At 44.7% G+C, this 141,187-nt stretch overlaps 1 pseudogene; it reads left to right on the top strand.

The window, feature by feature from the left end:
* Positions 1-31,890: 31,890 nt before the first annotated feature.
* Positions 31,891-128,651, top strand: LOC140596745 (solute carrier family 13 member 1-like; annotated as a pseudogene).
* Positions 128,652-141,187: the final 12,536 nt, after the last annotated feature.

The raw sequence follows: 141,187 nt of genomic DNA, 5'->3' as shown, positions 1-141,187 counted from the left end.
ACAGAAATCAAACGCGCGGCCACACGCTGGCGTCCACAGGTGCTCCGCGGTGCTCCTAGAGGCCCCGGCGCGTGACCAGGCCGTGAGGCCCGTGCACACGTGAAGATGACCCAGGGTCGAGGGCACCCGTGGCTCCTGCTGGCCCAGAGGCCTCCAGGGCTCTGGGGCAAGGCTCCCCCAGGTGGCCGGCCCGGCTGCGTGGCCAGGGTCTTGCTTCAGACGCACCGGGGCCACTTGGGGGTCCTGTCCCAATGGAAGGGGATCTCAGGGAAGCACGATTTACGGGTCTCGGGGTGCAAAGCGCGTTGTGTCCGGGGCCCAGGAGCTCGGCCCTCTGCGGGCGGCCCGAGGGAGGAAGGCCTGCACCCTGGGGTCCCCTCGAGGCCCGCACAAAGCCCTGCCAGCCCCCGAGGCCTCCCCTCGGCAGGTGGGAGCTGCTCGGCTGCCGGGCGCACACCTTGGCAGGACGAGAGGCAGCTGCGGCTGTGTCCCTGCCCCGCCCGGGGCCAACACACCTGCGGGGGGACCCGACGCTGGGCGCTCAGGGCCTCGGCTCCCACGCATAGCCCGGGGCCTGTCAACAGGGGAGCATCGGACCCGCACGGCGGCCGGAGGGTCCCTGCACGGCAGCCCGGGCACTGGGGGCGCGGAGGTCACGGCCCCACTGCCTCGTCAGCCCGGCCGCAGTGCGGGGGCCCGTCCCAGCAGGTCCCTGGGCGCACGCAGGTGGCCGTGGCTGCTGGACCAGGAGGTCGCCGCTGGCAGCGGTCGGGCCGGCACCTGCTCCGCTCGCCGCAGGCGTCCAGGTCGCTGGGCCACAGGCCGGTGGCGGCTGGGGTGGCAGCTGGCGAACATCTGGGGACCGTGGCCGACCTTGGCCCTCGGTGGCAGAGGCGGGACCATTTCACCTCATGACACCATCACTATCAATTCACTCGAGCGACAAAAGGCCAGAATCACGCTCACCGATTTTCCGTGGGGTCTTTCCAAACCAGAGAGCTTCTCCTTCCTAACTCCATCACGTCAGCCTGGCGGCTCGGCCACGGCGGGGCTTTCCGGGGGGACGTTCAGGTCACGCGTCGGCTCGGGCCGGCCCTGCCGTCCATGCATTCAGCTTAATACTGCAAGATCCAGCCAGTTAAGCTTTATTTGTCCTAAATTTAATTATGTGTGTCAAGACAAATATTTAAGTGTGAGGATTTCCATCACAAGAAATAAGAAAAAAGTAAACATGATTTAGAGGGAAGGTAAAAAGAAATATTCTTACGACACCCGTCGGCTAACCTATATGATTCCGATGCCTTGGACTGAATTAAAAAGAATAAATGTGTCGGGTATTTAACAATCATGTTGCAAACACACGTATTAAAGCACGTAGAGGGCAGCCCGGGGGGCTCAGCGGTTCAGCGCCGCCTGCAGCCCGGGGCGTGATCCTGGAGACCCGGGACCAAGTCCCGCGTCGGGCTCCCTGCATGGAGCCTGCTTCTCCCTCCTGTGTCTCTGCCTCTCTCTCTCTCTGTGTCTCTCATGAATGAATAAATAAAATCTTTAAAAGAAAAAAAAGAGAGAGAGATACTTTAATACTGTTGATGTAAATAAATCCAACCCCGACAGGCTGCTGCTGTCGCAGGATGAGATGATTGGCCCGTAGATGACCGGGTGGCACCAGTGGGACTGAACTCCCTAATGGCAGCTGCTTCCGCTGAGCTGGCGGCTCCGGCCTGGTCCCCACGCAGTCATGCAGGTGGGAGCCCGTGGGCCTCCCAGACCCCGCGCGCCTCCACTGCCCTTCTGCTCACGGTTAATGGGGAAGGCGTCCTGGGTCCAGGTCCTCTGCGCCTCCCCAGGCCCCTCCCGCTCCAGCCACGGACCCGCTCCCCTTCCCCTGCACCTGCTCCCGGTCTCTGGCTCCAGAGCTCTCCGCCTCTCCGAAGGCACTGCCCTCACCTGGCTTCCCTTCGGCCACAGGAAGCCCTCATCTCTCCCCATTACAGAACGGCGGGCCCACAAAATCCGAACAGGAGGATTAATTAGTTAAAATCATCTTTTGAGCACAGTTTTACTGAATTCCCAAATTATTGATTTTCTGTTTCCCAATTAAGATTCGTATGTGCCCTTAAACTCTCAGGCTTCCCACAAATCTAGAGGATCTGGCGAAGGGTGCAGCAGCCCTGGGTGCTACGGTCATTCCACCCAAGTCACTCCGGAGGCACCTACCTGCCTAGAGACACCTGCTGCGGCCTCCTGCTGCATAGCCGGGAGGGGCCCCGGGCCTCGGGGGCAGCGGCTGGATGGTGCACGTCCCAGCCCGGCTGTGGGCGCAGGCCACCTGGTCACCAGTGTTCTCCTGGGGCCTGGGGGCTCAGGCCTGTTCTTGAGGGGGGCTCAGGCCTGGTACTGGAGGGGGGCTCAGGCCTGGTGCTGGAGGGGGGCTCAGCCCTGGTGCTGGAGGGGGGCTCTGCCCTGGTGCTGGAGGGGGGCTCTGCCCTGATGCTGGAGGGGAGCTCAGGCCTGGTGCTGGAGGGGGGCTCAGGCCTGGTACTGGAGGGGGTCTAAGGCCTGGTACTGGATGGGGGCTCAGCCCTGGTGCTGGAGGGGGGCTCTGCCCTGGTGCTGAAGGGGGGCTCAGGCCTGGTACTGGAGGGGGCTCTGCCCTGGTGCTGGAGGGGGACTCAGGCCTGGTACTGGAGGGGGGCTCAGGCCTGGTGCTGGAGGGGGGCTCAGGCCTGGTGCTGGAGGGGGGCTCAGGCCTTGTCCTGGAGGGGGCTCAGCCCTGGTGCTGTGTGTGTCCAGTCGCTTCTGGATGCGAGGACCCCGTTCCTTGCTCTGTAGCCATGACTTGCCACAGCTTCCGTTCATTCCTGTGTCTCACACACATGAGCAAGGTGGTGAGGGTGACAGGTCACTAGGGGTCGCGGGGTCTGGGTAGATTAAATCGCCCTCCCAGACACCCACCCGTGGGGTGGCGAGCGACAGGCTGGGCCTCAGCGGGTAGGTGGCGAGTGGCGCCTGTGGCCTCATCCCCTGGGTCCCCGCGTCCTGCTGGCTCCGCAGGCCCACTGCCTGCCGCCCCCTGGCCACCGTCCCGCTCGGGGGGCCTAGGCCCGTGCTGAGCTGTGAGGGACCCCCGAGTGGCAGCTGCGGGGTGAGCGACCCGGGAGGCGCCTGAGCAGCCCGTGGGAAGGAGTCGAAGCTGCAGCGGGACGCGGGGTGTGCACCTGCCGGGGCAGGGACGTGAGACGCGCACTCGCTGGAGCGTCTACAGGGGAACCGCTGCACCTCGCCTTCCTAGAAGCAGGAGGAAATCCGGAATATTGTACCTTATTTTCCCCTGGGAGTGACTTAACGACGAGGCAGTGTGACGCGGCGGGAGCAGCTTCGAAAGAATAAAGAAGAATGAAAAAAATCTTTTGGGATCTACTTGCGAGTCTTCAAGCGTAGAAGATACATGGGAGGGCACACGTGCGTGCCCCGTTTTTATTTGGATTTACTCACTATTTCATCGTCAAGCAGTGAGCGACGAGGTGGCACCGCTGGAGCCGCTGGGACCCGGGAGCCCGGAGGCGTCGCCGTCGTCCGCCAGGAAGCAGCAGCTCCAGGGCTCCGGGCCAGGGATGTGGCCGGGTCCACGCTGCACCGGGTGGGGCCTCCACGGACTCCCAGGAACCGGCTCTACTGACACCGCAGGACACCCCCAGCGTCCCGGTCCCGGGTGGCGAGTCGGCCTGGTGTCTGCTCCAGCTCAGGAATGATCTCAGGGTCCTGGGACGGAGCCCCACCCTGGGCCCCCCTCTCTCAGGTAAATAAAATCTCAAAAAGAAAAAAAAGAAAGAAAGAAAATGAAACAGCCAGGACTCCCGGGTTGGCAGGGGCTCGCAGGCCTTCATCCTTCCCGTGCGGGGTCCCCTGGCCGGGTGCTTGCCCTCCTGCCGCACCTGCCTCCAGGTGCATCCCAGATGGGCCTCCTGCACAACGCTCCGTGGGTCCCCGTGGGTCTCCCTGGGTCTCCATGGGTCTCCCTGGGTCTCTATGGGTCTTCCCAGGTCTCCGTGGGTCTCTCTGGGTCTCCCTGGGTGTCCCTGGGTCTCCCTGGGTCTCTGTGGTCTCCCCAGCATGGACTAGGTGTCCTCCCGTGTCTCCGTCCCCCTGGTGCCCTGCCCTTGGCCTTCAACCCCGCGGTGGTAGTCCACTGCCGTCTACTCCGACTAGGGGCACCTCGAGAGCGGGGACTGTGTTCGTGCCGGTCACCCAGAGGTTCCCAACAAGGCCGGGTGTGAGCCTACGAGACCGTCGCACACCTGCTGGGTTTGTAAAGACTCCCCGTACGGTTCCAGCGTGATTGGATGACGCCCCGCGTCACCTGTGAGCGTCCTCCATGTCCCAGCCTGGGAGCCTCGGGGCCCTGGTCCCCGTCCAGGCCTCTGCCCGCGGTGGGCGATGCCCTGGGCCCCTCTTCCCATGCCCCCCCCCCCGGCCTCCGGCACCTTCTCTGACCTCCTAGTCACGGAGGCCACTTGGGTATCGGGGTCGGGCGCCGCTTGTCCCCTGCGCACTGTGCCACCGGAACCTCCTAAGACACTAATTCGTGTTTTCTTTTCGTTGCTGTAGAAGAATCAGCACCCTGGGAGCTACTGTGTTTTGTTTCCATGTTTCTCTCCCAGGTTTCTGGAAGGCCTAAGGAGGAGCTTCTGCTGGGCACTCCAGGAGGCAGAGCGGGAAGGCCATGTCTGTGAGGTCGGGGTTACGGGGTCGGGGAGGACATCCCCAAACCCTGGGCGAGGGACAGAGCAGCCAATCCACACGGTGGTTCCATTCCAGTTCCTGGCAGGACCTCACAGGAGGTTCCAAGTCCTGCCGAGCAGCCTCCTGTTGGGTCTCTGGGGATATCGGTCCCTCGGAACCAGACCCGTTGCCTCAGCCGAGAGTTCTGAGCTCAAATATAGCTTTGGGGGCAACGGGCTGCCCGCCTCCCCGGGCCGTGTGGGCCCAGTGGCTTCCACTGTCCAACCCCGGCCTCGCCGGCCTGAAGCCTGGAGGAGGAGGAGGTGGGCCCTAACCCCGCTGAGATGGAGTTTCCCACCACGCTGATGTACTGGGGACTCAGAGGTAGGTTTAATGTTGTTTGAAGCAAACACATCCCCCTGACAGTTCAGGCTCACTTGACCATAACCCATACCCACTACCAAAGCACTGTCATGATGTGCAATTAGCGGGTTGTTTTCACTGGTGCATAGTTTGCCTTGCAGATTCCAAGTTTGATGAGGACAAGAAGGCGCTCAAGTAACTTTTCTCAAATCGGTGTCAAATTAATGAATATTGCACATAATACGGTAAAGACTAACCATTCACTCAACCCACAGGTGCAGTATCCTTGGCAGAGGGCAAGGTAGTGAACAGCGTCAGGTAAAAAATAGTCACTGAGAGGTCGATAAGCGTCTCCACTTTTTATTCCTAGTTATTAGCAGCAGAAACTTAACGGAGAAAAATGTGGCCAGACAACCTCTTCCAGAATCTTCCTTACTTATGTGACAGTCATTATGTGGGGTGGTCTGTTGAAAATGAACAAGGGAATGGGGAGGGGCGGCTGTAAGGATAAAGGGGACAAGGACCTGAGACAGGAATAAAAGAGAAAAGGGCAAAGGGGGAAAGAGCACACTGAGGGGAGGATACTCAGGAAAGGCCTGAGGATGATGCCTGAGAAGTTTCCCAAGAACATTCTGGAAGAACTGAGTGGACTTAGGGAAAACATCACCATGAGAGGCGTGCTCAAGATTTCAGAAGTCCCGTGGGGGCTGAGTCCTTGCCCACCATTACGCGGAAGAGATGGTCCATCATCCACACCTGGGCTTCCTCCAGTTGATTTCCCTTCTTGGCATGGACTAGGACCTCACCACAGCCTGGTCAGCAGGACCCTGGACCAATAACAAGACTTGGGTGCGTCCCGCTCTTCATAATCCTAATCAAAATAGCTCTTGATGATTCAAACTTGACATATATGCAGATATTCAAATAACAGATGGTTTGATTGCAAATTTCTATATAACTGAACCGAAGCTGAACCCCTCTGTCTCCTTCGACTCCTGCCGTGTGCCCTTTCTTTGCTTGTGCCTTTAGCGTGTGGATAGTCTTCTTGATAACCTGATCCCCCAAGCACACGTTATACACTGGGACACCCATTAGTAGAAGGCGAGAACCCGAAAACCAAGTGGATATGAGTAAGGAAGAGCCGTGCCTGTAGTTTGCGATCCCTGAATTAAACACATCTTAGGTGTCTGAGCTGTGACGGCCCTGGTTCCACAAGTCATCACAAACAAGAGAAATATATGGTCGTTTGAAGCCTATAACGGGAGTTCCTAATCTCTTTTTGAGAGATGAGGGAAAGCTTCCCAGGAGAGGCCACATTTTAGGTCCAGCCGTGAAGATGAACTGGAAACGGTTAGGAGTAGGATGGAAATGTGGGTGGAATTCTGTTTAGGAGCAGTCCTGGGGCTGGGGGAGCTCCGTTCCTGTCCTCGTCCTCCCATCTAGATCTTACTGCACACCATAATCTACATGAAGGGCTTGACTACCCAAAGGTAAAGGATAAGGGTTTCCACTCTCATCAAAAACTGTGCATAAAGTACGGAACTTATAATGCTCAAAACAGAAAGTTAGGGGATGCAGGCGACTTTTTGGCTTGTTTGTGCTCACTTCTCCTGAATCTGTCAACTGGTCTTTGTGTCACCTGCCTGGATGTCCTAGTCTTTACAAATCATGACAGCGGTGAGCATTCAAGTGCTAAGATTCTATCATGAGTGCATTGAGTTATGAGCTCTATTTCTTTTTTAAAAAAATATTTTATTTATTTATTCATTAAAGACATAGAGAGAGAGGCAGAGACATAGGCAGAGGGAGAAGCAGGTTCCATGCAGGGAGCCCCATGGGGGACTCGATCCCTGGACCCTGGGATCACACCCTGAGCCAAAGGCAGATGCTCAACTGCTGAACCACCCAGGTGTCCCATGAGATCTATTTCTAATGGTGAAGATGGCTTTGTGCAGAGTGGCCTTAAAACCAGCCATCATCCTTGGATGCTCTGCATCTGGCCACAATGGACCCCTGAAGAGAGGCTGTTGATGGAGCAGAAAGTACAAATCATCCATCTCTGATTTCCCCATAATGGGCCTACAAAACCCTCTCCTGCCCCAATAGAAAGCTTTAACTAGTCACAAGGTATCGCTGGTTATGGGGAGGAAAACTACCTTTCCCCCTTACTTTAGCACTAAAAAGATAAGAGTGAGGGTTTGAGACAAAGGCTGGTCTTCACCGGCTCTCTTTTTTCTGTTGTGGTTTATGATGGTGGTGAGCTTGGAGTCAGGACAGAATGGAGGTGTGGGGAGAGGAAGGGCATCTTTCAAAATTTACAAATTACTAATTGAAATGAAATGGCCGGGCAGCCCGGGTGGCTCAGCAGTTTAGCACCTGCCTTCAGCCCAGGGCGTGATCCTGGAGACCCGGGATCAAGTCCCACATCGGGCTCCCTGCATGGAGCCTGCTTCTCCCTCTGCCTGTGTCTCTGCCTCTCTCTCTCTCTCTCTCTCTCTGTGTGTCTCTCATGAATAAATAAATAAAATCTTTAATAAATAAATAAATATATAAAATAAAATGAAATTAAATGGCCTTTTGGACTCTCTGAAGGGGGTCCTTGTAAAAGAAGAAAATCATTTGTTTTCCTTTTGCTTTTGGCATCGTGAGTATCCCTTTAGGAAAACTGTGTGTGGAGACTCCGAGAGTTCGTTGCTCTATTCATTCAGTGTGACAGGAATGAAAATGATTGATTCTATGAAAACAAGTCAGTATGAGTTGGATTATATTTTATATTGCTCATAATCTAAACTTTTCCAATCCCATCATGGTAGAATCTGTTAACAAATATTCATGAAGCCATCAATGTGTTTTCTCCCTAAAGTAATTGGATGAGGATGAGAGGAAAGGAGGTTAGGTTGGAATAAAGACATAGAACCCACAAGACTCTGGTATCAACCCTGCCTACATTTCTATTATAACTGGAAATTGCATTTTTTAAGAAGATTTTATTTATTTATTCATGTGAGACAGAAAAAGAGAGGCAGAGACACAAGCAGAGGGAGAAGCAGGTTCCATGCAGGGAGCCCGACGTGGGACTCGATCTGGGAACCGTGGGATCAGGCCCTGAGCCGAAGGCAGGTGCTAAACCGCTGAGCCACCCAGGGGCCCCACGGAAATTGCATGTTAATGCCCTTTTTCAGGATATGGCCTTTACCATAAAGGAGATATTTAATCTAAAAAAGATATTTTTTTTTAAATTTTTATTTATTTATTTATGATAGTCACACAGAGAGAGAGAGAGAGGCAGAGACACAGGCAGAGGGAGAAGCAGGCTCCATGCACCGGGAGCCCGACGTGGGATTCGATCCCGGGTCTCCAGGATCGCGCCCTGGGCCAAAGGCAGGCGCCAAACCGCTGCGCCACCCAGGGATCCCTAAAAAAGATATTTAATCTAAAAACCTCTACATACTTGGGGTGAGGTTTTCACTTGTAAATAAACACGTATGAGCAACTACCCGTGGCAAAAACACCAAGGAATAAATAACAGTTGACAGTTACTGATAGTGGAGTTAATGACTTGGCACTGTAATTCATGCTGGATAATAAAACCATAGACAACAGTAAGTTCTGGAGCTGCTAAGTGGTTCGATCTTTAAAACCAATTTGAAAAAGGAAGACAGAGCTGTTGAATAGAGCTGTTCCCTGGGACAGCTTTAGGAATAGTTTAGGAATAATTCCCTAAATTCCCTAAGGATATTATTTCCCATGACCCCACCTCTGCTTTCGAGAGTGCAGATTCAGTTTATACCTGCTGTACCAACATACGTATTAATGGATCCCTTTTAACTCTAAAAAGTATAACGATTGGATTAAAAAAATTGTACTGGGATGCCTGGGTGGCTCAGTGGTTGGGCGTCTGCCTTTGGCTCAGGTCGTGACCCCAGGGTCCCAGGATCGAGTCCCACGTCGGGCTCCCTGCATGGAGCCTGCTTCTCCCTCTGCCTGTGTCTCTGCTTTTCTCTCTGTGTCTCTCATGAATAAATAAATAAAAACTTAAAAAAATTATATATACTCATGGGTCATCATGACTACCATGAAGTGGCCTCAGTTTGAGGAGGATGAACCGTGTGAGTTCCAACCGAGTGTATTTATTGAGCAGCCACTATAGACTCAGCAATGACAGTAATGGGAGCAGTAGTTTTCGCAGGTAATGCTTGTGCTCACCGTGCTCCGGGTAACACGCTGGGCACTTCACATGCATTAGCTCGTTAAAGGTCTGCAACAGCCTTACAGAGTAAATGCTCTTATCATCGTTAGATTGATTTTTTAAAAAAATGGAATGGAAGCACAGAGCAATAAGTAACTTTCCCAACATCACACAGTTTGTATTAAATCCATTATTTACCATTTTTATTCCAAGCCCTATTTTCTTTTTTTTTTAAATATTTTATTTATTTATTCATAGAGACACAGAGAGAATGAGAGGCAGAGACACAGGCAGAGGGAGAAGCAGGCTCCATGCAGGAAGCCCGACGTGGGACTCGATCCTGGGTCTCCAGGATCACGCCTTGGGCCGAAGGTGGGGCTAAACCACTGCTCCACCGGGGCTGCCCTCAAGCCCTATTTTCTTAACCATTTTTTAAAATCAAGAAGCCTACTAATTAGTTCAGTAATTAGGGTAGGAAGTATGGCATAAACACGCGGAATGGGTAACATGGGATAATTAATAAAATAAAATGTATCGTATTGCCTATTTCCCAGGAGCTCTTCCATCTGTGGAACACAGAGTTACTGCAAGGAGTTTTTAAAGTTATATAAAAATGAAGCATTATTTATAAATTGAATAAATAATATGCTCCGTATCTCTGCTATACTTTTATGATTGATAAATTATACCTTAAATTAAAAGCAGTACAGAACTCCCAAGTAGTTTCTTTTGTCAATTCAAAGATATTTCCTTAAAACCCTACTACTTTCAAGTTTTCTGTGGCCAGGGACACGGAGGGTACCAGCAAGTCAGGAAAAGCTGGATAAACGAATTGCCCAACACCCGCGAGCACCCTGTGTGGAGATAGTGAGCGTGACCACTGGAGGGTTGTACTAGGTGACGTGCGTGAGTGTTCAGGGCCACACCAGGCTCGCGGCACTGATCGCTCCACGAAGGCTACTGAGGACTGTGGCACATGCTGTCAGTAGGGTGTTCGGTGGCACTCGGAGCTGCCAGGATAAGGATGGGAAGGTTAAAAGGAAAACCATAAACGAGTTGCTGAAGACGTGCTGTAGACCCAAGTGGGTCTAGCAGGACAGGACCAAAGAACAAGCAGGAAACAGTAGCTGGTGGTGGTACTAGTGATTGCAAACTGAGAATTTTAATATGTGGTTACTTGAAAAGGAGAGTAAAACCCTCCAAAGCACTCACCAAATCCTTTGGGATATTTGCTCCCTCCTTTTCAACTATTGCTATAATTCGCTTTCCCAGAACTGCTTTTGGTGACCCATTCATCTCTTTATTTTTTTTTTAGATTTATTTATTTATTTGAAATAGAGAGAGAGAGAGAAAGAGAGAGAGAGAGAGCGCAGGGGGAGGGGCAGAGGGAGAGGGAGAAAGAGAATCCTCAAGCAGAGTCTCTCCTAAGGGTGGAGCCTGACTCAGGGCTCTATCAGGAGCCTGGGATCATGACCTGAGCTCAATTGAGCCACTGAGGTGCCCCATTCATCCCTTTAAAGATTTTATTTATGTATTTGACAGAGAGAGAGAGAGAGAGAGAGAGAGAGAGAGAGAGAGAGAGAGAAAGAGCGCATGAGCAGGGGAAGCAGCAGAGGGAGAGGGAGAGGGAGAGGCAGGCTCCCCACTCAGCAGGGAGCCCAGTGCAGGGCTGGATCCCAGGACCCTGGGATCATGACCTGAGCCAAAGGCAGACACTTAATTGAGCCACCCAGGTGCTCCCCCATTCATCCCTTTAAAGCCAAATTTTATGTATGTTGAATTATATGTACTAAAAAATAAACAGTGGGAACATTTATAATAAGTTCAAAGAACAAATAAATGAAGTGATTTTTTTTTTGCACTTATATTCCTCATTGTTTTCTGGGTGTTTGGTGATCATCCTCCACCCTGCAGTGAGATGTGGTCGTCAGAAAAATGGAAGAGTTTTCATATCACAGGTGTTGACAGCAAACAAATCTGTGGTTTCAGAAAAGGAAGTTTCAGTCTGAAGACGAATGAATGTTTACCAAAGCAGAAGAGATACTGCAAGGGTAATAATCTCAAATTTTCTTAAAAAAATATTTTATTTATTTATTCATGAGAGACACACACAGAGAGAGAGAGAGAGAGAGAGAGAGAGACCCAGGCAGAGGGAGAAGCAGGCTCCATGCAGGGAGCCCGACGCGGGACTCGGTCCCGGGACTCCAGGATCAGGCCCTGGGCCGAAGGCGGCCCTAAACCACTGAGCCCCCCCAGGCTGCCCCTAATCTCAAATTTGTAAGGAGAACAGCCCCCGCCGTGCTTGCAGCCCAGCTTGGGGACGGTCACTGTGAGGAATCGCTTCCGTTCTGACTCCAGCAAGCGTGTTCATCGTTCTCTTCCCGCGCGTGTCTAGTGCTACGGCACAAATCTTCTTCCCTTAATCAGATTTTGGAGGATTCAGGAAGGTCCCACTGTTGACCTGATTGTTCCGGGTAGCAGCGTTGTTGAGTCTTATTTCAGCAGCCCAGAGGTGAAGCCCTTCGACCAATCCGCCAGTTTGTACCGCGTCCCCACTATGCAGCTGGCTTTGTGTTGGTGCCTTCCAGAGCCCAACCCTGAACCGTGGAGCCACAGCCTGCACATGGGAAATAGCCAGAGAACCGTGTGGACCGACTCTCAGTGCAATAGGAACTCACAGGAAAGAGAGAGCAGTGTGAAATACATAGGTTTAAAATTTTTTTCTTATAATTTTAAATCATTATTATAAATCACTACCATTATAACAACATTTGCTGAGCATCGTGTGCTCACCGTATCCCAGGGACGATGCAAAGCACTTTGTGTATCTTCTCTGATTTAATCCTCCCAACAACCCCCTTTATTAGTCCCACTTACCAGGAGAAAACAGCATACCCTTATTATTCCTAATTTATAAATAGGATATTACTCTTAGGGTGGTTACGTAATTCAGCCATAGCAGAGTTAGCAACGCCCGAATCCATATTTGAGGGCTAGTTTGTCCGACAGCCGAACCGTGATGCACAGCGAGCTCCTGCAGCCTTGTAGCAGAATGAAGCACCCAGAGGAAGTCTTAAAAAGTATGTGCAGATTCCAAAAGGCAGGAGAGAAGAGGGAGGGTATCTCAACAGGAGGGTTAGCGTAAGCACACACCCTGACACGAGAAGCAGCCTGGCATCTGTGAGGAGCAGCGGCAAAGAGCATGTCCACAGCAGAAGGTTGGTTCCACGGAGGACCGCAAAGGCTGAGTGGGTCTGGTTTGCATGATCTTGTGTTGTGCATCGACACAAACCAAGGCTTGGAGCCTGAAGCTGAGTCAGACGGGCAACAGGTGATACAGTGCAAGAAATTAGAATATCTGATGGCAAAAGATTTACATCCAATTTGATGGCCAAGAGACTCAGAGACACAAGAATCAGAGTAACAGAATGAGAATAGGTAGGGTAGGTCATGCGTTCATTCATATCCTCCCTTCATTCATTCACGCTGCTGTATGTGAGCATCTACTACACTCAAAACATTGCAGTGGGCATTGTAAAAATTATAGAGATTAAAAAAAAAAAGCAGATTTCTTCCCTCAAGTGATTTGCGGTCTAGACAGGATTGACTTGAGCTGGGGTTGTTAATGTATGCGGGAACGTGGAACAGGAAAAGATCTTTGAGGGAAGACCTAAAGATTCCAAGTCAGCTGGAAGCTCAGTCAGAGGAATGATTGATTGATTGATTGATTGATTGAATAACTATTTTTGAGCACATACCTTATGCTAGGTGTTGGGGGAGAATGGAGTCCTCATAAAAGTTAGATGTGGTTAAAGGGTGGACGTTAATAAGATGAACTCACAGATGAATATAAAATTACAGGGTCAGGAAAGGTTTCCCTGCAAGAAATTAATTGAGATTGAGGGATAAATAGGGAATAACCAGACACAGAAGGGAGGGAACATTATTCTGGGCAAAGGAAAGGGCAAACATGAATGCTGAGCATGGGGTATAAGTGCGGTAGCTGTAAACAACTGAAGGCCAGAGCCTCTGAGCACAAGGGATCATACTGTGTGAGACATGGAGGGAAGACAGAACAAAGATCTAGAAGCCATTGGGCAGCATTGTGTCTATCTTAAGAGCAGTGGCGAGCCGAAGAACAGGGACAGAGGGAAGTGACCCATCAGATCTGCAACAACGTGGAGAAAGGACTAGATTGAATGCAGAAAGATCTATTGGGAGGCAAAAGCTTAAATGATGGTGGTGTTGATAGTGCTGGTAGGGTGGGGATGAAAAGAAAAAAATCGAAATCTATTTATAAGGTAAAACAAGGAAGACTTCGCAGTGAATTAGATATAGGGGAAAAGAAGAGGAAAGTACCAAGGAAAATTAGATTTTGCTTGTACCACTGATGAATGATGGTGCTGTTTTCTAGAAGACCACGTTCTGGGAGGAAGACTATGAGTTTAAATGAGGTATTTTGGGGAAATCCAAAGGTAGAATTTCTTTTTTATTTTATTTTATTTTATCTTATTTTTATTTATTTATTTTATTTTATTTTTATTTTTATTATTTTATTTATTTATTTTATTTATTTATTTGTTTTATTTTATTTTATTTTATTTTATTTTATTTTATTTTATTTTATTTTTGAGGTAGAATTTCTATAAGGAACTTGAAACATCAGAAGGAGCACTTTAATGTAAGTGAACCCAGCATATGCAGTGTGACTTGAAGGAAAATTCATCTGATGAAGAACTTGTATTGAGAATATATAAAGAATATTTACAACTCAATCATAGTAATAGGAATAGTAGGAAGACTAGACATTCTGATTTTTTTTAAGACCAAGATTTAAAGAAAGAATATATGCTAGAATAGCTAATAAGCACACAAAAGATAATCAACATCATTACTCAATAAAGAAATGCAAATTTAAGCCATACTGAGGTCCTACTACATACCAACCAGAATGCTTAGAACTTCAAAAACCTAGAATACCAAGTGTTGACAAGGCTCTGGAAAAACCGGAACGCATGTTCTGCTGGTAGGAATGAAAAACGATTCGAGCACATTGGAAAATAGTATGGCAGGTTATTTTTTATTATACACGCTCTAGGTATTTACTCGAAAGAAATGAAAATATATGTCTGCAAAAGGCATGTATGCAAGTGTTCATAGTAGTTTTACTTAGAATAACCCAAAACTGGCAACAATCCATACGTCCACCAGCTGATGGCTGGATAAACAAATTGTGGTGTATGGTAGGCCCATAAATCAAATAGTACTCAGAGGTTAGAAAAGAATAAAAACTACCAAAGTGTGCAAAATTATGGATAAAGCCTCATTGACAAAACCAGTGTAGTTCTTAGCCATAGAGTTTTGGAAAAACTGAATTTTATTCCTTTTCATTCTCCTCCAAACACTATCCTGTCCAGCTGCTCTCCATTCAGTGCCAGAAAGAAAATACCATCATTGTTCTACTGGCATGTATTTACTTTTTAAATACTTTTGGAAATATCCTCTATACGACTGAAATACTGATGTATTATTATCCAAGAAGGGAAAAAAATCTCGGATTTTGTCAACAATAGGTTACTATAGTTTTTTTTTTTTTTCCCACTCAGTGGAGAATGCCTTGGTGTACTACTTAGAAATCATTGTCTTTATTAGAGCGTTCTCTTGCCGCCCATATCTAACGCCCATATCTAAGGGTGGCCTGGTGTTGGCATGCACTTGCTTCTACCCCAATGATACATATTCATCTAACCATTCATTTAAAAAAATTTTTTGAGTAATCTCTAAAATATTCAGTTCTATGCTAGATCCAGAGAATAGGACAATGAATAAAACTTATTTCAAAGGCTTGAGCCTCGTGGCAAGATAAGACATGCCAGTAGTTGGTGAATGTCAGTGGTTCTCAACTCTGGCTTCATAATAGAATCACCAGAGAGACCTTTCAAGAAATAATGATACCGGGTTCCAACTGAGAGATTCTAGTTTAATTGGTCTGAGGCAGTGCCTGGACATCAGCATTTTTTTTTCTAAAACAAGATACAAGTAAATTTAGTAGCATCTGTAATAGAGGAAAATACTGGGTACTGTGAAAGCATTTGGGAGTTGCCTGGGATCGAATATAAATATCTGATGGGACTGATTCATTCAGTGAAAAATATCTAATTAAATCAGGAAGATGTTTCGCCCAACCAGATGCGTCAGAATATGGCAAAACAGGAAAGTCCTGCCTTCATTCAACAAATACTTAGTAATATCATACCCCAGGCACAGTCCAAAGACCTAAGAACCAGTTCCCAGTAACCAACCAGAAATCACTCCTGCTCTTACAGAAATTATAGTACGACGGCAAACACTGACGTCACACTATTAATTGTGGAAATGATAGTTGAATCACAATTTTGAAAACCTCAGTAAAACACAGGAACTGTGAGGATCTAGTTGGGATAGACCCAGCTGGCTCTGGGGGGCCGGGAAGATTTGCCAGAAGGACTGATGCTTATGTCGAAACTTGAAGGATGGACAAACGGTGGTCAGCACAGGTGGGAATGCGGAGAACTGCTAGCGGAGAGGGTCGCTGTGAAAAGCCCGGGTGTGGGATGCACAGTGGGAGTAGAAAGATGGAAACTGGCTACAGAAGAGTAATATAATCTGTAGATAAATAAACAGAAAGAAAGAGGGGCCCTCCTAAAGAGCCTACTGTCATCCTACTGTTTACTCACAGGTGGTCCGGGGGGCCTGGTTTTCCTGGAGGCCCTGTTTTTCCAACAACAGCTGGGGGGGCTCTGGGGGAATGTTCCCTCCGTGTGGCGAGGGCCCAGGATTCGGTTGGCCACGCGGGGCCTGAGCGTGTCGCGTCCCTTCTGTTCTCCTGCCGCATCAGTGTGGGCGCCTCTTGGCAGTTCACCGAGTGTCTCCACGGCTGCCTCATGTCCTCAGAGCAGTCCTGCCTCTTCGATGATGTTCCAAGACGCGAGTTGGCTTGCTCCAGTCCACGTAGGTCATAGGTCAGTGAGCGGCCCCCAGGGCTGGTGACTGCAAACCCGAGCCTTTCTCCCCACGTCGCAGCTGGTGTTTCGTCACGGGCAGACTGGACACCGCATGCGGCCACGTGCGGGCGCCCTGCTGACCCAGGAAACGCTGGTCCAGGCCGTGTGCCCGCCCGACAGGCCTGGAGCGCTTTGTGGCTTGCTGGTCGCTTTTATAGGAACGATGGAACCCGAAGCAAAGGGCAGATTCAGCAGCAGCGAGGCAGAGGCAGACCCGGGGGGAAGGGATAGAGCAGGCAGCTGTGGGCCCAGAGCGGGAGGCGCCGCAGCACTCGGTGCCCGCCCCGGGGGAGTGAGTGGGCCCAGCCCCGGGCCTGGACGTGGACACCAGCTTCCCACCGCCCGGGTCCACTGCTGAGGGAGAAGGGCCCTGGCCCGGCCGGAGGAAGAGCCCAAGGAGCCTGCGGGGCTCCGGGAGGCAGGGAAGCCGGGCCACTGGCTGCCGTGTTGTGGGTAGCACCGGGTCGGGGCCAAATGTCCCCCAGGCCACATTCTCAGGGATTGGCCGAGCGCCCGCTGGGGTGGAAAAGATCCCTGGTAGGCTGGACAAGGCCATTCATCCTCCGCGCTTTTGCTTGTAGTCCAGGCCGACCGGATCGTAGTAGCTATTACCACAAAAGGATTCGAGAGAAATGTTCTCTGCAGACATTAAATTGGGACACAAACTATATATTTAAATAAGTAAACCACTACCTAGGTAGAGTGAATGCCAGAAAAAGTAACATCTGATAACCGGCTGAAAACATCAACTCCTTAATATTTGTCCCTATATCCTAAGTTTGCAAGACCTGTAATACGCATATATTCCAGGGCATGGAGGGCGGATATGTTTGAGTGAGCATCTCGACTCCTTGAACATAACCAAGGGTTTTATAAATTATAAAATTATATATTATTAATTATAATTATATATTATTTATATAATTATAAATTATTGCCTCATTTGGTTAGTGTCCTTAGAAGGCAAAATATCCGAAAAGCAAATTTCTGGAGGATTAAAAGCAGACCCTTCAAATGGCTGGGTATATTTTCCCATATTTTCACTTTTTACCATCCTTTAGCATAACTGCCCTTTGGTTTTACCACATCTGGTTAGGATTATCACTCTTCCTGTCCCTCCAGTCCGCCTCCCCGTGGCCCTTTATTTCTCGAGATCCCTTAATCCAGTCTGTCTTCCGTCTTAATAGATTCGACCCCCTGAAAGCTTACATATTTAGTCTCGATTCCTCTTTTTTTCCATTTCTACTGTCGGTGTCAAAGTTCAGATATCACCTGAACCACTGCAAAATGTCTTCAACTCTTCTCATGGTTGCCTCCTTCCAACTAACTTGATGACCAGGTGGGACGGCCGTCTGCCATGAGAATCCAGCACCTTGGGGCCAGGCTTGCTGTGCTTGGAGAATGTCCAACGTTTTGGAGTCTGCCTTCCCGGAGAAATCCCAGAAATCTACCTTCTCTGGCTTCTTGGTACCAAGGGCACAGGCATGGGGACTGGGCCCCATTACTTAGGCTCATCCATGCACACTTGGATTCCCAAGTGTGTAAATGAAAGAAGGAGGCTCTACGTACATTCCATTTTGAGGGCAATTGTGGCAGGAAGTCTGGTTCTGGAAACAGAGTCACTGTGGTGTCCAGAGGCGGCATTTGAGACGGCCGTCTCCGATGGAGCCAGTTCTGAGCACGATTCGGGGTGTCATTCTTCAAAGTCGCCTGGAGGCTAGTTCTTCAGCTTGCCTGGGGGTTCCATGGATCCCTCAGTGTTCTTTCAGTAAAATCCACTCTTTTTCTTGCCCCCTTATAAGCCCAAAGTAATCTTTCTCAACGGTAAACCCAATCATTGCACTCCCCTACTTAAACTTCTTCAGGACTCTCTACTGCCTACATAACGAGGTCCGGATTCTTTAGCTTGTTTATTCCAGGTTCATCATCATTTAGGTTCCATCAGCTTCTCCAGCCTCGTGCCCTCTAATTCTCCCCCACACGGGCGCTGATCCAGGTACAGCAAACAACATGCAGGACCCTCTATGTGCGGCTGTTTTTAGGGCTCTACGCTTTGCTTGGAATGCCCCTAATTCCACTTCTGTCTCTCCAGTACGCAGCGCTCCTCTCCTTCTCCGTGTCCTAACTCACCCTGACCTTTATTCCCCACAACCCCCTTGGCAGAGTTACGTGTTTTCCCTCTTTCTTTCAAGGTGCGTCCTACGTGTCTCTATTTTGAAACTCATCACATTAGAGAAATGGCGTAGACATTGGCCTTACAGCCAGGCTGTATGCCCTTCAAAGGCAAAAACTGTGCTATTTACCCTTGTATGCCCACTTCCGGCACAGTCGCTGATGCCTGATATAAACTTTATATATAAACTTTATATATCACGAATAGATGATGAATTTACCCAGTCCTTTTAATTCATCCAACTTCACCCCCTCAATACCCCACACACACCCCACCTACTCCAGCCAAGTGCTCCCCTCAGCACCTCCACTACCGAGGGCGCCTGACGTCTTTGTTCCTTTCCGTAAAGTCCTTCCTCTGGATGTTCTCTGGGAAACATTTACACAGTTAACGAAGCTGTTCAGTTGTCTTCTTCATACTGAGCATTTCTGTCCCCTTTTTTAAATTCCCCAACAGATTGAACCACTCACTCTTTTGTTTTAAAACTGTCCCTTAAAAAAAAAAAAACCCACCACCACCAACAAAACAAAACAAAACAAAAAAAACTGTCCCCTAAAGAGGTTTCATCAGTCTCTAAAATACTTCCGTGCCGTTAATCCCACAGTCCGCTTCCCTTTCCTATGCTGTGTGCCATTGGGGACCAATGACTGGGTCTTCTTCATCTTCGTATCCCCAACACCAAGCAAAATGCCTCATAAATGAAAGAGACTTAATGAAAGTTTGACAAATTCCTTGAATGATGCTACCACATATTTTCTAGTGAAAGATGTATTTTGGCCTCTTTTTCTTGATCTTCTTTCTCTTTCTTTTCTCTTTCCCCTATCTACTCTTTCACTAAAAAATCAATGTTTCCAGAGAAAGTGGAATTTGATATTTAGTTTTAAGGAATGGATGGATGGATGAATGGATACATAGACAGATGGACAGATAGGATAACATAATAGAAGAAATTTTAAAAATTACAAAGCACTGAAACTTAACTGAAGAAATTAAAACACACAGTCGAGAAATGAGATAGTTCAAATAATTAAAATTCAAAAAATACAAGGCCCTGTCCTAATTCGTCCTGAAACCTGTGGCCAGAACTAGCAATCTTAAATGCTTATCTATTTAAGTTGCTTTTATGCTTTAAATCTTCCATTGACCCAAATCTTAGCAAGACCTATAGAGTTTAAGTATAACCTAACCCTTCCTCCCTTCCAACCTGGGAAGCTGATAAGGGGAAGATTCTTTTTTTTTTTTTTTTTTTAAGATTTTATCTATTTATTCATGAGAGACACAAAGAGAGTGAGGGGCAGAGACCCAGGCAGAGGGAGAAGCAGGCTCCCTGCAGGGAGCCCGACGTGGGACGTGGGATCCCGGCTCCCCAAGATCACGCCCTGGGCTGCAGGCGGGGTTAAACCCCTGAGCCCCCTGGGGATCCCACATCTCTGTCTTTCAGAGAGTGCCCATGCTGTGCCAGGGTGGTTGGTCCCCACAGCACCCCTTTCCTTGGGCGGATGAGTGGTCTGCCCTGGGTCCTTCCAGCAGAGGCACCTTCCAGCAGGTTCCAGGGCCCACTGCCAGCTGCCCTCAGCGGCCTGCACGTAGGGGTCCAGGTCACAGGGCCCTGCAGCGAACCAGTCGCAGGCCTTGCTTGCTGGTGTTTCTGCCGAGTTCCAGGGAGAGCCCCCGAAGAGCTCATTCGGGCATCTGCGGGAGTTCAGTCCAAACTCAGTCACGGAAAATGATTCTACAGCAGAGGTTTCAGTTTATTTTCTCCCTTGTCCCCCCTCTTTCCCCTTCTCTTGCTAAGCTGTGCGGCTCGGCTCTGACGTTTCGGCTCTCGAAGCCGCTGGAGGTGGGGTGATCTCACGGGTCACCTCGTTGGGACCCTCCTGTGGGGGTAGCCTCAGCCGCTGACCCCGACCTACCATCGCATCCCCCCGCCCCCAAGGAGCAGAATCCTGGCAGTGTCGCCTTTGAGGCCCTAGACTGTCCCGCAGAGGCGGTCGCAGGGGAAGACGTCGGGCAAAGTCAGCCCTGCAGCTTTCTCCCTACAAAAAGCAGTAGATTATTTGGTTCCTCTTAATGTGCATTATTTATCAGTAAGGAGTGGACACAGGCTATGCTGTGGGGCTGTTCGCATGTCCCACTGTGACGCGATGCTAAATCCAGTGGGATGGAGAGGGGACAAAGGCAGCACCAGCGTGACCGCAGCTGGAGTCCGCTCTGAGCGCGAAGCCCAGTTGCTCGTCGTGGACACAAGGATCGGAGTTAGGAGCCCGAAGGCCCCACTGCAGTGTGGCTTCTGTGTGTTCAGCTCCCGTCCCTGCTGGGTCGTGACCCGCTAGTGCCCTCCTGAGCCGAAGGCAGCGCATCTGTAGTCAGAGATGGCTCGGCCACCACGTACCGTCAACGTGCATCTCTTGGGACACAAGGATGACGCCGACCTCCCAGTTAGACCTGACTTTGACGTTCTTTCTTAATTAATGGTAACGATTTGTTCTGAGTCATCCGCGCGCTCTGGGATATGGGACGAGCAAGGCATAGGTCTGTCCTGGGCCACAGGACGGAGCTTTAGGAACAACTACAAACGGGATCGTATTCATGCCTCCAATGCCATTAGTGTCACACTGAATCGGTTGCCAACGTTTAAATATCAGGATATGTCACATAAAAGATTGGGTTTGTGAGGGTTTTTCTTTTTAGAAAATCAGGGAAGTCTGACACCCTGGGACCTGTGGCGCGTCACGCCAAAGACTGGCCCTGCGGATGCTCCGTGGCCTAGTGGGCCGGCGCTCGGCCTCCCCGAGGTCCTCCGCTTCTTCTTCCCCTTCATCCTTGGCAGTCCTGAACTAAAGGCTGTGGGTCTGCAGCCCTGCTTGCGGGCTATTGTATCTGCTGTACAGGGAGGACCCTGACCTTAATGAAAGCAATTCCTCCTCCGGGATGGAAGGGGCGTGAATTCCGCAGTAACTTTCACCGCAACTGCATTTTATTTTCTTGGTGAGATGAAGCTCCGCGGCCTGGGAATCAGCAAATCTATCAGAATCATAAATAAAATCTCTCTCCTAGAGACCGTCTTGTCATGCAAACTAATTTTTGACACTCAAAAATAGATTCAGTGTTCAAAACACTTAGTGAGTTTTTTAGTTCATCTTAGGATTCTGGTAGCTTTTAGGATTTCTAAAATCCTGTACTATGAACTAATCTACTCAAGTCAATCTCCTTTTTTTTTTTTTTTTTACAAGAACCCTCACCTCAGACCCTCCGAAGATCCCAGATCTTTACTTTACGCCACCTAGGGACGCCTGCCTGGGGGGGCTCAGTGGTTGAGCATCTGCCTTTGGCCCAGGGTGTGACCCCGGGATCCTGGGATCGAGTCCCGCATCGGGTCCCCTCACGGAGCCTGCTTCTCCCTCTGCCTGTGTCTCTGCCTCTCTCTCTCTCTCATGAATAAAAAATAAAATAAATAAAAATAAAAAAAGGGGACCACATGATGCAATCTTCCTGGGATAGCCCGAGTAATTATTGAGCACATCCCTTTGTCCTCAAAAGTGTCCAGATTCAGCAATCAAACACGTGGCTCCCACTCCAGCAGCTACCTCGATCCATAATGATGCCTGTGTTCGTGGTTATCGGGAACACAGAGCGGTCCATGGTCTAGGATTCAACAATTAATGATTTTCTTATCTAATAGCAGTCTTCTCTGAGCGTGAACAGTTCTTTGTATCAACACCAAACTGGGTGGATGCTTCTAACCGCCTTCCTCGCATGGAAGGCAAATGGTCTAATAGCAATGGTCTACCGCCTGTTTAGGTTAGCGCTTCTCAAAATGTGGTACAGGGACTCCTGTGGGTCTACAAAACTATTTTCATAATCAGCCAAAGACCTTATTTTCCCTTCCTCCCTTGCTCCCTCGCCAGTGTCCAGTGGCGTTTCCCAAGGCAACACGGCCTGTAGGCCAGGAGATGGAATTCGGAGTCCTACTGTTTTCAGGCTCTAAAAAGATTTGCAAAAATGTGAAACAATATCACCATTCTCACCGTTTTGTTTTGTTTGTTTGTTTAAAGAGTAAATTCAGGCTTCTTAAAATGTATTATTGACGTTAGCCTATAATGGGGTTATTATTTTTGGCTTTAAACAAATTGCTAAACATTTAAAATCTTTCTCAGTTTTATTTTCTAACGGCGTGTGAGAAAACGTTGAGGTAAGAGTACAGAGGAGTTCTGAGGCTGAACGTCTGAGAACTGCTGACAAAGTGCTTTTCAAGTAATTTTTATATTTATTATTTAATTTCGAGTCACTTTACTTTTTTCTTGAATTGAGATGTGATTCACATGCCATAATGTTCACTCTTAAAGTGTGCAATTCAGTAGTTTTTCCACAAAGTTGTACAATTATCACTGCCAATTTCAGCATATTTTCATAACCAAAATAGAAGCCCCATTGCCCTTAGTAGTCAATCCCCATTCTCCCGTTTCTCCAACTCTTGGTAACCACTCACCTACTTTCTGTTTCTGTGGATTTGCCTATCCTGGGCATTTCGGATGCAGGTTATTGTATAAAATACGTAGCCTTTTGTATCTGGCTTCTTTACTTAGCGGGATGTTATCCAGCTTTGTCCGTGTCCTAGCATATATCGGGATTTCATTCTATTTTGTGGCTTATTAATATTCCATTGTATGGACATTCCCTGGTCTATCCACTCATCATTTAGTGGACTTTTGAATTGTTTCCACTTTTCAGAAATCCTGTAAAAAATGCTCTTATAAAGACTCATGCGCAAGTGTTTGTTTCACTTGGGTGTGTACCTCAGTGTGGAATTGCTGGGTCGTAAGGCCACTGGATGTTTAACACTTGAACTTCAGAATTGTTTTTCAAAACTTCTGCACAATTTTACGTTTGGACCATCACGTATAGGGTTCAGTTCCCAAGTCCTTGCCAACATTTGTTAGATGTTTATTGTTTATTGTTATTGATGTTATTGTTGTTTATTGTAGCCACCCCAGTGAGTTTGCAGTAATACTCCATTATCGTTTGATTTGCATTGCTTCAGCGACCAATAATCTTGAGCATCTTTTTGTAAACATATTGGCCATTTGTGTATCTTATTAATAGAAATGTCTATTAAAGCCTCTTGCCCATTAAAAAAATGTATTATTTATGTTTTTATTATTGAGTTGTAATTTTTAAAAATAAATTCTAAGTACCACACCCTTACCAGATATATGATTTGTAAATATTTTGTCTCATTTTGTAGGCTGTGTTTTCACTTTCTTGACAGTGTCTTTGGAGCACAGAAGTTTTTAATTTTGATGAAACCCAATTTGTCTAGGTTTTCTCTGGTTACTTATGGTTTTGGCATCACGTCTAAAAAAAAACAATGCCAGAGGTGTCAAGGGTTGTAGAAGTGGGTGAAGGTGGTCAAAAGATACAAATTTCCAATTATAAAATAAATAAGCTATGGGCATGTAATGGACCACATTGTACATTTAAAAGTTACTAAGAGAGTGGATCTTAAAAGTTCTAATCACAAGGGAAAAAATTTCGTAACTGTGTGGTGATGGATTTTAACTAGACTCTGGTGACTATTTCTCAAAGGTACAAATATCCCAAACCATTATTCTGTACACCTGAAACTAATATGATAAGTCGCTTATATCTCAATTAAAAAATAGACTAGAAAAAAAAATAAATAAAAAATAGACTAGATAAAGCCAACGACAACACCACGAATGAATGGATGAATGAATGAATGAGTGAATGAAAATTAAAAAAAAGAAAAACAATGCCAAATCTAAGGTCACAAATATTTAAACTAATGTTTCTTCTAGAAATTCTATAGTTTTAGCTCTTACATTTAGTTCTTTGATCCATTTTGAATTAATTTTTGTATATAGTGTGAGGCAGGGGTGCAACTTCAATGTTTTGCATGTGGATGTACAGTTGTCCCAGCACTATTTAGTGAAAAGACTCTTCTTTCCCCATTGAGTTATCTTCCTCACCTTCATCAGAGTAGTTTTATTTTTTCCTCTATTTTCACTACTTCCAAGTCAGTCTCAACTACTTGGGCTTTCACTCAAATTCAAAGTGCACATTCTTGGACAGAGTGCTGGCTGCCAGGTAATTAGTGAAAACATGTGACAATGAAGTCAATTGTGGGAGACAGTTTACTCAGTGTCTATGAACCATCTTCCGGGGTGAGTGATCACAGCAAGCTGCTGGGTCTATAGAAAGACGAATGATTCCGTATAAAATCATCTGAACATTTATACTATCTAGATTGGATTTCTTGAGGTTCTATATGGCAATAAGTTTGTCCAAAGCCGTTTTAGGTAGCAAATCTCTTGGCTATTTGTTTCGATTGACTTTGGATAGTTTCTTTTGTATTGTTAAGAGTTTTGTTTTGTTTTGTTTCACTTTTAGGAGAAACCGCACCAAAAGAAATCTGTACATTTTTCTAGAAAATTTTGAGAATTCTGTATTTTTTGAAAGAAAAATTTTAATGTATATACTGAAAAGAAATTCTCTGAATAGAAGTCAGTTTTAGAAATATAGAATGTAAGAGCTATGAGATCATATAAATCCTTAATTTTTAAAGGTAGAATAATGAGGCCTACAAACCTTATTATGAAGCCGGAAGCCTTATCTATTTGGGGAACGTCCACAGAGCAGTAACCAGGCACGGAGGAAAGATGGTAGGAGACTATAGCTAAGGTCTTGAAAGAGCCGAAAAATGGAAGGAACTTTAAAACTTGCAGTAATAACCCAGATACAATACATATTTGTAGAACCTATCTACTTCGTAAAATGGGCTCAAATGAACAAGCAAACAAGGGCTTTTTTTCAGCACCGGTGTGTCACAGGGGCCTAAACAATTTTCCAAACCAGAGATACTATGATTCTCCACATGTAGAGGAAACCACGTTAGGTCAAGACTCTTGCTGTGAGAATTTCTAAGTAGTTATTTTAGGGACTATGAACAGGGAGGCTGTTGTGAAAGACAACAGACCAGTCGGCGGTAGTCGCCCTCCCACAGCGTGTGTCTCATGCTCCGAGCCATGAGGTGGTCTTCGCCATGTGCATGGTGTCTTCCCCATTTGATGTAAGCTCTTGCGGAGGCACAGTATCTTATTCACATCAATTCACTCGCTAGAAGGGTCCATTTTATTAGCCTCATTTCTTTTAAAATCTCCCAGAATTCAAACTACTCACCACTGTCATTTTATATCATGCTTATCCAGGCCAAACACCTAAATTAGGCTGTGTCCTCATGGTCGGTATATGAATGTGGTTTAACTGCACACTCATATAAATTGAGAGGAAAATGTTGTTCTGAAAATGTACCTCTGTGAATCTGTGGTTTAAAAAAATGGACGAAAACGTAAGTATATATAACTTGTCGGAATAAATGTTGGTTATGTTTCTTCATAAGGTCTTCAGTTGGTACAAGGCACATATTAACTTCCTCTAAACAATGAATTTTTTCTATAAGCAACCACTTTGAACCCAAAACTGCCAAACCCAAACAACAAAAGCCATGGGGTGAAGACCAGTGAATGCTGTAGCTATGCCAACAGAAAATTACTGCGACAGGTCAGCCTGGCTAACTTCCTGTGTTCACGTTAATGACATATTGTGAAATATCCTACACTTAGGTAAAAAATAACTCCCAAGGAAGATGGGTCAGCTTGACAGTAAGCTGCATCATGTCAGTGCCGTTTACTACACTTGAAATGAAATCACCATTAGGAGCTATGTTAACCCTTTCTCTTTTCACTGTCATCAAGGACAGGAGATGTTCCAACCTCAAATGGGCAATATTTTTGGTGCTAAAAATGGTGGGAGAAATACCAATGTTTTTTCTGAGAGAGAGAGAAAAAAAAACAAAAAAGACCAGACACGAGGCTGTGGAGCAATAGTGAATTCGTAGCAGAATGGAGATAACCAGGGGAAAAATTGTTACCTCACTGGTTTCTTTAAACTGGTCTCTCTAGCTATACCCCAAGGCAGTTTCTGACCGCCTGCTTTGAACCCTAAGAAACCCTTCTGACTCGACGAGAAGCCTGGACTCATGGATCAGCTGGGGTCATGTGGTGCTTCTGTGGTTCCTCAGCTTCATGGCCGGGAGCCCTGGAATCCATCATACGCGGCCCTTCTTTAACCAGAGCAGCCCAAGTAAGCCCTGGTCTGCTTTCCCATCCAGATCCCGACTCCTGCTACACCCAGGAGTCCTGGGCTCACCTCTGGATACCCTACAGAGTATCACGAGGGTGACAATACCGTCTCATGTGTGCAGACTGCTGGAACATGACTGTTACGTAAGGGGATTGGCAGGGCAGGGAGGGACGCGCAGGGGCAGTAAACAGAGTTCTAGACAATTCACCTTTCTTCTCTGATGGTTACGCTAAGTATTCTAGAAAGTCCTTTCTCCTCTTTCTTTCTTCTCAACACTTCCCTCTTCCTCCCTCCATCCCCCAATGTTTCCCTCTTATCTCCCAGAGAGCCCAAGATAAAGACATATGGTCAGCCTTGGTCAAGGAAACACATTCCTCCCTCCCCAGTAGAGGGTGTGACCAGTTGTGTCTGGTCTGGAGCACTAAGGTATTTTGGCAACTGCTTTTTTTGCTGGGAATTGGTCCTTTTTTTGGAATGTGCTTTGCTTCTCAGTTTATGGGACTTCAGGTCCTCACCTCACAGGACACAGTTCAATCTTCACTGTTCAGTCAACCATTTACTTCATGACAGTGGAGGAATGATTAGTGAAGTTGTAGTTAATAATCAGTGTACCAATGTAGGTATTTAGCCATTGCATGGGAATCTGGAATTTCTAGGGTAGATTTTCCTTCCCAGATAATGACTTTATTCCTTATATCAGGAAACAAAAATTAGAACTGGCACAGTTAATTGATGTGGGCTGGGAAATTATACTATATACATTATCTGTATGTTTCATTTTCATCAAGAGAATTCATCATCTTAAAGAATAAAAAAGGGCCAGAGGAAATTGAAAATATTAAAAATTACTAGGGAAAATGATCTTTAGATGCCTGTTAGGAAGGAACAAATTACCTTAGTTTCCACAGCATCTAAAAAGGTTTGGGGGCACAGTTCACATATGGCACCAGGGAGTAAACGCTTCACAGTGCAATGTGTGGCAATTATGGAATTTATACTGTAACCAGAACATATAAATGGAGACGCACCATGAGTCAGTGTCAGAATTAGGGATTAGGTGAAGCTTAGAAACAAATGACTGTGAGGAGACAATCCGACCTATATTCCTTGAGTCGATAGTCTCAAGAACAGCAGTCGACTAAAGGTGCCATCATGCACTTTGAACTCTAAAATTTTTTAAAATGAAAATAGGAACACACCATAAAAGCATTATTTTTTCCTTGTCGAAGTCTATACTGAGTACAGACACTTTCTTATCTAAGCATTTATGGGTACATTTGCAACGGAGCAAATATTCCTCCATTAAACAAGCCACATCTCTTGGCAAACTTAACACTCTGTTGAAGAACTGCTCTTATAAACCATCCTGTGTCAGCAATGAGGCTAAGTGGCTCCCATTTATCTATATTTGTAGTTAAGCTTAGAGAAAGTTCTCACGGAGCGTTCACTTGTCCCTAGCACCTTGTTGGAGACATGAGGGAAATGAATTCATGTCTCCTGTACTCAAGGAGTTTGCAGTCTTACTGAGGATTTAGGATTGACATGTATTATCGAAAGAGTAAGTAATGTAAGTCAGTTTGCTCCAGGCCAGAAAATATCTTACAGATACTAAGTCAATGGTTCTCAAATATGAATGTGCATGAAAAGTACGCAGGGAGCCAACTAAACATAAAGCCACAACAGGGCAGGAAGTCTGTACCTTCGTCAGGCGCTCCAGGTTATTTGGATGTAGCTGGCCCAGTAAGGCTCTTGGGTGGGTGCATGGAGAGTCAGGAACTGCCAGGATGGGTCTACAGAGGCCTCGGATTTGAGATGAGTCGACAAGTCACACTTCGAGGATTGGTGGGATTTAAAAATAGATAAGGGAAGCTTATTCTTGGAAGAGGGAAAGGCCTGAAGCAAAGCACCAATTTGGGAGCGTAAGAGACACCCAGAGAACAGGGCTGGGGGAAGCATGTAGGATAGCCACCTAGAAGCTGGTTTCCACTCCCTTCAGGGTGACTGTCTACACAACTTACTTATTTACGTATCCTGGACAGTCTAACCTCTTTACGAAGCTACTCAGAGCACATAAGGAAGGGGGCTTTCTTTCTCCGTATACTTGAGCCTGAGTTTCACGTGTCTTGTTCAATCCTAAGGCTCAAGAAACATAAAAAAAAAAAAGCAAACCCTAGAGCTACGACTTCTAAGCTGACCGAATCATGTGCCTTTGTACAAATGCTAGATCGGATGATTTGGTGTTGAGTGTCACGTTGACAGTCATTATAGTAGACATATGACTAGCACACACACGAAAATCATTGCCTTCAGAGCCAGAAAGAACTGGATTTAAATCATCATAATATCACAGAGTACCTGGAACATTTTACTTGGCCTCTTTGAATTTCATTTTCCAAATCTATAAAAGAGAACTAATTATAACGATACCTACCATATCAATACCTTGTATCGGGTTTGGAAGATTAAATGCAGTGGTGAGTAAACTCCCCGGCACAAAGCAGACAACTGTAAATGAGTGAATAATGTTTATAATAGTCTTATATTTGTAAAGAGCATGTTTTCTAAGAATTAATCCATGATTGCACATGGTGTAATTCATCTTAGGTCAAACAGGTAAAACAGCACAGCTGTGATGTATTAAGCGAGACTCATGTTTTTCTTGCTTAGGTGCCAAGGAGGCGGGTGCAGTGTGACGATGGCAGGCCTAGGTGGCAATGCAATGTGGCTTGAAGGGCACCCTCAGATATGTTTCTAAGGGGCCCAGAGTCTCCCATTAAGAGGGTCGTGCCCTGGTGACCGGGGCAGAGGGTGCCGCACACACATGCTGGGCGTGAATTATCCCTGCAGCCCCCTGATCCGCGTGGGGGGGCACGGAGACCGGATAGACACAAGGGAAAGGCCGAGCCATTAGCATCAAGGGCGCCCACAGAACCCTGGGGGGGCCCGGCCTCCACCCACAGGACCGCCCTGCAGCCCCAGCCTGGTGAGAACAGCAGCAAGAGAGAGAAGGCGGCAGGGAGGCGCCGAGCGACATAGAGTTTTCCCCTCATCCCTGTCTGGGTTGGGTGCCTCTGTCCCCTCATTTCTGTTAACTGTCACACAAATGCCTTCTCATTTTGGGTGTCATCTCATAAAGTAAAATCCTCTAAGGTAAGAAAGTGGGGCTCAAATGGTCTTACCAGGTGGCCTAAGGGAATTTAAAAACAGAAATGGTTTCTTAAAGAAAAAAAAAAGCATCCAGTGAACTGTACAGGGTGTTACATAGGAAAAAAAAGAAGTGTTTTTTTTTTTTTTTAATTTTTATTTATTTATGATAGTCACAGAGAGATGGAGAGAGAGGCAGAGACACAGGCAGAGGGAGAAGCAGGCTCCATGCACCGGGAGCCCGACGTGGGATTCGATCCCGGGTCTCCAGGATCGCGCCCTGGGCCAAAGGCAGGCGCCAAACCGCTGCGCCACCCAGGGATCCCAAAAAAGAAGTGTTGAGACGGTCTTGAGTAACTCTGTTCCTTTAACGTGTGTGTTTTTTTTTAACACTTTTTAGTATTATTGCTATTTATTACTATCATTTCTAATTACCGTCTCTCTCTCTCTCTCTCCCCCCCCCCTCTCTTTTTTCACCTGAGAAATTCAAGACATGATGTGCCTTTTCTGGTTTGGAGACTTTTTTCCTGTTTACTCTGCTGATTTCCCTGAATCACTATGTGTTATGTATCTTTAGAAATTTAGACAGAGGGGAAAAAAATGCTTCTTCACCTACATTTAAAAAAAAGTAAGCGTTGGAAAAAGAATTATTTTCTTTGTAGGAAAAGAAAGCAGAGTTCCATTAGTGTGGAATCAGAAATAAGGTCTTGAAGCCAACTAGAGACTGCATCGGAGCAAGGTTATTTATGCCAAGAGAAAGTGACTATAAATTACAGAAAGAAAGAAATGTGTTCTGTTGACACCTAGGACTGGGTGCTTAGTAGTTGCTTAGTTGAAATGTATTGGGTTATTAATTTACATTATAATGAGAAACAAACCAGAGTCCTTATTAAATGTATTAAAATATATTAATGTTACTTATATTATTAATTAATTATATAAAGTATATGATAATTAATATATATAATTATTAAAATATATCCCCCATATCACTATCATAAACGTCCCCATCTTCACATTTGTGCTTATACACACGTACACCCCACCCCGGACTCACCCCGTGGGTGGCCCCCATGACTCATCTCTGTGCAGATTTCCCGTTAATTATCTAGTCCATATCAGCACAAGAGCATCAGCTCAATCCTGAAGGAGTAGAACGAAGGAGGGTTTTAAAAGGCTTGATAGGGGATCCCTGGGTGGCGCAGCGGTTTAGTGCCTGCCTTCAGGCCAAGGCGTGATCCTGGAGACCCGGGATCGAGTCGGGCGTTGGGCTCCCTGCATGGAGCCTGCTTCTCCCTCTGCCTGGGTCTCTGCCTCCCTCTCTCTGTGTCTCTCATGAATAAATAAAATCTTAAATAAAATAAAAAGGCTTGATGGTAACTTTTGGTTTGCTGTCAAAAGAGGCAATAGGGTTCAAGAAATACACAGAACTTGGCTTTTAAACGGTGAATAAATCATTTTGCAGCGGAGAGTGGCACCGGGGAGGAAATGCTGCTCAACAGCAGGAGCCGTGTTATCCACCTCTTGAACGAGAGCCGAGAATTCCTGAATGAGAGAGGTCAGGAGCTCCTCTCTGAGCCAGGCTTCCCGTAGGCAGTGTCGAGGGCTGGCTCAGTGCGTTATCTGAGAAGCCCTAGAAAAATCCACCTGTACCAAGACCCTTACCTTTCACGCTGCCATACATGAAGCTCCTAGTATGGGAATTGCTGTTTCAATTCACACCCTGCAAGCGCACCGGAGGCAGCCGGTAGAGACGCCCAAGGTACCATCCAAGTGCAGAGACCGAGAGTGGGAATGTCAAGAGGGGCAGAGGGGCCGCAGTGTAGACAGACCCAATTTACCTCCCAAGGCTGCCTTCCCCTAGATACGGCCGGTAAGTGTTCTAGCCAATGTGAACAAATTAAATAAAGGAAGAACAACTGTATCTTTCAAAAAGCCGCACCAGCAAGTAGCATGTGATTTCTTGCAAATACTCTTGGGCTTATCTCTCCATGTTAATTGTGACAGTAAAACAATAAAAATCAAGATTTAATTTTAACTCATGTTGATCAGTCTAGCGCAGGAAATGGTGATGATGGGCTGGAGAAATATTAATCCACATTGGTTATTTAACGTCTGCCTTATTTTGAGGAGAGCACTGTCAAAGGCTCCTGCTCGGGACAATGAAAGTCTTCAGTTATATTTTAGTTTATCGCCGGTTTCTCCTTATAGTTCTCCCTCCGTTGGTTTTACTGCCGCTGCCAATCATCGTTCGCACCAAGGTGAGTGAACCTGGAGAGGAGGCTGATGGCTCCTGGGCTATTTCGTTGTCCCTTATTGTTTCTGTGTGATGGCCCGGTTCAGAGCTGAAGGGAAGCTGTCGCTTCCAGCTGAAGTCACGATGGTCATACATTGTGTTTTTCTCCTTTTCCGTGGTTAATGTTGATCGATTCTCAGTATGACTAACTAGAATAATTAAATAACATACTCAGTCAGAATTGTTCTCTGCCTGGCAAGTAGTTGAGAGGAAGAGCAAAAGCAGCACATCGCTTGGGACCTTCCCATTCCGGTCATCAATCTCCAAGGAGATCCTGGATTAGCACCGTCCCGTGCCCCGCGCCCCGGCAGCCGAGCGATACGGGGAAGAGCTGGAAAAGCACCCGGGAGCCCCAGGGTCTAGCACAAACTAATTTACGTGTCAGCTCCCTGGCTGGTGTGGGCCACCACCCCCCGAGAAATATAGTTTCCTTGTGGGATGAGACAACATTGAAAGCACGAAGCAATTTTCCTTGGTTAATCAGAAAATTAAGTTATTGCACCATGTTCTGATCATCTGAGGTGTTATTTCATTTTGGTGTCCTTATAAGCATTTTTCTGTTTACTTTTAATAGTCTACTAGTCAGGAACAATAAACCCAAGACATTTTTAATTCCATGGTAAAATGATTTGAATCAGCAAACAGTGAGCATTCTTTGTGCCAGGCATGAGCATGATGACTGTCAGTTGGCACGAGGACAACCCCCGGAGCTAGGCTTTCTGCGTCAGGTCCCAGGGCCACCACTTGTACACAAGCTGAGGGACCCGAGCACACCAGCTAACTTCCCTATGCTTCTATTTTCTTATATGTAAGATTGGGGTAGAAACAGGCTTGTTGTGAGAATTAAATGCATAAGTTCAAGGAAGTTCTCACTTCCTTGGAGCACGGCTGGCACATAGTAAGTTGGGCTGCAAGAGTCTCCCTAAATGTGTTGACCCACAGCTGGGGCAATTCCCACCATCCCATGGTGCTTTTCTGATGTTCTTCTCCAACAAGCATCAACCAGGGTTTTACCAGTCTGGGTTAAAATAGCATCACAGTAATCACGATACAGGGGATCCTCAGCCGCCTCGGCAGTCCGCCCCTGGGCTGGGACTCTGAAGGAATTCATGTGAGCTAATGGAAAGGCTACCAAGGTAGCTGGAGAAGGGACTGGCCCCTGCTGCCCTGGCTACCTGCCAACCACCCAGCTCTAGCGGCGCCCCTGGCTGGGCCTCTCTTCCCACTAATGTCTCACAGTTCCCTGTTGGAGAAGGGACCTTCCCCAGCCCTTTTTGGTCAAACATCCTTCTGAACCCTCACAGCCCTAAAGAATGTCTAGTGATAGCAACAGGCACAGTCCATTGTTTTGGTTTGGTTGGTTTTGTTTTTCCAATTTTGTGGGGCTAATCTTCCCCTCTCCCCCCTCTTCCCTTCCTAATCTAGCTACTCCTGAGGACTCCTCTAGGAGTCTCCGGTGGCCACTAGACGACACAGGGCTCTCATCCACATGCTCGGCCCAAGCCCGCTTCATAGACTTGTTCCTCTGGCTAGCATGTGTGGTGGTTCCCTTTTAACTGCCCTGGGCCTGGGCCCCCCCCCCCCGATCTGGTGACTACTGCCATTCTACTATGACTGCATCCTGGTTCATACCCGGACCTTGCTATATTTTAATATTTCTGGTTAGCTTCAGTGTGAGTCCTTACTTATGGCGGAGAAAATGAGAAACCAAACAAGTGGATGCAAGCTTAGGCTGCGGCTGCGTATCTTCTGTGCTGCTCCTTGACATACTCATACATGACACTTTGATGATCTCCTGTAATTTTCAGAGACAGTGAATATAAATTCTTTGAAAGGGAGAACGACTAAATAAATAAAAAGCGGTGGTTTCAGCGCATGATTCATTAATCAGAAAGTGTTTTCTTGCCAAGAAATGCAGTCACTGATTTTTTCCCCAAGGTGTTATGATACGAGTACATTAGGCCTGTGGAGAGACCAGAGACCTGGCACCAAGTTGCATTTGATGAACTTTGTTCCTCTTTCCGTTTCCGCTAATCAACTCATTTGTTAAAACTCAATCAATGTTAATGTGAGGGTTTTTTCCTAGTACAATAACATGATTTCATTTTTGGCTGCTTCAAATGCATATTCAATCATTCAATCAACTGCTGAATAAACTCAAAGAATATTATTTTAACTCTTCCTTACAATGAAAGCAGAACTTTTTTTTTTCCCCCAAAGAATATGGGCCTTGGGAGGGTATGAACCTAAAGTAGAGGCTACTGCGACAAGGATGCAAATCAACCTATTATGACTTTTAGGTTACTGAACTAGAGAACTCAGTGCTTCTAAACACTCAGTAATAGAACAACTAAAGAATACAGACAAAACAAAAAAATCAATTTTGATTTGTAAAGACACAATAAGTCTACACAATGTAGAATGAACAATGAATTACTGACTGACTTTTTCCCCATTTTTCTACCGATTATTGGGTTGTTTCTATGGACTGGCCTTAACCCTTACTTTAGTTCCATCTCAGTCCAGAAATGTGGCGTCAACAACAAGAAGCCCTCCGTGGTTTTACAGTGAATTACTCAGAGTGAAGGAGAGTTACTCAGAGTTCGCGGAGCGCACCTCTCCGCTCGGCATCCTGCGTGATTATCTTATTTAACCTTCATCACAAATCATAAGACAATCACGTATATCGTATCATCAGAATTGATGCTCACAGATATGTGACCCAACAAACGTCGCCCACCCAGAACTGTAGGAACTGGACTTAAACCCACATTCTGTCAGAACTCAGAGCTCATGCTTAAGCAGTAGTTATGTCTTTTCCGTACTTATACTTTGAAGATTGACCCCCTATTTTGCAGAGTTAGATAAAGTGTGACTGGAGAGTCGCTATCAATAGCTCGGGTGTTTCTCTGAGTTAATACGTCGGACGGGTCAAACCCCAGGCGAGGTATATCTCAGCCATTTCCTCAGTTGACCTCATGCTACCCAACGTCTGGAAGGTAGATCATTGCCGTGATTCTAACCACGGGGAGGGGCCTGCACCGAAGCAGCAGTCGTCTGTGCCATTTGCTGAAGTCCCAGAGTCCCAGCTGCACAAGTAGGTCACGTGGGCTTGTCAGGATATGCTGCCCCCCTTCACACCTGTGCCCAGATGTCCACCAGGGTCACAGCATTAGGTTGGCATCTTCCTATCTTCTAGTTGGAAGGAATTTTAAGATTGTGGTTTTCAGTGTTTTCCTGGAAATATTTTATAACAAAGAAGAATATGCTCCCAGGCATAAGTCAAAGAGAAGCTCTAATTTAATCTTTGTAAATTGGGTATTATTATTATTAGCCCAATTTTGCAGATTAGAAACAGAGACAGAAACAAGTAAATACCTTGCCAAAATGTGGCTATATAGATGTTTCCGATCAGCATCTGTCTGACTCTAGAGCCGAGATTTCAACCACAACTGAATATCTATGTGTTTATGGCTTCCACGGTGTTGTGATATGTATACCCATAATACGTTGGGATAAATATCACTTTACTAAAGGAATCCTGTTTTCTCATTGCTTTACACTAAAACGTCAGGAATGCTGTCTTTTTTATTGTCACATAAGCACAGAGGTAGTCTTAGTCTTTCTCCAAGTAGTTGTTAGTGATCAATTAAACAAGCCTGTAATATTATTCCTACTAATGTAAATAATTGAATGGAATTAATAATTGCACTGAATTTTTCTCACTTTGGAGAGGAAGTTTCTTAAGTATTCCCAGAAAAAAAGTTAAAATTGGCCTAGAGTACATGCCATAGTTCCAACGATAGCCTCTTGCAACTTTCTTCTTCTTCTTTTTTTTTTTTTACTATTTCAAGTATCTTGTTAATTTTTGCTTTTCTCAGTACACTGTACTATGTCTTTACTCATTTTTTTCAATTCTTGGCTTTTCTTTGTCTCTCTATTAATAAAACAAAGAGATAGAAAGAAGGCCCGGGTTTTTTGAGGAGCTGTAAGTGGGGAAAATTGAGCAATAATATTTTCCGTGTGTATAGTGCATTTCTTCCAGGTATGTCTCACTCTGTCTGGCTTATCCCTGGTTTGTCTCTAATTAGGACCCTCGTTTTTATAGATTTTATTTTTTTATTTGAGAGAGAGAGAGAGAACACACATGTGAGCATAAGTGAAGGGGGAGGGAGAGGGAATTGCAAGCAGATTTTGCCCTGAGAGCAGAACCCCACGCCCAGTCCATCCCATCTCAGGACCCTGAGCTCTTGACCTGAGCCAAAACCAAAAGTCTGACCCTCAAGCTGCTTAACTGACTGAGCCACCCATGTGGTGCTCCAGGACCCCTTCCTGAGAGAAGGGGAAGGGAAACAGGCACACGGATATTGAGTTGCTTGCCTCAGTTGATTGGTTGTAAAACCAAAACCAGATTTCAGTTATTTCTCAGATATGTCAGGATTTCTCTGCAAAATATTTTACATGAGGAGAGGCTTGAAGAGAGGACAGGAGAGTCAACACAGCAGAGCGTGAGTGCACAGGCACAGCGCTGGTGAGGGAGGGAGGAACCACAGCATGAAGGGCCGGCGGTACTTCTGCAGCTGTCACGTGCTACCTGTGTTTCCTTCACAATATATTCATCTGTTTCATTATGAATTTCCTTTCTTTTTTTAAAGATGTATTTATTTGAGAGAGAGTCAGTGAGAGACAGCATGAGAAGGAGGGAGAGGGAGAAGCAGGCTCCCTGATCGGCTGGGGGCTCTATCTATCCCTGAGCAGGGAGCCTAATGTGGGGCTCTATCCTAGAACCCTGGGATCATGACTTGAGCCACTCAGATGTCCCCATATCATGAATTTCAAAGTTATGATGGAAATAATAAATAGAAGAAATGATCTATAATGAGAGACTTATGGTGCCAAATCTAAAAAAAATCTGGGAGAAATATTGTGCTCATAGAGAAATGCAAACCTGTAAGTGATAAAGAATGTACTAAAAGGAGGGAAGTCTGACAGAGAAAATGAAAATGAAGGGGATAGAATTTAAAAAGACTACAAGTGGAAGAAGAGGAAAGGGAGGAATTCCAAGCAAAACATAATGAACTTTGAAAGGGACAAGTCAACTAAGCATATTAACAGAAATAATTGATATTGTTTTAAATGTTCTTTTAAAATATGGTAGGGGTTTAAGATAAGGGGGAAATGCTGTAAACTCCAAGAAAGTAAGCATTTTAGCCACAAAAGAGCATCAGAATGATGGAGGGTGAGGAAAAAGAAAAAAGGGAAATCATGGTAACAGTAATGTGGTTGATGAGCAAAACCAAGAAATCCAGATTTGGTGTATATTCTCCATGAATATCTTATGAGAACTTGCTAAGCCCAAAGTGCTGCGCTAAGTGAACTGTGGGATATTGGCGTAAGTGTAAAGGAATGCTTCAGCTTCCAAGCAGCTTGCACAGTTGCCACCTACGCTATGGCAAATATTAATCACAAAACAAGGTTGTATATAAATATGTGCCAAGTGATTTAAACAAATCATTTGTGTCTAGACGCGTGATTAAAAGGTAGTTAATCTCCGGGGAGTCATCCTCCTCCAGCCCCTCCACGCCCCCAGCCACACCCAGTCCCATTGCCCACCACCTGCTGCTCCTTTCTTTATCTCAGAGAACCTGCTGGCCTTCACCCCTTTCCCAGGCCTGAAACCTGTGTCATCTCAGGTGCTTCAGGTCATCGGGCTGTGTTGCCTCATCTCCAAAATCCAACCCCCTCCCATCTGCTTTTTTTTTTTTTAAAGATTTTTATTTATTTATTCATGATAGACAGGGAGAGGCAGAGACCCAGGCAGAGGAGCAGGCTCCCTGCAGGGAGCAACGTGGGCCCCGACCGGGTCCCCAGGATCACGCCCTGAGCCCAAGGCGGTGCTCCACGCTGGGCCCCCAGGCTGCCCCATCTGCTCCGTCATCTGCCTTCCCCCGGCCCTGCTTTCCTCAGGCCGCCCCCTCTCTTTCCCATGGACCATTTCACAGTCTTCTCCCCCAGGGTCCTGCCCGAGCGCTACTTCCAAAATATCAGCCTGGTCCTATTGCGCCCCTGGTCCAACTTCTTCGGTGATTTCCCTTTGCCTACAGGGGAAAAAGTGTCTATACAAGCCGTGTCTACACTGATGGGCCTTTAAGATCTTGCCATTCATTTGTCCTAACAACCAGCCCGCCAGCCCAGCACCTGGTCCCACGTTCACAGCTCCCACACCAGCATCATCTCCCTGGATGAAGTCTCTGGGCGGCTGCCTGGAGTCTTGGGGCCACCTGCTCCACCCTGGTCCTGGGGCACCCTCTCCTTCGCCCTGTCCTGGACAAGGGGGCTGTGGCCGTGGCCTCGCGTCCTCTTGCCACTCCCTGTGCCCGGCCCGGGCCTGGGGACAGTGTGCTTCCCCTGGGCCTACAGGCCTTGGAGATGTCGGCTGTTGCAGAGCAGATGCTGGCAGCTCCGCGGGATGGGGGCTGATGGCCTGTCCCCGCAGAAGGATGACCTGTCCCCGCAGAAGGATGGGGAGCTTCCCCAGCCTCAGAGGCAAAGATAGGGCACAGGAGAAGAAAGATGGGGAAAGGAAGGGAGTTCAGATAGAGTGGAAGTGTAGCAAGGGGACGCAGCAAGTGCTGGTGGACGAGGAGGTCCATTTTTATGCCTGGCTTGGCAACAGTTATAAAGGTGACTGTGCATTCTACGCCTCACAGCAACCTGAGAAATCCTCAGTAGCATCCCCATCATCCCCATCCTCCCCATCATTCCAATCATCCCCATCACCCCCATCATCCCCATCATCCCCATCATCCTATCATTCCCATCATCCCATCATCCCCATCATCCCCATCATCCCATCATCCCCATCATCCCCATCATCCCCAACACTCCGTCATCCCCATCACCCAATCACCCCATCATCCCCATCATCCCCATCATCCCATCATCCCCATCATCCCCATCACCCCATCATCCCATCATCCCCATCACCCAATCACCCCATCATCCCCATCATCCCCATCATCCTATCATTCCCATCATCCCATCATCCCCATCATCCCATCATCCCCATCACCCCATCATCCCATCATCCCCATCACCCCCATCATCCCCATCACCCTCATCATCCCCATCATCCCATCATCCCCATCACCCCATCACCCCATCATCCATCATCCCCATCACCCCATCATCCCCATCATCCCCATCATCATCCCCGATGAGCAGAGACTTGATGACAGGTGGAGCAATCTGCCCAGCTCACCGCCTCCTGAAGGAAGGGAGGGGGTTCAAACGCAGTCTGGGCAGCCCATCAGGGACATTGTGTCTTTACTAGGATTTGTGTCCGACCTTTAGGAGCTCATGCCCAGTTTGCCTCCCTCCATCGTCTCTGGGTTTCAATCACAAAGCGAGAGAGGAGGGGACGTCCCCTGCCTGGGCCGCAGGGTGACCACAACCCGGGAGGAGTAGGAGCGGCCGCAGGCCCCGGTGGCCCTCAGCGACAGGGGCTGCAGCCACCCAGGCCCCGCTCGTCTGTAAAGTGGACCAGGCCCTGGAGGAGCCTCCAGCGGCATCTGTGGGTGGCTGTGGGTGTGAAGGCCGCGGCGGCCCGGGGTCCGGAGGCGGTGGAGCACCCTGCACGTTGGCCCCCAGGCCGGGGCTAGTGAGCTGGGCCGCCCGTCTGGTGCCACCGTGTGCACAGCAGGTGCGGACAGCACGTCCCCCTCGCTAACTAGCTGCAGGGGTCAAATGGAAAGAGGGAGTTAAACATTCTCCAGTAATTGGCAGAGTGACTCCACCCATGGCCTTTCCTTGCCATCCATTTGGGCTAAAAAGTAACAAGAAATGCTAGTTATTTTTCCTTGACTTTGTAAGTTGAGCTCCTCCTTACTCTTCATCTTCCGACAGGAGAATATTTCTAATCATTTTAAGCCTTGCAATTAATATGGATTGAGTCTTGAGAAATCCCTGCCGCAGAAGGGGTAGGTGTATCACAAACGATGCAAGCCCTTTACAGGCTCTGTCAAATAATAATAGTGTTTTTCTCGTAGCACCCAGATTTAAAATGCATGATTTTTCTCCTTTCTTAATTGCTCTGCGTTCTCTTTAGAAAATCAGTTGCAGCGAGTGAGGCCCGTGATTGGTCCTGCTTTTCTCAAGCTGTGCTGACCGATCGTGCCCACATGTGTACTAATTCATCAGCCAAATTGCTCCCTAATATCCGTCAGAGTGTCATTAAAAAATGGAGGGAAGGGGTGAAAAAAACTATGTTTTACAGACTAATTTTTATTTCAATTCCGTCTGGAGGTATAATTTAAAAGAGAAACAAGGTGATTTTTAAATATAATCAGCCGCACTTCCCAAGACAGTTTGACAGTCGGAATTTGTGGGGGAGAAGCCATTATCCAAATTGCCCAGTCATGGCTTCGTGTGCCTTCCTGCCTCTGCAGCGAGCGCCCCGGCTGCACTCGGTTGAGGTGGTGAAGACGCGGTACGACTGCATCATTGTTAAGTGGGGCCTGGGGAAGATAGTGTTCGACGCAGGAAAAGTTTTAGCTCTACTTCTTGTTTCCTGGCAAGAGAGATGAGAGCTCCGGGAAACACGGAGAAACATTCCCCCTGTGGGGTGAGGTTACGATATCTAGTGCCAGCAGGTAGGAGAGGATGCAGAAAAGAAGGCAAGGCTCCTATGCTGAAGAATTTTATATCTAGGGTAGTGATTAAGACTTTTACATAGGGGTCAAGACATATAAATAGAAACAACCGTAGGAAGAACACAGCAAAACTGTGAAAGGAAAACAACTCAACAAATATTACTGGTGCTCACTACACGCCAGGCCTTGCCTTAAGGTCTGGGAACAGAGCAATAAATGACAAAATATATGTTCTCGTGGCGTTTCTGCTTGGATTGAAGCCCAGCTCTACCTCATCTTAGCAATGTGGTCATTGATCTCTATTTGAACAGGGAATTGCAATGCCTACCTCGAAGAGTTTGGGTGCAGACTAAATAAGAGGAGTCTGCGGAACTCCAAGTACTGTACCTGGTGTGTGGTGGCCTCCTCATAAAGCATCCTTTTACTTATTCAGAAGACAGAAAAGCAGCGTTGTCTATTTACTTGTTAGATGTCTTTACCTTTTAAGTAAGTTCTTGCATCTACAAAGCTTGTGATCAGCAGTTCAGCTCACACAGTTAGGGCTCCTCCACCCCAACCACCCTCCACTCTAAACAGATGCGTGTTTCCTGTGGACCAGAGTGAGTCAGACAAGCAAACAAGGGTAGTGAAGGTGAGAACCTTATGGTTGAAAATGCTCTCCCATCATCCTGGGTTCAGGCAAGTTCAATGACCTGAACTAAGGGCCAGAGAGTAATTTTCTTGTAGCTACCAGGAAAAAAAAAAAAAAAAAAAAAGCTACATCGACAACTGTCTGTGCAGCATTCACAGGAAGCAGGCGCTTCCCAGCTAGGACATGACTCAAGCTACTGGGTCCGGCTAGATGAGTGGATTTGCATGGTCCTGGTCGGACAGGACCCCAGGCTGCCAGGAGAAGACATTCTAGGTGGGAAGCTAGGGACTTAACTGGAGGCAACTGTAAAGATTCTAGATGAGGAATAAAAAATACAGAAGGAATATGCACAAAAATAAAACAACTACCACACAGGATAAATATGAAAATAAAATCTCAGGCAGCCGGGGTGGTTCAGCGGTTTAGCACCGCCTTTAGCTCAGGGCATGATCCTGGAGACCCGGGATTGAGTCCCCCGTCGGGCTCCCTGCATGGAGCCTGCTTACCCCTCTGCCTGGGTCTCTGCCTCTCTCTCTCTCTCTCTGTGTCTTCCATGAATAAATAAATAGAATCTTTTAAAAAAATTAAAAATAAAATCTCAACATGCAAGAAGACAATTAAGACTGAGAATGGAAGCACAGCGATGAAAGCACTCCAAATAGAATGAAAACAAAGGGGAATCAAGGCAAGTTTGAGAAAAATATAAGATGGGGGCTTGAGACACAGATTGCAGAAATTGTTGAAAAGCTGTAATAATTAAAAGAGTTTAATAATTTTGCGAAATGTGATTTCCAAAAGGTGGTGATGACTGAGGGACAAAATAAAGAGCCCAGTAACCTATCTGCCTGCATTTGTAGAAATTTGGCACAGGAAATATAGAGCAATAGGAAGTGATGGGGGAAAGATGGACCATCTAATTTAAAAAGCCAGGCATTTTGGCTACCCATTTATGAAAAATAAGGTGTCTGTTTCCTATACAAATAAATCAAGGCCCCACACTTGAAACTTTATAAACTTTAGACAAAAAACATGGGAGTGTATAATATAGGAAAAATTTCTCATACAAGGTAGTAAAAACATAGCAAAGAATTTGACAATAACTGCACTACAACCAAAAATAGAATAAAGCAAATTTCAGAGAGGAGCCAGAGATCAAGAAAAATATTTGCAAATATTTAAGTTATAAAGAAATGATAAGAATTCTAAAAGTAACTCTACAAATTCATGAAAAAGAGAAGCAAACAAGCAACAGAAAAATGGTAAGAGGCTATAAATAAGGTAATTTGTATGAGAGAAACAATTATGTTTCAATAATCATGAAAAAATACTTTAAGGTATTCAAGCAAATACAAATTAAAGTAAGAGGAACTTTCCATATCAACAGATTGTCAAATAAATAAATTAGCCCAATATACCCAAAGTTGGCGAGGTGGAATTTTCTCCCATTATTCCTACTGATACAAACTGATAAACCATCTTGGATACCAAATGGGCAAATATCCCTACAGTTGGACTCCTCTTCCACTCAGAAATTTCACCACTACTTTTATACTCTAGCTTAGAAAATCTCTTTCCTTTATCCACACGAAGATACGTACGAAGATGTTCATAGCCTTATGATAATGAACAATTGGGAGAAAAGCCCTAAATAGCCTTCAGTAGGAAAATGGACAAATGAATTGTAATATGTTCATAAAAAGAAATGCCATGTCCATTTAAAAGGAATGACTACGTCTATGTGCATCACTATGAATGCATTTGCAATACATGAGTAAAATGATAGAGTGAAAAATAATATATTTCTTCTTTTACAAGTGGAAGAACAAGCCAAAAAATAACATATACAGTAAACCTTATTTAGTCTTAAAATCGTGTGTTTGTCAGTGTGTTCATGTCTACATGTAAGAAAACCACAAAAACATGGATGGAAAGGATACGACCTGCACCGTAGACGGTGGCTGACTTTGGGGTTGACAGAGGAGAAAGAAATGAAGAAGTGGCTTACATGTCTTGAACTATATGAGGAATGTTTTATTTTCCTAAAAAGTTTCAAGCAAATGTGGCCAAATTTGCCACATTTTAAAAATATGAAGCATAAAGTGTGTTATATTATTTTTCATATGTTCTTGGTATTTCAGTAAAAAACCCTTGGGGATCCCTGGGTGGTGCAGTGGTTTAGCGCCTCCTTTGCCCCAGGGCACGATCCTGGAGACCCAGGATCGAGTCCCACATCAGGCTCCCGGTGCATGGAGCCTGCTTCTCCCTCTGCCTGTGTCTCTGCCTCTCTCTCTCTCTCTGTGTGTGACTATCATAAATAAATAAAAATTTGAAAAAAAAAAAAACCCTTAAAAGACATTTGGCTAGAAGGGTTCTAATACTTTGTTCTATTGTCAGGGAAGAGGAATTTCCTATCCATATGGGTAATCAGTCTACACGTCCCGGCTTCATCCCTTGGGTGGAGGTGGCCCCACCGGAGCCAGGGAGGCATGTTGTACCCACCAAGGCGGGAAACCATGGCTAAGTGCCACTGCCTCATCCTGTGTAATGGAATTTGCAACATCTGCATTCGGCACGACTACCTCTGTCCATGTAATTTTTGGAAGTGGTAGGGAGTGTATACATTTTTGAGCAGAAAATTTTGTCCTTTTATTTTATTTTGAAGTATTTTTATTTAGGGAAGCCCTCTCAGCTCCCTCCACCCCTTGTTTCATGTGTGTGGTATTTTGAGAATGAATCATGATTTTATTTCTTTTTTTAAAGATTTTATTTATTTACTCATGAGAGACCCAGAGAGAGGCAGAGACACAGGCAGAGGGAGACACAGGCTCCCTGTGGATACCTGATGTGGAACTCGATCTCAGGACCCCAGGTAATGCCCTGAGCCTAAGGCAGATGCCCAACCTCTGAGCCACCCAGGTGTCCTAGAATGAATCATGATTTAAAAAATATTTTTTGTAAGATGGGTCTTAGAATTTTGAACCTTCCTTTTCTTTCTGTATTTCCCATCACAATAAACAAAAAAGAAGTAGACATTAACGTGTTGCTCTACTTTAGCTCAAGAACTCATATACTAAAGCTCTTTGCTATTTCTAGAACAAAACTTTACTCAAATTGTTACTTGTTATGGTTGCAGAGTTCATTTTAATAAAGACATCAGTACTTCCCCATACCCAAGAGGAATTGGAAGGCGGGGGGGACTTGACAACTGGCCTTCTTTTCCCGTAGCTTTACCATTGTTCACGGTAGTGGCCGCGGTTGCCGTGGTGGACAGCGGCGATGATGGTAGAGAGGCTCTATTTTAGGAGTAAGGCGCTTGCTGAGAAGGTGAAGAGAGGGAAGAGAAAAAAATGAAAGGGATCCACAGGAGACACAGATGCTATAGCTACAGATAATGGGTTAGTCTCCGGATTTCCACTGACGGAATGAAGGAATTTTATCCAGGACACAATTCTAGTGGTAGCACAGACAACTGACAAGTTTTCTCCTTCATCAGAAGAATGTGTTCGCCAAAAATTATTCACCCTGATATTAGTGGGGTTTTTTTTGGATATATATGGATAACAGAAAACAATGGAATGTTTTCCTTTATCTTTTGTTACTTCTTCTTAAGGATATTTGTAGATCTTGTTTTTTATTTATTTATTTTTTTTAGATCTTGGTTTTAAAAAAGGATTCTATATATTTTAATATTAGAGTCTTAAAAGCATCGTATCTGGATTGGCCTTCTGTTGTTAAAGGCCTGAAGAGTGTTGGTGGGAAAGAGTACTTTCCTGCCCACGTCTCCCAGCCTGACCAAGAGGGATCACAGGACAGAAAGCTGGAAGGAGGTATGGTGGACCCATCAGTAGGACGTGGACGTCCTGGGATGGTGGACCCATTAGTAGGATGACTGTCGTTTATCAAAGAGGGACACTTTAGGAATGAAGAGGGTTGCTAATCGGAAAGACACCAATACAACAGGGGTAAACCAGCACTATCCCCCCAAATTGAGGCAGATTGCCCTCCTACCCACTCAGCCCCGATTCCTTCTCTTCTATGCTTTGATTTTTCATTAAGTTATGAAAAATGGGGCACTTCCCACAGATTCTGGGAAGGCATCTCTTTAAGGACAATGCAGGTGTGGTGCCTTAGCCAGCTACAATTATAATCTCCTGGGACTTATATGCAAAAATATATATGTGGGGACGCCTGGGTGGCTCAGCAGGTGAGCGTCTGCCTTCAGCCCAGGCTGTGATCCTGGAGACCTGGGATCGAGTCCCACATCGGGTTCCCTGCATGGAGCCTGCTTCTCCCTCTGCCTGGGTCTCTGCCTCTCTCTCTCTCTCTCTCTCTCTGGGCCTCTCATGAATAAATATATAAGATCTTTTAAAAATATATATATATAATCTGCATGAGTGTTTGGAGGAAGCTCCATAGACAAGATATAAATTTGAACCTTAACTCTGAGGGATGGGCAACTTTTCAAAATAAGTTCTGAGTGTAGGGATTGAACTTAGGCAAGACATGGCCTGGAAGCAAGTGTCTGGTTTCCGAGTTGGACCCAGAGTTAGAGATAAGGGGGAGGGTCTGGGGAGGAGGTAACCCGGTGCTTCTCAAACTCCAACCTGTGCAGGAGTCACCTGGGAAACCTGCTCCCGATTCAGTCTGGGGAGGGCCTGATGTCTGCCTGCGTGAGCTGCGGGTCCAGGGGCCACATGGGGGGGCGCAGAGAAGTGCAAACGGACAGCCCGCGTGTTGATTCTGGAACGGCAGGGCAAGATCTACTCGCAAGGCAGGGTATCTGGGCAGCATTTTTACTACGAGAGATTTTATTCAAATGCCCACAAAGCCCGAGCAGGGAAGCCGGAAAAGTGACGGGGAGCCGTGCACAACTGAAAAGCACAAGCCTGTCTCTAAAGGGGGGGCTCCCCTTGAGTGCCAATAACTGTTGACGTAGAATATGGTCCTAGCATTACCAAATTCCTCAGTTTTTCAAGGAAAGCCAGAAATTCCGATTTTATTTTTAATATGAAATGTGTTGGTTCATAAATCATAATTCTAAGGAAACACACACTCACACACATTCCATTGTGAGTCAAATACGTCATATTTTCCTGTTGGGCTTGGTCATCAGCTTGCAACTGCTTCATCTAAATTGTGGAGCAGGGTCCAAGAGTCCAGAGTGCGGTTACGGGCAGGTCGAGCCGTGACTAAGGGCCCCTGGGGACTTCCCCGCAGGATCCTGGCTCACCATTACCTACTCAAGTTCAGGAGGAGGCTGCGTGATAAGGAGTGGGGGTCAGAGCCCAGACACCGAGAAGGATGTAAATCAACTGTAGGAATAGAGACGTGATGCCAGGAGGTCGTGGGCTAGGTCTTCGTACGGTCAGAGTGGTCGGGGCCTCAAATGCAAGATGAGGATTTCAGATCATTTCCAATCAACGACTGAAAATCCCTGACTTGATTTCGCATCAGGGCAGGGCCAGGTGAAATAGGGAAGTTGTTAGGGAAACTAATAATTCAATACTTGGAATTTTGCTTTTGATCGTGCTTTAAAGTGGCCACGCGTGAGCGGCCGGTGACGTCCCGCTGAGGAGGCCCGTGTTGGGATGAGGCCGGGGTGGTGGCCGCTGGCGCCGGGTTTCCTATTCACTTGTCTGTTCCGGCGCTCAGCTGCAGCTGGTGCTCCCAGCGTCGTCAGGCGGCCAGTCCCTTAAACTCCAAGTGGATCCTTGGAAGACGGGGTGGCTGTGGGGCGGCCTGGGAAGAAGGGGGTGCAGGTTGGGGGGCGGGTCAGAGAGGGAGAACGAAGAGGACGGGGCGGCGGGCTGGTGCCGGGGTCCACTCATCTTGGAGACCCAGGTTCATCAGCAGGACGGGAAGCACCGGCGGGAGGAGGCACTTCGGGGAGTCCCCGCGTGTCCGCCAGGAGGACCACAGGCCCGGGCATGCACAGCTAGGCTGGTGTGGGGGCGCGGGGGGCTGTCGGGGGCCCAGGCTATCGGGTCCCCGCTCAGGCCATGACCTCGGGGTTGTGGATGGAGCCCCGCCTCGGCCTCCGGGCTCAACTCAGAATCTGCTGGAGGGTATCTGCTTCCCCCTCTGCCCCTCCCCCTGCTCACCTCTTTCTGTCTTTAAAATAAATAAATTAAATATATTTTTAAAAATCAATTAATGACCTAATTGAGCTCGTATTCACAAATTCTCTCCAGGGCAAATTAGGAAGTTTCAGTCAAGGCCCGGCTTTGTTCCATTGCTTTATTGTCAAGGTTACGGGACTTTCCATAAAACTGTCAGCCTGCGAACCCCTTTCTGCTTCCTCCTTTCAAAAGATAGTGAGGACGTGGCGTGGTCGCAGCTTCGGAAGGGAGCCCGGAGGTGCAGGGCTGCTGGGTGAGCAAACACCCTACGAGGGGGCGTCTGAGGGGAGCAGAGCTAGAAATTTTGCTGCCCTGGGAAAACCACAAATAAAACCCCTCATTAATCTCAGAGCAGTTTTGTACATTTGTCATAGGCAGCTCAGAATTTGCAGAGATTAAGCCCCGAGAGAGCAAAACGAAGCCACAGAATAGATGCGACTTGTTGACCCCTTAGGACAGGCCAGGTGCTTGCCTCAGAACTGTGTCCGTCAGCCACACAGAGGGAACATTTCAAGCGTTTGCATCGACGTGTGACCGATACGACCCTGCGCTGGTTTCAGGTATGATGAAGCCTAACGATGGCACGTTTGTCTGCGTCATGAAGCGACCACGGCGGGAAGCCCTGGTGCCACCTGCAGCCATGCAGAATCGGCATGTTTTTTCTCATGATGGGAACCTACGAGATTCACGTTCCTAGCATCTCGCAAATTCGAAATGTGTCATTATCGACGCGGTCACTGTACTGTACGTTGCATCCCTGTGGCTTCGTTATTTTACAAGCAGAACTTGGCACGTTCTGACCCCCTCCCGCGCCTTTGGGCCCTGCCCAACGCGCTCCCCTCTAGCAGCCTCAGGCCGTCCTCTTTGTCCATGGGCTTGGCTTGCCTTGATTTCCTTTGTTTCCGTGTTTATTCGCTCCCACACATAAGTAAGTCGTGTGGCACTTGTGTTTCTCTGTGTGACTTACGTCGCTGACCATAGGACCTTGAGGGCCAGCGTGGTGCCCAGCTGGGCGAGCTTAGCACTCTGTACGGCTGAGGGGATTCCACTGCGTGTGCATGTGTTTATACGTAGGGAGAAAACCCGCACGGCGTCCGTGTGTACGTGACACGCATCCCATCTCCATCCACACGTGCTCACACGACTCTGAACTGTGGGTGACGCCCCGCATCGGGTGCAGCCAGGCCCCCCGCAGGGCCGCCAGGGCCTAGGAGCGCTGTCCTCCCGGAGCCCAGGGGCCTGTCCCGCACTGGCGTGCCCGCCGGCCTGGGCGCCCCTGGGAGTCGGGGCTTTGGGCCTCCCACCCCGGGGTGCAGGCAGGATGGGAGTGGGGCAGGCCCACTAGCGTTAGCAAGGCTAAGGAGGGGCGCCAAGTGGCACCTGCACCCCCAGACCCCGCCCCTGCCCGGGTGCTCTAGGCACCTTCAAACTGCTGTTGGGGCTCAGTGTCGGGGGCACGAGTGGGGCAGGAGCAGAGGGGACTCTCCATGCCCACAGCCCCCGGTTCCCCGGAACCTCAGCCTCATGAGTTTTCAAAGCCAGACCTTCGGGGAGCTGGTCTCCCTGGTGCAGATCCCGGAGTCAGGCGCCTGGGGTGGGGCGCAAAACCTCCCACTGCTCAGGAAGAAACCTCAGACCTCGAGGTTCCTCCCAATGCTGGGTCCCCGCAGGCACATGGGGGGTCTGGTAGGACCGCATCTGTCTGTCCGTCCCTCTGGATGCGGCTCCTCCATCCTTTGTGATGAAGGAAGCCGTTCAGCTGCTTCTTAGGGGATTTCTTAGTTTCTTGGGCGACTCGTAGAGTCTTTCAGGAGAAATGATCTCCCGTGTAGCTGTGGGTGTGTCGTGTCTGTGGGAGGGGGCGAGGCCACACCCCCACCCTGAATCCGGATCTCAACCTTCTCCCATCATTGCCCTAAAACAGAAACGCACAATTTGATCCCTTCACAGACACTACTAAGAATCTTCTTTCTGTTGGGCCTCCTGTGCTTGCCCAGGGGCTCAGCCCCCAGGACGCGGCGCGGGAGGCCCTCACCCTGGGGGCCCCTCAGGGCCTGATCCCCTCACCTGGGCACCCAGTGGGGTGCCGGCCTCCCTCCTCGGAGACCATGAGCAGCAAAGTTCTCTCTGGGTCCACATCTCCCTGGTGATGGGAGGACAGGGAGGCCCACGTGAGGCGGGCCATGGCCCGGGGCCGGGAGGTGCAGTTGGCAGCGCGTGGGACCGGCTGGGGGGGAGGCAGCCCGTGACCGGGTGCAGGCCCGGAGCTGGGGTGCATGTGGGGGGCAGGCTCAGGGGTGCACAGGCTCTAGGCCGGGGGTGCATGTTGGGGGCAGGCTCAGGGGCACAGACGCTCCGGGACCGGGGTGCATGTGGGGGGCAGGCTCAGGGGGGCACACTCTGGGGCCCGGGGGTGCATGTGGGGGGCAGGCTCAGGGGAGCACACTCTGGGGCCCGGGGGTGCACGTGGGGGGCAGGCTCAGGGGCGCACGTTCCGGGGGGAGCCGGAGCTGTGCGCGGTCCCCCCCCACGGGGAGGTGAAGGAGCCCCGCGGAGGAGGACCTGGTTGGCGTCGCCTTCCTCGTGGCCTCCAGGGTTTGGGTCCTGCAGCTTCCCGCCTTCTGGGCTCGTTTTTGGGGGGTGCTGGGGGGGGCCGGGGGGTTTGGGGGCGGGGTGCTGGGGCGGAGGCCAGGAGTGCTTGCGGGGGGCGGGGCTGCTGCGGGGGTGCGGGTCCGGGCTCGGGTGCGGGTGCGGGTGCGGGTGCGGGTCCGGGTGCGGGTGCGGGTGCGGGTGTGGGTCCGGGTGCGGGTGCGGGTCCGGGTGCGGGTGCAGGTGCAGGTGCGGGTGCGGGCTCGGGTGCGGGTGCGGGTGCGGGTGCGGGTGCGGGTCCGGGTGCGGATGCGGGTCCGGGTGCGGGTGCAGGTGCAGGTGCGGGTCCGGGCTCGGGTGCGGGTGCGGGTGCGGGTGCGGGTGCGGGTCCGGGTGCGGGTGCGGGTCCGGGTGCGGGTGCGGGTGCGGGTGCTGGTGCGGGTCCGGTTGCGGGTCCGGGTGCGGGTCCGGGTGCGGGTGCGGGTGCTGGTGCGGGTCCGGGTCCGGGTCCGGGTGCGGGTGCGCCACGCGCCTCACCTTGTCTCGCCCGCTCCGCCCGCAGGAGGCCGAATGCGCCTACACCCTGGCCGTGGTGGCCGCGCTCTGGCTCACGGAGGCCCTGCCGCTGCCCGTCACCGCCCTGCTGCCCGGACTCCTGTTTCCGCTCTTCGGGATCACGGCCTCCAAGGAGGTGGGTCCTCCCCGGGGACAGCGCGCGGGACCCGGGGCCGCACGGCTGCTTCCGGACCCCGACACCCAGCCCGGAGCCCCCCGCGCCCCCTCCCAGCACCCGCAGCACAGGCGCCCCCGGCCGCACACCCCCCGGGCTGCGGCCCCTGGGGCGGGAGGGCTGCGTGGGAGGGCTGCGGCCACCCGCCTGCACCGGCCTGCACCTGCCTGCACCTGCACCCACCTCTACCCACTGGCATCCGCCTGCACCGGCCTGCACCTGCCTGCAACTGCCTGCACCTGCCTGCACCTTCCTGCCTCCACCTGCCTGCACCTGCCTGCACCTTCCTGCCTCCACCTGCCTGCACCGGCCTGCACCTGCCTGCACCTGCCTGCACCTGCCTGCAGTTGCCTGCACCTGCCTGCACCTTCCTGCCTGCACCTGCCTGCACCAGCCTGAACCTGCCTGCACCTTCCTGCCTGCACCTGCCTGCACCGGCCTGCACCTGTCTGCACCTGCACCCACCTCCACCCACTGGCACCTGCCTGCACCTGCCTCCACCTGCCTGCACCTGCCTGCACCTGCCTGCACCGGCCTGCACCTGCCTGCACCTGCACCCACCTCCACCCACCGGCACCTGCCTGCACCTGCCTCCACCTGCCTGCACCCGCCTGCACCTGCCTCCACCTGCCTGCACCTGCCTGCACCTGCCTGCACCTTCCTGCCTGCACCTGCCTGCACCTGCCTGCACCTGCACCCACCTCCACCCACCGGCACCTGCCTGCACCTGCCTCCACCTGCCTGCACCTGCCTGCAACTGCCTGCACCTGCCTGCAGCCGCCTGCACCTGCCTGTACCTGCCTGCACCTGCACCCACCTGCAACCACCAGCACCTGCCTGCACCTGCCTGCACCTGCCTGCAGCTGCCTGCAGCTGCCTCCACCTTCCTGCCTGCACCTGCCCCCACCTCCACCTGTCTGCACCCACCTGCACCCACCTGCACCTGCCTGCACCCGTCTCCATCTGCCTCCACCTTCCTGCCTGCACCCGCCTCTACCTGCCTCCATCCGCCTGCACCCACCCACCTCCACCTACCTGCCACCTGCCTGCACCTGCCTGCACCTGTCTGCACCTGCTTCCACCTTCCTGCCTGCACCTGTCTGCACCTGCCTCCATCTTCCTGCCTGCACCCTCCTCTACCTGCCTCCATCTGCCTCCACCTGCACCCACCTCCACCCACCTGAACCCACACACTTCCACCTGTCTGCCATCTGCCTCCACCTGCCTCCATCTACCTGCCACCCACCTCCACCTGCCTGCCACCTGCCTTCACCGGCCTCCACCTGCCTCCACCCACCTCCACCCACCTGCCACCTGCCTCCACTTGCCTCCACCACCTCCACCTACCTGCGACCTGCCTCCACCCACCTCCACCCTCCTCCACCCACCTCCACCCACCTGCCACCTGCCTCCACCCACTTCCACCCTCCTCCACCCACCTCCACCCACCTGCCACCTGCCTGCACCCACCTGCACCCACCTCCCAGCGACAGGACCAAGCCTTTCACATCCTGCATAAGCAGCTGCTTTTCAGCAGTTTGGCTTTACACCATGTAAAAAAGCAATGTTTGTGTTTAATGAGGACAAAGCCACCGTGTTCTCTTGTCCATGCTCCTGCCACCTCCAGAGACAAAGCCCAATGAACTTTGCTGTGTGACCCATCTGCTCTGCTGCAAGGACTTTAGTCCTGCCGGGAGGTGCAACCTCCGACGCAGGCCGAGGCTCCGGTGACCTCGGGGCTCCCGTCACAGGCCTGGCCACCCGGCTCGAGGAGCCGCCCCAGGGTGCCCTCATCCAGCACCCAATGCCCAGCGCCCAGCACCCAGCGCCCAGGTCCTTGGGGCACCAGGCCCGCAGTCCGGCGCCTGTGGACTCAGGTCTTAGGCCACAGCCCAACGCCGTGGGGCGCCTGTCTGGCCACGGGGTGCAGACTTTTCTTTTTACCAACCCGTGACGCAGGACAAGAATCTTTCTGGGTTTTCCCTCGTTTTCACGCCGTCCTTCCTCCTTTTGCTTTCATCTCTCTGCATCTCAGATCCGCCTCACTGTCCTCACTGCGTTCCCCTTCCCTCCTGACCTCCACGCTGGCCTGCACGGCCCGCTCGTGGGGGGCAGGGTCTCCAGGGCTGCGGCCGCTGCCCCACAGCGCCTGGGCCCGGCCCCGGAACCCCGGGAGTGCTCGCGGGCTCCCGGTGAAGGGCCTGGCGAGCTCTCGGGGACGACGTGTCCCTATGGGGCCCGCCCCGCGGCCTGGGGGGTTCGCCCCGAGGCCCCTCAGGTTCAGCGGGGACATGCTTGGCTCTTCGGGCTTCAGAACTGAGGGTGAATGTTTAGAGAGAGGCTGAGATAGAGACCGGCTCCCCGGAGTCGGGGCGCTTCCGTGCCCACAGGTTAGAGGAGGACAGAGCCGGGGAGCACGACAGCTGCCAGAGGGACCCTGGCCCTGGCCCCGCGGGCTGCGGAGGCCGGGCCGGCACCCCGACGTCAGCCTCGCCCGCTGGCCAGCCGGACCTTGGCCACCGGGCGGGGACTTCCCTCCAGGATTCCTGACAGATGAGGTCACTCAGGAAATAAGGCTTCCTGTGTGGGGGCCTACAACAGCCCACACGAAAATGCATATTATTTTTCAAAACTTTTAATATTTAAGTCATTCACCTGTATTTATTTTTTTTAAGATTTTATTTATTTATTCATGAGAGACGCAGAGATGCAGAGACACAGGCAGAGGGAGAAGCAGCTGCCCTGCAGGGGGCCTGATGCGGGACTCGATCCCGGGACCCTGGGGTCACACCCTGAGCCCAAGGCAGATGCTCAGCCGCCGAGCCCCCCGGGGGCCCAAGTCACTTATCTTTATTGAGCTCAAGTGTGAAACTCCGTCACTTTGACGCTCAGCGTTCCTCTAAACATCCCAGGTCACGCACACGCACACACCCAACAAGAGCAACAAAAGCCCCCTCGCCTTCCGCAGGGCAGTGCTGCTTGGATGCCCATAGCTGTCATTTCCTTCTGCCGCCTCCCCAGCTTGTCTGCACGGTCCTATGGTCCGCAGCCCTCGCCTCCCTTCCTCAACCCCCACGGCCTCCGCCTGCAGCATCACCAGCATCTTCACTCCCCTTCCTGGAACCCCCTCTGGTTCGTCAGTGACGCTTACAGATTAACTAGTTAATAAGTGTAGGGGGTCACGTGGGGAGCGCTCGGTGCACACGAGTCAGCACTATTATTTGCACACTGGCAGCAGTGAATAGGCCACTCTAGACACATTCGGACTGTTGCAAAGCTAAGTGAGTCTATCTCCCCTCCGCTATTTCAGCCTAAATTCATTTTAAACTTCGTGTGATTTTTTAAGCTTAATGGGAATTTACAGCAAATCAAAGTCCTTAGGTCTTTTAGTGTAGACAACTTCTCTTCAGCCTTGTGATCCTCTTTCCAGACAGTACGACTGATCTTTTACTAGGAAATATCTGACCAAAGGTACAGGGAAAGGTCTAGGGAGTTAGAAGATCTGAGCCTAAAACCTGATATTCAGGACACCCGGGGGGCTCAGTCACTTGAGCCTTCGGCTCAGGTCGTGATCTCGGGCCCCTGGGATCCAGTCCTGCGTCAGGCTCCCTACTTGGCCGGGAGCCTGCTCCTCCCTCTTCCTCTGCTGCTTCCCCTGCTTATGTTCTCTCTCTGTGTCAAATAAATAAATAATAATAAAAAAACCCACCCAACATTCACACTAATTACTTATATGACCCTGATCTGTCCCTCGGCAATGCTTCTTTTTTTCCACGTATGAGTAGGGAATGACAATGCCACACAATCCAGGGGTGGTTGTGAGAGTCAAGCCAATATAGATGTGTAATGCTAATGCGTACGACGCATCAAGTGTTCTTATGAATTTTAATACCCACAGTCAAAGGTGTTGGACTCTCATGCCAGCGCACGGAAGCGTACTGAATCTCAGCTCCTTGAGAGCCATTGACAATCGTGAGTCTTTGGTATCCTCCCCTAAGCCCAGAGCCCTCCACAGCCTCCTCTTTGGCCACCATAGTTTTAATCTCACTTTCTGTATTTATTAAGACAATGCTAAATGTCTATATCTTACCGAGCACCTTGTACCAAAGAATATCAACAAGTATTGAATTTTCTCGTGTCTGTTGAATAAAATCTGAAATGCTAAATATTTAGTGTGCCCGGTTAGATATTCCAAAACAGACATCATTATTATTGTCATTGACCATATGTTTATACATGAATTTTACACCCATAACTGTGGAGGTATATGTGCATATGCATATGCAGATGTCATGTCACATATTTCCTCAGTCGTTTGATAAATACGCGCTAGGCTCTTGGGAATACATTAATGAGTAAATACAGACAAGAGTCCTCGTCTTCCTAGGAGAGAAGAGACAATATACCTTAATGTATAGGTGAATTACAGTGAGTTAGGAGGTAATTGGTGTCATGAGAAAATGCAACAGGACAATGGAGATCAGGAGAGTTTCAGTTTTAAATAGGATGATCGGAGTAGACCTCGATAAGGTGTCAGTACTTGAACAAAGACTTACACATGAGGGAGTTCGTCGTGTGGCCATCGGGGAAACACCCATTGCTGAGGGCAAACACCCACCACGAAGATGTCGAGGCGGGTACGTGTCTGCGGTGTGACGAGAGCAGGTAAGGACAGGAGGGAGGTGTTGATCTCCAGGGAGATCATTAGCAGAGGGCCTCGACCCCCGAGGGCCAAGGTAGGCCACCTCAAAGGTGTGACTCTCAATGAAATGAGACCCTCTAGTGAGTTTTAGTAGAAGAGTGACATTATCAGTTTGACTTTTATTTAAAAGGATAATTTGGACTGCTGTGTTGAGAAATAAGGCAGAAAGAAGGAAACGGGTAGCAGGTTATTGCAATAATCCAGTTGAGAGGCCGTGGTAATTCAGAGCAGGGATAGTAATGGGGATATTGAATCTATTGTTAATGTATTTTTAAGATTAAAATCAACAAAATTTCCTGTATGATTCGATACGGCATATGACAGGGAAGATAAAAAGGATTCGAGGATGCTTCAAAACACTTTGACTTGGCAGCTGGAAAAATGGAGTTGCCATCAGTTGAAATGGGGAAAACTATGAGCAGAGTAGGCTTCCTGCAAAAGAGAGGCTGACGCCGGGAGTACAAAGCTTGACACTAAGTTTGAAATAACTAATGTCTAAGTGAAGGTGTTGATTAGGCAGTTAAATACAAATGAGTCCAGAGTTTGTGTGATAGACCTGAGCTGGAAATACAGATTTGAGAATTGTCAAGCAAATAGATGGTATGGAAAGCCCTAAAATTTGATGAGGTGATTTAGAGAGTGAGTGAAGATTTAAAACAAAACAAAACAAAATCAAAGAGGACGGGGATCCCTGGGTGGCTCGGCGGTTTAGTGCCTGGATCCTGGGGTCCCGGGATCGAGGCCCACGTCGGGTTCCTGGCATGGAGCCTGCTTCTCCCTCTGCCTGGATCTCTGCCTCTCTCTCTCTCTCTCTCTCTCTCTTTCTCTGTCTATCATAACTGAATAAATAAATAAATCTTTAAAAAAATCAAAGAGGTCAAAGAACAAGCTCTGGAAAACTAAAATATTAAGAGATTGATGAGAAGAGTAGTACTAGCAAAGAAGAATGAGAAGGATAGGTTATTGAGGTAGGAGGAAGGCCAGGAGAGTGTGGAATCCTGGAATCCAAGTGAAGAAATGTTTTAAGGACGAGGCAATGATCAAATGTGTCAAATCTGCTAATAGGTTAATTAATGTGAAAACTGGGACTTGACCATTGGAATTAGTAACAAAGCATAAATAAATATTTTTTAAAACAGCAAAATATATACGATATAATAGAATTATTTCTAATCATATGCATTATTACTAAGAGCTTTTCTAAAAAATCTCATTTAATTCACAAACTTGATGTGCAGTATTATTAAACTTTTATGGGCAAGCATATTGACTTGTAGAAAGCTTGTGAACTGGTACATTTTATAGCCAAGAGAGAACCCAGGTGCTGTGATTGCAAAACTGCATTTTTTTTTTTATGAAATCCCATTTTGAGACAGAAATAGGACTATCTTGATCTTAAAAATAGATTTCAAATTTCATTAGGAATTTTATTTGACATGCCTACTTTGCCTCAAAAATATCAGTGGCCTTTTCAAACCAGTAGCATTTTCTCTTATTACCTCCTATGTCTGTAGGCTATAAAGAAACACATATGCTTGTGACTAATGTGCTACAAATACACTAACCTGATGAAACCCAAAGAATGGGTAATACAATGAAAAGCAAAGAATGTGAAAATTCCTCTTTAAACTGCAATTGATTTCATTTAGACAATTGGGCTAGAGGCCATTTTTTGTTTACATAGTCTATTAAGAGATTGGCACACTATGAATCTGAGGGCCAAATCCAGCCCGCTACCCAACTTTTAAAATAAAATTTTATTGGAAACACACAAAGCCATGGTCATCCATTTACATATTTTCTTTGGCTGCTTTTTTTGCTACAAAGACAAGTTGAGTAGTTGCAATAGAAACAATAAGGCTCACAAAGTCTAAAACATTTATTATCTGACCTTTTACAGACCAAGTCAGCCTGTTAGCATAATCTAAAGAGATCACAATAAGAATGTCTCATGGTCCTGGCCTTCCTTCTGTGTTTAAGTACTTACTAATAATGGCTTGCTGCTCCTTTGTGTTTTTGAAGTCATTCTGCATTTATTTTTTTCATTGAATTCTCAGACTGTGATAATAGGGTGAGTGGGTCTTATTTTCATGAGCAAAACTGTAAAAGAGATGAGAAGAGAAAAATTCAAATGTCTATTCATCTTTTAAGAGTCAACTTGAGTATCGGGTCCTCTAAGAAGACTTTGCCAATTCCCCTAGAAAAAGGTGGTCGCTTACTCTTTGAGCCTCAACTCTACCTTGAAGAAACATGTCCCATCCACCTATGATGCCTTACTGCAGTCTGTTAACTTGTTTTTATCGCCTAATAACCTCTAAGCTTGAGTCTAGGGACTTAGTAATTCAATCTCTCCTGGGTGCCAGTGTGTGTCGGGCATGGGCCAAGTCCACAAATTCAATGATTAGGAAGATACATCTCTGCCTTTAAAATATGTCTAGTCTAATAAAGGGGATAACTAAGTAAATAAATGATCACTGTATAGATTAAGATGTGCTCTGGCAAAAGGAAGTTGAGGACAGTCAGGGAAGGAATCTTAGAACTGACGCTTGAGTTCATCCGTGAAGGAAGATGTTGGATCACCAAAGAGAAGAGAGTCATTCCAGGTTAAATGACAGGCAAGTGTTAGAGCATCTCTGTGACCAGAGAATGTCACACGTAGGAAAAGTTGGCCGAGCACTAACAGACTAAGCTGGAAAAGTGAGATAGGACTAGGTGATGAAGAATCTTAGGAGACATGTTGGGGGGCAGCCCGGGTGGCTCAGCGGTTTAGCGCCACCTTCAGCCCAGGGCGTGATCCTGGAGACCTGGGATCAAGTCTGACGTCGGGCTCCCTGCATGGAGCCTGCTTCTCCCTCTGCCTGGGTCTCTGCCTCTCTCTGTGTGTCTCTCATGAATAAATAAATAAAATCTTAAAAAAAAAAAAAAGAAGAAGAAGCCATGTTGGGTGGGAAATTTGGATAAAGTCTTAAAAGACGTGGAGTCCAGTGAAGGCGTACAAGGAGCACAATGATGTGATTAGATTTACACTTCAGAAAACTAGCTGTGACAATGGTAAGGGGCAGAATAGGAAGACACAGATCCAATAGTAACCGTGCGAGAAGCAGGAAGGAGCTCCATCAAGGTAGTAACGTTTGAATAGAGCAAAGTGGACAATGCTTTCTTGTGCAATACTATTTTCCTACCGATATAAATAAATAAATATCAGAAAGGGAGACAGAACATGAAAGACTCCTGACTCTGGGAAACGAACTAGGGGTGGTGGAAGGGGAGGTGGGCGGGGAGTGGGGGTGACCGGGTGGTGGGCACTGAGGGGGGCACTTGACGGAATGAGCACTGGGTGTTATTCTGTATGTTGACAAATTGAACACCAATAAAAAATAAATTTATTAAAAAATAATAAATAAATAAATAAATAAATAAATAAATAAATAAATAATCATGGGTTTATAATTTCAGGTGGCATCTGCTTATTTCAAAGACTTTCACCTACTGCTAATTGGAGTCATCTGTCTAGCAACATCAATAGAAAAATGGAACTTGCACAAGAGGATTGCTCTGAGAATGGTGATGACAGTGTGTGTGAACCCAGCATGGTAAGTACTCCCCGTACTGTTCCAGGTGTGCTTTCCAAACAGAGCAAATAGCTAAATAGGTAATGCACATCCAGGCAGTCATTCATATCTCCGTGTAATCCATGCCTTTTTTCCTCTGCAAATATGAGAGGGATGTAAAGTGCCCTGGTGTTGTAGGAGGAAACAATAGCAGCAAGAGCTTCCAGGTCTAATTACACGGAGGCTGGGCTAAGTGCACAGGACCCCTGCGCCTTCCACACGCAGTGAGCAGCCTTGAACCCCAACAGACGGGATGGAGAGACTTCAGAGTAGATTTCAGGCCTACCTCGTTTATTTGGCCAATTTCACATGCAAGGCTTGTTCAGGAGCATCCCTGATCACAGGGAGGACGTTCAGAACCAAAGACAAAGACGTGACTGACAAAATGCAGATGTGTGCAGGAAAATTCCAGGGTGAACATTCTTCTTTTTAAGTGAACCGTTGCGAAACCAAACAACCAACTTAAGAAATTTCATCTACAGAGTGTGAAATCGCTCAGTTGACTGATTTTCCCCGCTGAAATACTTTTTTTTCCTTTACATTGTCTATTTTAGTTTTAATTCTAGCTCTTGTTAAGAACATGGATGTGAGCTAAAAAAAAAATATTTTCCAGTGTCATAAACACTTGCATCATAGCATTAAGCTCTAAAGCCTTAGGTGGTTCTTCCCTTCTCATTTTTCTTGGAAAACAAGAAAATTGTATTGAATCATGTTGCATAATTCCTCCTAGAATATATCCTCATCTGTATTTATCATTTATGAATCAAACAGTTTTGTTAAATACAAAAAATAACTTAGATGAGCCAATTTTTTAAAAAAATATTCATTACTTTAATTTTTATGACATATATGTATTAATAGAATTTCATTCTTGAGATGAAATGGTGTTTCCTGCCCCTTGGGGTGCCATAGACATGTGTATCTTTTCCTTGACCACCTGTTCAGTGACCCCAAGGGACGGGGTAGTGAGCTGCACAGCGGAGCAGAGTCCTCCCCGTTGTGCCACTACGTGGCTTTGAAGGCATTCTCCCCACGCAGGCTTATCTGCGCGCTATCTTTTTTTACAGGAAGATTTCACGTCTTGCCAATGCCTTAAATTAAAAGTATTTCTAGTTTAGTTTTTATCGAGAACCATTTCTTGTTTAAACAGATATCTAAAAAGTTTTATATGTAGAAATCATTCACCTGATCTGAAGTTGAAACCTGGAGTGCAGACTTTGTCTTGTAGATCTACCTACAAAGGGAGTCACAGAATCTCATAAGTGGCTCTATATGGAAAGATCTGCCTCTGAATGATTTTCTGGGATTTCCAACTCAAAAGAGAGGATATTTTTTCCCCAAGTGTGATTTTGAAAGCTTAAAAATATGATTTAAAACCCTACAATCTGAGGGGTGCTATTTTTAAGGGAGAAGAACTACTCTATATATAAGAGAAGACAATGTCACACATCCAGTTCTTGACCACAGGCAGGAGTGTCGAATTCGGGAAAGCACAAATAATAGAATCTACAGGAAATTCTGACACTGCGTTTCAGCTGGCAATTTTAACCATTCTCCTCCACCTACTATATATCGAACCAGGGCAGGCAAAGGTAGAAAGTAGATTTACAAATATTAATTTCTCTGCTTGTCCTTGTGCCTCCTTGGCACACATACTAATACACAGAGATGTGACCAAAAGATCAAAGAAAGAGTAAGGGACCCTAAATTGAAAAACTGATTTGATTTCATCTAAGTAGTATTTCAAGGTAAGTGTCACTCATCAAGGGCCTTCAGATATTGGCGTGACATGTAAGCGGTCATACACTCAGTTTGACTTGCAGTTGGTCATAACTGACCCCTCTCCTGGGGTGAGAGAGTCTCGTCCCATAAGAACATCCCTCTTCCAAATGCTGCTTCCGTCCCCTCCTGGCTCCACCGTCCTCGGGTTCCTCATCTGAGAGGAGCCCGAACCGACGTGTGTCTTGAAACTGTCCCCAGCCCAGCAGCAGCGTCCCTTCCAGTCGAGTCACAGAGCGGGGACGCTGGAGAGCCCTTCCCCCTAAAAGCCCTCTCGTTCCAGGCTGACGCTGGGGCTCATGAGCAGCACCGCCTTCCTGTCCATGTGGCTCAGCAACACGTCAACCGCTGCCATGGTGATGCCCATCGTGGAGGCCGTGGCCCAGCAGATCATCAGCGCCCAGGCGGAGGTGGAGGCCACTCAGATGACCTCTCTCGGTGGATCCACCAACCATGGACTGGAGATCGACGGTATCACATGGCGCCCCAGCAGAAGCTCAAGAGGCCTGGCGTGGGTTCCACCGGCCACACCAGCAGGACGTGCATTTAACTCTCTCCTTTCTGTAGTTCCCAGTATTAATGCAAGGGAGCGGCATTGCCGCATATTTTACCTTCCTCTAATGGTTGAATCCACATGCTCTGGAAATAGAGAGAGAATCCCCGTCGGAGCCTCCAGCCCCTGAGGGAGCTCTCTCCCTCCCGCCTCTCATGGGCCCCGATTCTCAGACAGAATCGACCTTCCTGCATAATGGTGGGAATCGTTACTTCCGACATTCCATTTGGAAAGAGTATTATTACATTTGGCCTTGGTTATTTCTGGCTCTGATAAATTGCCCTGGTGGAGTGAAAAATGGTGGGGTGATATCTATATTTATAAAATGCTTTATTAAAATGAATGTTATGTCAGTACAGGTGAATTTATTTTCAGTTTCTAGTAATGCCTGCATCTTTACACACCCACACAGGCACATGCTGATAACCCTTTAAATTGTTTTTCTTTACTACTTTGCAGAAAGTGTTAATGGACAAGAAACAAATGAGAGGAATGAGAAGACAATACCAGCTCCAGGGTAAGGAATATTGACATTTTGATCAGGATTTTCTAAATTACATTTTAATAAAATTATAAACTGGGTCAATTTATTTTTCAGATACGGTAATGATGCAGGAAAAGTTTCGAGCAAGACGGAGCCAGAAAAGGTACCTTAAATGTGATTCTTTCTAAATAATTATATGTGAAATTATCTTAGACCTGCCGTTAGAGGTGCATGCATTTTTTCTTTTATTTTTAGAAAGGGAGGAGGGAAGGGGAGAGAAAGAGAGAGAATCCTAAGCAGGATCCAAGCTCAGTGTGGAGTCCATCCCCGGGGCTCGATCTCATGACCCTGAAATCATGACTGGGTTGAAATCAAGAGCGAGATGCTCAACCAGCTGAGCCCCCCGGGCGCCCTGAGATGTATGCACATTAAAACCTGTTACTTCCTTCCTTGCCTAAGTCAAAGCGGGTGTAATGGTTTGATGAGTCCTCGCAGACATAGACTAAAATCAACACTCTGGTAGAAAACATGTTTGGGTTTGAGGATTAGCATCATTAGTTTCTCCTTCCACTGAGTTCATGGTGATGGGAGTTAGCATATGCAGTTTAAAGAAATATAATTCCAGTCTCAGAATGTCTCATTTTCTTAGTAAAATCTTATCAGCCCGAAAGCCTGATTTTCACTAGAACTATCCTTATTTCTTTCAGGTCATAAACTTAGAGCAACTCTTATTTGCCTAATTACAATCCAGTTATCTTTAGTGTCCCCAGTAAAAAATTCAGTACAGAATTTATGAATTGCTCTTGTCAAACAGATGAAGGAGTCGTAGTCATTCTAGCTATTGAAGGAAGGAAGGAGACTCTTGTAAACTATCACATAGAATTCATTGCACCCACAATAAATCAATATAAAAATCCTATATTAAGTTGTATTGGGAGCAATAGATCTTGAGACCACTGAAAAATAATCCTGCATAGAAATGGTTTTCTGGTAACCATGGCATTAGGAATGGAGTGGGGCATATGGTCCTTCCTTCGACTACAATGCATTTACTTGCGACTCACTAGAAGAAAGAAAACCTTCTTGGTATTTACAGAAATCTTCAGGGAAAGAATGATTTCTTTGTAAACAGAATACAAATAACGAAGATACGTTTTAAGCCATTAGCTACAGTGTAAGGGTTAGGGGCTTTAAAGATGAGTATTGAATATATATTTATGAGAACATTATCATCTTTAGGAATAGAAATAATTCTTTTAAAACAGAAAATCAATAGTACGTGAGGTATATTACAGAAGAATACATTACAAATGAGCTTTAAATATCATGAAAATTGGCAAGCATAAACAGAAAGAATATCCTTGCACACAGTAACTTTCTCACGGTTAACTTTAGAAACCCACTTTTCTGGCACGATGCCTAAATTTTGGGTCAAGCCCCTTCAAATCAACCTGACATCTAACACTGTCCTCGGCATTTTAGGAGGGTCCATTGGTGAAAAGACCTGGCCCTTACTGTAAGCAGCTCAGAGTCTAGTGGGGAACATGGACTTAAAAAAAAAAGAAAGAAAAAAATGTGTGACATAAATAAATCCTACGACAAAAGCATGCACAGCGGCTGAGTCTTCCAAAGGTGGAGGGACTCACTGAATCGGAGTATCGCAGGACGGGGTGCGAGTGAAAGGAACGTGAGTCCAGGAGGAGACAGCACGTTTCGGCAGCAGAGTGCAGGCTCCGTGTATGCAGGCGCCTTGTCTGCGTCGTTGACCACCTCATCCCCTGGCGCGCTTCGTCCCCTAACACAGGGTAGATGCTCAGTAGATCCCTATCCTGGTTAATTAACTAACGAGTGGAAAGATAAGAGGTATTCTAATTAGAAAAAACAATGAATTCAAGGACCCAAGTATGTAGAGAGCAGGGCTCCTTCAGGAAACGTCTGTACTGCAGGTGCCAGGGCTGAGTTATGGTGAGTGAGATGCCTGGAGAGCTCGGGCCGCGTTAGACACGGTTGGTGAAGGCAGCCGACAGCGCAGAGCTTGTCTCAGAGACCTTAGGAATCGCTGAAGCTGGAGAGCAGCACGGTAGGTTCTGCCATTGAGAGACTCACTATGGCAACAATTCGAAGGGCAGAGGGTGTGAACCTAACTGGACTTTTTGATTAATCAGACTTTGAAGACAAGAGAGAGAAACGTAGAGAAGACGCTTTGCTGGAATAAACTTGGTAAAAGTAGGCTGTGACGCCACTGCTTGAGAAGGGGAACGCAGAAGGAGGAATAACTCTCCAGGGGGGCAAAAGTAAGGCAATTTGGGTACATCATAGGCAATAAGGATTGACTTCTGAGTTTGGGGGAAGAGAGCAAGGAAGGCCTTTAAACAATGATTCTATGGTCTTTCTAGAACTCAAGGTATAAAAATTCAGTTTCGTGTAAAAGAAAAATTAAAGGATGACTTTTTACTTTACAAAAGTGTTCTTTATTAGAGATACGTGAAAGTATTACCTGCTTTTGGTGTCACATTAAAAAAGTGTTGCCAAGACCAATGTTAAGGAGTATGTGCCTATGGTTTCTTCTAGGAGCTCTACAGTTTGGGGTCCTTAATTCATTTTAAGTTAATCTTTGTGAGGAGTACAAGATAGGAATCCAATGTTATTCTTCTGCACGTGGTTATTGAATTTTCCCAACACCATTCATTGAAGAGACATGTCCTCACTGGGTATCTTGGCTCCTTGACACATGTGGGTTCACTGTATACGTGAGGATTTATTTCTGGGCTCTCAATCCTGTTGCATTGGTCTGTGTGTCTGTTTTTATGCCAATTCCAGACTATTGTGATTATACAGCTTAGTAATATAGTTTGAAACCAGGAAGTGGGATACCTTCAGCTTTGTTCTTCTATCTCAGGATTGCCTTGGCTATTTATGGAGATCAGTTTCGTTTTTGGTGGAAAGAAAGCAAGGGTTGGGAACTAAAATTTATCAGCCCTAAAATTCTTGTTAATAAAACTGCAAACTTCTGATGCAGATGATGAGGATGATGATGATGATGATGATGATGATGATGATATTTTTGCCATTACTTTGGCTGCTGATGGTGATGATTACATGTTGGTTTTAAAGATGGTGGATAGTCACTAGTCCCTTAGATTCCAGAAACTGATTAAAGAATAGTCGTCTTCCAATGCTGCATATCTAAAAATAGATGTTTTCCACGACTCGCCAAGTTCTGTTCTTATCATAGGCCATGACCCAAAGATTAGCAGAGCTTCCTACTTGTGTCCAGAATAAACATGGTGGGTAGATACTTAGCCTGTAAATCCTGCATGACTCCAAAAGAAGTTAAAATATTTTTTTGAGAAGAAAAGGGACAAAAAGAATGGAATATACTAAAAGGACACTGGCAGTACATGGAGAAATATATTTGTCAGGTTCCAGTGAGAAAACTGAGAGACCAGTCATCATCACTCATATTATTTCCATTTTTTTACATACCAAAAGAAGAATGAAATTGCTAGATTTTTCCCTTCCTCACAAGCACCAGTATCATTCAAAGAGATATCCCAGATTTTTATACTAGCTCCATTTCTAAACTCCAGGCATCTTCAAATGAAAGGAATCGGAGAATCGGTTCGCTTTTAATGAAAGGTCTAAGATAATTGTTTTCCATTCATCTTATATAATTTGTAGTTCTCTAAATGGAAAAGTTCAAAGGAAAAATTTCTTTGAACAAATTAAATATTGCTTTTTAATTGAGTGTTTAGTTTGGGGGTGAAATTCCTTATTTTTGAAAACCGAATTATGTTAAAGGACACTGTTTAATGTTCTCCAAGAATTCAAAGAACCGTATTAACGGTAATAAGCACGGTTCATAATATCATGGGCTAGGGTCATTGGTTCTGCCAAGTTAGGGGATATCAAATCTAGAATTTCTGGTGTCTATCAAATGTAAACAGGAGTTTATCCTCCTTGATTATGTTTCAATTCAATGCTGGGTGAAATTGGGTGGCAAGGTCAATGTCAGTCCTCACCTGACACAACCTACGTGTCTTCTTTCACTCATCCAGCCAAGTCCTGTAGTTTATAGAGAGATGATGACAGAGAAAGAGCAGCATCGAAGTGACAGTAGATAACAGGTGTTGGCAAGGATGTGGAGAAACAGGAGCCCTGTGCACTCTCGGTGGTGTAAACTGGTGCAGTCACCACAGAAGGCAGTATAGAGGTTCACTAAAACATTAAAAATGGGATTACCATATGATAATAGATAATCCCACTTCTGGGTATAGATCCAAAGGAAATGAAAACAAGATCCCAGAGAGATATCTGCGCGTATGTTCATTGCAGCATTATTCGCATTAGCTACAATACGGAGAACGTGTCCACCGACGGATGGATGGATACATGTGTTATGCGTATTCAGTGGAATGTTATGGAACAGAAGGAAACAGAAGGAAATCCTGCCATTTGTAAGAACATGCATGAAATTTGAGGACATTCGACTAAGTGAAAGAAGACAGGCAGCAAAGTACAAATATAGTGCAGTAGCATTTATATGTGGAATCTAAAGAAAATAAAAAGTCAAACTCATAAAAACAAAGAGTAAAGAAGTGGTTGTCAAGGGTTGAGGGATGGGGTGCAAACTTGTGGCTGTAAGACGGATAAGCTCCAAGCGTATAAAGTTAAAGTATACTTGGCAGTGTTGTATGGTGGAAGTTGGTTAGGTGGGGTGATGGTGCTTGAATGTCTGACAAAGAAAGAAAGAAAGAAAGAAAGAAAGAAAGAAAGAAAGAAAGAAAGAAAAGAAGAAGAAGAAGAAGAAGAAGAAGAAGAAGAGAAGAGAAGAAGGAGAAGAAGAAGAAGAGAAGGAGGAGAAGGAGAAGGAGGAGGAGGAGGAGGAGGACAAGGAAGGAAGGAAGGAAGGAAGGATGGAGAGGGACGTGGAGGGTGTGCTGATTGGCTGGATTGGGGTAATGTCTACATGTCTCAGGTCACAGCCAGGTGGCTGGGTGTCCATGTGGCCGTGAGAGGATCACCCCTATCCTTCGGCAGCACCTGGGTGCTCACCCACTTCCCGTGTTTGGCTCTTGCACGTGTGTGTGTGGGGCCTGCGCTCTGGGCACCTCCGGCCGGGCAGGCAGTGCGGGCCCCTGCAGTGGCCGAGCGTGGCCTCGGATGCCAGCCGGGTCATCTCAGGGCGGGCCATGTGCACCCGTGTGCCCTGTGGCCTCTCCTGATGGGGCAGCGTCCTCGGCCTCTGGGAGGAGAAGTGGGGCTTCTAGAAGAAACCGTAGCCCCCTTACTTCCTAGACCAACAGGGAGATCACATTTCCATCCAGAACCCGGGCGCCTGTCACCCCCAGTGTGTAGCAGAAGCCTGGGCTGGTCCGGCCACGGTGGAGAGCGCGTGGGGCAGCAGCCGGCCCGGTCCACCTGGAATCACACCCCGAGGACTTCCCGATTCAGGACGGAAGCGGGTGAGGTGAATTCACTCCTGAGTGAAGAATTTTTTTGACATTCGCTGTAACGAGGAGAGGGGACCCGGCAGCAGCCCGGGCCCACGACCTCCCCGTGGTCCCGGTCGTCGTCAAGGTCAAAGGCCCGGCTCCTTCGGTGTCTGCGCTCAGGCCTGTTTCCACACAACGTTGTGCTGTTGAAACGACCGCTGAGAAGAGCTTTGGTCCCACGAGTCTTCCATCTGTGAGTCCCCGAAACGGGGGTCCTGGCATCTGGAGCTAAGGGTGGGCCGGGGGGCCGGGGGGAGCCTCCCACGGCCGCGTCTGCTCTCCGGGGGACCTTGTCTTCTCCACCCTCAGCAGCGTGTTTCCGAGCGTCCTCCAAGAGCATTCCCTAAAGCAGGAAAACATTCATTTTGCTTTGTCCCCAAATGGCTTTTGCACTTGATCATGAAATATGTGAAATAGACACACATTTATTAAACGCAACAGAAAGAATTTAAAGGATATAAAAATGCACGAAATGGTGTACCTCACACCCCAGCTTAACTAATTCCGAAAAGTCTCGGGGCCTTGTCTGGTTCCGCCTCCTCTGCTCAGTCACTCGCCGGTCCCTTCGCCCAGACACACAGGCCGGAGGGTCGTGACAATCATTCTCTCGTCCTCTTTTCGGTGTTTCTGCTCGTCCTGGTTACCCCTTCATCACCACAGAGCCCCCAAATAGCAAGAGTCTTAACGAGAGAGAAGTAAGCAGGCAGGGCGGCTCCACATCACCGGCCCGACTCTGCCTCCCAGCTCCGAGGCCTCAGCACCAACAACCCCCCGGGGCAAGATCACTGCCTCCCCTCGCCCTCCCCATCCTCTACTCCAGCTCACAGGAAGAGGAGAACGCAGAAGGCAGAGGCTCCCAGGAGTTACTCTATCACTTTCCTGGCTTTAGGATTAATTACATTTTCTATTTCTTCTTGAGTTGTATTTTTCCAGGATCCGTATGCCTTCCGTCCTGCGGCTAATAGCATATGGTGTTTATAATATCACCAAGACCAATTTAATTTCTAAAGTATTTTTAGTTATAGATTTTGTCATTGCTAATATTTCTACTTAATCTTTTAAGCTTTTTTTTTCAATAGTCTTTCAAAAATTAGTTTTATTAGTCTTATGAGTCTTGTCAAAGAACTGACTTTTGTCTCTTTGATCATATTTTATGAGTATTCTAATTTATTCATTTCCTCTCTTTATTATTTTGTTTTACTTTATCTTTACATTCATTCTGCTGCTCTTTTAGTTTTTATTTTTTTATTATTTTTTTTCTTTTACTTTTTAAATTAGACATTCACATTATGAAACGTGAGCTTTTCTTCTCTTCCTTTTTTTTTTTTCTTCTCTTCCAAAGTAAGGATTTAAGGAGATGAATTTTCTCCCATTAACTTAGCTCCATCACATATTTTTCAGTTCTTTGTATCTTCTAGATTTCTGTTATACTAGATTCTTCCCTTCATGAGTTGCTTAGAAGTGCATTTTAAAATCTGAAATAAATGAGACTTTTGTGATACTTTTTGTTCTTCTGTTTTTATTTCTGACTTCATTTTACTGTGCTCAGAAATTGTTTATATGACATCAGTTCTTGTTGAGGCAGATTTATGGGCTAGCACATGGTCAATTGTGATAAATGTCTCGTCGTGCTTAAAAAGAATTGTATACTCTCAACTTACTGGGAGCAATATTTTCCAAAAGTCTGTTAAATCAAGTTTGCTGGTTGTTTTTCAAATTGTCTGTGACCTGATTTTTTGTCTACTTAACCCAGCAATTAATGAAACTGTTTTGTTAAAAATCTCCCTCTAGGTTATGGATATGACTATTTCTCCTGCTAGTTCTGTCAATTTTGGTTTCTATATACTTTGGACTTATTTAGATTATGTTATTGTGTCCCTACCAGTTTAGAATGTTTATATATTCCTGGTTAATTAATGCTTTTACCATTTTTCAGTGCCCCGATGTTTTGGGGTCTTAGAGTTTATTTGTCTGATGCTAATGAAGCAATGCCAGCTTGCTTGCTTTCTTCTTTCTTTCTTTCTTTCTTTCTTTTTCTTTTTCTTTTTTTTTTGGTACTTATTTTCATTCCAATATAGTTAACATACAGTGTTATATTAGTCTCAGGTGTACCACACAGTGATTCAACAGTTCTCTATATTAGTCAGTGCTCATCATGACCAGTGTATTCTTAGCTCCCGTCACCTATTTCGCCCATCCCTCTGCCCACCTCCCCTATAGTAACAACTAACTTGTTCTCTATGGTTAAGATTATTTTTTGGTTTGTCTTTTTTTTTTCTTTGTTCATTTGTCTTGTTTCTTAAGTTCCCTGTATGAGTAAAATTGTATAATATTTGTCTTTCTCTGACTTATTTCACTTAGCATTATACCCTTTAGATCTATCTATGTTGTTGCAAATGACAAGATATCATTTTTTTTGCTAATATTCACACACACACACACACACACACATATACGTATGTCATATCTTCTTTATCCATTCATCAGTTGATGGACATTGGGCTCTTTGTGTAATTTGGCTCTTGCTGATAATGCTGCTGTAAACATCGGGGTGCAGGTGCGCCTTTGAATCAGTATGTTTGTATCCTTTAGGTAAATACCCAGTAGTACAATTGCTGAATCACAGGGTAGCTCTATTTCTAACTCTTTGAGCGCCCCCCCCGCCCCCGCCACTGCTCTCTGCAGTGGCTATACCAGTTTTCATCCCCACCCACAGTGCGACAGGGTTTCCCTTTCTCCACATCTTCACTGACATCTATTGTTTCCTGTGTTAATTTTAGCCCTTCTGAGGGCTGTGAGGTGGTGTCTCCTTGTGGTATTGATTTGCATTTCCCTGATGATGAGGGATGTGGAGCACCTTTCCATGTGTCTGTTGGCCATCTGGATGTCTTCTTTGGAAAAATATCTATTCATGTGTTCTGCCCTTTTTTTTAACTGGATTGTTTGCTTTTGAGATATTGAGCTATGTAAGTATTGAAATAGTAGGTTTCCTTGAGACTTCTCTGGAAATTCCTTAAGTCTTGAGTTGCAGCTTCCTAGAAGAGCTTTTATATTATTGTTTTTATTTTAACAGACAGGTAACACTAATTTAGGCTAAAAATGCTCATGATTAGGAGTTTTTAGGCTACATTTTGTTTTCCTGTAAGTCAGCATGAGATTTCCTTATTGTCAACTTTTGCAGAGGACACCAGCTTTATGCGTATTTTCCTGTAGGGTTCCTCATAGATGATGGGCCTTAGGCATTATCTACCATATCCAGCTCTTTCTGGAAAAAAAAAAGATTGAGATTCTCAGATCAAAAAGCTGCCTAGTTACTCACTTAAGATTCCCACTTTCACTTGATTTAGGGTCAAGGCAAATTCCCTATTTTTGCATAGTGTTGAGATACATTTTTAACGTGCTTTTTAAACATTTTATTTAACAGGAAATCTGATTTGTCATGCTGTGGAAAAGAAAAATACTATATTATTTATTATATATTATGTCAGTCATTTTTACTGCTATAGAAAGAAAAAGATTTTTTTCTAATACATATTTATTTTTGGATATTCACAAATAAATTACAAAGGAAGCTTCTAAATATTTAACATATAGGATAATAGCATTTTATAAAATAAATCTTTGATTTAATTATGATTTTTGATATTGCTGAAAAAACAGAATTTTTATAAAGAGTCCTCAGGTCTTAAGTGTTTAATTTTAAGGACCTTTCTATTCATCATACTATTACTATGTAAACTAATATTCCAATTCACAATATGCAGCATAATTCGTTATTAACTACAGTGTATATAAATCATATTTCCAGGAGTCTTATTGATAACTTCAGTTTTGTTACCAACTGCTCTGAGTTTTTCAGGTTATTACAGACTAGATTCTTACCAGAGCTTCATGATGAGTTCATATCAACAGTAGGAGAAGGGTCTCTCCTCCTATTTTCTTGCCGTTCACTTATGTATTATCTTTATTCTGGGCTTTCTTTACATGAATAATTTCCTATAGAAATCATTTAAAGCCACATGCACGTTATGAGAGGGCTGTTTTAATTAAAACTAGAAAGTGTAACTGTTATTCACTTAACCAAGCACATGTAAACTCAATATGCTGAGAGCAAAGAGGGAGATAGGGCCCCGCTGTCAATCACTCCTCACACTATTGAGCTTTTCCTCCCCCCATCTTTCCCTATATCACCCACTGACATATAGACCATGAATGGAGGTCAGTCCGTGCAATGATTATTAGTTAAGATTAATCTATTTTTTAATGTAAGAGAAAGGTTGCATCTTCCAGTAAGATGCTAGATTGAATACACCCATTTACCTTCAGTATCTCCTAAATCTCCATTAAAACAGGAACAAATAGACCTTTTAAGTCATAAGTCATGATTATGTAAATGTCAAGAGAAGAGATGACAGCAAAATCATTTTGGAAGCTGGAAAGTAAAAGGATGGATATGAAATGACTCAGTTATCTCATAAAAGTGGAATCCTAAATCAACAGTGAGGAGAGGCAATGAACAATCCAGGTTACATAGCAGCAGCCTTCAAAGTTTTTAAAATGTTGAAAATCAGGGGTAAAAAACTGCTTATGAAAACAGATGAATTCCCAGATTTTTCCTCAACTCCACACAGATGCAACTGCTTCTCTTCCACCAAACACCAGTGTCCTCTTCAGACCAGTAAAGCAGAGAGTAAGGAGAATCAGGCACAGTTCAGGTCACAGAGGGTTTCACGATGAAGGGGGGGGGGGGTTTGAGAGGCAGTTTACCTGCAGAATGGGGGAAACCTTGCTTCTACTCCACTAGTTCCAGGATCCAGGCCTGTCCCTTCCAGGTGTCAGCAGGCAGGACGTCAGGAGATCCTCTCCTGGGGAATATAATCAGCATAAAGGAAAGGTGAAAATAAAAAAAAGAAAAGAAAAGGTGAAAATATATACAATTGGATTTTCTCAGAGAAAGAAGAGGCCCAGTCAGAGGTACTGCAGCGAAGCCCACAGTCAACAACTCCCAAAGCAGGGGTACAGAGCTTCCAGACAGCTTTTCAGGGTCTCAAATATAAGCAAACAGTGAGAAGGTCCTGGATAGCTGAAGAAAACCTCGGGCATGAAAGTTCCAAAGAAGCAAAAAGAAAGCAGAAAGCTGCAGGAAACAGGGACTATGCAAGAAGAAGGAAAACACAGGAAAGGAAACTATCATTAATATATTCAGAGGAAAACAAAGGAATTGCATTCATGGAATATGAATATCCTTTTATTTCTCATAACATAGATATGTTGTTTTATTTTTGCTTTTTTTTTTACAAACAAATGTAGCATACGATATGCTGCCTTGTACACTCCTTTTTTTAATTTTAATTTTTTTAATTTTAATTTTTTAATAAATTTACACCCTCTTCACATATTTATCTGACCCGCTGCCTCCAGCAACTACTAATCTGTTCTCTGCATCTATGAGCTTGTTCTTTTGTGTGTTTTTGTATTTGTGGTTTTTTTTTTTTAAAGATTCTACTTGTGAGAGAGATCATGTATTTGTCTTTCTCTGACCTATTTCAGTTAGCACAATGCCCTTGATCTCCATCTGGTTGTCACAAATGGCAAGATTTTGTTCATTTTTTTGTGGCTGAGTAATAGTCCACTGTGTACATTTACCACAATTTCTTTATCCATTTACCCACCAATGGACACTTAGGTTGTTCCCATATCATTGCTGTGGCAAATAATGTTGCAATGAACACAAGCATAATATTTCTTTTTGAGTTAGTGTTTTCATTTTCTTTTGATAAATACCCCAAAGTAGAATTGCTACGTCATGTTGTAGTTCTATTTTAATTTTTTGAGGATCTTGAATACTGGTTTCCATAGTGGCTGCACCAATTTACGTTCCCACTGTCAGTGCACAAGGGTTCCTTCTTCTCCACATCCTCACCAACACTTATTATTTCTTGTCTTTTTGATAATAGTTATACTAAAAGGTATGAGGTGATAGCTCATTGTGGTTTTGATTTGTATTTCCCTGATAATTAATGATATGGAGCATCTTTTCATGTGCCTATTGGCCATTTGTAAGTTTTCTTTGGGAAAATGTCTGTTCAGACCTGCCCTTTTCTTTTTTTTAGAATTTATTTATTTATTCATGAGACACACACACACACACACACACAGAGAGAGAGAGAGAGAGAGAGGAAGAGACATAGGAAGAGGGAAAAACAGGAGGGGAGCCTGATGCAGGACTCGATCCCAGGACCCCAGGATCATGCCTTGAGCCAAAGGCAGATGCTCAACCGCTGGGCCACCCAGGTGCCCCCTTCTGCCCAGTTTAAAATCAAATTGTTGATTTTAAAAATAAAATTGGTGTTTTTTGCTATTGAGCTGTATGAAATCTTTATATGTTTCGGTAAATAGCCTTTTATCAGAAATACAATTTGAAAATATTTTATCTCGTTTAGTAGGTTGTCTTCATTTTTTTTATGGTTTCCTTTGCTGTGCAGAAACTTTTTAGTATGATGTAGTCCTACTTATTTATTTTTGCTTTTGTTGTTTTTGCTTTTGGTGTCAGATTGAAGAAATTATCACTAAGCCCTATGTCAAATAACTAACCATCTATGTTTTCTTCTAGGAGTTTTATGGTTTCAGGTCTTATGTCCAAGTTTTTAATCTATTTGGAATTAATTTTTGTGTATGCTGTAAGATTGTGGTAAAATTTTATTGTTTTGCATGTGGCTGTCCAGTTTTTCCAACACCATTTATTGGAGAGTCTGTCCTTTCCACATTATATATTCTTGGCTCCTTTGTCATAAATTAATTGGCTATATCTATGTGGGTTTATTTTGGGGCTCTCTATTCTGTTACACTGATCTGTGTCTATTTGTATGCAAATAGCATACTATTTTAATTGCTGTAGATTTTTAATATAGTTTGAAATCAGGCAGCATGATGCCTCCAGTTTTGTTCTTTCTCAAGATTACTGTGACTATTCAGGTTTTTTTTTTTTTTTTTTTTTTTGTGGTTCCATACAATTTTAGGATTGTTTGCTCTTGTTTTTGAAAAATGTCATTGGAATTTTGATATCAAATTTTCATCAAAACTGTAGATTGTTTTGGGTAGTTTGGGTCCTAAAGATAGTTTTGAGTAGTATCAATTTTAACAATATATAGTCTTCAATATACAGATGTTTCCCATCCTTGGTTTAATTTATTTCTAGATATTTTATTTTTGGGGGCAATTATAAATGATGTAGTTTTCTTTGTTTCTCTTTCTGACATTTCATTTTAGTGTATAGAAATGCAACAGATTTTTGCACATGGATTTTGTATCCTGCAGTGTTGCTGAATTTTTTTATTAGTTCTAACAGTGTTTTGATGAAGTCTTTAAGGTTTTCTATATATAATAACATTTCATCTACAAATAGTGACAGTTTTACTTCTTTTTGATTTTTTTTTTTAATTTTTATTTATTTATGATAGTCACAGAGGGAGAGAGAGAGAGAGGCAGAGACACAGGCAGAGGGAGAAGCAGGCTCCATGCACCGGGAGCCCGATGTGGGACTCGATCCCGGGTCTCCAGGATCGCGCCCTGGGCCAAAGGCAGGCGCCAAACCGCTGCGCCACCCAGGGATCCCTTCTTTTTGATTTTGGATGGCTTTTTCTCCCTTACTTAATTGTTCTGGCTGGGATTTCCAATACTATATTGAATAGAAATGGTGAGAGCAGGCAACCTTGTTTGTTCCTGATCTTAGGAGAAAGACTTTAAGCTTTTTATCTTTGAGTATGATGTTAACCGTGGGCTTGTCATATATGGTCTTTTTGATGTTGAGATATATTTCCTCTGTACCCACTTTATCATAAATTGATGTTGAATTTTGTTAAACATGTTTTCTACATTTATTGATATGATCATATTATTTTTATAAATTTTACCTAATAATGGTATATGATTTTTTTTAACGTATTCTTTAATTTGGCTTGCTACAATTTTGTTGAGGATTTTTGCATCTATGTTCATCTTGGATAGTGATGTGTAATTATCTTTTTTTTTTTGTAGTGTCCTTGAATGGTCTTGGTATTAGGGTAATGCTGGCCTAGTAAAATGAGTTTGGAAGATTCTCTCCTCTTCTATTTTTTGGAAATTTGAGAAAGATTAGCATTGATTATTCTTTTAATGTTTGGTAGAATTTATCAATGAAGCCATTTAGTCCTGGACTTTTTTGGTTGAGAGACTTTGGATTACTGACTCAATCTCCTTACTAGTAATCTGTCTGTTCACATTTTCTATTTCATCATGATTCAGTGTTGGTACAATGTGTGACTCTAGGAATTTATCCATGAGTGGCATTCTTTAAAAGAGGACCAAGAAGACAAAAAATAAAATATGAATATAAATAAAATAAATATATAAAATGTAGTTAAAAAGATATAAAAATATATCGTAAATGGAAAATCTAGTAGAAAAATGGCAAGAAACAAAGTAAGAGAATCATAGGAAATTTCAGAAAAAGAATAGAGGAAACTGAGGAGACTACATCAAAAATTGAAGGAAATTTCCATAGTGTAAGAATGTAATCCCACTGGGTGCCAGCCAAGAGTTGAAACACACATTGAGAAGGTTATTGATAGTTCAGAATATTATGAGAAAAGAGAAAATCCTAAAAATTTTCAGAAAAATGACAACACTGATTCATTAAAAAAGATAAAAAATATGAATGCTTAAAGACTTCTCTATAGCAACACTGGAAACTCAAACAATCGGAAAAGGATGCCTTCAACATTTGGCATGATGTTTATTTTCAAACTTGAAATCAATATCCAACCAAGCTATCAATGAAGTAGGAAGACTGACTGAAGTTGAGATAAATCTTTGCAGATCCAGAGAGAAAAATGCTCGGAGTTAGGACAGGTTAGGAACGTCCTGGAAGACATGCTCTAAGACAATGAAATGGGTAGAATATTTGATGTAGATTAAGTATCTTACTTGATTGTTCTGAGAGAAGATTTAAACAACCATGGAATGTTTGGAGTCATTTAGTGGTTATACAGAAAACCAAGCGAAACTTACCAAGCAAGCCAGGAGGGGTAGAGCAGGAGTACGGAACAGGAAAAATAATATAGGTCATATTTCTCAGAAGTTCATGGATTTCTACTCGACAACATTCTAAATGTTGAACTCCGCTCTAAGTAGGATTATCACGTAGCTGTAATAGGAGGAGGATGGGGACATGAAGTTTAAGTGTGTTGGGTGGTCGAGTGTATCAACGAAAGCTAAATCCTCATCATCTAACAGTGGAAATCTAACCATAATGCCTACAACTGAGAAATCAATATGTGATACCAGATGGATCTAATGCAAGTAAATATCCAAAAAGAGCTAGATTTTAACCTGGCTTTTTGGCAAGCAGAAAATGATTAGTGATATTTCTTACAAGTCGTCTCACATTATTATTCAACCATAAATAGAAACCCTAACGGTTTCATGCCACTGTCCCCCCAGTGAGTTGTCTTGTACAGCGTTGGAGACCCCAGGCTTAGCCCCCGTGGTTCACGGATGGAGTGTTGAGTAAGCCCCTGGGTCTGCACCCCTAACCACCAGGTAGCAATAGTGAGGCATCCCTGTTCTTCGTACCACATTAATTTCTGAATACTTTCTGCACTAAGGGGTCTACAATTCTTTCATATATTGGAAAGACTTTTTATGGTTGTAGAAGATACAAAAAGTATCAAGAAGGCAGAAGATATCCCCAATCCCATTGTTAATATTTTGACATATTTCAGTTTAGTCTATTCCTGGGCATTTTATGTGTGTGGACATAGTTTTATCATAAAAACTACATCCTTGTGTATATTTAATTTCACATAAGTCCTCTGTTGTGAAACAGTATAAAACAAGCATTTTCCCATTCACAGTGTGTCCATGGCAATGCCCTTCGGTCACCTTAGCACAGGAGGTTCCCTCTAGCCATGCCATCCCCGACTGCCTCATCCCCTACAGCTTCATTCCTCTAGATGTTTTGCTTCTCCTCCCTTCTTGGGTAGGAATCTTTTTTTCTCTCCAAAACTCTTGGGAAAAGATATACCACACACATGCACACACACAGACACACACACACACAAACACCAAATTCCTCCTCCACTTATGGAAAAATGTCGTGTTTATTCTGTTGTCCTGATATCTGCAAACACATGCTCTTAACTTCCCAAATGATTTATTCCAGATCCCTTTGGGCCTAGGTCAAACTCTTGGTCTCAGGTTGAAACTAGTGTCTTAGGCAAAAGACTAATCTGTTGATGATCCACCCTTCCTTTGTTTTTGTAGTTTCTGTACTAATAGTTGGCTCAATTAACGGCTCATCTCAGGCTTTCCTAAGAGCTCTATTATTCTGCCATTGACCTTCCCAACTGTCTCTCTGGTCCTCGGTCTTTACCCCTTACTACAGCATCATCTCTTCAACCAGCCCAGCAATCACATGCCCTAAGCGAAAAACCGTAATAGAGCTGACCAGAAGACGTTCATGTTTACTGGCAAGATAATACAGACATTGCCCTCGATCCCACCTCCCAACGCCTGCACTTACTCCTCAACATGTATTATGGTATATTAGCATTACAATTTACTGCAGAATTTAAATTCACCCTGAACTTTTAATGTGTTTCTAAATTGTAATATTTGCATAAATATCACCTAATATATGTCTTAAAGGTCTATACATAGGAAAAAGTATGAGAAATCCACAAAGGATAAAGCATGGCAAATATATTAGTATTTTCTTATTTTGATTCTTTAATTTTGTATCTACCCATACCTTTTAATCATTATGTTTTATATACACATATATATGCATATGCATATATTTGCAATTAAGAAAGTTTAAGTGTGGTGAGAATGTACATTACATCTTTAAGTTCCCCTTCTTATGTTCAGTTTAATAATATCCAAATTATATATCACTTCCTGGTTTCTGTTGCTTTTTTCTACAGTAAAATAGTTAATATTTAAGCCCCAAATTTCAGTTGCCACTTAGTACTACACTATAAGAATTTTTAAACTTATTTTGCTATTTTATTTACATACCATTTGTTTTTCAAGTTTTCAATGGAAACTGTTACCATGGAAAATATAAAACATTCCCATGTATGAAATATAAGACAAACAAGATATTTATAAATTAATTTGTTTGGGGTGAAGAGTAGACACCCCAGGGAGCTAACTTTTAAATTAATTAGAACATAAAAGGCAAATTATAATCCAATGCACCTGACCCTACTATGCTAGGTCATTCCCACATCCATGATGGCTTTCAGTGAGTACTAAATACTTCCTTTCCAAAAAAAAATATTAAAAAAAATAAATAAATACTTCCTTTCCATGATTTCTTAAAAAGATCCTTCAGTGTATATATCACAGACAGCATACCTCTCTGTATGAAACAGGGTGATTCTTCTATTTGTATATTTTTAAATAAGGACAGATCGTAAATAGACAAGAATTGATACATGAAGAAATATAAGGAGGCTATTACAGTAACCCAAATCAGAGGTGATGTTGATTTATTCCAAAGTGATAGCGATGGAGATGAACATGAAATAGTCCAGACACATTTATATAGATAAAATTGACCCAATTTGGTGGGAAGGAAGAGAATGCTCTCAGGGAGGACAAGCAATATAGTATAGTGGCTGAGGGTATGAATTCTAAAGCAAGACTACATGGTTTCAAAATCCAAGTCTGCCATTTCCAGACTCTGTGACCTTGGGCAAGCCCCTGAACTTTACTCTGTCTCATATTTTCATGTGTAAAATGTGATAAATACAGCGCTAACCTCATTCCACTGTAAGAATAACATGGATTAAATTGTTTATTTACTTTGAACTTAGAATAGTGTTTATTATATACGGAGCACACTGTGTTTGTAATTATAATGATGATGATGCTATTAGCTTATATAGGTGATCCTAAAGAAGAACTACATTTGAGGAAGAAAATAATGGGTTTGGTCTTGAACATTTTGGGAGTGGAGTTTTATTTAAGATATTCAAGTTATGTTAAATAGTCAATTGGATATATAGGTCTAAAAGGAGAAGTCTGGGCTGAAGACCAGAATTGATGGTATGGTGTATCTACAGGCATTAAATCAGTGAAAATATATGAGATTTCCTAAGGGTAAATACTTCAGAAAAAAGAGGTAGCCGTGACAGAGTTTCATGAAACTCCAGTTTTCAGGAAGGATAAATGAAAATGAATTGGCAAGGTAAATAGAGAAACAAGCAGAGATGTGGGAGAAAAACCAGAAGAGTGAGATATCACAGAAGCCCCAAGAAGAGTTTTACAGCAGGAAGAAGTGGTTAACTCTTCTGGGTACTGTCAAGAGGTCTACAAGACTGAGACTGAGAAGTATGTGTTGGGTTTAGTAGTACATTGATAATCAAAGCAAGTGCGGTTGGGGTGGCCTGAAGGGACGGAAGCCAGATTGGAGTGGTTAAAGGAACAGAGTCAGTGAATGTAGACGACTCTTTTGCGTAGTTTGTGAAAATGGAGGTGAGGTAGGGCCGTGGTTTAATTGAGAAGAAGGTAACAAAGGCCGCCATTTTCTCTTTTGTAAAGATGACTTGAAAATGATGAAATGTTGGTGGCATGAAGCCAAATATTAAGCAAAGGACCACATGATGTGTAAACTTTTTTCTTGTTGAACAGAACTCAGACACAGGAACCAAGTACCGAACAAAGAAGGACCACATGATGTGTAAACTTATGTGCTTGTGTATCGCTTACTCTTCTACCATTGGTGGACTCACAACGATCACAGGCACTTCTACCAACTTGATCTTCTCTGAGCATTTCAATACGTAAGTAAAATGATTGGATCGTTGATTAAATAAATAGGCAGCACATAACTTATGAGGCTTATTCTTCACTGATTCAGAGAATCAGGAACGGAAATTGCTGTACTGAGTTAACCTTTTTTTTTTTTTCATCAGGACATCTATAGGTCTAGAGACCTTCCCTTCCACTAAGAGTTAAATATGGAGGGTGTAGTGAATTAACAGGTGCCTTAAGATTCCCCAAATCAGCTCACAATAGATAGTTATGTCTGGCGGACCATTCTAATCAAATGGGAAGACTTTTCTTGTTACAAATAATACTGTGAATGATAGTTAACTAATGTGAATAGGGATTATCTGGGTAGGAAAATTTATGTAGGGTTCGGGAACTAGCATTTAAACATAAAAGATGAGAATTGCGCACAAAGGTGCTTATTACAGAAGTCTTGCCTAGAATTCAAAAAGATTTGAAGGATTGGGCAATTGCAAGAAATGTCAGTGATAAAGTATTCTAAGGACAGACATAGGACTCTAAATATAAGTTTGCAACCATGATGTTCATCTATTAGAGAACATGGGGAATCTGTGGGTAGAGTCAAATAACTTGGGTTAAAAAATCTGTAATTTTCAGCCACTTACTTTGTGAATTTGAACAACAAAAAGTGAATTACTCTCCCAAGACTTAAATTTTTCATATCTAAAACAGTCACAATTCAGATGATTATTGTGAGACTTAAATGAAGTAAACCATGTAAAAATACTTGATGCTATTTCTGAGAGCTATTGTAAGAATTACTGATATAATAGTTTGAAAGTCCATGCTTTCACGTGAGGACTCAAACTGAATTCTACACCCGCGGTGTGTTTTCAAATACTAACAGGACAGATGATCAGAGTTCCAGCAAGGTGGGCCACATTAAGGATGCCCTGGAACAGGATGTACGTCTTTTCACAAAAAGACTAGGGTTCAGAGTCAGGAAGACTACATTCTTCAAAGCAGATTCACAGATTTTATGACCTTTCTAAAATTATTTGCAAAATGTTGTGCATGCATAGCTTTTCTCGGGAACCTAAGACAAAAAAAAAGTCACACTCCATTGTCCTAAAAAGAACAAGAACTGTGTGCAAAGAGCAGTGGGCTAGCAGCTGAAGACCGTCTAATACAGACCTCCATGTGTATTTATTGTTTCCACGATTGCACGTCCATCACGCATGCTCCAGCGGCCAACGTCGATAGGAACCTTAAAATGGCATCTGGTTTATTAAGTGGGAGACTTCTGAAGCTCTCTGTGTCGGAGAGGATTTATCTAATGTGTCTCCTAATTCAAGACAGGAGATGTACTTGATCTCTTTCTGAAAACTAGACTTCCATCCTTTTTCATGAGTCCAGAAATCCCCAGAAAGAGATTCCACATTTTGGTCTTCTCTGCAAATCTTTTTCTAAAATGTAGACCAAAATTTTATTGTTTTACTCTTGGTGTTAGAGAACTGCTGGTTTCCACCATTCTCATGAGATCGATGTTGTTGCAGTAATCCATGCTGACTTGCCCTTTGTCTGCGGTCTTGCACAATGTATCAACCAAATTTTCTTTCTTTTATTTATCTGTTCCCTTGATTCTTTGGATGCAGTAATCCATTTGCAATGACAGATTGGGAGCATTGCAGCACTTTAAGCAAAATGTTTCAGTAACTATTTTCCCTAATTATCTAATCTTCCAATTCTCCTATTCATGGGAATTTGGCCAAATATTCTTTAATTTAGAAAATGCTTAATATGTACTTGAAATTTAGTGAAGTTTTTTCTTCAAAAGTTTGCTTTAGGGATCCCTGGGTGGCGCAGCGGTTTGGCACCTGCCTTTGGCCCAGGGCGCGATCCTGGAGACCCGGGATCGAATCCCACGTCAGGCTCCCGGTGCATGGAGCCTGCCTCTCCCTCCGCCTGTGTCTCTGCCTCTCTCTCTCTTTCTGTGACTATCATAAATAAATTAAAAAAATAATAATAAAAAAAAAAATTAAAAAAAAAAAAAAACAAAAGTTTGCTTTAACATTAGAGAATTATACACAAACAGAAAGAAACTCAAAGTATCCCTTCCTGATAGAAAATACTAGAATAGAGGGGGAAAACAAACTTATATGAGGAAATATGATTGATCCTATTAAACAAGCCAGATATTTAACCCACTTTTTATTAAACATTGGCCCCAAGATACAACCACATCTCAAAGCAACAGTGGAATGAAATGCATTCAATTTCATTGGAAAAAGTGCCAAGAACTTAGAAATACAGGGAAAAAATATTTATATTCTTTGTCAAGATGTTTGGACCTGGAAAGAAATTGCCCTTTGTTTCCAAATCTTATGCACGTCCACCTTTTCCTCTTGACACTGCTTGCCATCCTTTTTAAAGCAGTATCGAGAGTCATTTTGTATAATTTCATTTGGATCTTGCCTAACTCCATGGGTGCATGAATCCTAAGAATCAGTGACTTGACATCTAGGGAAAGGTGCTATCTTACAAACAGTGGGAAGAGGGGAACGGATTTCAAAGCCTTTGTTTATCCATCTATTCACCTATCACTTGCAGATATAAAATGTATCATGTTTATTGACCGAGTGAATGGGTAAAGGTTTATTTTTATTTGCACTGAATAAAATTTAGCTTCCTCAGAATAAACATTTGTTCTAGGACTGATGATGTGCAAGCAAGGCACTGTTGTGAATTCTTTTGGAGAATGAAAAAAATGAAACTTGCCAGGAAGCTTTGAGATTCTCTCTGGGTTCTAGACAAAATGTACATCTGTGAAAACCATTAAAAATTTTAAAACATAATAACGTTTGGTTTTTCACATGGAGGCCAGTAGGTAGGTGGTATGTGTTGGATTCCACCTGCTCCGCAGTACACACTTACTCTATATGCCCTTGCTGTGAGGGCAGCATATGGAGGTGAGTAAAGCACAGATTCTGGGCTTAACTGCCTTTGTTGAAATCCCAGCTCTTCCATTTCCAAGCTGGGTGATCTTAGACTACTTACTCTCTTTAAGCTTCTTACCTTGCCAGAAAAATGGAATATTAATAACTCTCTTTTAGAGAATTGTTTAAAGTTTTTATTAAAAAATAAATAGCACTTTAAAATCGTGCCTATCTCAGAGAATATGCTCAGTAAATGTTGGTTATTACTATGAGATTTGAGAAAGTTGATGTTCATCTAGCAGACTGAAGTTCGGACTATGGTCATTCAAACCCCAAAGTCTGTCTCCCTAAAAAATCACCTCCTTAGAAACATAATTGAATATACACCCCAAAAGGGGACTGTAGCTGTATGCAGCACCCTTCAAACACTAGAGATTTGTGCAACATGGCTCAATCCTAAGAGGTAAACACCACATTTATGGAGAAAGTGAATGCAAATATTCATAAAATGAAAGCACAAAAAGTTTGTAACCATTTCTTTTTTTTTCCCTCAAGGCAGTAAAAGAGCCTGTGGATTTTTTTTTCTTTCTTTTTTTTTTTCCTTTACCTTTTTTTGCACTGTTTAAATAACAATGTGCAGATTGATTGGCATTCCAAGAGTCTGGGGATAGGAGACCATTTAGGAGTCTGCTACCAAAGTGCTGACAAGTGACAAGGGGCAGAACTAAACTAGTTATGAAGTGATAGGATTTAGACTCAAGATAATGTACAGGCAGAAGGTGGTGAGTAATCAGGTGTGAGGATTTAAGGGCCATGAGGCGTTAGGGCAAGTCTGGGATTTTTGCCGATCCAGCTAGATAGATGGTGATGCCACGAACTTTTAGGTTCATTGAAGAAATTAACAAATTTGATTTTAGATATCTCGGGATGGCTGCTCAGAGCCTATGCATGGGTTTTTATTTTTTTTAAATTTTTTATAAATTTATTTTTTATTGGTGTTCAATTTGCCAACGTATAGAATAACACCCAGTGCTCATCCCGTCAAGTGCCCCCCTCAGTGCCCACCACCCAGTCACCCCCACCCCCCGCCCACCTCCCCTTCCACCCCCCTAGTTCGTTTCCCAGAGTTAAGAGTCTCTCATGATCTGTCTCCCTCTCTGATATTTCCCACTCATTTTTTCTCCTTTCCCCTTTATTCCCTTGCACTATTTTTTATATTCCCCAAATGAATGAGACCATATACTGTTTGTCCTTCTCTGATTGACTTACTTCACTCAGCATCATACCCTCCAGGTCCATCCATGTTGAAGCAAATGGTGGGTGTTTGTCGTTTCTAATGGCTGAGGAATATCCCACTGTATACAGAGACCACAGCTTCTCTATCCATCATCTGTCCATGGACACCGAGGCTCCTTCCACAGTTTGGCTATTGTGGACATTGCTGCTAGAAACATCGGGGTGCAGGTGTCCCGGCATTTCATTGCATCTGAATCTTTGGGGTAAATCCCCAACAGTGCAATTGCTGGGTCGTAGGGCAGGTCTATTTTTAACTCTTTGAGGAACCTCCACGCAGTTTTCCAGAGTGGCTGCACCAGTTCACATTCCCACCAACAGTGTAAGAGGATTCCCCTTGCTCCGCATCCTCTCCAACATGTGTGGTTTCCTGCCTTGTTAATGTTCCCCATTCTCACTGGTGTGAGGTGGGATCTCATTGTGGTTTTGATTTGTATTTCCCTGATGGCAAGTGATGCGGAGCATTTTCTCATGTGCTTGTTGGCCATGTCTATGTCTTCCTCTGTGAGATTTCTCTTCATGTCTTTTGCCCATTTCATGATTGGATTGTTGGTTTCTGTGCTGTTGAGTTGAATAAGTTCTTTACAGATCTTCGATACTAGCCCTTTATCTGATGTGTCATTTGTAAATGGCTTCTCCCATCTGCAGGTTGTCTTTGAGTTTTGTTGACTGTATCCTTTTGCTGTGCAGAAGCTTCTTATCTTGATGAAGTCCCAATAGTTCATTTTGCTTTTGTTTCTTTTGCCTTCGTGGATGTATCTTGCAAGAAGTTGCTGTGGCCGAGTTCAAAAGGGGTGTTCCCTGTGTTCTCCTCTAGGATTTTGATGGAATCCTGTCTCACATTGAGATCTTTCATCCATTTTGAGTTTATCTTTGTGTTGCACGGGGTTTTTAGTAGGCATTTGCAAATGGAGTGGAAAACTTTGAGGGCTATGTATATATAAACCCAGAAATTAGCGTCTTGAATGTAGAAATGGTCACGTAGAGAGAAGAAAGTTGAAAGAACCAAGACATGAATAGATTCTTGGGAACTATTGACAAGAAAGAAGTTGAGAAAAGTTTATCAAAGTGGGTGGAGAACCACGGGCATGGGGTGTTCTGAGGGCTAAATGAGACCTTTTTCAGAATGGAGGATGAGTTGGAACAAGCCGCGCGGTGGAAGGGTCAAGGGGGACCGTGGCTAAGGGAAGGCTCCTTTCTCATGGGCGCCCTCCCGTAAGACGTGGGAGGTGGGGCAGAGCCAGGCCTGGGAGAAGGAAGATGTGAGCAGTAGGGAGGGAAACAGCTAATTGGAATGATTTCCTGTGACGCTGAGGAAGCAAAGAAGAAAAGAGCAGAGCGTGGTGTGCCCAGAGGCGGAGAGCCCTCGCGGACAAGGAGGACGTCAGTTTTGTGTTACGCTCAGGAAGGAAACTGTAAAACAGATACGTGACGTTTTGAGAAAGAGAGAGAGAGAGAAGGAAATGAGTGGCTAAGTGTCGGGTAGAAGCAGAAAGATAATAGAAACAAGCGTGGAAATGTCGGTCTTGGAAAAGAAGGACGTGTCGTCCTGAGGACTAATGGGGGGAAGTAGAAAAATGGGAAGACACAGAAACTTCAGGTTACGTATATGATTCCCTCATTTCACAGATGAGGAAACTGAGGCACAGAGACTTTAAAGATGTATTTATTTATTTATTTATTTGAGAGAGAGCAGATAGTGGGGGGGGGGCAGGGGAGAGAATCTGAGGCTGAGTCTGCCCTGGGCCCCAGGCCCCACTCGGCTCCACCTCACAAGCCCCTGAGGCCATGATCTGAGCCCAAACCAAGAGTCTGACGCTCCACTGAGTGAGCCTGGGGCCCCATGGCTCGGACACTCTGTAATGACCCCTAGTCAGCGAAGGGACTGCCAGCTGAGGGCAGACGGCCGAGTCCCAGGCCCCCTCGACCCCACGGCCTGCCTCGCAGACCATGGAGAAGGTGCCAGTCTGTAAAGTTCTAGAAAAACAAGTGAGTTTGCTGCCAGTAGCAAGGGCTACATCCGTGTTCACATTCACGGGTCGCATTTCCTTCCTATAAAACGTGAGTGAGCCTGCAAACACGCGCGTCTTATGTGAAGTAGTTGCAAAGCTCAGTTAGCTCCGAGTTAGACTGAACCATCCCCTGGTCATGAGCCCATAGCCAGCTCGGGAGGTGATTTTCAGGGTGATACTATCAAGACGGAGCGACGTGTCCAACTCAACTCTAAGTGTGACATTTCTCGCGTTCTTAATCCTGGAAGCGAGCTCCAGAGGTACCTAAGCGCTAACTTACCTGACATTAATTCATCATTGGCCTTAATTAATCCTTGGAACAGAGCATTCTGGAAATATTTTTTGTTCTCTCGCCTCCTGTTACGACTTGCTGCTTTGTTAGGTTTTTATTGGCGCCTCCAGTGGATAAATCCTGCTTGCTCGGTGCCCTCTGCCTGGCCCCACTCCCTCCTGCTCCAGGGATAACGCCCCCAGTCATCACCCAGCCCCCGCCTTCCACCACGCTGTCCCTAAGCCCTTTCCTCCCACTCCGGCTCCCGGAGCGTGGGCCGACGCTCCAACGTCCTCCTCGGCCTGTGTAGTGCTGTTTCGTCTGCCTCTGCTCAGGTGCTGCTCTGCCACCTTTCCCAGCTCCTCTTGCCATGAAGATGTTCGCGTTTCTACAAACCTGTCTCACCCACGCTCACGCCATCACCCCTAATCATTTGAAATCTCGTCGAGGGCGCAGGGACCGGTCTCATCCTTTCATCACACCAAGGGCGACCACTAAGCGCTGTCTGAGATGGACCGTCCAAGACCTACATGAAGCGTTTACTGTTCTTGGGAATCACCTAAACAACGAAATGATCTTTTGATATTAAAATTATGCTATTGAGGGAAATATTATTAGAGACAATGACTGCTTTCATAGCAGGTAGTTCAGGTGCATCGATAGTAGTTAACAAACAGAATAGCTATTAGACTCAAAAAACAAATCTACCGGATTAAAATGGAAGATTATCCCGAGAAACCTCTCCTAGCTGGCTAATGGTCAGAGTATGATTCAGCTTCAGGTGTCAGCTTGTGGGTATACCAGAAGCACAGAAGGAAGTTTTGTTATCAATAATTAGCGCGACCACTGTTACTAATTACGTGTTAAATTATGACTACTCTAGGTTCACAAACTAAGAAATGGCAAAATAAATGTGTTCGTAGGGGCGCCAACTCAGAGCCCACCTTCCAGCCCTTTCTTCTTGGCGCCCTGCAGAGGGGAGGGTGAAGCGCTTACCGAGCAGCAGCTGCCGTCAGAGGTTGCCCCGATTTTCCCCTGCAGGGACGAGCAATTCTACTTCTCAGAAATAATTTCTCTGGCAAACACCATAGGGGAGATTTGGGCATTGCAGAGTTTGGACTCAGACTGGCTCAGGTTTCAGTCCTGCCATATGTGAGCTTGACGTCTGTGAACGTCGCTCCTTCTGCCGAACGGGGCAATGTCAGAGGACTGCGAGGACAGCCTGGAGGACGCGCGTGGGCCTTGGCGAGGGGCCTGGCCCGCGGGAGCCCGCCTGGCACCGAGCCGCCGGCTGCCCTCTAGGCCTTTGCCCGGAGACACGCTGGCTCGTGAGCGGGAGGAGCTGACATTCGCAGAGAACCGTCTGCACGGACCCGAACCAGTGGCTCGGGCTCAGGAGTCACCAGGGCAGCCCGTAATCAAAAGGGCTCGGATGAGCGTGGCCGCGGCTTCGGCGCCCGAAAGGCCAAACGTGGTCTCAAGGCCGCAAACCTCCCCAGCTGCCCGCGGGAGGCCGTGGCGCGTGGGCCGGGCCGTGGGCCGAGGAGGGCAGCAAGGCCTCCCCCAGCTGCCGGGGCTGGCCTTCGTCGCGGGGAGAGCATCTCCACGGGCTCTCCCGCGTCCTGAGGACACCAGGTCCGGGCCGGCCTGGGCACGTCCCGCAGCACACGGAACCGTGTGTTCTCACCGGGGCTGGAGCTGAGGACGTGGGCTTCGATGCAAACACGCTGCGCTTGAAGCGCTCCCCTGGGGCGAGAATTCTCACAGTCTGCGACCTTGAAGAGTCCCCACCGAAGCTCGGGAGATGGTGTCATCCTGCGGAAAGTGGAAAGATGCTGGACGCGGTTAGAGCGTAGTGTGCGTGGCTCACCGGCTCGTCCTAACCGTCGGTGTGACCTGTGGCCGGACGCCCGGGGTGCGCGCCCCCTTCCTCCTGCCTCCATGTACTCTTGAAACCATCACACCCATTCCTCTGGTTTGCGGTGTCACCTACCTGTCGCTACCTACCCATCTTATGTGTAACCTGCCCTCTGCCCTCGGGGCCAGACCCACGTGAGCACTTGGGAGCCTGCGGACGTTCCCACCTCAGGTGTGTGCCCAGCCGCTCCCTCCCCGTCTGCCAACCTGTTCTTCCCTCAGACTTCATTTCAATAAATGGCACCTATTCCCCGCTTCTCCACATTTTGTCCCAAGTATATTGGAAACCAATGGTCTTCTCTTCACCTTCACCGCCACCAATCCGCCTCCGGCCAAATCTGCTCTACTTCCTACGCCATCGCACCCTCCTCCTCTGCCAAGCTTCCTTGTCCTCTAATGAATTTCCTTGCGTATTTGTTTTATGTGACTGTTGTACAAACTACCATTAACTTAGTGGCTTAAAAAAGCATGAGTTTATGACTTCATAATTCCCCAGGTCAGGAATTCTAGGCCCGGGTTACGTGAGTCTGCTGCTTAGGATCTCGTTAGATGGAAATCGAGGTGGCAGCTGGGGCCTCGAATCCCACAGAAGCCAGGGCCCTGTTCTCAGATCACCCACTGGCTGAATTCAGTTCCCCAGGGCTCAACTACGGAGGTGCCCACTGTAGGTGGCCTGGGGTCACTCCCTGCTTCCAGAGGCTGTGCCTCGATCCTCGCCACCTGAGCCCTCCGCTGACAACAGGAAAGCTCGCTTCCTTAGGCCAGCGGGAAAGGCTGTCCTTTGAGCGCTCGCCTGATGAAGTCAGACCCGTCCAAGTCTCCCTTTTGAGTAACCGGAGTCTATCTCAATGGGGACCTTGGTTCCGCAACAAAATCCCTTCACCTTTCCCATGAAAGAACCTAATCAGACTCCGCCTGCACAGAAGGAGGGAGGATTATACAAAAATTTATACCAGAGCCAGATAGGGGGTCGCCTATCGCACTGTGGCTTCTACTCCGTGGCCTTCAATCCTGAGGATCATCCAACCAGGATGTTTTGAGTAAATCACAAATTTACAGACTCTAAATCATGTCACTAACGTATTTCCTGTTTCGATCACGCCTAGTTGCATTCATACTAAAATTCACATTTCTTCTGACGGCCTACAAGGTTTTATATGGTCTGATCCCTACTGGCTACTCCGTAGACTCGATTTCACTGATGTTAGCTCACCTCACAGCCTCACGGCCTTCTGATCCTCAAACATGCTCCTCTTATTCCTACCCTAGGGCCTTTGGACTTGCTATTTCCTCCGCCTGGAATGCTGTTTCCCAGTTACTTACATGACTGGCTCCTTCTTGCCATTTAGATCCCATTCCGAATCTTACCCTCTTTAACCACACTATGTAAAATCTCTCCTTCCCCCTAGCAACCTTCTATTATATTATTTTGGTATATTTTCTGATTCTTTTTATGCTTACCTATTTACTGCCTGTGCTCCTCATTTAAATGTAAACTTTATGAGAGGCTGGACTGCATCCATCGACTTCACCACTATTTCCTCATTATCTGGAAGAGCGCCTGGTAGGTGTCCACATGGTAGACGCTCAAAATATGCTGTTGGGCGAAAGAGTCTATCAGAATTAATCGTACTTCACATAATTCATGATGAAAGAATTCTGTATTCACTTTGGGCAGATTCTTACAGGGTACGAGGAAGTGGGAAAAGAAACGGTGAAACCAATCCCTCACAGTTATTCGTTCCATTATCGTTCAAAACAGTCACTGCAGATGGAAGCGTAAAGGTTGTGATCATGGAGGCCACTGTCCTGCACGGTGTTCACTTCCTTACTAAAGAAAGAAACTAACACAAAACAGAATTTTGCTCTTGCAGGCTTTCATCTTTCTACCTGAACTATCCCTCCAGGCAAAAATTCCAAATAAAACCCCCATTCGGTTAAACAGGGTTGGGTGGAGAGAACCTGATCTCAAGGTATGAGCCGCAGTGGTGACAGCTGCAGCTGGGCGGGCGAACCGCAGCATCTCTCAATGCCTTTAGGCTGGACAGAGTAACTAGGTCATTGACCTGTAATCCAAGTCTAATAAATTGATGGGAAAAAAGCTTAAGCATTTCCTCCTTACTGCATTTTCCAACTAAAGACAACAAACATTTTTTTTTTAAGTGAGCATTCCCAATACAGTCTTGTGGACATGATAAAGCATTTTTCCATTCATCAATTTTCTGTGCATGTCTTATTCATCATTTGTCGCTTCTTTTATTTATTTATTTATTTATTTATTTATTTATTTATTTATTTTCATTTGTCGCTTCTAATTGCATAATACGTAAATTAAGCTTTAGATCTCTTCGTGGTCGATAATAATCGCCCTCAACTTGATAATGATAACTCTAGAATCCACGACAACTTCTTATAACCTCAAAGAAATCTTAGAAAACATTACAAACCTAGAGTTTTAAAAACCCATTGTTGTTTTTTTTAAAAAGTCTTTGCATTACTTAGCAACCATCCTAAAATGGAAGAAGAAACGATTCATTAAGTACAAAAAGATGTGGCTTCTGCTGATGCACATGGTATGAAACGTTTCATTTATTTACATGAATTTTTTAAATGGAAAAATACAAGGTGTGATTTCAATAGAATAACAATTTAAAAATCTATCATTCCTAGAAAGTTCTCTATATTTTGTAATTTCAAAAATAATAAGTATGTTAATGGTGTTTTTATTGCTTCTGAATATTTCCTATACTTTCCAAAGTTCCAACTCTTTGTGTCCTTGTGTCAAGAAACAAAATCAAGGACAATTGTCTCTCAAACTACCTGTTTTTCCCTCTTCTGTCACAAAATAGATAACTATATGAGATTTTACTTGGAATTTATACTACATTTCGCAAAAATAAGTGTGAGGTTACCAAAGAAACTATGCTGGTGTCTGACGCCCCCCAAGTGTCCTGTTACTGCTCGTGACTGTGGCCTGAACACCTGCAAGTAGGAGGAGTGACGGCCGAGCTCACGCTCTCCACAGAACTTTGGATTGTTTTTAACTGGTCTCAGTGTTCAAGCGAGCCCAGGGCTAGCCTCGGCCCGCCTGGTGGTGACGGCTGCTTCAGGGCGGGCGACCTGGAGGGGGAGAGCCACGGGGGCCGCGGGGCAGGTGCGCCCCGTGGTGGCAGCACCGGTCGGATCCTGGGGCTCGTTCCGGTGGCCGTTCTGGTGGCCGGGACCAGGGCAAGGTCCCCGGAGGCCGCGCTCCCATCCCCTGGCCTTGGGTGACGGCCGGGCCTGAGCCGGCTCGGCAACGCCGCCTCACAGATCGACAGGAGACCCCGAGCCCCAGCTCCCACCGTCCTTGGAGGGGAGCAGCCACAAGGGAGCACTCACGGAATCGGGACCCAAGGGCAGAGTCAGACCGACCGCTGTATGTCCTCCTGCTGGCTGGGCCGCGGGGAGATGCGGGCCACTGCCCCAGACCCCCAGGCCCCCCAGGCCCCCAGGCCCCCCGGGCCCTCAGACCCCCCAGGCCCCCAGGCTCCCCAGGCCCTCCGACCCCCCAGGCCCCCAGGCTCCCCAGGCCCCCAGACCCCCCAGGCCCCCAGGCCCCCAGACCCCCCAGGCCCCCAGGCCCCCAGGCCCCCAGGCCCCCAGACCCCCCAGGCCCCCCAGGCCCCCAGGCCCCCAGACCACCCAGGGCCCCAGACCCCCAGACCCCCCAGGTCCCCAGATCCCCAGACCCCCCAGGCCCTCAGACCCCCAGGCCCCCAGACCCCCCAGGCCCCAGGCCGGGTTCCGGGCGCACCCCTGTGACCCTCCGTGTCTCCACAGGCGCTACCCTGACTGCCGCTGCATTAACTTCGGATCCTGGTTTCTGCTTTCCTTCCCGGCTGCTGTGATCATTCTGCTCTTGTCCTGGATCTGGCTCCAGTGGCTTTTCCTAGGGTTCAAGTAAGTAGAGCCCCCATGCTGATGACGGGACGAGGCTGCCTGGGCTCCCCGAGAGCCGCCGGAGCCCCGCGGTGCCCGGACTCCCAGAGCCCCCGGCCTGGCTGAAGGCCCCTAGCAAGTCCCCACACGAGGTCGGCGGAGGACGGGGCCCGTAGAACCCAGCCCGTCCTGCCGTCCTTCGGTCCCACGCAGTGATTCACCGAGCGCTGGCGGGCCTGAGGCCTCCTCCTGATGGGCCAGGCCAGCCCGTCCGGGGGGGCTCCGAGACGTTTGTCCCCTCATGTACGTGGGCATCGCCTGCGCCGTCCAGTGCCCGTGGCCGCCGCCAAGACTGGCACGTCCTTGAAGAGCCGCAGGGAGAGCGAGAGCACGCCCTGTGTGTCCGGGACGAGGAGCCGGAAGACCGGGGACAGAGCTGTGGCTCTTCGCGACGAGCCATCTGTCTCGGTCTCAGTGTTTCCATCATAAAACGATGGAATTTAACTGGAAGATGAGTAAGGCCGCTTCCCACGCTGCGGTTCTAACGCACATGGGTGCCAGCTGAAAAAAGGTCAAATCTCTGTGTTCAAGGAGAATCTGCAAATATTACCTCGGCTGTGGCTGGAGCTAATGAGCTACTTAAATGACCTCAGTGACGGGCAGCGTCTAAAATCCCGAAGGGCTCCACGGCAGATCCGAATGCAGCCTATACCTGGAGCACATATAACAAAACCCCCGAAAGACCAGGGAAATGACTATAAATCAATCCCTGAGGATCTTTTCCTGAAAAAAAAAAACCAAAATAATTCAAATTCATCTTTACTGTCTTGTATTCAAATAATTTCAAGGACCTGTGAGCAAAGCCACACGCTCTCTGCCGGGCAGGGGGCCGCGGTCAGCTCCGCAGCCTCGCTCTGCAAAGCAAAGCGCAGTGACCAGGTGGTGCTCCCTGCCGCCCTCCGAGCCCCACCAGGAAGGTGCTCCTCCCCCTCCTTTCCCCTTCCCGGGTCTTCTCCAGAACGGCCACAGTTTTGTTCGTAGTCGGAAGACGGTACTGATGGCTCTAAAACAAACAAAACGAAACAGCCCACTCTGTGCAGATTGTGGGACCAGCATGCGGCCGTCTCCCGCTGAAGCAAATGTGTGGCAGGTCACGGACCCCAGCAGGGGCCCGGGGAGGCCAGCTGCATCCTAACGCCCCTTCCTGGAGACGCACGCCGTTGGGGTGGCTTCAACCGCACGGGTGGCAAAGCAGGAGGCGAAGGGCGGCAGTGCCAGCCGTGGGACAGCGCCCAGGCCCAGACCCACAGCGCTGTCCTTCCCTTTCACTACGTACAAGGACTTTATAAAAAATGTACGCGACCATGGTCATTATTTTGAAGTGGCCCACCGTGCTTGAAGGGAAAACCAAGAAAATAGAGGGCAGGCGCACTGAAGGGGGTTGTGTAGGTCAAGAATGCGGGGAGGTGCCTGCGCTAGGCAAGGCCCTGACCCACGGTCCCGGGCACCTTGGGGCAGCCCCCGCCGCCGTGTCCCTTAGGCCGCGCACGGCTTTGCCTCTGCTAAGTTTGCAGTGTCCGCCTCAGGGCAGCAGGGTCTTCACCTCCGGAGGCCTAAGAGCGACAACCAGAAATGATCAGCCCCTCCCCGGACAACGGGGCTGCTCGGGGCTGGGGGCGACACGGCTGACACCCCGTTATAAGTGGCCCCAGCACACCTGGCGGGAGCAGCTCGTCCGTCAGCGCCCTGAACCTACTCAAAGCAAGAGCTTGCCGCCCTGTCACCGGCCGCTCGAAGGCACCAACTTCATTTGTCTTCACTGTTTATCATCTTCAACCAAAAAGCCCAAGTACGCATGCAGTCCACTGGGCGAAAAACATTTTTTAAGGAGACTCACCTTTTTTTTCTTTTTCTTTTTCTTTTCTTTTTTTCTTTTTTTTTTAGAGAGAGAGGGAGAGAGCGTCAGGAGGGGCAGAGGGTGAGGGAGAGAGAATCCTAAGCAGGCTCCACAGCCTACACGGAACCCAACGAGGGGCTCAATCTCACGACCCCAAGATCATGGCCTGAGCCGAAACCAAGAGTCAGACGCTTAACCGCTGAGCCACCCGGGCACCCTGAGAATTTTTAAAATTCTACTTTCTGTCCTCTAGGTGGATCTCAAAGTGGTCTGTGGATCCGTTTCTCACAATACTCTTATTTAAATTGTGGCAAGGGGTAAAATTTCAAGATTGGCACTGGTCAGTAGTTTAGTTGAGATCATAAAAGTTAAATATTACCTCATCGATCTTAAATATGACAACATCCATGTAATTCTGTCCAGTGGTTGGAGTGTGTCCAGGAGAATGATTTTCAATACGTACGATGGATGTAAGAATTGAGGAAAATCTGTTCATTCAAAGGGAATAAGAGTTTAAACATATCTGAATAGCAGAGCTACGGAAAAAATAAGTAAATAAAAATGTGTGTGATGGTTACGGTCACACCATCTTAGACTTCTTATTTTTTCCCTCATATATATCCATGTTTAGCTCAGCAATTTTATTTATTTATTTATTTATTTATTTATTTATTTATTTATCTACTTATTTATTTATTTATTTTTAGCCCAGCAATTTTATAGGAGAACATGCTTCTGCACTCATTCTTTTTTCTAAAACTGCTTTTGCTGAGGCTCCCTTGGCATACAAAAAGCCGTAGATAATTAACGTATACGACTTGATGTCTTTGGAGATACGTGGACACTCGTGAACCATCATCAATGTGAAGCCCATAAACTTTCCCATCACCTCCTAAAGTTTACTGTTGCCCCCTTTGCTTTTTGAGGTTCTTTTTCTTCTTTTTCTCCTTTTATAGTCAAAGCACTTAATGTAAGAGCTAAGCTCTCAGTAAATTTTTAAGTGACAGTAGAGTGTCATGAATTATCGGCCTTACTTTGTGCGGTGGATCTCCAGGACTTATTTCTGGTGACTGAAACTTTGCACCCTTTGACTGACACCTCACCATTTCTGTCTCCTTACATTCCCTGACAAACAACTGTTTTACTCTCTGCTTTCAGGTGTTTGACTATTTTAGACTCTACCTATAGGGGAGACCATACAATATTCGGTTTTTCTGTGTCTGGCTTATTTCACTTAGCGCAAGGTCCTCCAAGTCCATCTGCGTTATCACAAATGGCAGGATTTCCTGCTTCTTTAAGGCTAATATTCCAGTGTATGTTTATACCACCTTTTCTTTTCTTTCTATACCGCTTTTTCTCTATCGACCTGTTTGTCGACGGACATCTGAGTTGTTTCCACACCTTGGCTATCGTGAGTCATGTTGCCGTGAACACGTGAATGCAGGTATCTCTTCAAGATCCAGATTTCAATTCCTTAATCCTCCACTCAGAAATACCTTCCCTACCCACACATAATGTGATCTAACTGAGCTACTTATAGACATTCCAAAAGATAGAACATAAGAATCTTAAAAAAAAAAAACAAAAAAAGAAAGGAAAAAAAAGCCATAAGAATCTAACCATTTGCTCATTTGTTTGTTCCACTGGAGGAGTTTTTTTTTTTTAAATCTAGGCCTAGAGCAGTACTTCACCTAAAAAAAAAAAAAAAAAAAAAAAAAAGTTTTGAAGATCTGAGACTTCAGGAAAGCAAAATTAGTCACAAGGGAAAGTGTCAGTAAAAAACGGAGACTGGCAGTTACCATTGGCAGAAGATGGGAAACTAGTGGATTCTATTAGGACATAAAGGATGAAAGAAACTTGAAGAAAAGAAAATAGAGTTGGTGTGCGTCCTGAGCGTAAGAGCCCTAGCTTCGACTCGCCTGACGATCAGCGTACACGACTTCTCTGCCCTAGAGAATGGCTCGAGTCTGGTATATTTTGTGCAAACTGATGGGTCTGACAACCAGCTGTCCCATAAGTTTGAGGAAGGTTCTGCTGAGTTGACGAGTCAAGTATTTGTCGTGCGTGCCAGCGCTGAGAGTTCCTGCACCGGGGCAAACACCAGCGGCGCTGCCCGGCCTTCCAAGCCTTCATCACCTACAGGGATAAGGCCTACACATGTGCAGCCAGTGACACTCAAGGTAGACAATAGAGAAATCAAAATCTAACACTCAGGTACGGAATAACCCGTTAGGTCGGAGATGAGCAGCACGTGGCAAAATTCCAGTGATGTGAACACTTCGAGAAGGAGGCGATCGGGGCAGGATGTGTGAAATACGGAACAAATATTAGGCCTTGAAAACGGAGCAAACCAGGCAAGACGGGAAAAGGGGAGAGGACGTTCAAAGAAGGACCCGGGGGCATCGGCGTTGCGCCCAGATCTCTGAGGCTGGCGGGAGGTTGGTATTTGTGAAGCTTTGGCGCAAATCTCCTCTTTAGGGTGGATCCTCTGCTTAACGGGCCCCATTATTGTTGTTTGCAGCTTCAAGGAGATGTTCAAATGCGGCAAGACCAAAACAGCCAAACAAAAAGCTTGTGCCGAGGTGATCAAACAGGAATACCAGAAACTCGGGCCAATGAGGTGAGACACGCGTGGGCGCACGTGCAAACCCTCCACACGCAGAGGCCTATGCGGCCCGTGTTTAAGGTGACGTGCACCTTAACGTGATTTAACGTGTTGGAACACGTAACGGGGGCCTGGAGCCCGCTGACCCTTGTAGATAGGACTCGACACGACAAAGCACATACAAACATTTCCCAGGCAGAGTGGAAGGGAGCCGGGGCCCTCTCACCCGACGGTCGCCCTCAGCTGCTGGTCGCGGTCACCTGGCCACGGTGTGGGCTCGGCCGGGCTCCGGGTGCCTGCGGGCGTCCTGGCCCCGGGCCGACTAGGCACCGACTCCTCCCGCAGGTACCAGGAGATCGTGACCCTGATCCTCTTCATCGTGATGGCTCTGCTCTGGTTCAGCCGGGATCCTGGGTTTGTGCCCGGCTGGTCGGCGCTGTTCTCCAAGTAAGCATCGTTCCGTGCCCCGGCGTGACCCTTCCGTCTCGCCCCGTTTCTCTCCTCGGTGGCCCCACAACAGGAGGGTTGGAGGGACTCCTCTCTCTGCTGGGAAGTGGCTCGACTGGCTCGGTTCTAATCTTTTCGGGACAAGAGGTGGGAAGGAGTGAAACGATAGGGGTGACCGCAGACGAGAGGTCTATGCCCAGCTGGATCCTCCGAACAGGCCCTGCTGGTCCCCCAGGGGTGAGGCCATAACGGGCCTGTGGGTGCCGGTGGGAGCAGAGCCCCGGGTGGGAGCAGAGCCCCGGGTGGGAGCAGAGCCCTGGGTGGGAGCAGAGCCCCGGGGCCCCTCTGGGTCTCACCGGGCTCCTCGCTTGGGGCGAGTCCCCCACATTTCGGGCCTGGAAGGGACACTGGCGATGGTCACTCCACGATGGGGGGGGGGGGGCGGCGAGACACGTGTTTCTTAGGTGACATGAATGCCACCCTGTCCTCGCTGGCCCCCGAGAGAGGCTCACATTCTGGGATTCTTCAGCTTATTATTCAGTTCAGTATCTCGTCTTGTCCTCTCATCGTGCTCACCTGCACTCTAGTTCCCTATGACTCCATCCCTGCCCCTATTTTGTGACCGGGAATTTCCAAGTAAGTAATTGCACCGATTCTACAAACTGACGTTGGGAGCTGGAAGCTGGGTCACGTTAATTTTACCTCCTCGCATCTCCCAGGCCAGCAGTCATGCTGAGTCACATGAAGTGAGGGGGACGACGAGACTGTGATTTCTAAATTAAGGACCAGCCTACATATCAATATAAATACTTAGGTTTTTGGGATTTGTGCTGTTAATCCATCTCTCACTGAGGTGCTCGGGTTCTTAAATTGAGCAGATCCCTGGTGGGGACTTCCTGCCTCACACCCCACAGCGGGAATCCACGTTTGTGGGGACAGAAACCAAAATTGTTGGGGTTAGAAGTACCCGGCCCACGTGGGGTAAAGAATTCCCCGACCCCGGAGCCAGAACCTTCGACTGCGTGGGCCCTGCCACGGCTGTTGGGAGCTCCACAGGGGCGCAGGTCCCCTCCGGGCGCAGCGGTGCCGCGGGAGGGCGGGTTCCACGGGGTCGGCTTCAGACGGTGAACTTCGTGTTTCGAACTAAGACTTGTCACTTTGCAAAGTCCAAACACGAGGCAGCATCCGGTTGTGCTAAGCAGGCTGTTCATAGCAAATTGGCACTTAACGCGTTGAGTATTACTTTTTGGTCTTGTAATAGGTCCTAAACCAACATAAAGTGATTATTATCCTTTTAAAATCTTACTCCTGGGCCACCTGGGGGGCTCGGAGGTGGAGCATCTGCCTTCGGCCCAGGGCGTGACCCCGGGGTCCCGGGATCGAGTCCCGCGTCAGGCTTCCCACAGGGAGCGGCTTCTCCCTCTGCCTGCGTCTCTGCCTCTCTCTGTGTCTCTCATGAATCAATAAATAAAATCTTTAAAAATAAAATAAAATAAAATCCTAGTCCTATTACCTTAGGAAGGGAGAGTCTTCTCTAAACACCAGGGTGTAAAAACCAAATGAAATCAGACAGTAGCTAATAAAAACCAGGAAGAAATCCCAGTAGAAAATTCAATATAATCAGTTTCTAATTTCTATTCCTTCCTGAAGGAGAGTGTAATTCAGGAGACACTTTGTTTGCAGCAGGAGAACAGAGTATATTTGCTATGGGCAGGTGCTCAGGTTACCTAGAATTCTGAGAGAACAATAGGAAAAGGAACAAAGGTTTGAGAGAAAAGGGGATTTGAGGATACAAATCTAATCAACTTTGATTCATAAATTGCCAAAGCAAATAAAATTTGTGTAAGCCTAATATTTTGTAATGGTGAGACAACCTTTGTTCGTAATAAACTAAAAATAAAATGAAAATAACAATAAAATAATTATAGTGTTAAAAGTCTTTTGGAACAAAATTACGTCAGTATTTATAGCTTGATTTTATTTAAAGTATAATCTGTAGAATGTACATTATAGAGATTTTAAGCATTTCGAATTTCCAAAGCTAGAATGATATATCAAGATTTATGGCTACCACCTAATGTTTTCATTCCATCTGTTTGAACCTGGACTGAATTCAATGTGTCTTTTCATATAAAACAAAATCAGATTACATGATGCCTGACCTAATTTGGCAAAAATACCGTAAAAAATTACAGCTCAAATAAAAGAAATAAGGAACAACAACATAATAAATATTGGTTACATTTGTTGAATGAATTACACCAAGATAGCTTTTTATTCAGCAAAGAAATAAATAAAATCTATATTTAAGGAAAACAGACTCCTTTACCAGACTCCTTTATCCTTTGTCAGGTTGAATAAAATAGTCCATTTCCTTGATTGTTTAGACTGCTCAAGTAAACCACAGATGTAGACGCCTCTATACTGTGGACACGTTGCTGAGTCACAGGAGAGCAAAATAATCTCCGGGGTGTGCATAGCTCTTCTCAGACTGCAAATATTCACTAGCTAATATTGCTGAGTCTTAGAACTGAATTCTAATTATTTACGTCGGTTTCATTCATATCTGGTTTCCAGGTGCTTCTTAACTGTTGAGGCTTCTGGGAGCCTGTCTTATTTGCTGGAATGGCCTGGTGATTCTAAGACCCCATCTGTTCCTGAATCACTCTTAATTTGCACAGTGATCATTTATGAGCATCTCATAAACCATTCTAATAATTAATATTCTTGATTGAGTTTCATAGGGTGCAAAGCATTAAATGGGTTGATTTCATTTGTATGATATGGCTAGGGCCTATAATCACAGTAGCAGATGTTGCATCTTAGAAAAACAGATCAATTTCTTTTCAGAAGAATTTTAGAGGACTCCAGAAATACCCTTTCCTTGCCACAATGCAATAGTAGGATGTTATACAACAATCATACAGGGTTTAACCTGGGCTAGCAATTGTTTTGGCCTCAATTCTCTGCCAATATAATTAAAAGAAATAATTCAAAGAAAAACTTGTGTATCAAATCCTTAAGCTTTACCTTAAAAGGAATTTGCCATGTCGCCCTTGTATGTCAGCATGTGTATTCATGGTTTTGAAAATAAGGAAACATTATATGTTGGAAACATATGGAAACAATGGGAACATGGTCTGAGATTTTTGGCTTTACTAAGTTTTAATATTTGGTTGGAAATCCATAGATGTTAGACCAGATTATCCAGAATGAAGAACCTATAACATCACTACTATTTGTATGCTTATTAGCATAGTCAATTGTTGTTCAGTTCATGCAAATTCTTGATGCAATCTTTTAATGTATCCATCTGTCCTTTTTCAGGTATCCTGGTTTTGCTACAGATTCAACTGTTGCCTTGCTTATAGGAATCCTATTTTTTATTATCCCAGCTAAGAGGTTGACTAAAACTACACCTACGGGAGAAATTGGTTGAGTATTATTTATAATTCTGAATGAATTTGACAGAAGAGAAAAAAATTACAAAATTCCATTGGTTTCAGTTAGTACTTAGAAAGAATGGACGTGCTCACCCTGTCTGGGCATGCCCTGTGTGCACATCGCAACCCTGATTCAGCCAGCACATGTTCTCCCCCTACAAGAAGGATCATCTTTCTTGGCAGAAGTGAGAAGTACATTTCCTTATGTACCATGGTTAGGATTCCATTACGAGTGATACTATTTGGTCCACAATAAACCCACTTCCCCTGCCATAATCAGAATTAATCTTACTATTGGCAAACATAGGAACAAGAACTTGGAAGGCACACTTCATGAGGAGCCCTTGGTAATAAGTGCTAAGGATCTAAAAAGATGAGGAGTTTCAAGGGAAACTACTATTACAGCCTCACAGTAATCCTGGAGGGAATGCAAATCCAGCCCACACTTAGCCGGAACCTAGTGTCACAAATGAAAGATGAGGTATTCCGTGGGATCATTCGTTGTCTTTGTGGTACGTGAATAAAGAAGTACCCACGTTTATGTGAACCTACCCTTCCTTTGCCTGACACACACACACACCTTTTAAACATAGGATTCATCTGCATCTATGCTGTGTACTAATACAGTATGTTTTGGGTAGTCAGATTTCTATGTTATTATTGTGGGACAAAGAGCTTAAAATTGTTTGAAAATAGTCTAGTATAGTTGTGGGCTTTTTTCTTGATGGCTTTTCTTTTATTTCTCTTTTTCCATTTTTTTTTTACTTAGATGGAACTGGGATTCATGTAGTTGGGTGGGCCCTTCTGACTCCCTGAGTCCAAACTGATAAATGACTAGAGTCAGATGTCTAGGACATGATATATGTAAATACCACAGCATAGATATAAGTGCCTTTTGTTCCTTACTTGACACTAGAACATCTCAAAGCGTGTTAGAAGGAGATATTAAAGTACAGAGTAACGATTTCTATGAGACCCTGAGTACTGACCATTGCACAAAGCCCTAAGGCCTGTCGGTGGCAAATGTTGAAGAACCAATGCTTGGCTTAACTTTCCTGGCTCCCATATCTGAATCACCCACTGAGAAAGAGCCTTGCTTCTGTTGTGAAGAAAGAATTTTCTTTGCCCTTCAAGATTCTTGTAGCTGGACTAAGAATCAAGTTGACATGAGACAGATTAATGGTAGAAAATCAAATTTAATAGTGTGCAGGCAAGGAATCCACATAGACGTGGAAGTTCCAAAGACAGTGAGGCAACATGACACTTTGATGGGCTGCGAAGAAGGGTAGGGGTCTGAGGATACAAAGAGGAGAAAGACCATGAGCAGGAAGGTGAAAGGAGATATTTGTAAAACAAAGGCTGCCTAATTATGAAGATAAGGTTCTTAGATAAAAAGGAATCTGTATTAATCTCTCTTCTTGGTACAAGAGGGTAGTTGGGTAGTTGAGGGGGAGGCCAAGAGCTTTTTCTGAATCTGCTGGGTGTTGATTGCTTTTAACTCAAAATAATGTTCATGCCAAAGAGGCCCATCTTGGGACAGCCTGCCCTTAGACCCCACACCCCTATCCACAATTCTCTCTCTTCTCATTCTTCAACTCTTGTTCTCCCTGAAAACCCACTCACGCTAGGTTTAAAAATGATATCATATGTTAAATTTTACATGAGAGGTACATTTCAGAGATGTTTGCATAATAACAGGAATATGCCTTAATTCAAGTAAGAAATAACAAAATTTCCATCAATAGTGATGGTAGGTTTGGCTTAGGTTTGTGGGAAAGAAATAGGAAGGGATCTTATCAGTAACTCTAAAATCTTACCGTAGAAGGCTGCTTGTTACACACAAATGTTAAATGTTAATAATATATTCATGGATGACTTTTTTTTCAATAAATCAAATGGGCCATTATGACCCAAATATCAAGAGAAATCTTCATGATAATTGCTTTATAAGAATTTTAAGAGTCTTATAAATGATACTTCAATTATTTAATCTGAGCTTTGTTTTAAACTGAAATCCTGATGAATCTATTATGACCTTCCTCATGATTTGGAAAAAAAAACAGTAAAGATTCAAGTAAATATTAATGAATAAAAGTATAATGTCACACTGATGATGTTAGAACCAATGGCATATTATACACATTTTGTATAGCAAAGAAGAGTACAGTCCAATGCACTGTGTCGCTCATAGTAGGCAAAGATGTTAGTGGAATGAATGAATGAGAGACATTATAAAGGACAATGATATAGTCTTTCTAAGTTTACTCTGTAATATGATCCAAAGGATTTTTCCAAGATATGGCTTTTTTTTTCTTTTTTTGTAATGCAGTGTTCCACCTCAAGATAGGGATATTAAAAACTTCTCCTGAGATGGTGATTTAGGATAATAGAAAAAAAATGTAATATGGTCATAATCAAGCAATGTATAACTATTGGGCTTGTGTTTTGCAGTTGCTTTTGATTATTCTCCACTGATTACTTGGAAAGAATTCCAGTCATTCATGCCCTGGGATATAGCCATTCTTGTTGGTGGAGGGTTTGCCTTGGCAGATGGCTGTGAGGTAATATGCTGTGACTAAGATATTTAACAATTAACTAGACTTTTTAAAAGAAAAACAGGAGACATTCAAGCTTTGGCATATTCAACTTTATCCTATCATTTTAATGATGCAGATTTTAATAGCCATGCAGTAAGTATACCACACAGATGAAGTGAGTTTAATAATTTTGGCAGGCTGCAGGCATTAAACATCGTTTTTAAATGATGTCTCAGTATGTTGAAAGTGATAAAGCAGAGAAAATTAGAATTTACCCCCCTTCTGCAGGAAGGGGGTAAAGAGGGGCAGAAGGAGAGGGAGAGAGAGAGATTCTCAGACTCCCCACTGAGCACAGAGCCTGATATGGGGCTCAGTCTCACCACCCTGCAATCATGACCTGGGCCAAAATCAAAAGTCAGACCCTTATCCAACGCAGGACCCTGAAGATTAGAATTCTTAATCCATGAAATAGTATTAGAAACTTGACTAAAAAGAAAAAATATAAAAGTCATATGTACAATGACTCCTCGTAAAACATTCTGTTTATAACCTTATCTTACTTCATGATGAATTTGAGTAGCTCACGGACCTCTTTTCAATATATCATAGTCCTAAGGCTGTCAGAGAAAGAGAAGGAGAAATATAATAGTACTTTATTACATCATTTATTTATTACATATTAAGTATGTTAAAGGTGCTTTGTACATGTTTATTGAATGAAGTCAGAATTTTATATAACCGTGGCTAATATATTATGTCCAATTTTAAAGAGAAATAAAACCAACATAAGGAATAAAATTCATGTCAAGGTTGCAATTGCTGATTCTGATTCCCTCACAATTCAAAGTATCTGTCAAAAGAATGGAAGTTATTGATTCTGAGAAGCCAGATCTCAGTCTTGCTGAAATAGTAGAAAAGTGTATTTGTCTTATATTTCTATCATTTAAACTTGAGTGGTCTATGAAGCAAGCCAAATCTAGACATCAAACAACATTGTAAGTGGCACTCAGAATTGAGACAATTTCTAAGATTTTCACCCATTACTAAATCGTATTGCTGAGAGTTGTGTCCAAATAAAAAAAAATGACAATAAAGTCAGAAACAAAAAAAAACCTTCCCTATAGGCTGTTAAGAAAATAGCTGATAGTTATTTGTCTTGAGAAGAATAAAAATTTAACTCTCCAGAAGCTAAAAGGGTGGATACAACACATCTCTCTCACCAACCTTTTTACTTTGATGACTGGATAAGGAAATGGAACAGCCATGAGCTTTAAATGTTTCACAGAAGGCTTCAAAATCCAGAAATGAGAGGTTTTTAATTAGTCAAAGGAGTAAAAAATTTTCATGGACGTTTTGAGAAGATACTTTCCTTCTAGGAGTCCTACAATGACTTTCAAGTGACAAAGGCCTCCCCAGACTTGTACTTTATATAAACTGGATAGATCATAGGACAAAGAAGTAGCAACTTTATTCTTCACAGTACACTAAGTGATTCAGGTACGAGCAATATTGATATAATCATAATGGCAAACTTTAAACATTGACTTAATAAAAATGCGGATACAAGAGTAAAAGAAATAGGGGGACACAATATATATATATGGTTGATGATGTAAGAAAACTAAATCCTTATGTAACATGTTAGAAAGTTAGTAAACAATGTCTAAATGTGAAAATTAGGAAAAAGCATATTTTAAAAACTATATATAGCTAATATGGCTTGAAAATTGTGTCTGAGGAACACAACTTAGGAGGGGAGAGAGGTAGATCAGAGGCTGCCATTTTCCTAAAGCCGTATAGTGCCACATGACTTGTTAACCTATTCACATATATTAATTAGATAAAATTAAGTTTCAATTGAAACAATGTGGGAAGACAATTCGAATTTCCTAAAGCATGTCAGTAGTTTTGAAATAAGAATAATTGAGTTTCTCTGTGTCAAAGCCGCCTAGATCCACCAAACCATGGGAAAATAGGAAAGATTAAAATTGTATTTTAGAAACCAAGTTCTTAGAGCAACTGACATCTTATGCATTTAAATTGTGTCTGATTAAAATGATTGTTAATGAATAATATTGCAATTTTTTTTTAGGAGTCAGGATTATCTAAGTGGATAGGAAATAAATGATCTCCTCTAGGTTCATTACCAGTTTGGCTGATAATTCTGATATCTTCTTTGCTCGTCACATCTTTAACAGAGGTAGCCAGCAATCCAGCTACCATTACCCTCCTTCTCCCTATATTATCTCCATTGGTGAGTATCTCATTCATCTGCTTTTATATTCATCAAAAGAAGAGTGTTCCACTCTGCTTGTTCTCATATTGTGGTATAGAATCATTTCGGGTGTGAATGATCTTCCTGTAAGTAACTTATAGGGTGGTCTTTATTTGCATGAATACATTTTTAGGAGACCTTAAATCCAGAGAACTCTTTTCTTCCACATTCAAGTAGAAGGATCTTAAGAGAAGCACTTACCTTCTTCTGTCTCCCCGGATTTTATATTTGCAGATCATCGGGAGGGTCAGCTTGAATCCTTTCTAGCTGTAAGACTTTGGGAATCCATGTTTCCTGGCAACTCTGGCTCTGACACTAACACTTCTCTCTTCGGATTATTCTTCAATTTCTGAGAAGTGGTTCATATAAGTGATTTGCAAATGAATGAAAACCTAGGCTTACACTTCAGGCTTTAAGCTAAAATATCTTAGACACAGTTCTCTGCGGCCCAGGGAATAGTTTTTAAAGAGAAGTAAAAAAGCAGATTTGCAAGGAGAGAGAGAGAGGAAAAGACAGCCTTACTTCTGTCTCCCCACCTAGCTAGCAATTACAAGAAATAGCCTTAAGTAAAGTGTTTTTTATGGGGACAGCTGAGTTTGGTGAAAGGATAGCACTTCAAATTAAGAAGGATCGCCCTTCTGGGATTGTTCTGCCACAACTCAAGGGGCATATGTTGGCCTTCTTGAGGTGCTGCTTCAAATTAGAGAAGAAATGTAGGCAGTTTTGATTGGTAAAATATCATTTTGGTTTTTCTCTTTTTTGCTTCTCAACAAGGCACAGTTAGAAAATTATGTGATGAATTAAGGGTAGTAGTAACTCTTCTTCTATGATGATCCCTAAGCAATTTTAAATTATATATGGCACAGGGGCAGACAATTAATGGAATAATGAGAAGCTTTGAAGCCAGAGGGACCTGAGACCCTACATACACTCTACTGCTTGCCAGCTTTGTGTCTGGACAAGTTACTTTTGCCTTTCCGTGCCTTAATTTATTCATCTGTTATTTGGGGCTATAGTAGCCATCTCATAGGTCACTGGGAAAATTCAGTTATTTTATATAAATGCACACATACCCCACACACACACAGAGCACCTGGCGCTATATGAGTAAAAACTATTTTTGTTTTTATATGGTTCTTGAAGTAAATGATACTTTATTTTCTATATGAACTGAGCTATAGCACTTAAATAGCACTAATTACCATATAAAAACAAGAGGAAAATATTCTTCAAGTGATAACTGCATTTATGTATATAGTATTAGGTCTTTAGATTTTAACCTGCTTCTGGGAAAGCTTATCATAATAATCTTGTTCATTTTGATGCTTGGTGCCTACCTCAAAATTTTACTTAAACTCCTTCTTATCTTTTCCAACAGGCTGAAGCCATTCAAGTGAACCCTCTTTATATTTTGATACCTTCTACTCTGTGTACTTCATTTGCATTCCTCCTACCAGTAGCAAATCCACCCAATGCTATTGTTTTTTCCTATGGACATCTAAAAGTTATGGACATGGTGAGTGAGCTGAAATGAGGTCCAATAGACATCTTTGTGTGTGTGTGATGTCCTGGGTTATCGCTCTTTTTACACACTATCAACTGCCAGGAAAAGCCAGGCTTTAGTTCTGCTTCTGAAGGTGAGTGCATGATTGGTCACAGAACTGTTTTTAAAAATGGTAACTAGAAGCAAACTTACCATTAGGATTTGCAGTCACAAACACAGAGATACTGAACGCATCAGTAATGTACTTGAAAAATGAAGAGCACAGAGTATGTGCAACACAATGGCTTAAACTCGCATATCAGGATCAGGATCCAACTTGACCTAGTCAAAAGGAAGAAATAGGGTTAATGAAATTCAGCAATTACACGCTGTGGTTTTCTTTTCTTTTCCTTTCTTTTCTTTTCTTTTCTTTTCTTTTCTTTTCTTCTTCTTTCAATTTATTTATTCATAGAGACACACAGAGAGAGAGGCAGAGACACAGGCAGAGGGAGAAGCAGGCCCCACGCAGGGAGCCTGTCGTGGGACTCCATCCCGGAACTCCAGGATCACACCCTGGGCTGAAGGCAGGTGCTAAACTGCTGAGCCACCCAGGGATCCCCACGCTGTGGTTTTCTACCACAAATATTTTGCAACAAATACTTGCTTCACATAATACACTGGACTCAGTACCTGCTGATGAAAGGTCATCTTTCTTGCTCTGATTCTAATGGTGGCACCTGACATAAAAGCACAAGCAATAATGAGACATTCAAGTGATAAAACATGGTCATTTTTCCCAAATACAAAAGTAGTGATTGTCAAGGACTAGTTTGAGAATATTCTAGTCTCCCCCTAACCTTGATTACCAACTTCCAAACCAAACAAGGAAAAAAAAAAAAGAATATAACCAAAGTAAACTCAATGAGCTTACTATGAAAATTCAGTTCCAAGGTCTCAGTTGCCTCCTCCCACACACAGTGCTGTCCCTACAACCCTGCAATGTAAAAACTCTGGAAAGGTCTCTATGCAGAAGTCACATAATATCCTTTTGGAAAAGAAAATGTGCATAATAGAATACAACCAGTGTTGGGTGTATGTGAATTTAAAAAATAAAAACAGGATTCTTGAGTGGGAAATATCAGAAAGGGGGACAGAACATGAAAGACTCCTAACTCTGGGAAACGAACGAGGGGTGGTGGAAGGGGAGGTGGGCGGGGGGTGGGGGTGACTGGGTGACGGGCACTGAGGGGGGCACTTGACGGGATGAACACTGGGTGTTATTCTATATGTTGGCAAAATGAACACCAATAAAAAATATATTTATAAAAAAACAAACAAAAAACAGGATTCTGGATTAAATGAGTGGCTTGCATGGACAGAAAAGGGGGCCTCTATAATAAACATTGCTAGGTATCCCCTTTTGCTTTGTGGCTCCATGTTTTAATACAGAGAATGCAGAGATAAGCTTTCTCTGTAGAGAGTCAGATAGTAAATATTTAATGCTCTCTGGGCCATATGCTCTCTGTCACAACTGCTCGTTCCACCATTGTACATGAATGCAGCCAAAATATGTAACCACCATGGTTGTGGTCCCATAAAACTTAATTGCCAAAACAGATCATGAGCAGGGGTTTGCCAACCTCTGTTTTAATGGATTAAAAGCAACTTTGAAATTTTTAGTGGACACCAGGATGATGACACAAGAGCTAGAAAAATGAGAACTCTAAAGAAGATGAATAGAAGTGGCATTTCATTAAATCTCAAAAAGAGAATACTGAAGGCTAAACTAATAATGGTATTGAGTGAATTTGAAAGATCCAGTTATCATATAGTGACCTGAACCTTATCCACTGAAATACAAGACCTCAAAACTCATATTCTGATTTAACATGAAATGGGAAATTTTTAAAGGGATTTTTCTTGAATCAGAGTGATTCCAGTATATTCCTAAAAGGAACCTCATAGAATTTGCAACTAAATGTCATTTAGTTGAGGATAGATTCTGTTTTGATACGAATGGAGAGCTCATTGTTTTGTGAAGTAACAGCAACTTATGCTAATCATTTATGACGTATGTAAGTCTGACATCTGCTTTCTGCGGTAGTATTCGGATCCTCCTATAGGTTTTCTTTTCAGGAAACTGACATTTATGCTCTTCCCTATTCAAGGTTAAAGCTGGACTTGGCGTTAATATTGTGGGTGTTGCTGTGGTGATGCTTGGCATGTCCACCTGGATTTGGGCTCTATTTGACCTCTCTACTTACCCTTCCTGGGCTCCTCTAGTCAGTAATGAGACCATGCCATGACAAGCTGGATGCTATGACTATCCTTTGGTGAGTTTTGGAAACCATTGAGAATTCACTGCAGATACGGCATTGGAAAATTGGTGACTCATTTAAATTAGTCCTGTTGTAGCTACTGTGGTTCCAGTAGACACCCAAAACCTGCCGTCGTAACCTAGAGTTCACAATTCCTTTGAGACGCAACCAAAGAGCGACCATGTCCCTTTATCAAGAAGCCCACAGCTGAGATTCTGCTCATGGACCATATGCATCCTGCTTCATCATAAGAATAATTTATAACATGACCTGCAAAAAGATTAGGCGATCTACTTCATTTTACATTTTGGGTTTGGTGTAACATTTCAAACATCAATTTATTATCTCAAAAACTTCCCGTAAAGTTAGAAATAGGAAATAAAACATACCAGTTAGTTAATACATGGATAAATCATTCCTGTTGTGTTGTTGAAGGGAATTTGTTGAAAAACCAACACTGTGGTTATCTGCACTGTATTGCAGAAAAACGTTTTAGTCTAAATGAAATGTGCATCCTCCCATTTAGAAAATGCCAGATTATTCTTCATGTATAGATATGGCATGAAAAATTGAAATTGAAGTAGTAGTTTCAAAATTATAATTGAATCAACTAAACAACAGAAAACTTGTAGATAAGGATTAATTTCTACTTGACCCTGTGGTTAGATTAATGTAATTCATACCTTTACTATCTCAGTGTGCTAAGAAATGCATTTTGTAGGGCTGTGACTAATGCTTGCTGTGAGATGCACTGTTAGCACAGCATAGTTATAAAAGAAAGCTAAACACTATAGAACTATTAACACATTTATGTAGCTGTATAGCAATTTTGCTTTAGTGTTTATCTTACTTCAGAAATACACAAAGTTAGGGGTGTCTGGAGAGCTCAGTCAGTTAAGCATCTGACTCTCGATTTCGGCTCAGGTCATGGTCTCACAGTCATGAGATTGAGCCCTGGCCTGGATCCTGCTTAAGATTCTCTCTTTCATTCTCCCTCTGTTTTCTCTCTCTCTTTCTGTCTAAAAATAAATAAGTAAACAATAAAATGAATTTTTAAAAGTTTAGAAATAGAAATACATAATGTCATGTAAAAAGACTCAGAAATTTAAATGAATTATCACTATGTATAGAGACAGAAAAAGGTCACACAACTCCATTATTATCAACATTGAGATGAAATATCAGATGGAAAATAAGAATAAAACTCTTGAAAAATTTACAAAAAGAAAATGAATTATTCATGGGCAAACAAACAAAAAAGGAGATCTAAACATTCAAACAAAAAGTGGAAGAGAATAGTCTCCTAATATGAGGGATGTGAAGAGTAATAAGATCTATTGACATTCCAAAATCAGACTACAAGGGGAAAAATGACAATCAAAAACAAAATAATGTGCAGTTAGGAAAAGATGGAGAAGTTAAAACATAACAAATTTCATTCTAAAAATAAAAAGGAAGAGAGGCCAAGAAAATATCTTTGGTATTTTTAATCTTCATAGAAGTCATCAGACCTGGTTTGGGGTTTTTTTGTTTTGTTTTGTTTTTGTTTTTTGTTTTTTGTTTGTTTGTTTGTTTGTTTGTTTGTTTTTGCAAATGATGGTATTTATAAAGTTCTTAAAAATTAAATATAGTAAAAAGTATTTTTAAAAAGGAAGACATTTCTTTAAAAAGCATACATGATACATTGTCTATTATCTATTTATTAATTAGTCAATGCACAATTTGTCATTTTTTAAAAATTTGTCAATTTAAACCTTAAAATATACTGCCGCTTTATGTATATCTTCTAAGTTCCCCCTCTATTCATTTGTTTCTTTCCCTATCATATGTTACATATTTACTTAAGATCAATAGTATTTCTTTTGGGCTTTTCTCTAGTCATTCAATTTATCACTGCTGAATTATGTGATGAATACATTTTAATTATGAAAAATGAAATGACTTTTCAAATTAGAATGAGTAAGTTTTGCTCTCAAGAAAATAATATAAACATTTCAACTTGAATCATTTTAATGAATTACTTCCAACAGCTGCCAGCTGAGTACAGGAAAAGTAATACTTAGTCAAAATTTGTTTAAGTGAGCCATATCATTCTCTTGCTACATCTTTCTGTTTAGTTGATATATCAAAAATGACTTAACTCATCCATTTCACATTTGTTCCATTTACATCAACGTTCTCAAGCTCTTTTAGTTGGAAAGATGATCAAACAAATCTCTGTCCTCCCACTCTATGGTAGATAGTGTTTTTGTCATTATCCTCATCCTTACTTAAAGGTTAACTAGAAATCTTTGTCACTTTAAATCCCAGTATCTCACTTAGGGTTGGATCTTGTCTAGATAATAGTAGCAATTTCACTAAGTGCCTATTTACTGTCTGTTCATGCAAGTGCTTGGAAGACTCCACCGACATGTGTGGATCCCTCACTCACCCCAACCGCCTCTGAGCATGTCAGCATCTCCAGAACTCAGACTTCCTTCCTTTCAAATGTCTGCACTCTTTCCACCTCACATGGTATCCAAGGCTTTGTTCTCTCCTTTCAGCCTGGACATTACGAAAGTATGCTTTTTGCCAATGGTACTAATTAATCCTATTAGCCAAAATTGACTTAAAAAATTATCCTGATACCTGAACTGTTTCTTGACATGTGTACTGCATAGGATTATATTTCAAAGATTTGTTATTAAATATATTATTCTATCTCTGCCATGACTAAATATATGATAAAGATCTGTGTCATCCATCCTTTTATTCCAAAATTTTACTGATTCAGTTAATGAATGACTATCTTTGCTCGACTATGTGAATTTCACCAAATTAAAAATTTTTTTTTAATTTTTAGGACGGGGAGGGTTGTACTAAGAACAAAAGAATAAACTCAAACAAACTGGGTCAGTTTTAGTACTCTAACATAATCTAAAAAGGAAAGGTTAAAATTGTTAGTCTAGGACACCATTAGCCATGCTATTCAAAAATGAAGCACTTTAGTCAAAGGAAAAATTTGCTAGGTAAGTTTTGAAAACACACATATCAAAAACACAGGTCCCCATTGTAGAAGCGAGGCCAGACTAGCCCAAGAGCAAACAGTGAAACAGCACATAACCAAAGCAGAAGCTAAAGGGTTTTTCCAAATATGGGGATCTTCATTTACCTTGGAAGAAAAAGACACAGCATTTAAAAAGAAACAAAGGGACTTTTCTTACTTATAGTATAGTGGTAGAGATACTGGGGGCAGTTTTGAGGGGAGTAGATCTTAAAGCCAAATAATAATAATAATAATAAAATATTGCATTACGTGCATTCTGTGTCAGCAAGAAAATAATGAAATCCTCCAAAGAGAAAGATGATGGAGCATCAGCAAGAATGCAGACATGGCAACTGCTAATCCCTAGAGAGCTCAACATTTTCTTTAACAGAAACACAAGGAACAAGGGATGGGAGACAAAGCCAGGACCCAAGCAAGTTGTGGGTTGAGTGAAAAACTATGAGTGAGGATCTCAAAGGACTGTGTTCTCTGAAAAGATGTGAGCTAGGACAAAATCCCATCTTATAAAGGGAAACCTCAAGGGAACCTTGATGTCTTGGCCTATGCACTGGGTGAAGGAATCTCCCCGGAGAATTCACAATGTGCAGGTTATGGGCCAATACCAGTGTGGGGGTGGGGGTAGGGGGAGACCAAACCCTTAATCCCAAACTTTATTTTAAAACAATTCTGGGTTGATAGTGTGCCTAAGTACCTGGCAAAAAAAGGAACACTTTCTTCAACCTGGGGCTCAACATATTACTAAGATTAAAGCTCAGCAAGAGATTATGATAGAAACTTGTCAATTATGCCAAGACAGAAAACATTACTGTTCAAGAGCCACATGAACAAAAGAAACAATCCGAGTGCAAAGACAACAGATACTCTAATTATCAGATAGAGAATATAAGATGAGGAAATATGTTTGAGAATATAAAAGAGGGTATTGTAAATGTAATTGTGGTAGGAAGAATGCTGAAAATGTCTTCTAAGACTTCTGGCTCCTGGTTACTCAGTCAGACCCCAATCTAGGTACTGCTGTGAAGAGGTTTTACACATGGACTCAACCAGCCTTAAACGATGGAGATTATCCTGGATTATTCAGGTGGTCCTAGTGTGATCCTATGAGCCTTAAGAAGCAAAAGAGGAAGGTCGAAGGATCAAGGGGGTAAGATGAGACAAGGGGAAATCAGGGAGATTGAAAGCATGAGCAGGATGGACCCAATATTGGCGGTTTTGAAGTTGAAAGGATTTATAAACCAGGGAATGCAGAAAGCCTCTGGAAGCTGAGAATGATCCCTGGTTGAAACCCAGCAAGGAAACAGAGTCGTCAGTCCTACAGGCGCATGGAACTGAACTCTGCCAACACGTGGGAAGCCTGGGAGTAGCTTCTCCTTAAGAGCCTCCATTAAGGAGGACAGCAGAGGGAGGCCTCGATCTTGGTCCTATGAGACTTGTTTGGACCGGCCTGTTCATCTACAGAGCTTTAAGATAGTAATGACTATTGTTTTAGGCCACTAAATTTATGGTAATTTTTTTCATGACAACAGTAGAAATCAAATATAATAAAGAATGAGAGACTGTGAAAAGTGACCATATCTGAAAAAGTATTGAATAGGAATTTTAGATATGAAAAGCATGATAATTTAAATTAAAAATGTAATGAAATGATTAAATAGCACATTACACCAACTAGGAAAAAATGTGTGTGAACTTGAGGACACATTCCAAAAAAATTAATTAGAACGCAACACAGAGATAGACAAAAGGAACTCTGAAAGGGACATTAAGGAAAATACAAGCCAGGATGATAAATATAACATATGTTTAATTGAAATTCCAAGACTAGATTAAAAAACAAGGGAGACGACAATCATTGAACACAATGAGTAATAATTTTCCAATACTAATAAGTGAAACAGGATTTTTCAGGAAGCATAAAGAATCCAAAGCGGGATTTAAAAAGAAAAAAAAAAAGTAAATGTACACTCACCTCCATGATTGTGGAATAGTGGAACCCCCAAAGGAAGGACAAGATCTTAACAGAGAAATTAAGGCTTAGCCTAAGGCTACCTTCTCCAGAGCAACTGGAAACAAGTATCGCAAGTGCGAAAACAAGGAACTGTCAACCTAGAATCATACATCTAGAAAATCTACATTTTAAGAATAAAAGGAAACTCAAGAATTTTCAAACTCGCAGAAACTAAGGGAGTTTACCACCAACCAAAGCTCCAAAGTTACTTCCAACGTCTATAACAAAGGAAAAGATAATCCAACAAAGAAGATAATGTGACACATTATACGTGGGTTTAAAAAACCGACTAGAATTAAAATCCTGCAAAAGTGTAACATACAGTTCAAAGGAGGCAAAACATTCTAATTTTCTCTGAAGCCCCCATTTTTCTTGGCGGCAGAACACTTAATCTAGTTGAATCCAAGTCGAATTCACCATGTCTGTGTTTTAACGGATGTCAGAGTTTAATTTAGTCAACTCGGCCTTAGGTTTTTAGAGCCTCTCTCTTATTGATTTCGCTTAGGGGTTTTATCTAAACTGTGTAGTGGGTGCGTCCGCAGCCCCCTGGGAGGCTGGCTGGAGCTTCTGACCCCAGACTGTGCCTCCCGCGCCTCATCCGCCCCGTCGCTCCACCTCTGCAGAGCCAGCCTCGCGCTTTCTGCACCCCGGCCCCCGGTCTCCAGGATGGAGCCCCACCTGCACCCAGAAGCCCGGCCCCTCCCCGCCCCAGGAAGTACTCACTGCTTCTGCCCTGAGTCCTAGTAGCAAGGGGTTCACAGCAAAAATAAGGAGTGTGACCTTGTGCCCTGGAGGGGAGCCTCGCACCGCAGGAGGCCCCGCCCCCAGCCCTCACCTGCGCGGTCCTCACCTGGAGTGGCTGGGCACTGCCTCTAGGGCCGCAGGGATGAGACGAGGGGTCGCGGAGGCCCCTCCCTGGGCTCATGCAGGCGCAGTGGGGTCAGCCCCAGGTCCCCCCAGGAGTCGCACCCACCACCTGGGTCAAAGCCCTGCTTTGGAAGACGCTAGCCGGGTCTCCCCGGAGCCTGGGATTTACGGTAGAAGGGCGACTCCTGTTTATAACGCCTAAGTGCAGATTTCCAGAAAATCTCATTTTTACAAAATCAGTCCTCGGTTGAGAGAGAGCCCTGGAGGTCAAAGGGTGAACTAAGCATGTATCTTTTTAGACGGGCCCCCACTTACAGAGCCCGGCTCAGGGAGAGAGTCTAGGAGGGTTTCCACCCCACATGCGATGCTGCAACCCAAGTTCAATAACTTGGTGAAATAATAATAGTGGCATGTTGGTGTCGAATGAGCCTCTCCCTCCATGAAATGATTCTCATCACTGTTCTCACTTCAGGGATGTTCAGATAGTTCACCCCCCCCCCCGCCCTGCTGCTGGTACCCCCAGAGCTTGCCCGCGGGGTGTTGATGGATCCTGACACCTGTAGCCCACCTGTAGCGCACCTGCTGGGGCCCGCGTGCCCTCTGACCCCCGGTGGCCGTGGAGTCCACACCTGCCTTTGTGGCTACAGTTCTGTAAAAAGTATGACCGGAAGATGGACCAAGCATCGGAAATGTCACGCAGCCTCCTCCTTCGTTCCCAGAAAATGTATGTGCTCTTGCCTCCATTTGCAACAGCCAGCATTTCCATTATTTTTCCTTATTTATTCTAATTGCTTCATTCTATCCTTTTTTTATCAGCACAGCTGTCTTTCTCAACATATTGTCTTTTATTTTTATTTAAGCAAATGCGATTGGACTTCTCGGAAAGTCGGATGCTACGTTTGTTAGAATCTCTAAGAATACTGGTCTCTGACGGCATTTCCACACAAAAAAATTACAAATAGATCACTTCATCCATGTATTCCAACCTCTGTTGTGGCCTATGGATAAATTTTCAAATAAAGCTTGAAAATTACCTACCTTATATTCTGTGCAATGGCTTTCAAACTCCAAATCATCTTGATAGAGAGTGAGGGAAATGTTTGCTGGAAAAGCTAGGAAAGAAGAGACGAGATGTTTTGAATAAAGCAAGTTTGATTTATCCTCACACGACTGCCATGAAATTGGCTTCCAGTTTGACAAAAGACGTTGATTCTTCAAACACTCTTGTATCTGTTAGACGTCAGCCCTCCAGACTAGCTTCCAGGGTCCTTCCTTAACACTCTTGATGATGTTTAGGGATTTTACCACCTTAGACAATGAAAATAAGCAGGTACCAGTCGCAAAAAAAATTTGAGACTAGCACAGGAGCCCAATGAACTCTAGTCGTAACAGATAAATCAACTCAGGAAGAATTGACATCACAAAATTTCTGAGCCTCCTGACCCAGGAGCACACTGTATCTCTCTATTTAGGTATTCAACTTCTCTGGGCAATGCCATAGAGCTTTCAATGCAGTCTTGTTCATCTTTAAACACATTTATCCCTAAGTGCTTCATGTTTTTGATATCACTGTATTTCATTTTTTGACGTTATTGTAAGTGGTCTGTTTTTTGGCACCAATTTCTGATTGACAGTTACCAGGATTTAGAAATGCCGCACATTTTAATAAACTGATTTTGTATCTGCACCTGCACTAAGTTAACTTATTATTTCTACTTGGGTTTTTTTTTTTAATAGATTTCATAAGACTTTGTACCTAATAATATCTTCTGTGAATAAACTCAGTGAAATGTATCCATTCCAATCTAGATATTTTTATTTCACATTTTATCTTAAGATATCCTTGTCTTTTTTCTTCCCTTAGTAGCAAAGCATTTTTTTTAACCGTTAATCATGAATGTTGGCTGTAGAATTTTCAGAGCCTCTTTATCAGATTGAGGAAACTTCTATTGCTAGTTTGCTGAGAGGTTTTGTTTGTTTTTTAACCAAGAATGGATGTTGGAATTTGTCAAATGCTTTTTCTATATCTTTGGAGCTGATCTTATGATTTTCTTTATAAGTCTGTTAGTATGCTAAATTACATTGAATTAAACAAACTTTGAACATGATATTTTGTATTTTTATATATATTGTTATATTTTATTTACTAAAATGTCATTAAGAATTTTTGCACCAATGTTCAGGAGGGACATTGGTCTGAAGCTTTCAGACCTTGTTGTTGTATTAAGGTAATGCTTGCCTTGGAGAATGAGCTAGAAAGCATTTCTTCTCTTCAGTTGTCTACAAGAGTTGTAGAATTTAAATCCTTTTGAACTTACTGAGATTTGTTTATGAAATTTACATTCTGATATTCTGCCTTGAAAAAGATATGTATTCTGCTATTATTGGGCAGAGTCTTCTAAAGTGTTAATTGGGTCCACTTGGTTGCTACTTTTTTTCATATTCTATATTCTGACTGATTTTTTCCCCTACTTGTTCTATCAGTGATATATTGAGAGAGGAATGTTAAAATCCTTGCCTACAATTGTGGATTCACCAATTCTTGCATTTTTATCAGGTTTTGCTTTATGTTTTTCAAAGCTGTATTTTTTGGTTAATGTGCCAATGTTTAAAGTTGCACATTATGCCTTTATCCCCATGTAATGCTCTTTTATCAATGTTGGTATTCTTCACTCTGAAATACATTGATATTAATATAGGTATTTCAACTTTTTAAATTAGTTTTAGCATGAGTTATCTTTCTCCAGCCTTTTATTTTTAACCTACTTGAGTCTTTAAAGTGAGTTTCTTGTAGGAAATATAATTGAATCTTGCTTTCTTATGTTTTAATAAAAAGTGACAGATTCTGTCTTTTAATTTGGGTGTTTAGGTCATTTATATTTAATGTGATTACTGGTATAATTGCACTTAAGTCTACCATTTTGCTATTTTTTTCTAATTCTATTTCTTCTGATTTATATCCTTTTTGATGGGAAATGTACTTTAATTCCTAACTCCATTCTTTTGAGTGTAATGTGTATTTTTTTTCTTCTGGTTGCCTTTAAGATATTTTTCTTTATTACTGATTTTGTGTAAACTAATTGTGAGGTACCTTGATGTCATTTTCTTTGTTTCTAGTGTTCAGGGTTCATTAGGCTTTGAAGTATTTATAGGTTTGTTTGTTTTTTAATCAAATCTAGAAAATCTTCATCTACTATCCCTTAAAATATTCTCTCTACACCTTTTATTTCAGAGACTACAATTACAAACATATTTGGTCACTTGAAATTATCCCAAAGTACACTTGCTGGAATGGTTCTGTTTTTGTTCTTTGTTTTTTCCACCATTTTCTCTGTATTATTTTGAATAGTTTCTATTGCTACATCTTTCAGTTCACCAATTCTTTCTTTTGCACTGCTGAATCGTCTATTAAATCCATCAAGTGTATTTTCCATTTAATGGAAATGTAATTTTCAACTCTAGAAATTTGACTTAGGTCTTTTATATTTTTCCTGTCATTACTGAGCATATGTATATTTTTCTCTACCTTCCTGAACATACATAGTATAGTTTTAATAACTTTTAATATTCTTGTCTACTAATTCTATCACATATTCATTCCTGCCTTTCTGTCTATTGCTTGATTTTTCTCTCTTTCAAGAATCAGATTTTCCTGCTTTTTCTGCCTGATATGTTTTTTCAATTGAAAGAAAGACATTGCTTATTTTGCTTTGTTTAATACCAGATATATTTTTATTCCTATATACTTGAATGTTATTCTGGGACACAGTTGCATTATTTGGAAACAATTTGATCCTTTTGAGGTTTGTTCTTCAGATTTTTTTTAAAGATTTTATTTATTTTTGACACACACATGCAGAGAGGGAGAGAGAGAGAGCGAGAGAAAGAGAGAGAGAGGCAGAGACACAGGCAGAGGGAGAAGCAGGCTCCATGCAGGGACCCCAACGTGGGACTCGATCCCGGGTCTCCAGGATCACGCCCTGGGCTGAAGGTGGTGCTAAACTGCTGAGCCACCCGGGCTGTCCTGCTCTTCAGATTTATCGAGTGAGACTAGAACACTCTTTAGTCTACAGCTACACTTGCCTCACTACTAAGACAATGCCCTTTTGAGCATTGTACTTAATGCTCCATTAAATTTAAGGTTTTCCATTGTGGCTGGTGGGAACATGAATTATTCCCAGCCCTGTGTTAGCTTTTGGACTTTGTTCCATTTAATAATTTTGATTAGTTCTTTCTTCACCCTCAGGTAGTTTCCTCTGGGACTTGTGTTGATCAGTAGTCTGCAGAATAGTGGACAGGATGCCCACAGATCTTTATGCACATGTCCCATGTCCGTGCCTGTTTTTCCTTTCTGATTCTCTGCCTGAAAACTGTAGCCACCACCTCTCCTCAGACTCCCAGCTCCAACTATTCAACACATGATCATCAGCATCTGCCTGGATTCCTCCTTTTTTGAACTGCTGCCTGGAAACTCTTCCTTGTTGTAAGTTGGAATAATCAGAGGACTCAACTATTTTTTCTCTTTCAGCGATCACTGCCTATGTTGCCTGATGTCCAATGTCTGAAAACTGCCATTTCAAATAATTTCTCCTATTGTAGTTGTTTCAGGCAGAGGGTATTCCTGTTCCTCATGCTGCATTTTGCTGAAAGTAGAAGTATCTAGAAGAGTCAGATTTCATTACAGTCTTTTTTTATTTTTATTTTTCCTAGTAAGGTTGGAATCAGAACAAGTTGAGTTAATTGGATGGTTATGAAGTCTCCAATTTTAATCACTGGTGTATAATGCAGCTCTTAAGTAAGAGCAAACCCTGGATGAGGAGCCTACTCCTCCTATTACCTCAGGAATGCAATTCTGAATTTGTTGAGTTTGAGATTTATTCACCACTCATGAGAGACTCAAGAAGAGATAACTAATGGGCACTTAAATAATCCAAATGTGAAATGCAGAATAATGGTCGGACCTGCATTCTAGTTTAAAATATAAGATGGAGTCTAGAAAATAGAAAAAATGTGTAGGAACAACCTTTCTGTTTTTTCATCAACTTCAATACTATGACAGCTACTTAATACTAATGTCCTAAGTTGTTTGATATATTTTTAATTATTATCTTAATACAAAACTGAAGATTTTGGGATCCCTGGGTGGCGCAGCGGTTTGGCGCCTGCCTTTGGCCCAGGGCGCGATCCTGGAGACCCGGGATCGAATCCCACGTCGGGCTCCCGGTGCATGGAGCCTGCTTCTCCCTCTGCCTGTGTCTCTGCCTCTCTCTCTCTCTCTGTGACTATCATAAATAAAAATTAAAAAAAAAAACTGAAGATTTTATGGCCATACTTGAAATATAATTGTACAATATTACTTAAATGTAACTCGTGTTTGTTGTTGTTGTTATTTTTATGTAAAAATAATTAAGGAATAAGCAAGTTTAAAATCCTGGGGAAATTGTTCAGAGAACAATTCAGCCCCAAAGTAAGTTCAACCTGAGAAGATTAGGTCTCTGACAGAGATTGTGGTCTGGCAAGAAAATTGTATCTTCACAGCCATGGGGCTTTCTGGGTAGATCATCTAACAAATGTTAAATGAATAATAAATAATGGCAGGTTATTCCTCAGAGTCTGGGAAGGCATTTTTGACTGCAGTCCTTGATATTGCTCTCCATAAACTTTTCATCTCCATCTCAGCTGGGAAAGTAATTGCTTCTGGCCAGAGCTGGGGGTTCACAGGAGCAAGCAGTCCTTTCCTCACAGAATCTAGTAGGGTCCTCATCCTCCCCCATACAGAACCTACTCATGGGCCCTCCCTAGAATTTGAACAAGGCCAGAATCCATCATCAGAACTGGAATTCGAATTCTTTTATTGCATCTGTAGTCAGGACTGTATGCATGATTTAATGTGCTAGATATTTTGTACTTTGAGTTAAAAACAGCTTCATTATTTTTTTGAAGATTTTTATTTATTGATTCTTGAGAGACACAGAGAGAGAGAGGCAAAGACACAGGCTGAGGGAGAAGCAAGCTCCCTGCGGGGGACCCTGATGTGGGATTCTGATCCCAGGACCCCAGGATCATGACCTGAACCAGAGGCAGATGCTCAACCACTGAGCCACCCAGGTGTCCCTTAAAGCAGCTTTGTAGTTAATATATTACTGAGGGCTATTGTTCCTTGTGCTTGCTTCCCTCCCCCCTCTTTTTCTTTTGTAAAACCAGAACTCTGAAGGTTATAAAGAACCTCAGTCTTCTCATGGAGACAGAAGTCCCACTGGCCTCTGTGTACATACCATCCCCTATATCTATCTCCTTTATCTTCACATATTCATTTGACTAAAGAATATATAAAAAAAAAAAACGCAATTGTATGCAATTCCCTAAAGCACTTTTGAGCATTTCTTGCTTTTTAAAAATCTGTCATTAGCCAAGTACTTTGCAAAATATAAAGCAAGTTTCCAAGAAAGAGCCGTTCTAACTAGTAATCCTTGATGAGTTTTCCTGGGAAAACCTATATGGAAAGCAGAGATGATAACTAAACACACAAGTACCGGTGATTCTAGTATTACTATTGCATCTCATGCAATCTCCTCTGAATCTATTCTCTAAAGATTATGGATATTGAATCAGTAGTAAAGTGGCTCAGTATATCCAACAAAAAACATTCAAAGAAATTCAAAATAGACTTTAAATTTAGATTTTTGAATGTCATGACAGAGGACAAAACCAGACTAGATAGTTTACCCAAGTTCAAGACTTATTAAATAGATATAGTAATCAAGACTATGTGCTCTTGAGAAAGAGATGGACAAGTAGGGTTGACACGAAATGAAAACCCATAAGTAGTCTCACATAACTATGCTTATTTTTGACAAAGCTACAAAAGTAATCTAATGAAGGAAAAATAGCCATTCCAGCAAATGGTGTTAGAGAAGTGAACATCCATGGACAAAAACAGAAAACAAAACAAACAAAACTTTGACCTAAGCTTCATACTTTGTATGAAATTTAGCTCAAGATTGATCGTGAACTTAAATGCATAAACTGGAAAAACATAAAATTCTAAAACATCTAGAGAAAAATATGGAAGATAATCTTTATGGATCTAGGGCTTAGCAAAGAGTTCTTAGACTTAACACCAAAAGTATAGTCCGCAAAAGCAAAACTTAATAATTTAAAATTTGAATTTGCTCAACAAATATCCCATTAAGAGAACAAAAAAACAAGCCACGAAATGAGAAAATATTTGCAAACCACAGGGAATAATACTGATAATGGATGAAGGACGCCTAAACAGTAACAGACAATCCAATGAGAAAGTGGGCAAAACATAGGAAGATACTCTTCCCAGAGGCGCGCCTGCGGATGTTAAATAAGCACAGGAAAAAACTTCAACATCATGATCCGTTAGATAAATGCAAATTAAAACCACAGTGAGATATTACCAGCCCTGCAACAGAATGGCTAAAATAAAGAATAATGACGGCACAAAATGCTGGCGAGGAGCGGAGGAAGGCGGCCACGCATACAGGTGCTGCCCTGGAAAACTAAGCGGCAGCTTCTCAACAAAAAATTGGACACAATACTGCCATATGACCCAAAAATTGCAATTGTGGACATTTATTCTGGGGGAAATGAGAATGTATGTTCTTACAAAAACCTATATAGGAGCGAAGGTCAGACCTTGGAAACAGCCTTGTTGACCCTCAGACACGTCTGGTGGAGCAGAGCCACACACTCGTGCCAGGGAACATCACTCAGCACTGAAAAAGAACAACTGCTTTGCACCGAGCTGGGGCCTTGTAGGGCCTAAGCCCCTGAGTGTCCGTGGCCGCCCAGTGGAAAGGCCCAGGCGCCTCTCAGGGTCGTGGGGTCTCACTTCCCGAGGCGCTAGGAGATTAGTGGGAGTCCCTGTAAACACCTGCTGCTGACGTGGCTCTGAGTCCCCCCACCGCCAACGGGAGATCGCGGTGAGCAGGGGTGTGGGGCCCGAGGCTGCGCTGCAAGGTGCCGGGGCAGTGGGGCACCCAGAGGTGCAGACGCCTGGGCTGCGCAGGCACCGCAGTGACCCAGTGACCCTGGAGGGAGCAGCTCTGGGCCTCCTCTTCCCTTCCCAGTGTCATCCTTCACGACCCGTCTGTTCTCATTCTTCCTATCTGGGGGCTGACACCTTTCCTTCAAGCCCGCAGAATGTCTGTGTGAGTTGGAAGACGCATCCCCCCGTGACCTCTTGTTTTCCACGAACCTTCGCATTGTTCGTTCTCAGCGGAGTCCAGGGACGTGCCACGTGCGAGGCGAAGCAGCAGGAGCTGAACCATCAACGCAACCATCAGCTCATCCTCTGACTCCGGCTTGTGGGAAAATGTCAGCTTGTGAATTAGACTTTCCAAAATTTTCTTGTTGACATTTTCTATCCCCTTTTTTAATTCCCTCAGAAAAAAAATATAACAAGAGCTGCTCTCTGTTTCCCCAGTGTTGTTCTTAATTCCTATCAGCTTTACGTGCGAACATTCCAGGAAGAGTTGGGAAATCAGCCACGTCCCCTACACACACACTCACACACACGCACGCACACACACGCACAGCCACTCCCGTTCAGAGGCTAGAATTAGTTGGGGGCTGATTCAGCCTGTTGTGCAAAGCGTTATTTTCAAGCAAGACCTTGCAATCGGTTCTAGGAATTCTTTGTGAGAACATATCATTGTAATAAATATTTCTGTCACTCTTAGGGGAAAAAAAATCAGAATAAACAATGATCATCCGGAAAAGATCACTTAGTCCACATTCTCATTTTTTGTGTAAATGTGGGTGCTCAAAGATCTTTGATATGAAGAGCTCGTTGACCAGCTGATTTTAAGGAAGGTGTGACCAAGTTGTTTTGAACGAGTGAGTGGAATATGAAAGCCTGAGGTGGGGAAGTACAAGATAAGGTAGGACCATGTTTGTATAATATTTAAGTATCATCCAGGGCACCTGGGCTCAATTGGTTCCGTCACCGACTTGGTTTCTGCTCAGGCCGTGACCTCAGGGTCATGAGAAGGGCTCTGCGCTCAGTGAGGAGCCTGCTGGAAGATTCCCTCCGCCCCACTCTTGCCCACGTGCAAGCCCTCATGCGCCCCCTCTCTCTCTAAAATAAATAAATAAATCCTTAAAATAAACAAACAAACACTATCGAGATGCCTTGGATTTAGATTATTTGCCAGAGTACCGTTGTCTAATTTAAGATTAGGAAAGTAAAAAAAAAAAAAAAATATATATATATATATATGAGTTAAGAACCTGGTTTGAGAGTAGGAAATCCCAAGGCCTGGGGCGCCTGGGTGGCTCAGTCGTAAAGTGTCTGCCTTCCGCTCAGATCGTGATCTCAGGGTCCTGGGATCAAGCCCTGAGTTAGGCTCCCTGCTCAGGGGGAGTCTGCTTCTCCCTTTGTCTCTGCCACTCGCCCCTGTAAAATGTCATACTATTGAGAGTACAAGATATAGTGCTTGTATTTAGTTTTTAGGAAGCACTTTAAAATCGTCCTCACTATTTTATTATTCCTTAAAAAATACGTTTTTGCCTATATGGATCGCAGCTCTTATACAAGAGTAGGGTCAGAAAATCAACTCCTGTTGAATCCTCTTGATAATTTCTTTTACTCTGTTTATTTTTAAACTTTTACCCTGGACTTCCTTCCAAAAAGGACTGTGATTGGATTATAGATATTGCAATCTAAGATAATTTTTTTAAAAATAGAGGAAGAAAGAGTATAGGGAAAATAAATACAGGAATATCAGTTGAAGCTAAATGCATTACAGTGCATTTAAGATAATGTCGCACAGAGTCAGGTGTCTTTTTACCTTGGTGCTAAAGAGGATCCCAGCCTTCATGACATTAATATAATGGTGAAGCTCCTGAGCTGTTTCTTAGAATGCTCTGTAATAAAATCCTATAAAATAATCACAAGATATCACTCAGGAAAAGCAAGTCTTGTTACAACCGGGTGGGCAGTGGGGGTGAGTTGAGGTGGGGAGGACAGATGGAGGGGGAATGACACACTTTCATTTAGTTCAGGTGTTTGGTATCCTACTGGCTTGACTCAATATTTTATCTAAAGAATGACTATCATTGTCTTTTTTTTTTAATTGCAGTTCAATTTGCCAACATATAGCATAACACCCAATGCTCATCTCATCATTGTCTTTGAAACATATTCCATGTTAATCAATTGTTTTTATCTATTTTTTTATTTTTACTATGAAAGACTTCAAATATATAGAAAAGCACAGAAAATATTAGTAACAATACCAGTACACCCACTATCCCATGAATCCATGATGCAGATCTTTAAAATTAATAACAATGTATGATGCTCATTCCATGTATATTTTCCAAAAAGAAATAAATATTCCAAATAAAATCTAAAGCCCCCCAAAACTCATTATTTCCACTAGAGGTAATCACTGGCTTCACTGCCATCCATCCACGATGCCATACGTCCTCAACATCTGTGTGTATCCATAAGCAATTTATAGTGCTATGTTGAGAGTGGGTTTTTTTAAGTTTTATATAACTTTTCTCATTCTATCAGTGTATTTTTACAATATATTTTTCTTAGGAACTGTATCAATGTGTATTATTAGATATTAACAGATAACTATTATAATAACTGTATTGATAGACCTAGTTTATTCATTTTAATTTCTGTATAGCATTAGATCTTATGTTAAAAGACAATCTTATCAACTCCTCTAGTTGTGGACAATATTTTTTTCCCTTGTAATATTCTTGCCCATGGCTCATTGTGCGCACGTATGAATTTCTCCAGAGAAGATCAGTACCATTGAAATTGCTCAGTTCCAGAGTACGGACACCTCCGGTTTTACTAGGCATCACCGAGCCGGCTTTCGGGAGTGACCGTGCGCATCTATCCTCCCAGCAGCGACGTACAGGAGTTCTCACTTGCCCACAACGTACAGGAGTTCTCACTTGCCCACATCCTTTTCAACGTTTGTTGTTAGATATTTCAATTCTCGCCATTCTCATAGGAATTCTGTCTTGATATTGCTTTAACATTTTTCTAATATGTTCTGAGGTTGACCATTTTTCCATATATTTATTAGCCAGCCCTCAGAATTTCATGTTCTTTGACGTGTCTATAAATTGGGTTTCCTTAATGTTTTGCTATTTCTTTTTATTGATTCATAGTAATTCTTTTTTTTAATTTATATTTTAAATAACAGTCTTCATGCTGGTTGGCAGGTTGTTGTTGTTGTTTTTCATGACGGATTATCTTTGAACCAATTTGTTAATTTTAATGTAGTAAAACTTATGAGTTGTTTTCTTTAGCATTTTGTGGTTTCTGCCCTTTTTGCCCTTATGGATATACTCTATGCATTTAGGAAACCCATCCTTGTGCCCCAATGGCATAAAGCTATTTTCTTATGTTTTGCAGCAATCTCATCTATCATATTAGTTTATAATTTTTCTTTCTTTGTCTTTGTCCAATTTCCTTATCAAAGTTATGATACTCATCATGTGAGTTAAATATCTTTCCCACTTTTTCTACTCCCTGAAGTCATTTCTGTTTGCTATAGACTATCTTTCTTCCAAGAGTCGAGAGAAATTGACTACATAAGTATCTAGAATTTTCCCACAAAATTTTACTGTGAAAGTTCTCATATAGCAAAGTCAAATGAGTTTAAGTGAAGGTCCCCGTACCTACTACCTAGATTGTACCACTAACATTTTACTGTACTTGCTTTATCATGGATCTGTCCATCTCTCCAACTCTCTGCCCAACTAGACTCTTGGGGGTAAATAGATTTGATTCTGCCTTGATATAATAAACCAATTCGGAATTTAAAAAACTTTATTATGAATGACTTTCACCTCAGTTTTCAGTATTATCAGAATAAAGTTTTTGTTATGATCCTATTATTTTGTCTATTATATCTGTAACTGTGCCCATCTCTCCATTATATTTTTTTTTACAAATTGGCTGATCATGAACTATTTCACAAAACCTCTCAATACATCACAACAAATCAACTTGAGACAATGTTCTGTGACCACAATGTAATAAAATTAGTAGCTAATAATATAAAGATAGTTCAAAATAACCTCAAGCGTTACACGTTTTAAAAACATCTCTAATAAATGATCATACGGCGTGAATTGTAAGTCATGCTGGTGTGTTTGTTACGTATGTTCCATAAGTTGCTTCCAGTAGCATCTCGGTGCTGTCAGCGTGTCGCTACCGAGTGATTTGTGCTCGTATGCCCTGTGCACTTTCCCCTGTGCTACGGCTGTTGAGATCCTGCTGTGTGTGATTTCATAAGATTCCAGTCTTCTCCTCATAGGTCCCCGCGGATTTTATGTTGTCGACGTCGTGGTCAGAACAAGCACCTGTTCCGCGAGCTGCCGCGCCCGTGGATTCCACACGATGCCCAGCGATTCACTGTAATCCGTCCTGCTCCTGTCACTTGTGCACCGTGGGAGAAGCTGCTGTCTCCCCCGTTCCTGTCGGATGCAGCCTGTGTCACCGCTTTCCTGACTTGGATCTCTGCTCCTAGTCAGGTTAGGCCGTCACCCTTTCGCGACCGGGCCCAGGCGCTGCCCGAAGAACACTGGCTGCACACAGAGAAGAGCAGTGGAGCCCCGGCTGCTCCTGGTGTGTGTCCCAGGCCCCAGACACCCCCGGTGTCGGGCACCGGCCCTGAGGACTTGGGGGCCAGGGCCGCTCCCCACCCCTTCTCCAGTAGCGGGGGACAGCGGGCACTCGGGGCTGGCCTGGGCCCGGCTCCCATGACAGGGCCAGCATCCTCCTGGGCGCAGGCCTGGCCCCACAGCTCTCGGGCTCCCACTCGCCACTCGGGGTGGCAGCCCTAAGGGCACTTTGGGCTTCCTACACTGGGCCCATTCCCTGTCACCTCACCGCTTTGTTAAAGGTGGAAAATTAGTTTAACTCCGATTCAGCGGCAGCAGGATCAGTGGGGGACGCATCCTCAGCATTTCCCTCCTGCCCTTCCCGGTAGGGTGCAGCCGGCGCCACCAGGCAGGGTGGGTCAGCAGGGCGCCAGCCAGCACCCGCCTGCCTGTGCAAAAACACGCAAAGGCAGCCGGACAGAATTCATTATTTGGAATTACACGCCTAAAATCACGCCGGTGACAATAGAAGATTCTAAATGATCCTCACAGGATTTTGTTGTTGCTATTTTTTCCCTTCTTCATTCGTTTGGTGCTATTTTCTAAAGCCTCGCTCACTGCCTTTGCACACTTATCCCGCGGTGTTCAGCGGGGTTCACATAGATGAGGGGCAGAACCTGCACGGCCCCCCAGCCGCCGCGGGGAGCACCTGACCTGTGTCTTCCTGGCACTGAGCCCCCCCTCCACGGCCATCTGCTGAGGCTGCGCCAGGCCTGCCCCATCTGCTGGCCACGGGTCTGGGCGCTGCAAAGCCAGGGGGGCCCAGGAGGGAGGCCCCCGGACTCAGGCGGGACAGACGCGCAGACAGTGGCCCTCCTTGGGCCTGGACGCCGCCCATCCCGGGGTGCTGCTCGCTGCCTGTGGTCGCCCCCCCCACCCGCCGACCTGGCAGCAGTGCCCCAAGCAGCCCTCCAGGAGCCCCAAGCGTGGCCTCCAGCCTCAGAGGCCCTGGGGGGCGCGGGGCCAGAGCATCCCTGGGGAAGGAGCCTGGGGGTGCGGGGCCAGAGCATCCCTGGGGAGGGGCCCTGGGGTCATGGGGACCTGGGGCAGCCACCAGCACCTGTTGCCCGGACCCAGAGTGACACCTGTCTTGCTCCTAATCTGCAGGAGACGTGATGGCAGGGAGCAGGGAGGCTGTCCTAGCGACACGAGGTCTAAGATCCTATGTGGACAAAAGCAAATAGAATCCTTTTTTCTGGGGATCTCTGGGGGGCTCAGAAGTTTAGCATCACCTCCCTGGGGCCCAGGGCGTGACCCCAGGGTTCCGGGATCGAGTCCTGCGTTGGGCTCCCTGCATGGAGCCTGCTTCTCCCTCTGCCTGGGTCTCTGCCTCTCTCTCTCTCTCTGTGTGTGTCTCTATGAATAAATAAATAAATCTTAAAAAAAAGAAAAGAAAAGAAAAGAAAGAAAAGAAAAGAATCCGTTTTCCCTGAGCAGAAGAGACACGGATAGTGCAGGGTTCAGGAACGGGTGACGTGGCTGTGACCAAGTGGCCTGAGGCCTTCGGAGCCGCGGTGGCGACAGCACAGCCACCAGCCTTGTGCAGCGACACCGTCCCCGATACTGGGACCCCCGGGGGGCTGACGCCCAGCCCCAGGCCCTGTCTCCACCGCCCTCCGCCACACACCACTGGGGGGATATGATCCCAGCAGATTCAAGGATGTGATAGTGGGAGGTCGACCTGGAATGAGAGTCTCACTCTAAATTTTGTCTTGTTTATGTTCGTGCTTCGTCTGTATATGTGTTTCCCTTAATATATATTCATAATACGACACACCATGACATGCCTGTTCCCTGAGTTCCCAACCGCGGCAGAGAACGTCTGTGCACGACGAGCCCATGCGGCACTGCTGGGGGCACCTGCGCTGGGGCACCTGTGGACGCCGGCAGTGCCCGGGCCCACGGTGCTAGGGAGTGAGAGCCCCCGGCCAACGGGTGACCCCTGACAGTAGCCACACTCCACTCCCACCGGGATGACCGACCATTTTCACTTACCCTCATTTTTTCCCCCCAAAATTGATATTTGCAACTTTCCTATAATCTCGGCCCACTTGGTGAATGGATAATCAGTATTTGATGATTTGAGTCTGCATTTCCCTGATTGATAATGAGAATATTTTTAATTTCTTCTCTGAATTGCTTCTTCATGTTTTCCCATTTATGTTTCTGTTGAGCTGTTGGGCTTCTGTTCGTCAAACTACCATCTCCTTGTACCTTCTTGTTTGTAATCCTTTGACACTTGAAGCCGCGTCCAATTGTCCTGATAAACGACCGTCTTTGCCTTTGTTTATTTTGTTTTTTTTTTAAATAGAAGTTTTTAGGTTTAAACCCTCATCAAATTAGCTTTTAATCCTCATTAAGTTTTTATCAAACTAATGTCTCCTTTCTTTTTTATTCTATACATATCTTATTTAAGAAGAGCCTTCCCTTCTCCAGTTAGAAAGTTATTTTCTACAGTTTCTTTTAAAATATTTGTTTTGCTTTTCACATTTGTTTTTAATCCATTTAAAATGTATTTTGGTAAACACTGAGAATAAGCACCTATGTTTAAGCTTTCAGTATGAATAAACCTATTGCCCTGGTAATATAAGTTGAGAAGTCTAATATTTTCCCAGGCGATTGGCAAGACTGTCTTCTCCCGTGCCAAACTCCCTTAGGATAATCCCCGTGCTAGCATTTTCATCTCTTTCGTTGACCTATTGGTTCTATTTTTTAAAAAATAAAGTTTTAATATAAATTTTAAATAAGATTTTTTTCAGATAATTTTAGATTTACAGAAAGTTGCAAAGACAGATAATATTTATGTCTTGCACCCAATTTCCCCTATTATTGATATCTTAATTGGTAAGATGCATTGCAATTAAGGAACCAATATTGGAATATTATTATTAAATAAAGTACTTTCTTTAATCCTGTTTTCTTACTTTTACCTAATGTCCTTTTTCTGCTCCAGGATAAGACCACCTTCAGGTGTCATATCTCCTTAGGCTCTCCCAACAGTTTCTCAGACACTCTTTGTTTTAACCATCTTGACGATGTTGAGAGGTCCTGGTCAGGTAGTTTGTAGAATGTCACTCTACTGGGGTTTTTCTTTTCTATTTTATTTTATTTTATTTATTTTATTTTATTTTTTAATATAAATTTATTTTTTATTGATGTTCAATTTGCCAACATACAGAATAACACCCAGTGCTCATCCCACCAGGTGCCCCCTTCAGTGTCCGTCACCCAGTCACCCCCACCCCCCTGTCCCCTCCCCTTCCACCCCCCCTAGTTCGTTTCCCAGAGTTAGGAGTCTCTCATGTTCAGTCTCCCTTTCTGATATTTCTATTGGGGTTTTTCTAATGTTTTTTTTTCTCATGATTAGACTGGGCCTCTAGGTATTTTGATCTGCTTGGGTGCCTGCCCTGCTCTCCCCAGAAAGTTTCATTATGTGAGTAATACAACATTTCGTACCGTCTTGGTGCTTGTGTAGCTTATTAGCCTGACATAGGAACTAAGTCTGAGGGGGAGGGGAGACCAGCAATCCTGCCTCAGCAGGGTGCCCATCACGGTTACTGTTGTTCATTAAAACAAATTAAGATCTTTGAATTGAGGCCCTAAACTGTATTCTGGTGAATGTTTACAGAGCAACTAAATATTCTTTTAAACTTCTCACCAGGATATCAATTATGAACCTGTGGTGATAGATTTTATGTTGCGTCTGTCTGACTTTCCCCTGTGGCTCCACATGATACTCTCTCTGGGACTGTGGGCATTTTCTTATATTAAAAAGAAGGAGAAAAGAAAAAGCAAAAGCTTTAAAGCTTTCCTTCTAATATTTTGGTATTTGATACAGCTTTGAATTTATTTTGTGCTGCTATAAGGACAGGATACAACTTAATTTTTTCTATATAAATGACCAACTATTCTAAAACTGGTTGTTGAATGCCCCTATTTTACCCCACTAGTTTGAAAGACTCTGCCATATAAAATATTTCCATGTACGGTTGTGCGATGCCACCACAGACTTCTAGAAGGGGGAGCCTCCAGCTTAGGCCCCGTGCTTCAGGGGGTCTGCTGTTGTTCCCCTCCAGCCACACCCCTTCTCATGCAGAGAGGAGACAGCGACGCAAGAGACTTACCCACCTGGAGCCCGTGTCCCAGCTTTAGACCTAGCCAGCGATAGACACCCGGGATCCCAGAATCTTATGCCCAGACAACTGTGGGTGCACTGGTGTGGCTGCAGGGAGCCCCAAGGGCAGACCACACCGCAGTAAGCATGGGGGCTGTGCTGTCCACGGCAGGAGCCTGGATGTGCAGGCCACGGTCCCGGCGTCCACACACAGGTGTGCATGAGACCCTCGGGGATGAAAAGAGAACAGGGTTAGGCTGAGACTCGGGAGCTGGAGCTGAGGTCGGCTCCTTCCATAGCACCACATCCTGAGACAGAACTCCAGGAATCCAAGAATTATAAATTCAGATCTTGCCTTCCAAATATATATACATATAAATGTGCATATATCAAAATGAAAAGTTAAGACATATTTCGCTTCATTGTTTGCTAGCTTGATTAAATGGCATATGGGCTTTCGTTTGCACTCTTGCCCGAGACCCTACAAAGGTTAAGGGGCATCTTGTGTTTGTGTATATTTCTAGGTTCTTTATCATGTTCCATTGGACCATTTGTCTAGTATCAATAACATTCTGCCTTCATTAGAAAAAATGAGTGGGAAATATCAGAAAGGGAGACAGAACATGAGAGACTCCTAACTCTGGGAAATGAACTAGGGGTGGTGGAAGGGGAAGTGGGGGTGTCTGGGTGACGGGCACTGAGGGAGGCACTTGATGGGATGAGCACTGGGTGTTATTCTATATGTTGGCAAATTGAACACCAATAAAAAATAAATTTATTAAAAAAATAATAAATTTCAAAAAACAATTCCCTAGATAACTACTTAAGAATTTGGGATATTAAAAAAAAATAAAGAAAAAAGAAACAAAGAAAAAAGAACTCAGGCTATTAAAATGAACATTAAATGTTCAAACAAATATACATAAAGTGTTTATTTTTAAGGTCTTGACTGTTAAGTAGTGAGTTTTTTAACATAAAAATTCCATAAAAATACCATTTAGGTATTTGGGGAAAAGAATTCAGAATATATGGTTTAATTACTTGTTGGTATGTAGTGGTTGCATATGTGTGCCCATATCTTTTCAACATTTAGGATATTTATATAAAGTATTTGTGCTTAGACATGTAAAATTTTGTTTACTACCTAACTAGTAAGTGAATATATATTTAAATGTAAATGTCTTTGCAGAGTTCAATGTGTTGAAATTCCTAATTTTCATACTAGACATTTCAAAATTTGCATGTATAATTGCACATTCCTTCACGCAAATAAAACCTTAGTTTTTGCCCTCCCGGAAAAAAAAAATTCTGCCTTAATTAATATAATAATTAATCAAAAGGGCAATTCTCCTGCCAATTTTATCCAAAATCATCTTCGTTATTTTTGTCCTTTTTTTCTTCCAGTATAAATTTGTGGGGCCAGAGTAGCAAGTTAAAAAAAAAAAAGTCTCCTTTGAGCTATCACTTTGAATAAAAACTGTTTCATTCTCTTTTTAATTTAAAAGCTCCCTTTTAGCCTAATTTATGAATTTTCTCATATTTTAACTTCCCGCCATTAGTTCTACCTTAGTCTCTATGTCAGTGGTTCTAGACCAGAAGTGATTTCTGCCCTCCAAGGGACATTGGATGATGTCCGGAGACATTTTTTGGTTGTCACAGCTGAAGTGAGGGGTGCCCCTGGCATCTAGTGAGTAGAGACCAGGGGTGCCCAGGGCAGCCCCCACAACAGATTGTCTGACCCAAAATGTCACTAGTGCGAAAGTTGAGAACCCTGTTCCAGACGACACAGGAACACGTAGAAGCCGTCATGACACACCCTACACACAAGTGTACGTCAGAAGTGTGTGAACTTATTTGCACATACGTGAGTGTATTGTAATTAGTGCTTAGCTGACCACTTTCTCACCCACTGCCTTCAGCTGAGATTCTCCGAGCGATTTACCAACAAGATCGTGTTAATCCTCACCCGGTGCTCTACAAATAGGTGACACCACGATTCCACTGGCTTTGTTAATTCAGAGACACAGATTAAGTGCCTTACCAGTGCTCCTTAAAAAAGGAAAACTATTGAAAAACATGTTCCATGAAGTCCTCTGTTTCGGCTATTATGTGATAGTTGATAGTTTCTTCCTTTCTTCTGCTTATGAACGTTGGATGACTTTTCTTTTTTTTTCATAAATTTATTTTTTATTAGTGTTCAATTTGCCAATGTATAGAATGTATACATTCTATGTATAGAATAACAGCTCATCCCACCAAGTGCCCCCCTCAGTGCCCGTCACCCAGTCACCCCCACCCCCCGCCCACCTCCCCTTCCACCACCCCTAGTTCGTTTCCCAGAGTTAGGAGTCTCTCATGTTCTGTCTCCCTCTCTGATATTTCCCACTCATTTTTCTCCCTTCCCCTTTATTCCCTTTCACTATTTTTTATATTCCCCAAATGATTGAGACCATATACTGTTTGTCCTTCTCTGATTGACTTACTTCACTCAGCATCATACCCTCCAGGTCCATCCACATTGAAGCAAATGGTTGGTATTTGTCGTTTCTAATGGCTGAGGAATATTCCATTGTATACATAGACCACATCTTCTCCATCCATCATCTTTCAATGGACACCGAGGCTCCTTCCACAGTTTGGCTATTGTGGACATTGCTGCTAGAAACATCGGGGTGCAGGTGTCCCGGCGTTTCATTGCATCTGAATCTTTGGGGTAATCGCCCAGCAGTGCAATTGCTGGGTCGTAGGGCAGGTCTATTTTTACCTCTTTGAGGAACCTCCACACAGTTTTCCAGAGTGGCTGCACCAGTTCACATTCCCACCAACAGTGCGAGAGGGTTCCCTTTTCTCCGCATCCTCTCCAACATGTGTGGTTTCCTGCCTTGCTAATTTTCCCCATTCTCACTGGTGTGAGGTGGGATCTCATTGTGGTTTGGATGACTTTTCTTCAGGCAACAATACACTTCCTACTTTTCAACATGCTATTGAACTGTAAGTACCTAATTCTTAACATAGAAAAGGAGTCTGATTTTAATACACATTTAAAAACTTGATCTGGGTGGGTAGAAATATTTTCATACTTGAAGAAAAAAAATCTAAGGAAAGCTTTTATAAAAGATTGTAATGGTTTAGTGATTAAGAATCTGGGGTATTATGCTGAGTGAAATAAGTCAATCGGAGAAGGACAAACAGTGTATGTTCTCATTCATTTGGGGAATATGAATAATAGTGAAAGGGAATATAAAGGAAGGGAAAAGAAATGTTGGGAAATATCAGGAAGGGAGACAGAACATAAAGACTCCTAACTCGGGGAAATGAACTAGGGGTGGTGGAAGGGGAGGAGGGCGGGTGTTGGAGGGGAATGGGTGACGGGCACTGAGGTGGACACTTGACGGGATGAGCACTGGGTGTTTTTCTGTATGTTGGTAAATTGAACACCAATAAAAATTAATAATAATAAAAAAAAAGAATCTGAAAAGAGCAGATGCTGTAAAGGAATTTACTGAACTGGGATCCCTGGATGGCCCAGCGGTTTAGCACCTACCTTCGGACCAGGGCGTGACCCTGGAGTCCTGGGATCGAGTCCCATGTATGGGCTCCCTGCATGGGGCCTGCTTCTTCCTCTGCCTGTGTCTCTGCCTCTCTCTCTCTCTCTCTCTCTCTCTCTCTCTCTCATGTCTATCATGAATGAAGAAATAATATCTTTAAAAAAAAGGAATTTACTGAACTAATGAGGATAAGCAATGCTGTTAGGTTTTACACTTGATTTATAAAGCTTAATATTTGAAAGTAAAGTGATCTTCAGTAATTCTAAGGGATTATTACTAAACACAGTGATTCTTAGGGAATTATAAATCTGTAAGTGGCTAGAAAAGAGTATTTCATGCTGAAGGCGCTGGTCATGAGGGCAAGTCCATCCTCCTTGCTCCCCCAGCTGGTGGGATTATACTTCCGTGTGTGTGATGATTGACTTTATGTGTCAACTACGTTGAGCCACGGTGCCCAGTATGTGGTCAAACATTATTCTGGATAATTCTGTGATAATCATTGTTTTGGGTGAGATCAGCATTTAAAATAGGAATTTAGAATAAAGTTGATTACCCTCCTTACGGTGATGGGCCTCATCAGGTAAATTCCTGAGAACTGTAGGCTGACCTCCTAGCAAGAGGGAATTATTCTGCGGCAGATGGCCTGTGTCCTTGAAGTGCGGCGTTGGCTCTTCCTGGATCTCCTGCCTGCCATCCCACCCTGCAGGTTTCAGATTTGCCAGCCTCAATAATCATATGAGTCAATTCCTTAAAATAGGTATCTTTCCGCACACACACAAATACACACACCCTATTGGTTCTGTTTCTCTACAAAACTCTGAGTAATACAGTATGTCATGAAATTCTTTTAAAAAATTCTTTATTATGATCAACAATATGAAGGAAGATGGCTTGAGAGACATATACTTTGAATAAAAGGAATTATACACTGTATCAAGTAGCCAGCTGTATTTTCTTTTATTTAGACAACTGGTTTACACACCTTTTCGTCTTCTCTACTCTCAGATCCCATCAACGTGCTGTGAGTATCGCAGACTTGCTGAGACAAATACTGTACATGCAGTTCTCCTGCCCTTGAACATAAGGGAAACTGGATTTCCTAGGAGTTCTTGCAATTAGGCAGGCCAGTGGGACTGGTCTTGGCTAAAGGAATGTGAATGGAAATGACCGGGTCGCTTCCAGGTCGAGGCGGTCCTCAGGCTCTCTACGCCTCCTACAGCAAACCCGAGACCTGTCGCTGAGTTGTCCGCGCCTCCCTTAACCAGGATCCTCGAGTGATTCTGTGGAGCAGAGCCCGCCTCTGCCTGGCCCTGACGCAGAAATAAACCTTTATGGTCTTTAACCGCTGGAATTCACGGCTAGTAGGTTGCCCGGGCGTGGCCTCGTTTGTCCTGACCAATACACGTGCCGTGCTTCCTGCGGGCCCAACAGAAATACTAGGAGAAAAGTTGATTGTGACTATTCCCTTCTGGAACATGGTCACAGTCTCTAAAGGGATAATAAGGTGAACCCAGAATGAACACAATATAATCAAGAATTAATAAAGTTCTAAAATTAGCACCACCATATTAACTGATACTCTGACTAAATTCAAATGTATTTGAATCAGTTTATGTCTCACAGTTTTTCTGACATCGTCCAACTCATCTCAGGTACCACGGCTTCCTTACCACGGTGACATAAAACTTAGGAAGATGGCTAGTTTTTTAACGTCGTGAGCTTCTCAGAGAAACACATTTCACAAATATCAGCACAAGTGTCATCTAAGGCTAACATTCCAGGCACGTACAAATCAAAGAAGAGTGATTACGTAATTTTAGACCCATTAATGTACCATCATCGTTAATCTCTATCATCAGGAGCTGGAGATTGATAGACTCTCTCTTCTACTTCTTCTCCTTCTAGAAATGATGGAACATAGATATCACAATGAATGTTTTTCTGGTTCCTGAGCTTGACTTCCCACCTATGTGGATCAGGAAAAGGAGAAGAAGAAGAAGAAGAAGAAGAAGAAGAAGAAGAAGAAGAAGAAGAAGAAGAAGAAGAAGGAGGAGGAGGAGGAGGAGGAGGAGGAGGAGGAGGAGGAGGAGGAGGAGGAGAAGAAGAAGAAGAAGAAGAAGAAGAAGAAGAAGAAGAAGAAGGAGGAGGAGGAGGAGGAGGAGGAGGAGGAGGAGGAGAAGAAGAAGAAGAAGAAGAAGAAGAAGAAGAAGAAGAAGAAGAAGAAGAAGAAGAAAAATACTTAAAGCTCAAACTTATCTCAGCAGCAATAGTCACTGGTCTTAGTCATCTGCTCTGCTCGAGTAAACTGGTTTTCAACTCTGAAAGTCATGAGGACGGTACTGGATTTGCCTGACTCTGTGCACCCCCTGGATTTACTCTCTTGTGATGCTGAACTAGTCATTTAATCAACCTCACCTTCAATTTCCTCAATTCAGAAATAAATTTGTTACTATGTAGCTCATACAGGTCTGTCTGGTGGTTTAAAATGACTCAAAATTATTGATGAATAAATATAAGAATGGAGGGGTGGGTGGTAATCACGAGATCCATAGACTGAGATAATGCTTGTGAAAATATTTTCTAAATGACTGAGAGTTCGAGAACGTAGAGTATCATCAATCAGTGTTTTGAAGACATTTTCTCTAATGCTTATTTATTTTTTTAAGATTTTATTTATTTGTTCATGAGAGACACACAGAGACAGGCAGAGACACAGGCAGAGGGAGAAGCAGGCTCTGTGCAGGGAGCCCGATATGGGACTCGATCCCGGGTCTCCAGGATCACACCCTGAGCCAAAGGCAGACGCTCAAGCACTGAGCCACCCGGGCTTATTTAGGTGGGAATCTAAATCCCGACGGGTTGACAATGTGGGGTTCTTAGGGCTTCTGTGAGCGCTTAGTGGGCTCCTCGGCAGCTGGAGACTTCCCTCGGGAGCAACCCGAGCAGAGGAAGCTCCGTGCTCCCCCTTCCCTGGAAACACGCGCTGGGGCTGGGCTTCTGCACCAGGAAGCTAAAGCCTGGCCTTGTGGAAACGGTGATTCAGAAGGAGGTTGACAGAGACCCCGCAGGAGCTGCCTGCGCGCCCCGACCTTCCACCCTCGCCTCTGGGGGGCGGCCCGGCAGGAAGGTGCCCGGTCCGTGGGCCTCCGGGGAGGAACTTGCTCCGAGACCCTGAAGTGGCGTGAGGCCTCGGAGCTGCAAGCAGTGCAGGCGTCAGGCAGAGTCCGCGTGAGGTCAGGCTCGGGGGTCCGAGGACCCTCCCAAAGGCGAAGCAAGTGCTTCCGAGCAGCTCTTTATTTTAATTTTTTTGTTTGTTTGTTTTCCTGCTTTATTTATTTATTTATTTTTAATGTAAAAGCATTGTCCTTTATTTTTTTTCTTTTTTTAAAAATATATTTATTTTTTATTGGTGTTCAGTTTGCCAACATACAGAATAGCACCCAGTGCTCATCCCAGCAAGTGCCCCCCCCCCCCCCCAGTGCCGGAGCAGCTCTTTAAAGAGAGCCTGTGAGCGGCCGGGAGCTGCAGGCGCCCGGACCGTCCCCCCGACGGCTAGAGCTCCTCGGAAGGAAGTCGGCCACGGTCTGGGCCTGACTTGCTATTGATTCAGAGAAAACCCTTTTCCTCGGGCATCAGAGTTAGATTTTGTCCCAAGCAGCAGCCTGTCGTGTCTCGCTGCCCGGACCGGCTCACAGCACAGGGGCTTCACCAGCAGGAGGCCGGCCTCTAACTGGGCCACTCACGGGGGCTCCAGGGCTGCAGGCCGCCTGCTAGCTACGTCCCAGAGCCGTCTGACGTGTCCCGCGCGGAACCGTGTCAGAGCCCAGCCTAGCCAGGTGAGGAGGGCGAGGGCCCCTGTGCCGTCTGCTTTCCCCCGCACTGCTGTCAGCCCCGCGGCTCGCCCCACGCCGGTGCCTCGCACCTCCACGGCCTCCGCGGCCTCCGTCTTCACTGCTTGGGTCATACCTGCTGGGACGGTTTGTGAGACAAGCAGTGAGACCAAGAGCTCAAGAAAAAGCAGCTTCAGTCATGCTGTATTTAGCGTCTCCCTAACCCCTTAGTTCTGAAGGATCCCCTGGAGCTCGTTCATCACGGACGGCCGCCTGCTGTCCCCCGGCAGGTGTAAGGGCACGACCCCCAGGCTGGGGCGGCCGGCTCGGGGACAGAGAGCCCCGGGGCTGGCGGAGTCCCTCGCTGTGGCTGCGGCCTGGCCTCGGGGGCTCCGTGAGTCCGGGCCGCTCCCCTCCAGGTGTGCAGGGACCCGGGTGGGCAACCCAGGCTGTCGACACCCCCTGCTCCAGCCGGCGACATCCCCAACACAATGAATCTGTAGCGCCAGGGGCGGTAAAGCCGCGGCGGTGGAGAGTCCCCACGCCGGGGAATGACCCGGGGGCTTTCTTCTGTGGTTTTCGTTCAGATCGAGTGGACGAAGGGTAGAGACCTGTCACTGCAGCAGATAAGCTCCTCCCTCGTCCAGGCCCGTCCCCGCCTCTGCCAAGGCCCCTGTGGTCACACTGGGTAATGGAGGGGCCTGGGCCTGTGTCCCCACGTTGGCGCGGCCACCCCACCAGTCATGTCACACGAGAGGAAGAGGGTCCATGCAGGGCGCTCCCAACGGGCAAAGGGCGCAGCACGGACGCGAGGTGGGGGAGCCCCGGGCCCGGTCCAGCCCTCCCGAGTCGGTGGCCGTGGCCCTCCGGGTCCCCGGGAGCTGCCCCGACAGAAGCTGCGGCCTGGCCCAAGGCGGCCACCTCCTGCTCCCGGACACGCAGGTGCCTGCAGCACCGCCGGGGCCGCCCCAGGGCTTCGGCCTCGAGGCCAGAGGAGCAACGTGATGCCTCCTCGAGCAGGTGCTGCGGGGGCCCGGAGCGCGCCAGGGGGCAGGCTGTCCGGGGCCGGGGCGGGTGTGCTTGGCTCACGGCCGACCCACAGCGTCCCTCACCGGACGGCCTCCACGGAATGAAATCGGGTGGGAAATGCCTTATTCTAGCAGCACGAGGAGGGGCGGCCCCGGTGGCCTCGTCGAGAGTCGCGTCTCCACCCAATAGCTGAAGACCATGCGGTGTCAGGACGCTTCCCGGTGTGCTCTGACTATTGTGATCAAAACACAAAACTGATTTTCAAGTGCCATCAAGTTACGCTACGGCCCCAGTGACCCGAGGAGCAGCAACTACTGTCCGCGTAATTGTCGCTTCGTGCTCGGCGCGGGAGACAAAGCCTTAGACACTTTTCCTGCGTTTAACGACGGGCGGTGACGGGACGGCTGGTTCGTGCCCACTTCCACGGTCACAGGGTGACCTTTCCCACCAAGAGTCAAGGACTTTGATTCTCGTTCCTCCCCCCAACCCTCCCCAGCTCCCAGC

Source organism: Vulpes vulpes, unplaced genomic scaffold, assembly GCF_048418805.1.
Source record: "Vulpes vulpes isolate BD-2025 unplaced genomic scaffold, VulVul3 u000000703, whole genome shotgun sequence".
Classification (NCBI taxonomy): Eukaryota; Metazoa; Chordata; class Mammalia; order Carnivora; family Canidae; genus Vulpes; species Vulpes vulpes.
This window is presented reverse-complemented; position numbering and strand designations above follow the sequence as displayed.